The following is a 106,743-nucleotide window of genomic DNA, read 5'->3' as shown; positions in this document are numbered from 1 at the left end:
AACAACTATGGAGGATTTGAAACGGGTCTTGGCAGGGGGACAGCGACGGCAGTGGAACATGTTCGTATGGTTTGTGGACAGGAGGATGGCAAGAATAATGGAGGAGGATGGTGAGAATGATGGAGTTGGATTGTGGGTTATGGGACCAATCCCGTGAATTAGGTGCAGATTAGGTGCATATTCTAGTAATGGAGATATGAATCCGTTTGTTGCCGGATTTGTGCAGTAAATTATATCTCATAATCACCTTTGGGACCTCCAACTTTAGGATTCCATCCCAAAATTCAATGCATATATATGGTATTAAGTTTTCACGGAAATAATGAAAAAGGGCACTTCCGGAATTAAAAAAGAGTGATGATGAAAACGTAAATGCCAAAATTGAGCAGGATGAAAACTTAAAGAAAGTGAGTTCTGAGGATGATTCTTTAAGTATCCCTTTATACTTTTATTGCAGGAGAAAATTTTTTTAACAATGAAGCTGTGAATAGTTGTTTAACTTTTCTTCAAAATTTTTTTTTTAAAATTTGGACCGTCCAAAATATTTTGGGATTGTCGCGATTTGTTGCTGCTGCTGTAAAAAACTTATCTCTCTTCTTGCAAATTTTACAAAGAGAGTTACTTTTCACACCCCGTATTTACAATGCACATTTTCTTTTTTCTTTTTATCCATATGAATTTATATAGATAAAAAGAAAGTGAAAATCACTACCTTTTATGAAATCCCCTATATATTTTTCTTTTTACTTCATCCTGAATGGCTGAACTGTCAATTGTATTTATTTCGTCCTGATCATATTATTTAGGTCTCGATCCCTATTTATAGCATCACCAACTTCAGCTTCAAATGTGGGGAAGTTAAATTTTTTTGAACGTGACAATTTAACGTGTTAGAATTTGGCATTTCTAAAATACCCACACTAATCAACATGCCAATTTTTTTATTCAAGTATGTTTTCACTTTAATTTTATGTTTTGGGAGTAAAGTAAACTTTTGAAATCAAATGTCAAATTCGACACGAGAGATGAGATGTCAAATGAAACATTTTTTTTGATTATTCTGTATGTTGGTTGTTTTCAAGAGAACACGAAAAAACAGGAAGCCACATCCTAAACTAATATTCTGATTGGAATTTTAGGATAAGACAGGAAAAGTACCCAAGGGACGAATAGTAGTAGTTAAGTTAGTTATTTTCCTTTGTTTGGGTTTGCAAAGAAGGGAGAGCAACAAGCAGGGTTGAGGGAGAATACCAAGCTACAAGAGAAGCTTGATGAACCAAAAAAGAGAGCAATTGGCAAGGTTGAGGAGGTATTTCCTTTACAGCATCCTATTTGAGTATTTGTATTTGTTGTGAAATACCTTTTAATTATTGTTTTTCTTCTTGTTGTGTTTTAACCTTCATATTAATCTAGATGTATCTATAGCTTCATGGGTCCTTCAATGAGAAAAGAAAAACTAAGTTTTTTATTTGTGTGGGGAGTATATACTCTTTCGATGCAGAGTTCAGAGCTTTCCAGTCAAATTTGAACTTGAAAAAGGTAGTACATCCAAAGGAAGCCAATTTGACGAAAGGAGGTATATGGAATCATCATAAGAGCATGTTCAAAGATATGGGTTGATATACCTTAAACTCACATGTTAGACTTGTCTTACGTTGCTCATCTAAATCACTCAAACTTGGTTAATAAAATTTAGAGGTTACTTCATCTATAGCCAATTGGTTTTAGGTTGGAACCTTCCAAGAAATCTAACATGGTATCAGAGCTAGGTCTTGGGTAACCTCATATCGTGTGGTCAAGTCTCCGTCGCCTGAGTCAACTCATCAATTCATACCTTCACGTGCATCCGGGCTGCATGTGAGGGGTCGCCCGAGTCAAATCTCTTGGTTTTCTTAATTTGTACCTCCACGTGCATCCGGGCTGCACGCGAGGGGGAGTGTTAGACTTGTCCTACATTGCTCATCTAAACCACCAAAGCTTGGTTAATAAAATCTAGAGGTTACTCCACTTATTGCCAATTGGTTTTAGGTTGAAACCCTCCAAGAAATCTAACATCACCAAAGGATCTCAAAGAATTTAAGGGTTCTCCATTGTTTGCATTCTTGATGCTTCTGCTTGGCTAGAAATGTTTCTACTTATTTGTGTTAAAATTTACAGGAGTAACTTGGTATTGCATACGAGGAAGATGGTTGTGTGAGCGAGCAGTCGTTCTTTGATCTGATGCAACATACGAAGAAACGAGCTAGGGGGTAGGGAGACTTATGGTAATCAACTATTTATTGCATTCGAAGCACATGTGTACTTGCCAAACTTGCGATTGCCATGGATCGAGGTTATAAATCTAAGACGTATGTTTGTAGATCCTGTACGTTTTCCTGATTAGGTCTGTGCTCCCTAGTCCTAGTAAATTTACTGTTGGGAGATGTTTCTAGCCTATACTTGCTTTTATATGATGCATGATTTCTCTCTTGGATCTGCTCAGTCCGGGTATGGATGTTATGATGTGAAATCCAAGAGACTCGATGTATCCTTCAATATTTTCTTTCATGGGGTTGCTTCATTTTTTCCTTAAAAATTTATCTTTGCCGCGATGTTGTAACATAGTTCAGACCAATCCTAATTCCTACAGTAAAACAGTTCACATTTCTGCTAAAATAGTTCCCAGACGTATATCAGAAGGTGTTACAAAATCTCTCAAACCTGAACAAGTATGATACACCTATATTTATTGTAAAAACAAAAAGCTCTCACATCTACAAGCATAACAATAGCTCAACATTTCTGCAGATAATATTGTCAAAAAAATCAACAAAACAAGTTATAAGTGTGTATATGAAAGCCTGCTCGATGAATGCAACCGGATTATATAGTTTCTCTCAGTGGTCCTTGCAGAGATTGGCCTCCCCTCCGCATTGAAACACTCCTGGATACTTCAGCAAACATGCTTCAGCCTTCAGGATTGCCAGGCCCTGAGTCTTGCCTTCAGGCCAGCTCTAAATCCTACACGGACCTTCTTTTCAGATTGATCGAGCTTTGCGCCATTTCTTTCAGAAAGATCGTCATCCATAACCGTATCAGATTTTTTCGAAACCAAACCTTCTTCATTCATAGGAGAACCGGGAGGCTTCATCTCCGAACCAAATTCTTGGTTCCCTGATAAGAGCACTCCTTTTTCATGTCCGGTCTCTTTGCCGCTCTCACCAGACTCATTCTCCGCTGGCCTTATCTCCCCAACTACCTCCATAGGCATTCTACTTCCCTCCAACACATCCGAATCTGAACTTAAACCCGACATCCCTCTTTCCATCTCTTCTTCAGCTCTATTTTTACCACGAATCTCCTCGTCTTCAGATTCAGAACGGTAGTTCCCAATAACATCAACTTTCCCAAATCCAATTCCAACATTTTGATCGTCCATCCTTCCCGAATTGTTCTCCTCAGTGGTTTGAAGTTTTGATTCAGTTCCTTCATGCTCATCAGTCGCCTTTCTCTTTCCAGAAACAAAACCATTCTGGTCATTAGGGTCATGGGGTCCAGACTTAGAGAGTTCCACCGCTGCCCTTGCCGCTGCTGCAGCATTAGCTGCCGATTTAAAAGCTGCTTGCGCTGCATCAGCTACGTCTTTGTATTTTCTCGGTGCTTTCACTGAATCTGAAAAACTCTCCATTTTTTCCATCACTTCCTGCTGTTTGCGTTCTTTCTCCAATTTTCCCTGCAATTGTCACCGAGGGCTGGCATGTCAAGAAAGGTTCAAAATTTTATTTCACTAAGTTGTTTCGGTTAGCTAGGAAAAGGAAACATTTCATAAACCTAGCCAGAACATAATAGAAATGTCAAAAAGAACACGCGTAGGTATGACATCTCCGTTATTGGTGTCAAAACAACTCAACATTTGGTATTTTTCGTACAGTTTCGACTAGTATCAAAGCATTTCGGTAAGTGGCGGTAGAACCATTGGAATTTCATCACTCCACAATTCTTTTGTTCTGTCTCCTACGAACCAGAAAGTTTTTTTTGCCGTACGCGTTCCTTAATGTCACGAGAGAGGTGTCTGTGTCTATAACAGCAATCTTATCAAAATTCTCCCAAATCGTGGAGTTAGATATGTGTTGATCGAGAATATATACCTCTGTGGTCATGGAAGAAGCTTCCTCAAACTGCAAAACAATGTTGTTTTCGGAAGCAATTTCCTTGAGCACCTTCAATTTGTTTTCCAAAATTGGCTGTCTGGTTGACAGCTTTTGTATCACCTACAAACGCATAGACGAATCGATAACGCGTTTAGAAAAAACAACATCCTGTCAATTCTTAATAACCGGAAACCAAATATTAAGATCGAAAATGGCGGGTTGTTTGAATACCTTAGGATTCACCCCGCAATTGTTGCGTAACTCGGTGGCACGAGCCACGAACTCCTTCCCGTATCGAGACGTGAAGATCGCTCGCATCTCTTGAAGCTCTGGAAATTCACCACACCTCGTGGATGCATACAACATGCTTGCTACTGCCTCCTTCAGCTCGTCCGGACATTCTCTACATGAAATCAACATGTCAGTAAACCCCCCCAAAACAAATTAAAGAAGTCAATTGAATTCATTGATTGAAACAAAAAGTCTGTAAACACGAATTTTAAACATAATTCGGATGTGTTTGGAACCGTTCGATGCATGTAGACCATCTGTATTGAATGGCTCTAGACACAGTTATTGTGTTTGAATTGGTGTTTGTAGCATTACTCTTGATTAAATAAACAAATTAAGGTACAGACTAGAGAAAGAAACTAACCTTTCGTGTTCGATGAGGTTGATCCTCTCTGCCATCAAATGACAATAGCCTTCCATCACAACAAATACATCCAACATATTCTGCTCCTTGAAAACTTGCTCAACCTGTCAAAAAAAAAAAAAAAAACTAAATGAATCAAAGGAAAAAAGGCGAACGAAGTAGTTTTTTATTTTTATAACTCAGGTGTCCGGGCTAGTTTACGCGCATGATCAACAAATTTAAGCATGAAACTGGATCGAAAATCGGATCTTGTACTAATTATTATTCCTTTCACTAGTAGTTTGACCGACCAAAACAAAACACGGGCATTGATCGAGTTAGAGAATTAATTACCCGAAGGAGAGCTCGATCATGTTGGCCGAGTTTGAGGATGTGGACGACGTCGGACTGGGCGATGTTGCAGCGGGCGCCGCGCTGGTTGCGGAGGACGGCGATCCGGGAAACGGAGAGGTTGAGGAGGGCGCTGAATTTGGAGGCGTTGAAGCTCTTCCCACGCATACCGTCAAACGGTTTCCCCATGCCCATGCCCAGCTGCTTCTTTTTCTTTTACTACTTAATTCTTGTTTGATGAGTACTGTGCCTTGTTAATAGAGCTGTTTACTGAAGACAAAGGGAACAAACAAACGAGCCTTTGCTCGCTAGCACCTTTATCATGATATGACGATTGTGTGCGGTGGGTGTGAATTTTATTCGTGGTTTTAATTACGTGTGAGAGGGGCCGGGATGGATTGCTTATGAGCTAAGTCTGTTGAAATTGATAGAGAAGAAGAAGAAGAAGAAGGCAGTAATGTAATTGTAATATAGTCAAATGTGGGGACAAACAGCGTGAAAGGGAAAAACGCGGTTGGGGAAGCGAAGGCTGAAGACCACGCAGCTGGGTCCATCTCATCTGGCCTTTTGCTACCTGGAGTAATAATCTCAACAAACATATTAGGGGTGTTTGGCCGGAGCCTATTTTTTTGGCTTTTCATTTTTATTTTTTTGGTTTTTTTGATTTTTGAATTATGGTCAGAATGCATTTTGAATCTGGTAGAGTGATTTAGATAATATGTGCAAAATGTATTCTATAGGTCTTTTTGTTAACCAAAATAATAAAAGTTAAAAAAAGAAGTCAAAAAGCTCCTCCTACCCTCTTTCTCACTTCTCTTCTCTAAACCACAATTTGGAGAAAACATTCTGGAAAATGCGTTTTGGTTGGCCCTCGCCAAACACACAAAATTTAAAAATTCAATAAGTAAGGTGCCAAACACCCCTTAAATTCTCCATCCATCCGGGGATGTTTGGGAGCCCACTTTTTGGCTTTTCATTTTCAACTTTTTGTCTTTTTGATTTTTTGGCTTTTTGATTAGAATGTAGTTTTAATCTGGTAGAGTATTTAGATGATATATGCAGAATGCATTTTGTAATTTGATAGTGTTTGAGAGATATGTGATGAAAATGAATTATGACCAGATTTTTTACCATATTGCCATTGTTTATTTATTAAAGGATATATTGTGTATAAATAATGGTTTAATCAATTTTTGTAAATTTTTTCGTTTTTAATTGTATCAGCACACACAAAACTTTTTTACACCTTTCTCCTTAAAAAAAAAAAAAACCTTTTACACCCTTTATATATTAAAAAATATGATTAAAAAATTAATTGCTCAAATTTTTAATCCATTTAAACCGATGTGAAGATTTTATTTTTCTAGTCATTTTATCCTAAATGGTCATAATAAATTTTTGGCTTTAAAGTTTTTCAATAAGTACCTTAAGAGAGTTCTAAAATCAAATACAAAGGATAATTTCGTCTTTTCTTCTCTCAGCTCATCAGAAGTGAAAAGGACCTCCGGCCTTCTTTTTGACTTTTGCTCTGGATCTTCATAATTGGAAAAATCATTTTCTTCCCTACCAGCCAAACACCCAAAACTAAAAAAGGAGAAATCGAAAAGGTGAAAAAATAGGCGCCCAAACAGGCACTTCTTGGAGGGGAGTTCACTGCAAAAAAACGTACAATGCTCGTGAAGGAAAAATTGCATGATTTTTTAGAATTCTTGACGCCTAATTAATTAAAGATTGATTTTTCGCGGTGGACTTTCTTTTAAGAACGAACGAAGGGAGTATAGCGCAATGTGGATGGACAATCTGTCAATCTGTGTATAGCTCCGAATTGGCTTACGCGTAAAATTTAATAATTAATTAATGTCAAATCATTGCATTAACAATTGAAGTTTTTCTACCAGTAGCTTTTTAAAGGGGTTAGGAGCCTATTAGTTTTTAGATTTTGTAATACTAATAGAGTTTCGCGAGCAAAAGTATAATCCAAATTTAGAAAGCTCATCCGGAAATGATTTTTTGGATTCTGTTTCTTTAGCATTAGACTTTATTCCACATCGCTCATTTAAGCCACTCAAACTTAATTAATAAAATTTAGAAGCTACTCCACGTATTCTCAATTGATTTTAGGTTGGAATCTTTTAAAAAATCTAACAAATTCATTCCTGATAGTGCGAAATGATTAATAAAAGTATTTTCAAACACTCGAAATTATCAAACTCGTAATCTATAACGGAACAATTAGGCTCCCAAACAGGGCTTTAGAAGTTGTTTCTCACTTCAATGGAAAAACAAAAGTTGTGCCACCCGGCCAGAAGGGGTAAGTTGCAACTGTCAAGTAGTAAAGTTGTTTAATTTTTACTCCTACTTTTAATGTAATGTGAAAACAATTTGAAGTCGCCAAGATAACTAACGCTGGAAATGGCAATTGAGTTGATTTTACTCCTACTAGGTGCTAAAGATTTTGGAGCTAAGCTCTTAGTTATTAATTTTTAAATACTTATTTTTCGCTTTACGAGACAGATAATTTTTTTTTATAGTACATCACCTTTAATTTTAAAAAATAAATACTTATTTTAGCTAATGAAACACATCATCATTTTACATTCTTATCAGGGGCTTAAATATCACAAAACCACAGTCGGGGACCATCGATCCAAGATGAACTGACTACACACGGCAATACCTCTTAGCCCACAGTTATATTTTTCAATGTTGTAAAAGTCACTAGGCGTTAGTCGGACGATCGGCCACCTTCGACCTTCGAGGCCTAATAATCGGCGATTAATCGACGCATAGTAATTTGTTGGATCTAGTCGGATAGGCCCTACTAGCCGATTAATTCCAATGTTTAGAACACTGATTTTTTTTTCTTTGATCATTATAACCACGTGCTCCATCCGTCCCAATTTAAGTATCTATTACGGTTTTGCGTGTCATTTTCAATGATTTATATCTCTCAATATATATTATGTTTTTAAAATCATCAGTCTTATAGAAATAATTAATATCTAGTATCAAACAAGATCAATATTGAATATTTTTAACAATATACATTGATAGATATAAGCATTAAAAATGACACACGAAAGAAACGTAGTGGACGTTTAAATTGGGACGGAAGGAGTAGTTATGTTCACACAATGATGCTCTCCTACATACCAAAAGTTTAACGCATTAATTCCTTGTTCATTGAACTCTTCTCTTGCGATTGGTAAATTCTTAAATTTATAATTTCTTACCAATAATCTCATCCACCGACAGGCTGGAGAAAATTACGACGCTTCACCAAAAGCAGCCATGACTTTCGCGCAGAGAGAGACCTTTTTTTTTTATCCGAAGAGAGAGACCTGGTTCTATTGAAAGCGTGGATCTGAGAGAGAAGTGTCAATTTGGTTTCTTCCCGCGTAGTTTCCCAATTAGGTCCCGTTCCAGAACATCTTTTTAAAAAATAAGTACTTATTTCACATTTTCAAACTCAAAAAAAATGTAAATGAAAAATAATTTTTCAATTTTTTTTTGCACCGTATTAAAGATCTCAATAAGATCTATCAAACAAGATCCATAGTGATCGAAAAATTATTTGCGTAAGCACATGATTTTTGAGTTTGAAATTACATTCTTAAAAAATAAGTACTTATTTAAAAAATAAGTGGAGTTTGAAATTACTTCACTTCTTTCTTTCTTTTTTTCAATCGATAGAAGAGGTAATTTTACATCATACATGAAGTACAAAATATAAATTCGGGACATTACATCAATTGCGAGAGAGTCTACGAGACAATCAAGCCAACAACTCAATCAATACAAAAAAGAAGCTCATCATAGGGTAGAGAAACAAAGGAAAAAAGGAAAAATCCTCTAAGGGGAAAACACACACGCAGAAAGAAATACTCGAACTTTCTCGAACTTCTGACAATCTAATTAAATGTAAGAGTCCTGACTTACTGTCCCAGTTGGCAGTTGGTTCAATTACTCCACTTGCATGATGGAACCTCAAAGAATTGAGGGGGAATTACAGGACAGTGGTAAGAGGGACAAATAATGCCCAACTCATGGACCATTTTTTTCTAAATTCTTCTGGATATCAAAAAGAAAAAAAAAATTGCCAAAACATGGAAAGAGCCACCTAAAATGACTATTACGCCCTCAAGTTTTTGTGGAATTGCCTATATATGAAACGGAAAAAACAAAATTTCCCATACATGAAACGGAGAAAAAGTAATTCCCCATACATGGAGTCAACTTGTAGTTGATTCCGGGTTTGGACGTAAGTTGCCTTTTCTATGAACCTAAGTTACCCATTCTATAAACTTATGCTGCCCATTCTATGGACCTAAGTTGCACCTTGTATGAGATCATGAGCCGATTTGTAGTTGAATCTGGGTTTGGACCTACGTTACCCCTTCTATAAACCTATGTTGCCTCTTCTATGGACCTAAGTTGCACCTTCTATGAGATCATGAGTCGACTTGTAGTTGAATATAGATTTGAACCTAAGTTGCCCCTTCTATGAATCTAAGTTGCCCATTTTATGGACCTAAATTGAATCTAGGTTTGGAATTTTTTTTTATCCTTCTCTTAGGGCTCTTCAACGATAGCCCTAGAGTTAAAAATTAATTATGATCATTTTTGATAAAATGATCAGAAAAAAAAATCTTTGCACCTGTTCAAATGGATTGAAAATTGGAACACTTAATTTTTTCATTTGGTTTTATGGTTCTCTTAGGGCTTTTCAACGAGAGCCCTAGATATAAAAATTAATTACGATCATTTAAGAAAAAATTGGATTTAATTTTCTTAAAGGATAATTAATTTTTAACTCTAGGGCTCTCGTTGAAGAATCCTACGAGAACCATAAAACCAAATGAAAAAATTAAGTGTTCTAATTTTCAATCCATTCGAACCGGTGCAAAGATTTTATTTTTCTGATTATTTTATCAAAAAGGATCATAATTAATTTTTAGCTCTAGGGCTCTCATTGAAGAGCCCTAAGAGAACCATAAAACCAAATGAAAAAAAATTATGTGTTTCAATTTTTCAATCATTTTGAACCGATGCAAAGATCTTATTTTTCTTATTTTTTTATCTTAAAATATCATAATTAATTTTTAACTCTAGGACATTCGTTGAAAAGCCTAAAAGAACCATAAAACCAAATGAAAAAAATTAAGTGTTCCGATTTTCAATCCGTTTGAACCGGTGCAAAGATCTTATTTTTCTGATCATTTTATTCTAAAGGATCATAATTTTTAGCTCTAGGGCTCTCATTGAAGAGTCCTAAGAGAAGGATAAAACCAAATGTTTCAACACCAAAAAAAAAAAAAATCCAAAACGGCGTCCTGTATAAGGTATCGGTAGAAGTTCACTGCTTTTTTAATCACATAATATTGCACCTTCAATTAAATTATATTGCTCTTTCAATCACATAATATTACTCCCTGAATGTGTGTATATTGCTCTCTGAATGTGTGTTATAATAGAGAGGGATATTTTTGTCTTCAACGCCATGTATTGAGACTTTTTATTCTTTTCCTTTTCATGTCTGGACAATTCTAAAAAAGTGTCTCATGAACGGGGAATAAATTGCCCCAACCTCCACTGAACAGCAATTCCCCAAAGAATTTTGAAGATCCTTTTGTCAATTGAGAAACCCCACCGGTCGCCTCCCCTGTGGACCCATCACTCCAAGTACCAAGTTTCAATTAAGTTTTTTGTTTTTTTTTATCAACGGTAAATTTCGTACATTTCAAAAGTCTGAAGACAAAGATTACATAACCAAGAGAGAACCAAAACACCAAACTCTAAGGCATGTGATACTGTACAAAAGCACTTAGGCTAATAGGCTTTACGACGCATACTGTTGAGGCAGACTAATACGAGGTGTTGGCATAGGGTCCATCGTCGACTTGGCAGTAGAGAACCCAATGGGAACCCAACTCAAACCATTAGGCATGAAGCATCGATGCAATCTTGAAGACCCGCCGATCTGTTCCCATAAAGGACATCGCCGGCCCGCTCTTGGTGCGAGAAATCTCTGACTGAGTCAACTAGTTCTCACAGCCACGAGCGAAGGACGCTACTTCTATTTATACCCCCACTAACACGTACGGCAAGCTCCGGTCTCAAGGAAGCTAAACACCGATAAGGCCAAACCCGCGAGACCACGACAAGCGCGAAAACAGACTCGGTCAAGAACTTGAAACAAGCAGGTAATCTCTCTCTCTAAAAGAGAGCATCTCTCTAACTTCCTAAACCCTAGCCGCTGCTTCACTACTCCCCTCCCTCCCCCTGAATGGGGTGGCGGAGGCGGACTTCCTCTATCTCTCTCTACTTCAGATCTATCCCCCTGATGTTTGGGAGTTCCGATGTCGACGGAGCCAGTCATCACCAAAGCAGTCTGTTTGTGTGCTTCTTTGTCCGATCTTCCTCACCGTGTGCTCTTCTTTTTTATTGTTCTGCAGTTCCATTGACGTTATCAGGCCGGTCCCGTTCTTGTCGTTATGGGCGTCGCATAGGTTCGAGCCCTGAAAAGGGTGTACTTTCTTGGGACGGAGATAACAATTGATGGTGCTGTACCGTGGGGTGTGGCTGCTGTGCAGATTGTGGTTCGTTCTGTCAGCGTTTATGGGCGGTTGGATTTAGGTGTGATGATCTGCTGTAGGTTTTTTTTTTTGTTGATGTTTTTTCGGTTCTTTTTGTTTTCTCCCCTATTGAGGGGGCCTAACACCTACGTGGGTTTTTTGTTGGATGCTTGGCTAGTGTTGCGCTGATCGGAGATGTTCTCCATCTGTTTTGCGCATAAGGTTGTGTGAGGTCCTGAATATTCTGCGTGGTGTTTAGGCCTCCATTGTGGTTGCTATATTCCCTCTTTTGGGATGGCTTCCCTTTCGTTGTTATTCTTTTGTTATCAATGAATATCATCCTATCCATTGACACACACAAAAAAAAGAAGAAGGGAACCTAAAACAGAAACCCAACAGTAATCACACGACCACCAAACTACATAAATAATTATTACCCACCACCATCACCCATCGAATCTACGGAAAACCAGGCCGAGACAACAATCCGGACTAATGAGGACATCGCTGGAGAAGAAAGGCACAAAAAATTGCCTAAAGTACCAAGTTTTAATATGATAGGAGTAGTAAGTATTTTATTCCCATTAAAAAAAAAAAAAATCTGTGTAGAATCAGTGTTCAAGATAGATATGTGGATTGTGGTTTGTAGCGAGACTTTCTCTCTCTAGGCGATTTACAGCTTGCTTTCCGCCGCTAGGGTTTCTGTCGCTTGGGGGGGGAGGCGCCTCCTCCTCCCCCCAGGCGTTTCTCTCCCTCCCTTCTCTCTCTCGCTCTCCCCTTTTCCTAGATCTGCTTCTTACCTTCTACCCCTTCTCGCTCTTGCCGCCGCCCTTGTCGTTTCATTTTCTCGGTGCTACGTTCTCACCGCTTGGGTTCTTCTCCTGGGTTGACCCTCCTTTTGCTTAACGGCGTCGTGGTGTGTCGGCGACTGAGTTTTCTTCGATTGGGGTTTGGTTTCCCGCCGGCTCCTCCGTTGGGGGGTTTCGGTTTTATGCCTAACGGCGAAGTGGTGACCGCGCGTGTTCTGTCTTGCCGATTGTTTTGCGGATCAAGTTCTATGTAGGCTCTGGTTTTTGCTGGCGACAGTCGTTTGTTTTGGGTGGTGGTCAGGTGTCTGCGAGGCGGCGTTTGGCGGTTGGGGTGGAGGTGTTGTTTGTCTGGGTTGGGTTTTGTTTTGTTTTGCAGGTTTTGGCTGATGGTGGTCTTACGGTGGCAGCAGTGATGGCTGTTTGGGTACTGCGGTGCAGGATGCTTTAGATCAGTGGTGGGTTTTTGGCAGCAGCAAAGGTTTCGGCAGCATCAGCAGGTCAGGGTTTGGTGGTTGCAGTTGCAGCGGTGGTGATGGTGATTATGGCGGCATCAGAGTGGAGATGGGGTGGCGGGGCAACGTTGGATGCTGACGGGCGGCTATGTGGAGGGGCGGACGGGCCGCTCTCCGGGACAGTAACAGGGGCTTGTTCCCCGGGTCTCCGGCGACGGCGTGGCAGCGGCTCGCCCCTTTACAGGTGACTGTGGTGACCGTGATGGGCTACGAGGGGCAATGGCAGCGTGGGGTTTTGATTTGCTGTGGAGGTTGTGGGCTGCAGCAAGGAGGGAGGCGGCGGATTGGCATTGTTGGCCGGCTGCGGCTTTGTTTTGTTTGTTGGGTGGTGGTGGTTTGCCTTGGGTGGTGGGCGGCGGCTGTGTGGGTGGCCGTGGGAGGTTTAGGGTTTGGTTTAGGAATTTGGGTGTTTGAGTGTTTGGGCTAGGGTTTATTTTGTTTGGGCTAGCCTTTGTTGTTTATGAGCCGATCTTTGTGGTGTTTGGGCTAGCCTATGTTACCTATGGGTTGGTTATTCGGCTTGGCCTATGTTGTCTATGGGCCTTGCTTTTCAGGGTTTGGATTGAATCTCGCTTTGGGCTTTATTATTGTATTTGGGTTGCAGGTTATTTATAGGCCTTCTTGTTATATTTTTACCTGCATAGACCCTTTAGGTGTTCTGGGCTAGGCCCTTTGGATGTTTTCTTTGTTGGTTTCTTGCCAACAAGGGCTGTTTCTTATCCTTTCCTCTTCTATTAATAAAATTTCTTCTTTCGCTGTTCAAAAAAAAAAGTATTTTATTCCCATGGACTAAAAGAAGTACGATCCACCAGCCTCATGGCCTCATATGCACACTCCACTATATTAGATTACACGAAATCAAATCATCAAAGAAGTCAGATGATATTAAAAAAAAAAAAAAAAGGAAAAACGATTTTCACACCATTGTTAATCCATTTGCACTCCTTTTTTGTCATTGTCCACGTGAAATTATCAAATTACTCTCAATATGTAAGTAAATGTAGAAGTAGGAATCGGTCCCTTTTCCGGTCCAGTGGCTCTTCAACCCCCTTGATACGAAGTTATTCACCCATCCTGATATTTTGGCCCGGGCTACCGAGTGGTATTTCTTGGTCCAGTTGACGAAATGGTCTTCTCAACAAACTGCTTTGGTAGGTTGGGAACACCGCCAGTCGGGCAAGTTGGTGTTTAACACGGGCGGGGCGGTGGACAGTTTGGGTAATGCGGCTGCTGGGGATTGGGAGATGCTGCCAAGCAGAGGTGCTTGGCAGCGGTGCCGAGCGCATCTCGGCCGTCCAAAAGTGTTTTGGATGGCCCGGATGTAAAGGTACCGAACGGATTTAAAAAAAAATAAAAAGAAAAGGAAAAAGATGTTTCGATTCGGGCCGTTGATTCCAAGATGAACGGCCGGATTGGCCGCTCGGCACCCGCTCGGCAGGGGTGCCGCTCGGCAGGGTCCCCGGGTCCGGCTGCTGGTGGATTGGTGCGTGATCATCACGGGAACTTCATATTGGGTTTCCAAAGAAATATTGGGGGGTTTGTTCTAGTTTAGCTGCAGAGTTGTAGGGGATTAGAGATGGGCTTCAGTTGGCTTGGGATAACAATTGGTGGGATATTACTATAGTGAGAGATGCGTGTATATGGCAGTGAATTCCATACAAGATCAAAATCTTCCAAGTTCTCGCCCGTCGAGCGCTTTGACATTCGATTGCAGGTATCTCGTGACGTTGCTTCCGGCAGTAAAGCTCAAGCATAATTTCAGAGAAGCTAATATTTGTGCAGATATCTTGGCGAAGAATGCTCTCAATCTGCCGTTTGAATTTATTTCTTTTTCTGTCATTCTATCTGTTTTGTCTTTTCGATTTCAACAAGACTTTGTAGGGATTAAATATTCCAGACTTATCCATATTGCTTAATCTATGCTAGTTCGTTTATGACAAAAAAAAAAGAGGAATAGTTTAGTAATTTCACGTGAACAATGCTAAGAAATGAGTATATAGAGATGGTAAAAGAAGAGATGTGAAACTCATTTCCAAAAAAAGAACAAGTGAATAGTGTACTTGCAATAGCATTTGAGATAAAAAAAAAAAAAAAAAAAAAATCCAAGCCAAATTTGCTTGTTGGACCCAATTAGTGTAATAAAATCTTCAATGCAACGGTTATTTGTGACGCATCTCTCACATGGTGTAAGATCCACACATATATGGGGCCCACATCATGTGACGTGCTATTTTTACCATTATAAAAAACGAAAAGAAAAGAATATTCTTGGAATTCTTTTCTTGCAGTAGACATTGTCCCAATTTCTGATTTTTTTTTTTAAAAAAAAAAAACTGTCCCAGTTCAAAAAAGAAATACAAAAAACAAAACAAACTGTCTTTACATTGATAGAGCTTCTGGAATCGAACCAAAGAAAGGGATTGCCAACTGTACAACCCCACCAGGCATTAATATAATTACTGGTATTGTTGTGTTTGTCTAACACAAGACTAATAATTCATCTCCACAACCAGAATAGCCCAACGGTGTAATTTCCTAATCAATTGCAGACCTTAGAAATTCTAATATTTGACTCCTACGCGTTACATCCACCTGGGTGAATTTCGCAGAACAATGAATTTACAGAGATGTGGATTCAATGCAACCAAGACCCAGGACGGGGTCCTCAGTGTTAAGGACTTAAAAAAAAAAAAAAAAAAAAACAGAGGGGCCAAAATCATCTAGCCTCAAATTGGACTTCTCACTAGAAAAGCAACAAACTTTTTTTAGATCTAGAGCTACAAACTTCTATGAAAATCAGCAAAGGGTATATGAGTATTTGACACAGAGCTACACAAAATGAAACATGAATAATTTCCGTCCAACTTTGGGCAGAACCAGTATTATTGACTATTTCCCTTTGCCTCTCCAAACAAACCACCACCCTTTAGCAAGCAGTAACTACGAGTAGAATAGCAGGATGTTCGACAAGATTTGGGCAGGATGTTCGAGGAGTTTTGGGAAGGGACACCTTCTTTTGCTTATCTTTTACCTTTTATCTCTAGTCTTCTATAATACATGACCAAATTCATGCTCAGACCATCTGGCGTATAAGGTGGTCTAAATAAACAATTGCAACTGAAATTCAATGAATTAACACAAAAATAACCTCTCTTCTTTTCCTGATTTCTCTCCCCTTCACGGAGAAACACACCAAATCAATTACTACAATCTTGGTAGTCTGTCCAGAAACAAAGAGACTAGACAAGGTAAACAAGTTTATGCAACACACATCCACCGGTGCCTTCCCATCACCATTGCATTACTTGGCACCACACGTTAAGCTAGTGTACATCCGACGAATTGTTCGATTGACGACAAACCAAAGTACTTCAAACTTGAAAATCTCATTAGAATCTCAATATCAACCAATGATGGTCCTATGACAAACGACGAGATTTTTTCTGGCATGCCATGACTATGTAAGCCACTATCCACAGATCACTAGGTTGAGTAAAGTAGCATTACACCGAATTTTCTCCGGTCAAGAAGAAAAGAAAAAGGAAAGAAGTAGGAGTATATGCTTTTCAAACTTAATTCAGCTAAATCATAATCAAAGATTGGATCACTCCCATCATTGCAAGGAAAAATTTGTAAGTAAAAAATTGCGTGACAAGCTGGACATATGCAAAAGGCCAATCAAGGATTCTCGAATTTTTAGAAGTATAATAACTACTACTCACAGAAGCATGGTTACTTAGTCTACTTAGATAATGCACGTATGTGATAGTGTAATAACTAATCACAAAAGCATGGTTATAAACCACAGACTTTGATAATGCACATATGATGATAGTGAAATGGATTAAGTTCAAACCACAAGGAGAAGGAAAAAAGTAGGGATACTTACAAGAGTTTTGGAAGCATGGAAGTTGTACCCTGAAAAAATAAAAGCCCATAGCACACATTTTCCTTCGAATTATAAGCAATGTAAGCAGTTAGTAAAACAAGGTTACTCACTGGAAAGCAGTTTAACTTCTAGGCTCCAGCACACTTCCCAATGCAAACTCCTCCAGAATGACCAAACCATGTATAAGACATAATGCAACTAGCTCGTTAGAATAGGTACTTGTTCAAAGGCACAACCGCCAATAGAAGTGACCATACAGAAGCACGGATTATATTTGTCACTACAACTACAATAGTACTCCCTCCGTCCTTATTTAAGTGTCCCGCTTTATAACTTCAACTTATTAAAAAAACATCATCATTACACTTCTCATATCAACTTTTACCTCCATTTTCCCTACTTACCCTCTATGGAGACATCATCATTACATTTTTACTCACTAACTTTTCAAAAAAAAATCTACTTTTAGGGGCAAAATGGGAAATATACCCACTTTTACCCACTAACTTTACAAAATGGACACTTATTAAGGGACAGCCTAAAATGGAATACTGGACATTAAAAAGGGGACGGAGGGAGTAACACATTACCACAAATTAAATTTACACATTTAAACTTGAATGCAAATAAATCATGCATGCAAATACATCTCCAAGCAGCATATTTACAATTCCGAGAAGTTTACCCTTTTCCGCTAATGCATGTGAGCATCACCCTTTTCACATTCCCATAACGATAGAAATTACAGACAACTGGATAACAATAATGTGTCATGCATGCTCTCATAAATGAAGGTGCAGTCCAGAGAACTTTCACACCAAGTAGTGGATAAATGTTGTATGCGGTTCAGGGGAGGTTTTTTTTGGAAGTTGTTACCGTATGGACACAGATCAAACTCACCTGGATAGACCCGCCGCATCAACTTAAGCTCATTCCTGCCGCAGACTGAAGACTGAAGCTGCTGCAAACGCCGCAGCTTCACCCATCAACTGCACTCATCTTCTTGTTCTGATAGCTTCCTTGCATCACTCACGAAACAGGCAAATCAAACAGAAGAGTACGAGTGTCTTCGGCATATTACGATTCGGAATGAATGCTCAAGAAGTTCTAACTTTTGCAAAAGATGAATAAAGTGCTTAGGCTTATAGAGCTCTCAATAAAATACCTACTGATAAAACAACATTTCAACTAATCAACTGAACACATGATCATCACCTGATCACTGCAACTTGCATTATAACTCATATCAAATGCGACATTTTCCAATCTATACTTACATCTATAAACCTCAACTACCATAAACAGAGAACATGATTAACTTCTCAAAAATCACTCAACAGAAACCATATTCATTTGCCCCATTACAAAACTACTAGTATCCTGATTTCTGTTCTGTCAGTTTTGATGTTTGGTACTAGAACCACTTTTTGCTGGTACCCCGTGCCCAATTTTTTGTTCTGCTAGCTTTGAACTTTTGGTACACAGTACCATCTTTTTTCTCGGTACCGATACCCAAATCTCTGAAATCTAGTTTTGTGCTTTTGGTATCAGTACCATTTTTTCCGGTACTAGTACTACTCAGACAGGTGTACCTTCAAACGAGCATAATTTTGTCATTCGAACTCTGTTAGGGGCAAATTTTATATCAAAATTGATGTACAAAATGTCTACTTTCTAACCAATAAGATGTTATAGTCAAAGTACAACACTCATTGTAAGGTTTCATATCGATTTTGGGGTTATATAGTGTTCAAACTTCACGTATCATTTGGTACACTTCTAGGTCTTCAAGATGGAGATGTTGGCATTCGTTGGACTTAGTCGATGTCGAATGTTGGAATGAGAATAAATGATTCGTTGCGGATATTAATTGATTGAAATGAGACACGTGGACACTTAATGTATGAATTAGGCCCACCAATGGGTGTGATGCTAAGGCAGGGGAAGCGGGTCCCAAAACGCTTGATAGGAGCATTTGCTCATGACACGGATTATGCCCACCAACGGGTGTGGTGCTAAGGCAGGGGAAGCGGGTCCCAAAACGCCCGGCAGGAGCATTCGCTCACGATACACTAAGATGGTTAGAGCATTTGTTCGTGATTCATTGATATTGCTAGAGCATTCGCTCACGATACATTGACATTGCTTGAGCATTTGTTCACAACACAGTAATGCCGAGATGGAAGGTTGATTGAAAATGATTAAATTGTGGATAATGTGAAATTACAAAGTAAATGTGTAACCGTATGAATACTAGATTTTCAACGTTATGCGTATGCCCTTTATCATAAGAGATATCATGATCTTGACCTAAGTTAGCATCATGGATCGTCTGATGTGTTGGTACTTGCCTTCCTCTCTTTCTTGTATCTATCATCTCATCTATATATATATATATATATATATATATATATATATATATATATATATATATATATATACACAATCCGTCTCCCGTAATGACCATCTCATTTTAATAAAATGCGGACCTTCCTTTACCGATTGAATTTTGATGATCCGAGCCGTTCAGGACGTGATTTTAAGGGTACCCGCGAGAAATCAACAAAAAAAAATGATTGGAAAGGGCTTCATCCGAGCAGTTTTTGTTTGTTTTTATCGAACGGTTCAAACAAAAACTGCTCGGATGAAGCCCTTCCCGGTCATTTTTTTTGCCGATTTCTCGCGGGTACCCTTAAAATCACATTCTGAACACATTGAGCGGCTCGGATCATCGAAGTTCGATCGAAAAATGAGAGAAATGAGGAGGTCCGCATTTTAACTAAAATAAGGACTCTCTCATTTGAGACTGACTATTTCTATATATAGAAGAATTTTCAAGTGAGGGATCCCTGGACTTTCATTTTCCGATCAAATTTTGAAAATTCGAACCGTTCAATGTGTGCAGAACATAATTTTAAGGGTCCTCGCGAGAAATCAGCAAAAAAAATGACCGGGAAGGTCGTCATCCGAGCAGTTTTTTTTGAACCGTTCAATGAAAACTGCTCGGATGAAGCCCTTCCAGGTCATTTTTTTTGCTAATTTCTCACGGGGACCCTTAAAATCACGTTTTGATCACTTTGAGCGGCTCGGATTATCAAAATTCAATCGGGAAGGGGAGTCCCGCATTTTAATAAAATGAGGGATCACTCACCAGAACCTAACTATCTATATATGAGAGAGAGAGAGAGAGAGAGAGAGAGAGAGAGAGAGTCCGTCTCCCATAAGAACCACCTCATTTTAATAAAATATGGACCTCTCTTTCCCGATTGAATTTCGATGATCCGAGCCGCTCAATGTGTTCAGAACGTGATTTTAGAAGTACCACTAAGAAATCAGCAAAAAAAATGGCCGGAAAATGCTTCATCCGAGCAGTTTTTGTTTGTTTTTTATCGATCGATTCAAATAAAAACTGCTCGGATGAAACCATTCCCGGTCTTTTTTTTTTACCAATTTCTTGCGGGTACCCTTAAAAAAACGTTCTGAACATATTGAGCGGCTCGAATTATCGAAATTCGATCGGAAAATGGGAGAAATGAGGAGATCCGCATTTTAACTAAAATAAGGACTCCCTCATTTGAGACTGACTGTATATATATATATATATATATATATATATATATATAAAGTTAGTATGATTTTTTCTACTAGGCTAGTGTAGCTCAACTCTTTATTATTGTCAGATACTACTCAGGGATAGTAGCACGGGGTGCTTGCATGCCACCACATCTTCTCGATCTTCTCCCTTCCCCTCCCCCCGTGGGTTCCATACCCATGTGCGGCGGCAGGAGGGGGAGGCCATGGTACTACCGACTCCATTTCTTTGTTTTTGTTTTTTTGTTTTTTTTATTCTGTCTCTCCAGATCTACGACTTGTCGTCTGATCTGTGAGAGTTTTGTCTCTCGTTCAACGAGAGTTATTAGTTTTGTCTTCGGATGAATTTTGTCTACAGATCTGGTTCTCTCAATCGAAGTTGTTTCACAACGATATCTATATTTCAGCGTTCTATCCCTACATGATGTCTTTGGCGAGGCAATCCGTGGCGGCTTAGCAGATTTGTAGTTCTTGAGAGTTCATTGGTGCGTTCATACTTGGATGGAGTGCATCTGATCGTCTGGGTATTTGGTGTATTTTTTTCTTAACTTTGCATTTTTTCTCGTTTGAGACTCCTAATTAGTTGTTAGGCAGTTTAAAAGTGTCACTGTTACGTCAGGTCATGTCTGGGTTAGGATGAAAAGACATCAATTGCCTTGTGATTTACTTGTTTTCTATTTGTTAGACGATTAGTTTGGCTTTGTCCAAGTTCTTTGTAATGATTTCCGTTTTGTAAGTACCGCTGAGCGTTTATCAATACAATCTTCTCACTTTTGTCAAAAAAAAAAAACAATGAAGGATTACTTTATCATCTTTTATAAATCTCCTTTTGAAGATGTAATTGTAATTTTAATATAAATTCGTTTGATATTGGAATAGTGTAAACACTTTTAACTCTTTTCCCTTTGTTCCGTACATATGCTAATTTGGGCCGTTGAGGAATTGATGGAATCTTTCGGATATTATTGGGTTTGGAAGTGAAATTTGCGGAATGGGAGTAATGAACTCTTTTGGGGTATTATACAAGTTATTGTGAGGATTTTATTTATGGAAAGATATTAATAATCATGTTTAAAATTGAGGGCGTGACAGCTGATTCTAACTCTCTAACTTCGTGTCAAGTTCTTGTGTCGTGTCGAAAATTTCCACCTCTACCTCTATTATATTAGTAATAATTAAGCCCTTACTTTATTTGGCCCAAAAAATAACATACACTCCTACTTGTGTCGACAAATTGTCTCTGTGAGTTTATTTTAAAGCCCAAAGGTACAAGAACATAATACAAGAGATCTTAAAATTTGGATGTCCTAATTCGAGTTACTATGATTGTGCCCTATAATTCGAGTTACTATAAAATTGAGATGCCCCCTCTTTCTCTAATTTACACTAATGAACTCCTAATGAATTACTTGGTTAGCATATGGAGACGAGATTCTCTACTCTCTTTTTTGGTGCTACTATAATATCTAAATGCTCAAGTATCTATACTGCGTTAAGAACCACTTTCATGAATGTTTAACTTCAATGATTTTAGTGTGCGTGTGTGTCTGTCTGTCTATATATATATATATATATATATATATATATATATATATATATATATATATATATATATATATATCCATTGAAAGTTTGACTGTGTTAAGAAACTATGATATTATGATGCAATTTGATAGGAAGATGGAGACATGTGGAAAAAAAATGTCCTCAATATGCTAAAAAGCTTTTGGTGACAAAGGTTCCACAATTTTTTTAAATTGTATTTTATGAACCAAATTTGGATGGGGAGCTTGGGAGCTATCCCCGTGCTTATGTGAATGGGTCTTTAGAGCTATTCCTATGCAGGATTAGATTCTTTGAGCATGAATTGTCATGATTGGCAGTGCATTGTTAAGAGAGAAAAACATAGGGGACTAACAAAATGAAAAATAAAAGATTGAATATTTTTCATTTTGGTATGTCATTTTAAGAATTTTTCTTCTAAGTGTTTCCAACAGGTTGATATTATGTGGATTAAATGTGTACAAATGTTGATGGACTCCGATTGTATTTGACAAATACTAGAAGGTAACTGATTTAATTTTGAAATCTAATTATGTTCGGTTGTGCCTTCAGGCATGGGCAAGATGCTAGTTTGTTAACATGAACCGATGGTACCAAGACTTAATTTGGTAACAAGTCAATTGAGTTCTCATTCACTAATTCAAAATACTTAATTTTGTATGATACAAAAAAAATAATTTATTTTGTATTTTACGGACCAGGATCTCAAAATCAATCGTTGTGGCTGCCTTTGAGCTGTTGGATTGCCTCAATGTTGGGAGAGAAAAATTGGGAGGATCTGAGCATCTCTAGCCCTTGAACTCTGAACCAAATTTGAAATCCGAGTAAAATCTTCCAAAATCCACCTTCAGTTCTTTACCCAAATTCATATCAAATTGAGTGTTACTTTGCATTATATAAGAGGAGATAAGAAAACCTCACTGAGGAGGGAGACAAACACCGCACAACTTTGCACATGAACTATATAAACATATGAAATCTCTCTTCATCAAAATCACGCAAAAGAGGCCATTTTGCATTTACCCTGTTACAAAACTAGAATCCTCAGCCAAATTTCATGAACTTGCCTGTTCCGAGGGAAAGTGAAACACCGAAGCCTATGATACATATCTCTGCACAGAACACCAAATGAGGAAATGAAGGCAATCCTGTAAAGGGGTAGCCAAGTGACGAACAAAGTAAGGCTTCTAGTCAAACTGATTATGAAGGCACAACATTGTGAAAAAATGATTTTGCTAATGCCTCCATTTTATTATCTTCATCGTCACTACTTTTCGTTTATTGTTGGCTCGATTCTTATCTGCAATCCTTCGCTTCCTTTTGGCATTTCGCATGGGGTTGACCACCGGCATCAGCTTTTCCCTGTGCTTCCTCCTATCCCTCTTCTCCTTGAGATTTTTTCGGATGCGGGTGTAAATTGGTGCGAAATTATTCATCCCTAATGTATCTCTAATACATTCAAGAGCTTCTTGCGCTAACTTCTTCATGTCATCTGAAATAATAGAAAACAAATTCATCAAGCATATTAAAATTATATAAAAGAATGTGCAAATATTATTATAGAACAAACAGAATAACTGCAGGGCTAGTTAAAATCAAATTCATCATCTGTTTTTCCCTTGTTTTTTTGTGGATCCTATATGGCTAGTTTTGGTTTTTCCCCCCTTTTTTTCTTGGGAGGCAACCGGGGGAAAAAACACATTAACTTCTCAATATGCCCATAGCATATCCTATGTTGCCAATTTTGTACTCTGGCACTTCACAGCTAACTAAAAACCAACTCTTACCAAATACTACAGCTGTCATATCTTCTACAATCCAAACAATGGTTTAACTGCACGGGGATCACCTTAAACTTCACCTTTTTCTAACAGGTGAGCTCAAATTTATAAGGTCTGGCACGCGTTTGATGGAACTCACCATTCATTTCATCAAAATGTAATAATCTGTAATCCAATGGTTGATTATGCTTAGAAGACTCTCAACTAGGGACAGATTATGCCAATGGGGGGTTATCTGTGATCCTAACTGTTGTCTCTGTGATCATGGGATTGAAAACCATGATCATTTGTTCTTTGCTTTCCCCTTTTCTTCAGCAATTTGGGCCTTCTTTTTGCAAAAGAATGGTGTGACTAGATCTGTTTTGGGTCTTAATGATGAAGTTGGTTGGGCTGCTCTACATAACGGAGGTATTTCTTTCCAGGACCTGGTATACAAGCTCTCCCTCTCCGCTTGTATGTACCATGTTTGGAGACAGAGAAACAATCAAATTTTTCAAAGGGTAAGCCTTTCTCTGCACCAGCTAATTGCAAAGATCGAGAATGATGTTCGAGCTTTGATTAGCTCTTGGAGGTCCATCAGGAGGTCTGATCTCAACCGACTCATCTGCTGCAAATGGGCTATTAGCCATAGGGTTTTTGGTCCAAGGAGCTAGTTTTGTCTCTGGCTGAATGTGTTTTTTTTTTTTCCCAGTAGAGTGGCTTTGTATGCCTTGGTATAATTGTTCTGCTTTTTGTAATGATCTGGGGTATGCCCCTTTGCACCTGTAATGCGCGGGTTTGTTTCAATAAACTTTAACTTTTTTTTTTTATCCGAATAAACTTCAACTTACCCACCCCAAAAAAATGCTTGAATTTAGAAGTACATCAATGAGTACTACTTGGTTGTCATTTGTATTATAAAAGCAATTTATTTTAGAGGCTGAGTTTGAGAGAATCAATAGGAGCCGGGAGGGTCCCAAATGGGCCAAATCTCACACCCCCACCCACCCACCCACCCACCCAGTCAGACTTGGTGCACAATCAGAACTCACCTGAGATAACTTTCCCAGCATATCCTTCACAAACTTTGTACAATGGTAACAACAGTTGATATGCATATCCCCGGACGTCGCCAATTTGTGAAGAAACCGGATTGATGATTTTTGGCGAGATCAACTCAAAAACATTGAAAATGATTTTCATCTGCATATAAGTAGGACAAGACATCAGAAATTGTCACAAATGCACTCAATTAGGCACCAAAGTAATAATACTACTCAGGTGAACAGGCTCACCTGAACAGCCTCCGTCTGAAGGGCAATCTTTCCCATTCTCTTGAGCAAGTAATAGACCAGCAAAGAGTGACAATCGCCATTTTCTTCCGCAATTTGATTATCGTAACCAGATGTAAGGGATGCAAACATACTTCTTCCTTTTAATGAATCAAGAACCTGGAAAGCTTCAAGGAAACGACTTTGCTCATGGTGTTCTAGGGTTGACCATGTACTGTCGCCACCAACCAATTCGTTTGGTACAAAGAAAGAGTGCAGAGCACAAATCGTTGAGGCGAGGTTTTGTGTAATTAAGGTGCTGGCTGCACCATCCATTAGCAGAGCCTTTAGTTGGCAGCAGAGAGAAACAGCTACGAGAAAAAGCCTACTTGGTGTCATTAGAAAAAATGTTCCTAATGACTTCTCGTGGTTCGCTCTGTCGGCCTGATACACAGAGGCAAAGTAAAAGGCCACCAAGCGGTTCAATACACCACGCAACCATACATGTGGGTGCAACAGAAGCTCACAAATTGTTTCCCACATATCCTGTTAATTGATAAATCATAGAAAAATAAATGAATACCGTTAGATCCATATACATATTTATGTACATGCTGTTAGATCCATTACATTTACAATTTAAGCTTTTAGACCAGATAGTTGTGAAAAAGAGACAAATTGGCAAATCAAGTTAAGGCTCCCCAACAACTCAAAAGACAGAAGAAATATACGGATTTTGGAATTGATGCTACAAGAAGAAGAATTGTGAATAGCATGAAAGCTCGCTTGATTGGGGAGGAACATGCTTCATAATTACCCAGAGCATTCCCTTGATGCCTCTCTTTAACATAATGGTTGTTTCTCACAAAAATAATTAACCAGAGCATCCTACTGCAATTTATTTGCCAATAATTCATGATTCATGATAAGGTGATGCCACTGAAATATTTGACAACCATAATCAACCAACTAAACCTTCTAAAATGCCAGCCCAACTGACATATTTATGAGCACTCAACCAGGCTTTGAAGAACTATGTTTCGCATGTTGTGAATATTTGAGCATACAATACAGACGTACTCAACCATGCACATCCATACAGATGTAATGAATAGGTTTATACCTCAAGATGCCCTGCTAGGCACAAACCATGAAATTGATGCAGTATCTTCTCCAACAAAATCAATGAGTAGTATGCCCCTTTCCAAGAGCAATCTGTAGCTTCAACAGAGACACCCAGCTGCCTATTTTTCAAAACATCGACAGCCGACTGAAAAATGCTTGTCATTACTGGTAACACACGTTTGATATATTCTTCCTTCAAATCTTCCCCCGTTACTTCAACCAGTAATCCCAGGACCTATACATAACAGAGTTTTAAAGCCACAAAACAAATAAAAGGCCTATACAGTAAAACTTGAAACAAAGAAACCAAAGTCAAAATGCATCTAGCGAACTTATTCGTACAATAAATTTTGGGTAGAGGTAGCAAATGGGCGGGTTTCAACGAGTTGAGTAGAGGTAGCAAATCTCTCTCTCTCTCTCTCTCTCTCTCTCTCTCTAATCATTACCCTCATTTCTCTCTCTCTCTAATCATCAATTATTATCCTAATTTCTCTCTCCACTCATTAACCCAAAAACCTTTCTATCTCTCTCCATTCATTACCCATATCTCCAATTATTATCCTAATTTCACTCTCCACTCATTACCCCAAAAATCCTTTCCAAATTTTCCCAAATCATCAACCGAACAAAGCATAAGCAATTTCAAAATTCCTCAACAGCTAATTTAATCGCAAAAAAAAAAAAAATTATTCAAAAGCCAATTCAAACTAAAACTACAAAAGGGTTGATTTACTAAAGCCTCTTTCTGGCTGCTACTAACTTCTTGAATTTTTTTGGACAATTTTCCGTCATTGGTGAACCTTTTTCAACATTTTGTCAACATTTTATGGATTAATGGATTCGTCACTAGAGAGGAATCAAAAAAGTAGAAATATATGGTCCAAACTTGAAAAAGGTCCAGTTCAGACAAAAAAAAAAACTTAAAAGACTGGCTGTTTTGGCTTATTTTCATCTTTAAAGAACTTTTTTTAGCTTTTAGCCAAAAATTTTACTTCTCGCTTTTCTCTCGTCGAAATGATCTAATAACCAAAAGTTGACTCAAAACTATAACAAGTTCATAGAAGACGAATATAAATCTTTTTCAATATCAAAAAATGAAGGCTGGTGATTCCTAACAACCTATGATGCACCGAAACCGACACCGGGACACGGGAATTCTAAAAAAATGGGGACACGGACACGGCGGGGGACACGCCACGTGTATATAAATAAATAAATAAATAATTATAGTTTGGCACCCAAAAATTTTAAAAATATTATAATTTGGCCCCAAATTTTTTTTAAAAAAAATTACAGTTTGGCCCCCAAATTTTTTAAAAAAATTGCAGTTTGGCCCCTGCCGTGTCCCCAGCCGTGTCCCCGCGGTGTCCCCATGAAAAATTCAAATTAAATTATGGGACACACCACGTGGCGTGTCCCGTATGTGTCCCCGTGGTGTCTCCGTGTCCGACACTGCGATACCTCGACCTCTAGAGGTGTCGGTGCTTCATAGCTAACAACTCAATGGGTACTTATTTATTTCACATCTATAAGCTCATGGGGAGTGGAGACAGCTTACCACACTACATTCACTTCTCCATAGAATGTTGTGTCAGTGTCTAAGTTAAACAGGATGACATGACTTACCAGCATCAATCACAAGAAGCTGATCGAGTGCATCCACAAAATCAAGTAATAAGGAGTTTGCTTGGATGTCTTTCAGATAAGGATAATAGCTAATGATTCCCCACACCAAAGCCAATTCACTCTCCTGAAGTTGAATGACTGATGAATCACCATGCACAATTTCATAGATAATCTCAATCCAGTAGCTAATATCAACCTGCAAGTGACTGCAAATCCTTGAAACCTGTTCTCTAGATGCTCCATCTAGAAAGCTGGGGCTTTGAACTTGAACTTGCATTCTTTCACAGAAGATAAGTAGCAAAAGAATAACTTCTTCCTTTGAAGTTTCTATAATATCATATAATGCACTGGAATCAAATTTGAAAGGCCAAGATCATTAGTATCTTTGAAGAGAAATTAGACAAGCATCCGGTACATTGCAGAAAAAGTACAAAAAATACCTTATAATATTACATCTGAATGCATGGACTATGCGGGGATCTTTTAGTAGCAGTTGTTGGATAAAAGTCAGCAAACTGAAAACCAAGTCATACATGTCAAAGACAGTACCGAATAATTGCTGACAGACTACAAACGGCAGGAAGAAATAAATAAACAAGGAAGGGAGTCCCATGGAATGAAAACAAAAACCATTATGAAGGCAATACCTTGACTTGCTCAACTTAAATACAAGAGCCCATTGCACAGAAACAATGGAAATAACTGCGACGTTATCAGCTAAATGGAGCCCATCAAGAATGCAGAGCATCAATTGTAGAAGCTTATCAACAACTTCAAAAGATTTGTCTTCTGCCTTCTGCATTAGCATCCCAGCTACTTGAAGCATCAATTGGTAATCTGTATATAAAAAGAACAATTAATTCTTAGTGTAATATGCACACTAACATCTAGGCAACATACCATAAAACCATTAAAAGCACAAACAAATCAGAACTACTTGATAGCCCACCTTCGGTTTTCCAGATATAATCAATCTGAACGGTAGAAATTAGCAGCGACAACAGGTGACTGAGGTGCAATGATAATCCACTAGATAAAGCGGCCCTAATTTCCTCATATAAACAACCCCTTATCAAATTCAACACTGTAGGCTCAAGCTCCTCAAATATCCTTTGGAAGCTAGCACTTACAACTTCAAGAACAGATTGGGAGCCTGCCCAAACACACCACACCGAGAGAGAGAGAGAGAGAGAGAGAGAGAGAGAGAGAGAGAGAGAGAGAGAGAGCATTCAGAACAAAGTAAATACAATTTTTGGCAAAATTCATAAAACTTGATGATTTTAATCATGTACGTTCCGAGGTGCAAGTCAATGACGACTTTCAACATATTAATAAACAAAATTGGAATTGGGACTAGTCATGGTAAACTGCTCCTAATATGAACAGCCGCCAAAGCTTGATTTAGAAAACAACTCTTTTACAGGAAAAAAAATAAGGAAATGCGTCCAAATCAAACATGGATACAGCAAAACTATTTTGGCAACTAATCCTCCGTCCCAAATTATCTGTCCACTTCTTCATTTGTTCGTTGTCCATCTTGAAAAGTCAAAAGTGCTGAAACCTATAAAACTCTATTATTGCCCTCATCTTTTTGAATTCAAGTGAAACTTTAAAAAATTAAAAAAAAAAAAAAAACTCTCCATGGTAGTTTTGAATCGTTGAACTTCTTAAGAGCAATTCTTTGGGCCCCTTAACAAAAACGATTCTCAAGAATTGGATATATAGTTCAGGACAGAGGGAGTAATCCTGAGATTAAATGAATAACAAGGAAAAAATTAGTTTAGTATGCAGCAGGAAGTTAAAACATATAATAGAAATGTATAAACACCACATGTGAACAAAAAGAGCTTGCCTTGGGCAAATTTATCACCAATGCCAAGTATTGAGCTGCGCACAAGTAATCGCAACACTTGCTCAGCTCTTGAATGCAACTTTGATGAAGTTCCTCTCATAACATACCATAGTAAAGCACTGACACCAGATTTTCTGACTACCAGTGGCTTCTTTGCAACTTCAACCATGACTCTTCTAATACCTGTTTAACTCAGAGATTAACAGCAGATGCTGTCTGTGCATTGACATACTTCCACATAAAATTTAAAGACAAGATATGTGAGCAAAGCTGACTCCATGGCCAACAAAGAAGAGTGTGAGCATGTGTAGAAGGGCAAATAAGAGCAAAGCAAATTAAAGAAAATAATTTAGATAATGGCAAATAATATGGAACACGCAAAGGGTGGCATGAATGGGATTAATTTTTTTTTTTGAAATTTCACATGGTCAGCCTTACGGCTTCAGAAAATTATATTCAAGTTAATTTGACTCTAGTTCAACGGTTTTATAAGAAACTAGGATGCTAGCACGATTGCAATCGAATATGATTGCATACATCGTAGCATATGGTTTATGGTCTTTGGTCATCAGGAGTATTCCGGCTAATCACCAATTTCCTGCCTTTGAGCTTTATGGTCTTTAAAATGATAACAATCATTTCATTAAGGGTAGATTTCTAAGGCACTGACTTCACCTCAGCAGCCTCAATAAAACCTTCTAGGGAACGGACAACTCTTCCAAAGAGCATACTTTTTTGTTGCAGATCATGTTTCTATAAATCCAGAATTCTTAATTTCATAGCTGTACCAGTTTGTAGTAAGATGTTTCATTCTATTTAATTTAAGACGACGACTTCTTCTTCTTTTGGTTCTTTTGACCTAAACCAATGCTCCCCAATGGAATTACATTTAGCCAGGGATTCATAAACTATTTAAGTATAAGATCACCGTGAAGACTCACAAGCTTCAATCTGGTCAATCTTTGTATTTCTCAGCAAGAATGCCACTGCCTCTGCCATAAATTCTTGGACATAATTCTTGGGATAGTATCTTAATTTAGCTGTAACCCTTCAAAAGAGAGAGTACCACATATGAGTGACTAAATATATACAAGTCTCCACAGAAATTAATGACCATGCAAAGAGATATTTCCTAGGGTGATTCAATTCCGTAAAGTACAGAAATAAGGGGACCATCAAAAAAACGAAGATACCACTGTTCTGATTGATAGTATTACTAATCCAAGTCACCAAGTGTACAAACCTTTGATCCTCACAAGATTATTTGCTATGCAAATCTGCCAATTAATCATAATGTGATCTAAGAAGATTGTAAAATCCACAATGTAAGTTTGTGTTCATGATTCCCAGTACTCATGCTCAACTTTTGGACACATATCTCTCATCAGTATCCTAAAATTTAAGCTTCTGAAGATATGACTCTTGATCTGAGTCCATGCCACAGAAATCGCTACCATGAACAAAACAAACATTTACTAAAGAAATATTTCAAATGGTTATACTTTTGTACAAATATCTTCAAATGATTCAGAAACTTAATAATCTTAACATTAACTCGTTTCTCCCTTTTTTCCCACATCCAACAGCCGCTTAATTCTTCTTTAGGGGATATCTAATGTATGTAGTTTAACGTGATCAAACACAAACCCAAAAACCCCAAACCTGACCCCAAAAAATTCTTTTTTGGATAAATCATAGAATTGAAAATGATTCAAAGTTATTTCCTTACTCCTTTTCCTGCATTCCTTAACTTCAAAAGAATATTAAAGGATCACTTTTGTATCAATTGACATATACATTTACGTTGTCTAGTGAACAATGATAATTGAAGTGGCATTCACCAACCTGAAAACATTGACAACATCTCTGACGAGATATTTCTGCAAATACATCATGATATATGACCATGATGTGAAAATCTGTAGCACAAATCTCAAATTTTTAGCATCAAACACAATGATTATTCAAATAACTTATGTTCACGAACATTCTAGCTTATACCTGCTCAATTATCTCTGGTTCTCTATCAGCTCCACTTTTGAGAAGAGATACTAGAGAATCGACTATTCGTTGCAGAAAGCTGGCATTATGTCCAAGTGCAAAATATTATGTTAAACAAAGAGAAATCCATATCTACCGTAACTATATGCAACAACTTCGCTAGAATCGCATAAAACTACTTTATCTTTTCATTTATAAAATCAAAGGAGAGGAAATTTCCATAACAATCAACATGAAAAACCAACCAAAACCATTAACAATAAATGAAAGTAAATGTAAAAATATGCGGAAGAATAAGACACTATGCTTAACAGCGTAACATCGTAATGATATACCAATCTAAGTTAAGAAGGAACTCATAGGGGAAAGTGCTCCAAAAGATCTCTAGACAAGGCAGCTATCAACCTGTGACAGGACTCCCACTTTTAACCGAAATTTTGCTATGCATTGGAGTGTAATATACTAAAACTGAAAGAAAAAAGATACAAAAAAATATAGCACATTCAAGACATAACAAAAATACATTCTTTTAACCACAACGGAAGCTTCTATAACCAAATGGAGCCTACTCTGCAAAATCATATGGTCTGGATATTAACACATGTTATAGTGTGGGCATGGATCTGAAAGGTACTGGTAAAGATAAAGGTTCAAACCATAGCAAACTATATGTACTGGGACTGTTTAAATCCTATATGTCAAGTGACAAATGAATATGTGATTTGGTTGCTGCATGAGTAGAGGAAATTAATGTATGGTGAAAGTACATGGAGAACCCCTCAACTATCACTTTTTCCCACCAAGACCGCTCACATTTAAAATTGCCCATACAAACCCCTCAACTACTGGAAACGAAAAAAATGCTAACAATGACCAAGATACCCTTTTATATTATACCATTATTTGTGCGTGCTCTCTCTCTCTCTCTCTCTCTCTCTCTCTCTCTCTCTCTCTCTCTCTCTCTCTCTCTCTCTCCATATACATTTCAGTCCATACTGTGCAGTTTCCATCTCAACTTCCTCCTCTCTCCGCACCCACTTCGACTCTGCCGATGGACGTAGCTTGCCAGCTCGTCTGCTGCGGCGGAATCGAGCTTCTCCGTCACACCACTTCTTCTCTCTCCTCCTCTTCCTCTTCTGGCAATATAACAATCACCACTCCTCGCCGTCGAATTCGGTCCGTTATTAGGGCTCAGAGAATTAGGAGTGGGGATGAGTTTCTGCAAAATCAAGTTTTTTTTTGGTTGATTTCTAGAATTGAGTAAAGGGGAGAGAGGGTGGAGAGGAGAAAGAGAAGGGTTAAAAGGGGTGTGTGTATGTATGTAATGCCACAAGGGTATTTTTGTCTGATTTATGGGTTAGGGGTTCATCACAAACGGTTCTGAGACGGAAGAGTGTCACTTGGGTAGTAGAGGCAGTCCGTATGGGCGATTTTAAATGTGAGGGGGCCGCAGCGGGAAAAAGTGATAGTTGAGAACTTGAGGGGGTCTCCATGTACTTTTACGTGAAAAAAGCTGCACTTTTGGCACGAAATAGACCAATGTGCTTTAATCACATGGCGTTAATACCGAATACAAAATGGGTCAAGACTAGACAACCAAAAGAATAGGGTAGTCCAGGGTTCAGAGTTCTTAAGGATTGCAAGCCAAAGTGTCCTATATAATCCATCATAATGACTAGAGATAGCCTAGACAAAGAAACACTGTCACCATGGTCAATTCTCAGTGAAAATAGCTTGGAATGCTCTTAGGACTCTCCACGGTTACTTGATCTAATGTTGTTTGGATCCCACACCATGTTCCCAGATGGGCCATAACCTTCGGATGGTAATATTGGGCAGACTCTCCTCAATGGACAGACTTAACAATGTGTGTTGTCCTATGCTGAAGACTAGTCCCACAATAATTTGTTCTTTTCGTCCTTACTGAGCCCAAGTTTTGAGGTATTTTTTGTTGAAAGATGGGATCTGTAGACCTCCTATGGTTCCGACCAAAGAGATAGACTGGGCAAGCCTTCACTCAAGGAAGGACATGAAGCATACTATTTTCAAGCTTCCCATGGCGGTTATTATCTACTCCCTTCGTCCCAAATTGCTCGACTTTTATGGGTAACCGTGCAGATGCACACGCAAAAAATAATGTATTAAAAAGAAGGTGATAGTACATAAACACCCCCTCAACTATCACTTTTTCTCGTAAACACCCCCTCACATTTAAAAGCGCCCATGGAGACCCCCTCAACTACTGGAAACAAAAAAAATGCTAACTCCGTTAATGGAATGGCGGAAATGACCAAGATACCCTTTTTTATTATACCCTTAAAGGAAGATTTTTAAAAAAAATCCTGAAATCATTTACCCCACCGCTCCGGGGGAAAGAAAGGGGAGGAGGAGGGTGATCGGCGACCACCACCATCGCCACCGGCAAAACTGGCACTTCATCATTTTGGCCGGATCTGGGGCAAGTCCATGCCGGAGAAGTCGGTGGGGGAAGGGTCGTACTTGGGCAGCAGTTTCTTCCCCCACTGCTTCCATTCCTTGTCTTCCTCGTCATCGACCACGTCGTCGAGGTCGTCGGTTATGTGGATCCTCTTCCGTCCTCCCTTCGCGAATTGGAAGAATTGGTTGGTTCTGATGAGGGTTACGATGAGCAGGAGGAGGGGAGAGGGTTGGTTACTCATGGGGGAATGTGATGGGTTTTGTTGATTATCAATTTGGGTATTTTGTGTATCTATCTATCTATGCTTGTATGTATGTATGTATAGGTTTGGTAGGAAAAGAGCAATGCTTGCTGCCTTGCTGGCAAACCAAAATGCTACCGACGTGCACAGATTCCCATTCCTCACCTGAAATTATCTACTTTGATCAGTCTCTCACAAATTCAACTTGGTGATTTCGGGGATTTCTGAAATTGGAGTAAGGGTTTGATTTTGGAGATTTCTGAAATTGGTGATTTGTGGTTTATGATAGTTGTGACTGTTGGAGACCGAGTGTGGGAGGGGGGTTTGGTGGTGGTGATTGGTGTCTGGCGGTGGTTTGGGATTGTGGTGGCGACAATGGTGGAGGTGGTGAAGTTGGTGGTGGTGGATTGTAGATTGTGGTGGCGACAATGGTGGACTATGGATTGTCAAAGGGCATTTTTATCCAAAAAAATGCCCAATTTGCTTACATGTGACCTCCCAACAAATAGTTCTGAGACGAAAGGGTGTTACTTGGGTAACGGCAATAGGTGGGAGTCTCCATGGGCGCCTTTAAATGTGAAGGGGTGTTTACGAGAAAAAAGTGATAGTTGAGGGGGTGTTTATGAACTTCCACCTAAAAAGAATCCCCATAATGCGAGTCACGAAACCTATATTTTTTTGTAAGCGTTAAGTCTACATAAACTATGAGGATGGATAATTTTTAAGTAATCATTTGCAGTTAATAATCTAGTCTGAAAATCAAGCAACAGAAGAGACGGTAAGAAAAAAACATATACAACATGAGTTTCAAAAAAGATTTCAATTCATACTCTCAAAAGTCAAACATCAATGTGAACACACTAAATTAACATAAGCAATCTTGTGATACCTGAGAATGGGCTCAAGTGATGGTCTCCCTCCCATTTGCAATCTCAAAAGTAGTTCTGAGGGTATCAATTCTTTGTGCAGTATTATTTGGGGTAATGTTTGCACCAAGGGCATCATTTCCTCATAAAAGGTGATAAAATCCTTTGCAGTGTTTAATTCCTACATGGTAGTAAAGAAATTTATACGAATTGCGCGACAAGGAGACTAAAAATCAAAACTGGCAAATTTTGATCTAAAAAAAAAAAGTAGATTGTGATCTACATAATATTGGGGCACAAAAATTCTAGGATAGTTGGAACAATTGCTAAGATAACAAACATGAAACAACGATAACATAAAGCACAAATACAGCCACTTATGGAAACCTACAATGCCTAACATAAATGCTAAGCACGGCCTCGAGTCACTGGAAAAAATTAAACTATATACAATTCTTGCATCACTTGGCGGCCAACTAATCAGACACTTGGAGACTTAAATGAGCACATCAAAGGATCAAGTTTGACCAAGAATACATAGACAAAGCTCACGTGAAAAACTGCCCCATTTAAAGCCCAAAACAAAATCAGCGTAATACCCCAAAATCCTATAACCATTAACAAAACAAACATTAGTACCAGCATACTAGCAAGCTGAAGTATACAAACAAACATGAACTCAATGACGGCAAACTTTAAAGTCTCTCTGCCTTCTCTCTACGTTCTCTCTCTACCTTTCCCAAACTAAGTTTTCCTCCGCCGGGGGGGGGGGGGGGGGGGGGGGGAGGCGCCGCCTCCTGCCCTCCTCCCCCCGGGATCTCTCTTTTCCCTTCCCTTAGTGCTCACGGTTCGGCTCTAGTGGCTGCTTCTCCTTCCTTGTCTCCTCTCTTTCCTCGCCTCCCTCGGCTTCGTTGGTCTTTGGCCGTCAATCTGCCGTCGGTTCACACACTTGGTGGAATCAGTTAGGCCTAATGGCGAGGTGTGGTCACGAGGCCATTGGGGTTGTAGATCGCGTGGTCTCAAACCAGCTCATTCTTGGGTGAGTTTCGGTTCGGCCTAACGGCGTTTGTGGCTCTGGGTCTTCCGGTGATGGCGGTTTTCATCCAAGATGGCCCTGCTGCTGGTGGTTTTCGTCGGCGTTGGAGTGACAGTTGTGGGTTTTCCGGTGATGGCAGTTTTCATCGGGTTTCCGGCAACATTGGCTATCTTGCGATGAAGCTCTGTTTTGGATTTGGTGGATTTGGTTCTGTGCTCATGTGGTGGCCCGGGGATTGAAGGTCGGCAGCAGTGTGAAGTGGTGGCTAGGGTTTGGATTTGTTTTAATATTTTTTTTTGCAGGTTTCTTGTCATATTTTCAAAAATGATCAGAGAAGATGGCGATGTTGATCGGTGATGGTTCCAATCCGGTGTTGGTGAGGTGGATGCGGCCCCCATGGCTGGGATCTCTTGTCGTTTTTGTGTGCCGAAGTCCGGCCGGCGGCTTTTCGGAGTTCTCAATCAGGCGTGGGGCTGTTAGCTCGTCGTGCTAGATTGCTGTTGTTGAAGATCGTGAGGCTGTGGTTTAGTTGGGTTTGTCAGTTGTGGGGGCGGTCTGTTGTCCTATGGCCCTGATTGCTTTGGTTCTCATTTTCGTAGGCCGGATCCAGCCGCCGGACTCTACATCTGGGAGAAGTCGGCTAGGCTTAACGGCGAGGCTGTTTTCTGAAGTTTTGTACGGTGATGGTGGCTGTAGTGGTTAGGGTTTGAGGACTGATTTGGGTGGACCGGGTTTGGGTGTGCGGGTTTTTCGTTGTTCATTTTGGGTATGGGTTGGCCTTTATTGTTTTTATCATTATGGACCCTGTAGACCATAGTTTTAAATCGCGGTATTAGTCGCCGTCGCGGTATCGGTCGCGGTATATCGGTATCGGGACATATCGGTGATACGTCGTGGGAATCGGATGTCGCGGTCGTGAATTTTTAAAAATCATCAGCAACATGTATAAAACTTGAAAAATATACTTTTGCGGCTTTTGCCCCCAACATTGGCTTAAATTATCACATTTTAATTAATTTTAAGACATGTAATAGCCCATTCTCTTCATGTGAAATATCCGATAATTTATCAAAACCCGCAAGTCAATAAGATTTTACAAATATGAGAATAATGTTGCAACATGTGTATTTGTAAAACATGGTGTTTTTCTCTAATCCCACATTGGTAAGTTACAAAACTTCTATCTACTTTAAATGAATTTGCACTTTAGTGGGTTTGTGAAAGAGGATTCAAGGAGAGGTCTCGCGCGCTCAGGAAAATGGGCGGCAATTTGGAAAACTGATTCGGAAACCAATTAACCGGGTGCGCGTCACGAGTTATTCGCGCAGGGGGGGTGCAAATCCGGGATTTCAGCCTTGCGCACACACTGCAGTTAAGCCCACGTTTTGCTAAAATTCTGAAACGTTTTTTTCCCTTTTTCCCGAACCGATTCTTCTTTTCCTTTTTCCCAGACCGAAAATTTTCCTTCCTGCCCAAACTGAAATTTTTTCTTTTTTTCCTTCTTCCCAGACCGAAATTTTTCCTTCTTGCCCGAACCGGCCGAAATTTTTTTTCTTCTCTCCCTTTTCCCGAACCGAAATTTTTCCTTCCTAAACGTTTTTCCCCAAACCGGTTCACAAAATCCATTACAGACCGATACGTATCGGAAATCTGCCGGTTCACCTGTGATTTCCACTCTCCCCGTTATACCGGCCTATATCCGAATCGGAACCCTCAAATTCCAGTACGAACCGGCCGATACGGTTCGTACCGGCCGATTTTTAAAACTATGTTGTAGACCCTTGGGTGTTTCGGGCTTGCTCTTGTGGTGTTCATCCAATTTTTTGTTGGATTCTCTTCCCCTTTTCCCATTTTTAATCAAATTTCATCTTTTGCCGATAAAAAAACAAACAAACATGAACTCAATCACTGCCCAACGGAGCACTACAGGTTGATTCTGCCACTACCAAAAATACAAAGTAGTCTATCTCACTCTTGTGAAAAGCCTGAACTCCCTAACATGTAAGCACTAAGCATACATGCAATGTTACCAGCTAAGAAAATAGGCATGAATACAAGGGATATGGACAAGCAACTCGAATATCTTCTCCAAATTAGGACATGACACAACACGTACACGAAAATTTACAAACACATTTTCATAGGTATACAAAAAGATAATGACTTAAAGATACTAAGTTAACCAACATATCCATATTTAAATAATTCGAGATGTAGTACATCATCCCATAATCTGTATGATGAATTGATGCAAAAAAGTCCTAATATCTCTATTATTGCACATGACATTAAATTGATGCAAATGACCTGTTACATTTTTAGCACATTGTTTGATTTTATCAAGAGCTCAAATTCCCAATTCAGGCATTTTCCCAACTATTACAATTACAATAAACAATTTCCAATTCACCCATAAAAGACCATAAAGAAAAAAAGTACCCTCCATTCCACAAGACAGTCCCGGAAAAATGAGGACCCATCGGAGGGCTCAGACTTGAGAGGATCGAGATTTCGGAATACATCGACATCAATTTCCTCCAGGCGCTTAGAGAATGTCTTGAACTGCACATAATATCCAATTTCCAAACACTTTTAATACAATGTGCCAATCATCAGAAATCAAAGAATGACAAATACAAGTGTAAAACACTGGAAATAATAATACTCTTTACTTCTATTCTGTTGCTAAGAAACCGAAGGAAGATATGAAGGGAAAATAAGAACGAACACATACAAAAAAAAAAACGGCTTGTTAGAGAGATTACCACAAATCGCCTGCAACCGGTAGATTTGTTTAGAGACTTCACAGTCTGAGCTTCCTTCAACGTCGCCATATTCTATATAATAATTAGTATAAATTCGAGGATTTCGGGTTGGCGTGAGAGACACAAGATCAAACAATGGCTCCTCACTATAAACTGTACGAAAGAAACTGTATGAAGAGAGAGAGAGAGAGAGAGAGAGAGAGAGAGAGAGAGAGATTGCTGCTGCTCCGCCGGTTCTGGGTTTTACGAAATAAAGGGTTTAAGAAGTTTAGATAATTAATACGTTGTCCAATTTGTTAGTCCGTTAACAAATCAAGGATTTTTCTCCTACATTATTAAGGAAAAATGACGGCCCAAGACGTGTTTTGATAATTAATACCCGCCAAAGATATTTTCAGTATTAACAAATGTTCTCAGCATGTCTTTGACAGGTATTAATTATCAAAACACGTCATTGGCTGTCATTTTCCCCATTATTAAAGAAATCGTGTTTCTCTAATTTTATTCTCAAACTACATCAACTCGCGTTTGCAAATAACGCTTTTAAAATCGAATAGGTTTACGAAACACGCTTTCGGCATTAGTTAAGTCATATTAAGCATGAAGGTTAAGTTAATCATAATCTACTTTAAAAAGCTTGATTTGTAGTAACACTTTTTGATCCACCTAAAAAGTATGATTTGTAATATCGTTTTTTAAAGCGTTATGTTTAACGACACTTCCATGTGAAAATATGGTAAAAACGCGAATGGTACAAAAGCATACTTTCAAAACATGCATTTTTTTCTTTTCCAATCTTGTTTTTATTTCCAAAGCGAAACAAAAGAAATATTTGTTGGTACCATCGAAATAAATGATACCAGGCTTCGAAATTCGTCGTCATAAAATTAAACAGATATTTTTACTCCTACTAGAAATATTTGTTGGTACCATTCTACCACGAAATCAATGTAGTTGTTTTATTTCTTATGTAAATCTTTTAGCAGGAATAGCTCTCGCGCGAATCAACGAACAATAAGGCAAAAAAGAATCAAGGATACAATGCGGTTAGGTTATCAGACTGTACAACTGCCAAGGGGACCCAGGTTTGGGTTTTGAACAGGTGGGCTGAAAGCCCAACTCAGGTGGTAAGGGGATTGTGTCTCCTGGGTCATAAAAAAAAAAAAGGTTCTGCTAGGGGAGTTGATGACAACTCCTTTTTCTTTCTTTTGGATGCAACAATCCCCCATTTGGCGCTTCTTCTATTCCTACTTGGAGATTCATTTTCCTTTACCAATTCATGTTGAAAAGGCTTAGTGTGACTCAGATCCGTAGGGTGTTATGATTATCTAAGTTCATGCAAATATAAGCTGCCAAAGTTTTCTTTCCAATTATCGAACTCAATAAAACCAACCGAAGGGGAAATTGTTTTCTTCGAAGGGTAGAGATTGCCTTCGGGAACTATCTGGCAGTTTCGGATGACAATGCTAGTTCTAGGGGCTGAGCATTCAGTTTATTGGTGACACTGGTGCCCTGGCTGCTATTCTTATGTATGACTTCATCTTCAGCTTGCTTGAGCAAATGAATGCCGAGATTAATATTGCAAGAAAATAATGTCATATTGGCGATAAAAATGAGATAGCTCTACTAAGAGGTCTACAAGTTGAGGATACTATTTTCATCCTATAAAATAATGGTAACCCTGTCACCCTCCAAATAAAATGACATTCAAGAAAATGAGCAATCGATGTTTTGTTCCCATTCTTATGTCATTCCAGATGTAGAGGTAAACATTAAATGGAATCTATTCAATTTTCCACTCATCTTTTCTAATCTTCTGGAAAATCCAAGCCAGTTTGTTTATATATTGTGCAAAAAGATTCCATCACAGATGAGCTCAATTGTTAGTAATCTGCCTTACTTAAAATCATCTTTATAAAACAATAACAAAAAACTGTCTTTATAACAAAAATACTACACATAAATGTGCATAGATCCGGACACAAATGTATCCAAAACAATCCCATGTGTGTGGGGTCCATGTACGTCAGTTACGAACACATTTGTGTCCATAGCAATGCAATTAAAAAAATGGAACACATTTGTGTCCACTAATGATAAGAAAAGAGTACAAAAATCTATCTATCTCTGTCTTTATGCAAATATGTTTGATCCTCTCAAGCCTCCAAACTTTAAATTCTAATTTTCTAGATTTTTTATAAAAAATAAAGAGAGAGGCTCTTGGGAAAGTGGGAGAGGGAGAGAGAGACTTCTGGAAGTTGAATATAGAGGAAAAATTATTCTATGCCCCTAGAAAACCGTTAAGTGGTACTCCAAAATTATTTTTCACACGCGTGTCTTTCAATGCAAAGAATGAGGCCAGTGCCAGCATGCATCGAACACGAGACTAGAAAAAATATAAAATTATCTTTTTTATCAACTAGCGTTGTGCCCGTTCGATACACAAGGACCGAAAACCACCAATGTAATTTTTTTTATACCGTGCATCCATCAGGCACAACCCTAGTTAAGGATAAAAGGGAAGTTCTGAGAACTATTTCCAAAAAAGAACAAGCGGATACAGTACTTGCTTGGGAGAGTCAAATTTGCTTGGTGGACCCAATAGCAGGGCGCTATTTCTACAACTATAAAATGAAAAGAATATTCTTGGAATTCTTTTCTTGCAGTAGAGAAACTGTCCCAGTTTCTCTGGCATGTGTTGTGTTGTACTCATATAATAAATTATTGGCATAACAAACCCGAAAATTCATTTTCGGGTACCGACGGTTTTCTTAGGGAAACCGTACCGACGGCCACGCCGGACAGTCTCCGGCCACCGGATAACCGATCCGAGCCGTCCAAAAATTTAAATAAATAAAAAAAACTAAGGGGCCCAACGCGGAAATCAACATTAGATGTGTGTAGGATGTTTAATCTAAACACTCTTTTTTTCGTGTATATACATATACATATACACGAAAAAAAGTGTTATATATACACGGAAAAAAGGTGTTTAGATCAAACATCCTACACACATCGGATACCGTTAATATCCGCGCTGGGCCCCTCAGTTTATTTTTTAAAATTTTTGAACGGCTCGAATCGGCCATCCGGTGACCGGAGACGGCCCGGCGTGGCCGTCGGTATGGTTTCCCTACGCCAGGTGTCGGTACGTATAGCAGGACTCTAACAAACCACCCTACTCTTGCTGGTATTGTTGTGTTTGTCTAACACAAAAGAATAATTCCTCTCCTCAACCAGAATAGCCAAACGGTGTAATTTCCGCGTCAATTGTAGACCTTCAAAATTCTAATATTTGACTCCTACACGTTATATCCACCTGGGTGAATTCGTGGAACCCTGGATTTACAAAGAGAGGTGGATTCAATGCAATCAAGACCCAGGACAGAGTCCTAAGTGGATTGGAGTAAACAAAAAAAGAGAGGCTGAAAACATCTTCGGCACTTCACTATCATTTATAACATCAAAATACTTTAGGATCTTGAATTTGTCGAGAGTACACAAATGGCACAAGCCTCAAATTGGACTTCTCACAAGAAAAGCAACAAACTTTTCTTAGATCTAGAGCTACAAACTTCTATGAAAATCAGCAAAGGGTGTACGAGTATTAGACCCATGATACACAGAGCTACACAAAATGAAACATGAATAACTTCTGTCCAACTTTGGGCAGAACTAGTGTTATTGACTCTTTCCTTTTGCCTCGTCAAACAAACCACCACCCTTTAGCAAGCTGTAACTACGCATAGAATAGCAGGATTTTCGACAAGAATCGGGAAGGGATACTAACCAAGATTCTCACCTTTTTTCGCTTATCTTTTACCTTTATCTCTCCTCTATGATACAAGACCAAATTCATGCCCAAACCATCTGGCATATAAGGTGGTCTAAATTGAAGTAACATTATAGCAGCACCACTACATTCCGAAAGCAGTCAAAGACGGTGCAAAAAAACCATAGGAAAACAATTGCAACTGAAATTCAATGAATAACACAAAAATAACTTATTCCTTTCTGATTTCTCTCCTCTTCACGGAGAAACACACCAAATCAATCTTGGTACTCTGTCCAGAAACAATGAAACTAAGACAAGGTAAACAGGATAATGCAACACACATCCACCAGTGCCTTCCCATCACCATTGCATTACTTGGCACCACACCCCACAGGGATACATCAAGTGCACATCCGACAAATTGTTCGATTGACGACAAACCAAAGTACTTCAAACTCTCATTAGAATCTCAATATCAACCAATAATGGTGCTACGACAAACGAAGACATTCTTTCTGGCATGCCATGACTATGTATCCACTACCCAGACGCGGGGGAGCTGCTGTCCCTTTAAAGGGCAGCAGCCTGCTGTCCCGGCCGATCGGGACTTGCTCCGGTCTCATTTCGATGATCGGAAATGTTCACTTCGTAGAGCTCGTTGAGGAAAACAAGTGTACCAAAAATTAGCTCGATCGAATATCATTAAGTGCATTGTCGGAATATTTTTTTCTTGAAAAGAATTGGATCAAATCCACTGGAACCCATTATTGGCAAGTTATATGTGTTCCGATCAGGCACTTAATGATATCCAATCGAGCTAATTTTTGATACACTTTTTCTACTTGACGAGCTCTACGAAGTGAATGTTACCGATCATCAAAGCGAGACCGGAACGAGTCCCAATCGGCCAGGACAGCAGGCTGCTACCTCTTAAAGGGACAGCAGCTCTCCTGCCTCCCCACTACCCACAGACCACTAGGTTGAGTAAAGTAGCATTACACCGAATTTTCTCCAGTCAAAAAGAAAAGAAAAAGGAAAGAAGTAGGAGTATATGCTTTTAAAACTTAATTCAGCTAAATCATAATCAAAGATTGGATCACTCCCATCATTGCAAGGATAAATTTATAAGTAAAAAATTGCATGACAAGCTGGACAAATGCAAAAGGCCAATCAATGATTCTCGAATTTCTAGAAGTATAATAACTACTCACTGAAGCATGGTTACTTTGATAATGCACCTATGTGACAGTGTAATATGTAATCACAAAAGCATGGTTATAAACCACACCGACTTTGATAATGCACCTATGATGATATTGAAATGTAAGTTCAAACCACCAGGAGAAGGAAAGAAATACGGATACTTACAAGAGTTCTGGAAGCATGGAAGTTGTACCCTGAAACAATAAAAGCCCATATCAGACACATTTTCATTCGAATTATAAGCACTGGATATCATCTCAAATTGAAAACAGGAAAAGCAGTTAGTAAAACAAGGTGACTCACTGGAAAGCAGTTTAACTTCTAGGCTCCAGCACACTTCCAATGCAAACTCCTCCAGAATGACCAAACCATGTATAAGACGTAATGCAAGCTCATTAGAATAGGCATTTGTTCAAAGGCACAACCAAAAGAACTGAACATACAGAAGCACGGATTATATACGTCACTACGACAGTAACACATCACCACAAAGTAAATTTATGTATTTAAACTTGAATGCGGATAAATCATGCATGCAACTACATCTCCAAGCAGCATATTTACACTTCCGAGAAGTTTACCCTTTTCCGCTGATGCATGTGAGCATTACCCTTTTCACATTCCCATAACGATAGAAATTACAAACAACTGGATAACAATAATGTGTCATGCATACTCTCATAAATGAAGGTGTGGTCCAGAGAACTTTCACACCAAGTAGTGGATAAATGTTGTATGAATTTTCAGTCACTACCCCTAAAAACAACTATTGGAAAGAGAAAATATAACCACCAAAACAGAGATCAAGTATGGAGATTCAAGGGTGTCACATAAAGGCCCTAATAAACAAACCAAGGTACCTTCTCCAGAGTGCCGTTTAGTATCTAAAGCACTGATTGGTTGCCTCATAGCACTGGAAGTATCTCCTGAATGAGAAATTAAATTAGATTCTCCAGGACCCAACCAACTCAGGAAAATAAAAATCTAAAGTGAATGAAAGTAGAAAAAAGGTAGTCCATAGAGAATAAATTCAACACCCGGGAAACTGGGCAACATTTCATACGACGACAATTGCCATCTGGGACTATCAAGGGAAGCACAAAAGTACATGGGACCCTGGCTATCTTGGGCATAATATTAAAGTCAACCTTAACACTTTGCAATCCCTATTGAATACAGTTTCAGTAATTTATATGGGATCGAAAAACATGATAATATTACTCTGCAAGAATTATTTAGAAAATCAAATGGTTGTCGTCAAGAATGGTTACAAGAGGAAAGGAAGAAACAAACGCCTTTGGCGAGATGTCTTACAATAGAAACAGTAAACATTCCCCTGAAAGGACCACCAAGAGGCCTCCATACCAAAGTTCATCTCTTCTGACTCCTCCATGCCAAGAACTGTCCCAAAGCTCTTAGGCCAGCATACAGAAGATGAAGACAGATAAATGCCCAATGATTAGTGAGTTCAATATAACTTTAGCCAATATACAATGCAATCATAACAGCATTTCTGGAGTCATAAAATCAGCATCCTAATTCACTTGCCCGTGATGAATGGATGGCTCAATGCCTGTGATACTGTTATCCTCTTATCTGGATCTAATACAAAAACTTTTTCTAGAAGATCTCTGAAATTGGCTAACATCTTCAAATCCTCACCAGGAGAGCTTGTAACTATTGCACCTATATCTTTTGGCTTGATGCTAGGGATCAACCTCTTTATAGTCTGCATGACAGAATTTAATATATCACGATGTTGCACCAAAAGATCTCATCTAGAACAAGCACAGGCATGATTACCTATGTGGGGATCTAGCTTTTCTGAATGGAAATGAAAAGGAAAAGAAAATTAAAAGCCTATTTTTTCGTGGATTACAAAAATGTAAAGGTAACGAACATAGTTTATCTATAAATCCCATCTTTTGTTTGGTTACAACGACAATAAAATTAACAATTAACAACATTTCCCATCCATTTTCCTTTCCATGTCAAATTCAACATCCAAAAATAACCTTAGCACCAAGAAACATGAAAAGATTACATAAGGTTTATGCCTACCTTCTTTGTGACAGGATCATCTTCTGTGGCAAGAAAATTCAAATCTTGGTCAAAATGTTGCTCTGTGAAACCTCCCTGTCAGGTGTTGAGAAGAAGAGGAAAAATACAAATCAAAAGCAAGCACAGTTGGTTCTAAGTCGCACCATATGAGAAACATATGGTTGATGACTGCAGAATTACATCAAAGGTATTTAGTTACCAGACAAGATAACAATGAGAGAAAATCGAGCCTGACAAAAAAAAAGGAATTCCGCTATACATTTTTGCACAGCTGAAGTGCATACTTACCTTTCGAATCATCTTCTTTGGAAAGGGACCTTTTAATTCCATATGAAGCCGAAGCATGTCATTGTTTGTAGCACCTGGAAAAAGAACTTTTCCAGCATAGAGCTCAAATAAACAGCAACCAACTGACCAAATATCCATTGGATGATCATATGGCAAACCTAGAACTACAGTAGGAAAAGAAGATTGTTTTTAGGTTTTCTTCCACCAGAACATAAAATCCTTTGGAAAGAAACAGAACTGACAATATAGCTCAAGAGTAATGCTTACTTATCTCAGGTGCACGATAAAAGCGGCTCACAAGGTAAGGTGTAATTTCATTTTTACCAGCAAACATAGCATTACCAAAATCACAAAGTTTCAGCACATTTTTCGCTTCATTTACCTAGAAAGATTGAATAAAGACAAGTTAAGACATCTATGCATATACCTAAGAAAAAAATACGAAAAGTCGACTATGTAACCACAAAACAAGCAAGCCAAACTAAATATGAGTACTGTTTACCTACCAGCATATTGTCTGGCTTTATATCACAGTGAAGAACGCCACAGTTTCTGAGATGCTTTAGCGCAACAAAAAGTTGTTTCGCATATGTTCTCACAGCAGTTAGTTTGAGTCCAATGTTACGGCCAAACTTCTTTAAGACTTCACGTAGATTCATATGAAGCGATTCGAAAACCAAACAAAGATGATTCCGGTATTTAAACGATGATTGGAAACGAACACAATGGCGCTTATTGTCTGGGTCAGCAACAACCAACTTCTTCAAGATGATCAATTCCTCCTTACCAGCTTTATGCCTGTATAAATTGGAATACAAAGAGAGAATACAAAGAGAAGTTTAATAATAAAAAATTGAAAAAATCCCTTAGAGAAATTATCCAAAATTAACAAGCAAAGAAAAGGTAGGGGGTTGGGCTTCGTGACTTACATGTGTTCGTTATTACGTATAATTTTTATAGCTACTTCGTCTGGATTGCCAGGCCCACCCTTGAGATCTTTTGCACGAACTACTGTTGAAAATACTCCTTTTCCATGAGCAGCAGTAACTTCATATCGACCATCAAGTATTTCCCCACACCGGTAGCCTGCATAGAAGAGATAGCAGGAGAACTATTTACTAAATTTCGGCACAAATCTCATGCACAGATAAGCCTACAGCGGCCCTTATCTGAAAAATGTTTAACTATTTACTAAATTTTGGCACAAATCTCATGCACAGATAAGCCTACAGCAGCCCTTATCTGAAAAATGTTTAATGACTCTCTCTCTCTCTCTCTCTCTCTCCCCCCCCCCCCCCCCCCCCCCCCTTCCCCTCTCTCTCACTCTCAGCCAACTTCAATGGTCCTCAATGTCGAAGAAAGGAATCAGTCACGATTCCTGTTCTACATCTCTCAATCGATTCTGCAGCTTCCCTAAATTCTCAGTGATCAATTAAACAAGCCATGAATGGAGATTGAAGGTAGAGTGATCTCTCTTTTACGATCTCACAGTCTCACTAGTCCCATTGAGTATTTTTTTATTTGCAATCAACAACACTGCGTCTCTCAGTCCGGTTCATTAGTTTAGGTTGGGCCGGTTTACTCCGGTTCCCGGTTTGAGAGACCTAGACGGAAATGCAAAGAAAATTTAGTTGGGAGGTTTAATGTTCTTCATAAACCGAAAAGTTCGGTTGTGATAATTGTCGAAAACTGGACCAAACAGGACCGATTTCACCCCTAGGCCCAAGAACTAGTTGGGAGGTTTTCCCAGTGATTTTTCCCCCGGGTATATGCAATCAGAGAAGATTCTTATCAGAGTAGTGTTAAGAAAACAATTTCAAAACTCCTTGAGAAGGACAAATTAAAGATCGGCATGCCTATATTACCCCAGTGCAATAACATTAAAGGAAAACAAATCGTCAACATCTACATTTTTACAAGCAGGAGACTTCCCTCAGGGATTTCATTCCGTCATATATCAGTTGGATAAATAGCAACATCCAACACGATTGAAATTGGTTGGATAAGTAGAAACCCAAGCAACCTAATGTGGCAGCCAGAACAGGAAGCCAAAAAAAAACCTTTTCCACCAATGTACAAGCTCCTTGAGCAAGTGTTTGCTTACTCCATCAGATACTGACGGGGTTGCTTGAAAAATAGACTTAATAAAAACCAAGTTGTCATTTAAACCCCTAATACTAAAAATCCTTTCTGTTGTGATCTCTATCTCACTCGGTAATCGGTATACTTTTCAATCACCCTTCTGCTTTGCCTGAGATGGTCCTCTCTTTCCAATCACGCGAGTCAAGTTATAACTGAAGCCTTGATATAAGGTAACTCAGAAGTTCAAACTGAAATAAGCCTTGATATAAGGTAACTCAAAAGTTCATAAACAATCACTACTAACGCAAGCCCAAAACAACAGGGAGAAGTTGTCATCAAGTGGTAAAACAAACTAGGAAACAAAACAGAAGGAAAATGATTGCTGAATAAGAGAGTACTTACTGTAATACCCTTCTGCATCATCCCAATTGTCATGAAGACCACTTCTTTCAATTACTAAACCATCTCCTTTTCCCTGCATTGAAAGCAGAAGTTAAGGCAATTAGCGGAACGCAGGGTATAAAAGCCACTGTCAGACGAAGAAAATGCACAACTTGTAGCGCATAAATCATGAGTAATCAATGATTACTGTAGAATCTGAATTCAAAGGCAATTAGCTGAATGCAGTATATAAAAGCCACCGTCAGACTAGAAAACGATGCACAAGTTGTAACACATAAATCGTGAAAGCGAACCCAATCCCTTATCATAAAGCAGTGCCAAAATGCAACTATCAGACGACTTAGCATCCTCCTCCACATTACAAACTTCAGAAAAGTACATTGCACGAAAGATACATTATCAACTTAGCCATTTTCTAGAAATAAAGAAAACCTAATGAAGGACCTTCTTACCACACACACACAGAGAGCAGATGCAAATTGGGCATTCAAACCATCAAATTAAAGACAGAAACCAGAGAAGCCAAACAACTCTTAAGCCTTAAAATACACTAGGCACCACATCAGATTTAGCAAGTATGAACTATATCCTCATCCTCAGTCCACCATCGCATCTAAACAAGCAGTAAAAGCAATATTCTTCAGCTTTTTTCTGCAACACTAAAAGCAAAGTAGCTAATCATGCAGTGAAGTCACAAATTTTGGTTCCCCTGTAACGCTAGGGCAATTCTCAAACCAGAGTGCACATGGAGTGTTATGAGGTGTCACTGGGAATACTCTCAAACCTTTGGACTTCTTGAGTTGGACAGCTTTCAGTGCTTGTGTAACCAGGTCAGGATAAAGTTACATACAGGAGAGCTTGCAGATATTGGCACAAACAAACAACCTCTCTAGAGAAGAAAAATGACTAAAGAAAAGTACCTTTCAATCCTTAACAGATTGTTTATTTATGTAACGTGCATAAAAGCAAAAATTGTTTCGACATCAGGTTTATTTAACTGCTTGACAAAGTTACCTAGCTGCTGAAATTGATTAACAAATCATTGTGATACATTGGAAGGAAATATAAGTACTAACTATTACATGGTAAATGCATGTTTTAAGCCTATTCATATTTACATGACATATGGAAAAGCAGACTCACTCACTTTCTAGAATAGTGACAACCTGCATCAAAAATGAAAGGTGGAAATCTCATTTATAGTTTCACACTTAAAGACAGCCCCTAATAGGAGGAAGCATGGATAGCGGAACTGTAAAAAAATGGACCATCATATATTTGATAGGCAAAAGACTTACTATTTTACGGACTCCAGCAGGCGACTCTCCAAAAATGTCATCACAAAACATATCATCGGACTTCTCATTCTGCATTTTTATAAGACAAAAGTCATGTGCCTATATTTGAAGCCAAGCAATAAAAAAACATAACTCTTCCATTTGAGTGCAAATATGGGAGTTGAGTATTTTTGTCAGAAGAAGTTTCATGGGGACATAGGAAAACTAGAAAGTTATAGTATGCAGAGTTCTTAGCAGAAGATCACACCTTAGGAGTACCTTCTCCCAGTCCCCCAGCAACAGAAGTCCTGCCCAAAGCAGAAATCTCGTTTTGTCGAGGAGATTTCTCAACAGTAGATGATGGGCCAACAAATGAGGCATCCACGCTTTCAGTCTTACTGCCAATAGTTTCACTAATGGTAGCTGCCTGCTCCGAACTTTGTTCAACGTGCTCCGTATCTGTCCATATGCAACAAATGTTAGCTATATATCACAAATATGACAAAAATAACATTGAGATATTGCGAAGGGGTGGTCACAAGCTAATCAAGATGCCCACAAGCTAATCCATATTATCCGTGTGGTGCGAAGGGGTGGTCACAAGCTAATCGAGATGCCCACAAGCTAATCCGTATTATCCGTGTCGGTGGTGCCAGTTTCCGCAAAGGGGTGATCACCGGAGGTGGAACCAGTGGTGGTTTGTACTCTCTCTCTCTCTCTCTCTCTCTCTAGGGAGGGGGGGAATACAATTTCAGGGTTTGGTTTTTTTCCCATGTAAGCTGATGTGGCATGGGGCCCACCGTCACGTCTGCGTTGGGGGTTGGGTCGGGGTTTCGTGTCAGGTAACGTAGACTTATTCAGCGCAAGTTGGCACACAAAGTAGAGACATGTGCTGGGTAGGGGGAGAGAGTGTGTGTGAACGTGGGGAACTCCTCTCTCCATATACACATGTATAAATATTCATACTTTTTACCTTGCACAAATAATATTTTACAATAAGAGCCTGTTTGGTTACCTACTTTTTACATTTTTGAATTTTGACCGTTTGGCTCCCTCATTATGAGAAAATGAGTTTAGAGAAGAGAAGTAAGAAGTAGGAGGAAAGGAGCTTTTTGACTTCTCATTTTCCATTTTTTCCAAGGTGAGAGAAAGGTGGGAAATAGAAATGTCCTACTTCACCTGAAGATCAACGGCAAGAATTTCATTGTGGGGTCACTTTTTGGGGAGAAATTCCCTGAACTTAAATTGGATTTGGTCTGCGAGAAAGAATTTGAGCTGTCGCATGACTAAGAAAATGGGATTGTCTCCTTTTGTGGATATGTTGTAGGAAGGCCTAAAACATATCCTTGGGATTAATTCCTTCATGTTTAGTTTGGTCTTTATGCAATTTCTGATTTGTTCATGACTGTTGCTTTCTCTCTCTACTGTTGTGGTAGAGGGAGATGGTGAGTCTTCAGTTTATGCTTAGGATAATCAATTTTCATTGTCTTAACTTGATAATTTTTTGTTTTTACTTTTTATTTTTAGATCCGAATGGAGATAATGAAGCTGCCCATAATCCAGCCGAGATGGTTGGCCAAACTTAGATTTGGCCATCCTAATCTGCAACAAAATTGGTAGCATTAGACAAAGATTCCGCTTGAAACTTATCTTGGAAGGAATCCCTTGATGACCAACTAGTTGTCCCTCAACGTAACCAACTGCTTGCCCTTGAACTGATTTCAATTCTCAGATCGGGTGAAAATGTATCTAATTTAGACAGCTGTTGTAATTCCCAATCTCATATGTGTGTTCAGTGATTAGCGCTGAGGCGTACGCTTTTTAAATCATTGAGCACACGTATGAGATTGAAAATTACAACTGTCTAAATTAGGTACATTTTCTCCCAATCTGAGAATTGAAATCAAATCAAGGTCAACCAATTGGTTACGTTCAGGGACAACCACTTGAGCATCAACGACTTCCTTCCAAAACTTAGAGATAAGCTTCAAGCGGAATCTTTCTCTAATGCTACCAATTTTGTTGCGGATTAGGATGGCCAAATCTAAGTTTTGGCCGACCATCTTGGCAGGATTATGGGCAACTTCATTATCTCCATCCTCATCCAGATCTAAAAATAAAAAGTAAAAACAAAAAATCATTAAGCTTAGACAATGAAAAAATCATTAAGCTTAGACAATGAAAATTGGTAATACTTTGTTAAAACATAAACTGAAGACTCAATCTCCCTCTATCACAGCAGTGATAAGAGATAAAACAACAGTCAACGAAACTTGTTTAACAGATCAGAAATTGCATAATATCAAATTAAACATGAAAAGGAATTAATCCAAGGATATGTTTTAGGCCTTTCTACAACATATCCACAAAAGGATTGTCTCAGCTCAAATTCTTTCTCGCAAACCAAATCCAATTTACGTTGAGGGAATTTCTCCCCAGAAAGTGACCCCACAATGAAATTCTTGCCGTTGATTTTCAGGTGAAGTAGAAACAATAAAAACTATTCCATTGGTTCTATACTATTACAAATCAAAATAACAAACTATATCACTTTCACAAATAGTTCAACTGCATTGATTATGACCTGGGTAATACACATGACTTTGCCTTCACGAGATGTGACTTTGCGGGACTGTCTAGCTTTTTGATCACACTGCATTAGCTAGGCTTTCATAGCCTTAAGGCTTACAAATGCTTCTGCCTCTTCTTGAAGGAAATGTTGATGCATGCATGAATATATAGATGGATGCTGATCCTAATTTTTTTTCTCTCTTCAATCATTACTCACGAGTCACAACCACCAAATAGAAATATAAAATAAAACAATAGGAAGATACATTCAAATGAGTACTACTAACTACCACCGAATTTACAAAAATAAAACAAATGGATGTACGTAAGTAAAATTCAAAGCTTTGAATGAGGATTGAGGGCAAGAGGGTAATTCCACATACCAACTCACCTAGGCAATTGCTGACTAGGGAAAGGCATAATGGACCCTTTAAAAGCTTATTACATTAAGTACAACCGTGTGGTCCTAATAATCTAGAAGTTCTAGTTGTAAAATTCGCAAAGGAATATGTATGCATACGGAAGGAATACATGGGTGCAGGGTTTAAAAGTTCAAATAAGCTTGAAGATGAGCAAATTAGCTATATATAACCCCTATCAATTAACAATTCACCACTATCTCTGACTTCCAAAAGCAAAACCAAGCACATCCTCCAGAGTTTCAATCATTCACATGAATATAACGCACATCGGATTTATATAGACAGTTAGGACTAAATGCAGCAAATGTCATCCTAGTCAATAATTAAAGTAAGAAAGTTCATAAACACTTGCACATCAATGGATCTAACCACATAACAAGGAGCAACAAAAATTTCTAAACAAGAAGCAACAAAAATTCTAAGATTTATGTGCACACAAGGCAACACAAAACAAAGAGTGACACCTATGAATATAGAGAATGAAATAGAATTGCAGAGCACCGAATTACTTAACAAATCATGAAACCTCTCCATCCACCCAAATAAATATCAATGCTACACTACCATTAGATTATTTATCAATGTTCCTCTGTTGCAATTTACCTGAAGTTAGACAAACAGAGTTTCACAAAATGATATAAAAAGGTCAAAAAGGGTTGCAAAGAATAATCTAGATATCAATCTTGAATTGCGCTAGCCGAACACATTTCAAAATAAACATCCAAGATCAGCCACCCAATAAATTAAGGTTCAAGCACAGATTACTCAATACTCCAAATTTTCAGGTTTCGCTTGAATATTACTCGTGAAGAGGAAAACATGGATGAGTAGAATTTCACAAACATGTAATCATGAACTCCACACGTAGTCAGTCAAACACCACACAAGTCATGCAAGCACAAATAACACATGTATACAAGCACAAATAAGTTTAGTGCATCCATCATGTGTGTGAACTTATAGCTCTGAGGTTTCAAAATTAGAACTTTAAAAACCAAAATCATATACATGTCTGATCCTTATTGTAGTTGAATTATCAGATACCATATTCCCAATTGATCCCAAATAAGACCTAATACCTAAGCTCTGATACCAAGTTTGTCACGACCCAAACCCGGGGGATAATATTTTGTGACCGGCTAGGACTTTAAATCACCCCAGGCCTTAACTAACCCATATTTTATAACTTTTCAACTTATTAAACTTTTTAATTTAATAAAACGGAAGCATTGAAATACAATACACTCAGAGTTGACTATACCTTAGTGCCATTCGATAAAATACTACTATACCTTAGTGGATGAACTCTTTTTTTTTTGACAAGTACCTTAGTGCGTGATTAGTATATATGACACAATAAAAACTACATGTCGGGAACACTGGGTTCTACAACCAAAAATCAGATAAACATATTAGCAGCCAAGATTTATCTAAACTTGCAAACTTAGAAGATAACCTCGGAAAACAGACTGACTGAATCCATATTTAAGGCAGCTCACAGATTGAAATCCCTATCTATTCCAACGATTAAATAGATAAGGACGATGAATTAAATATATGGAAGGTATGTAGATCGAAGAGCTTACCCTTATCCTCCAAATGAGGCTCATGCTGCTGCTGTAACTGCTGACTCTTGTATTTTTCAAGAATAGCCTGCCTTCTTCTTCTACTCTCCTCCTTAATTCTGTTAATATCTTCGTCTTCCTGATCCACAAGTTGCAATGCAATCCTCTCCTGGTACTCTTCTTGTTCATCTTCATCTCTGTGGCCAAAAAAGGAAACAATATCAGTCCATGAAAGAAGAATATCCTACTTTACCCAACAATTACATGGCTCTTCAAGAGAAAGAAGACCTTTCAAGTTTATCTTCGTCCTCGCCCATAGAATTCATTTTGGTTGTATGGTTTTTCCCGGTCCTGTCCCCCCTGAAATTGGTTTCATCGTGTCTCGAACCCTCATAACGATCATAAATATCTCCATTGTCAACATTATTGTCATAATTGCGGTGTCTGCTAAACCTACCACTTTCTTTATCCCTTTCTCGGCCTCTTATTCTATCTCTTCCACTATCCCTATCCCATTCCCTCTCTTCCTCCCTCTGCCTCCTACTTTCCCTCTCCTGCTCTCTTTCCTTGTCCTTCTCTCTTCCCCTCTCTCTCCCCCTATCCCTATCTCTCGACTTCTCCCTCTCCCTGTCCCAGTCCTGTTCCTCTTCTCTTTTTCTGTCCCTGCCCACCTCCCTTCTCTCTCTATCTTTGTCCCAAGTGTCCCAACTCCCCTCCCTCCCTCTGTCTTGTGCCTCTCTGCTGTGGTGCCTGTCCAGACCCCTAGCATATCTACTATAACTAGAACTACGTTCCCTACCGTTATCCCCCAATAAATCTCTATTGTCATGTCGGTAATCCCGACTTCGTCCAACAATTTTGCCGTCATCCAAACCAGTTGATTTCCAAGAGGAAGCCTCTTCTACAACGCTTCGCGATCGAGATCTTTCCCTTGCTCGATCATGCGACTCCGATCTGTTCCTACTATGAATCTTTTCATGGTATCTATCATGGGAAGGAGAGAATGCCATGTCTTCGTGTTTGTACCCATTGTTGCCAGAAGACGACGATTTCCTCCAATCTCTCGATCTTGAATCGATGCCATCTTCACAGTAGCCCTTTTGCTTGCGACTACATTTACCAGGGGACTGAGATCCTGTGAGAGGCCTAAAGCTTTCTATAAGCACTTCCCGTCCAACATCTCCATTAACATAATTCTCGGAACTTGGCCTCCCCAGAAAGCCAACCCCGTTACTGATGTTACTACCATCAGTTATACCTACAAATTCATCCATTGTTCGGTTGTTCACCAACTTATGAACTCCCTGCATAACATAGCATACATAAATAGATCACATTAGAGAATTCCAAGTACATAAGCACCCACAAAAAAGTGGGAACAAAAAACATAATGGCTAAAAGTGTACAAAAAATTGAAACCTTGTATCCAGTTCTTACAAATCCATTGAAAGCCATCAGTCTTCAGCGAACGCCTAGAAGACCTTGCCAGGTAAAATTTAGCAACGTGCAGTGCAAATCTTTTGGAATTCATGTCTCTTATCTGTGTTATACTGTGGTGCAAACAGATTCTAACATATACACATGAGACACCTCATGTACGTCATAACTTCAACGATGTCATCATGAACACAATCAAATTTCAGTACAATATTACAATATCAATCGAGAGCTCTCTTTGGTTACTGAGAAATCAACATCGAAAACATTGTGATTCCTACGTTTCTACACTCCGCTCAGCTTATTCATTTTGAAAAAACTAAAAGATGTGTTTCCGTTGCAATTTCAAATGATAACTTATCTTGGTGTTCCAGCTTGTCTGACCTTAAAAAATAATAACTTTTTACGATCCATTTTGTAGTTTTTTCATTTGGAGCTGTTAAATTGTGTTTATATAGATCCTATACAAGAGCCTCTATACAACTTCTATGTAGAATCCATTCATTGATTAAAAGTAAATAAATAAATTTAACAGCTTATTTAACGAAATAACTTGAACTTTCATCACACAACCTATAAAACAAATGCATCAAAATAGATTTGCAAACTATTTTAAGCCTCTTTAAGTATCTAACCTACAATATACAATTAACCTAACTTATAATAAGTTAGTAACTAATACCAAACGTTTTATTTTGGCTAATTTATCGTCAAAAATTTTTGGTTAGTTTTGCATCAATGTTTTGTGAATTACTAGGTCGTCTCGACAAAACAGATCTGAAAAGTAAAAAATTATGTTTGAGGCTAAAACCTTTTTTAATAAAGCCAAAAATAATCTAAACCAGACTAATTTTTGGATCATTATTGTATTTTTGAATAAATAGTTAGTATGGAATTTTTTTTTTTTACTTTTTCGATTCACTTCATTGGGACCAACTAAGATTTTTTAATAAAGAAAAAAAAAAAACGGCCAAATTATTTAGCCAAAACAGGTAAGTTGTTCTACAAGTTCGGTCTTACTATTTTGTTTTCTTCGAAGGAACAATAATTCGCCTACAGTTTTCCTAATTTTCTCAGCAACCAATCAGACTACAACATCAAAATGCAATCTTACAACAAATAGCGTAACAAGAAACCGAACACACCGTGCCATAATCGTCAGAACCACCACGAGCTTCACCCGCCCTTAATTCGCCCGACTTCACGTCAGAATCCGCTCTCCTCTTCTCTGCATCCGCATCGCCGCCGTTAAAACCGTCGTCGTCTTCGACGATCTCTCCTTCCTCCATATCATCGTAAGCGAGTCGAGGTCCCGATACGATGCGCGGAGGAAGAGAACCCTCCTCTTTTCCCCCACGCTTGCCTTCCATTTCGACTTCTTCCTCGCCCTCTATGTGCTTTCGGCTGCGGTGGTGGTGGCGGCGGTGGCCGTGCTTGCGGCGTTTCGAGGGCTCCAAGGAGTCGTCGGAAGTGGAGGAACGGCGGTCTTTCCGACGGGTGGGGTCTTGGGAATCGCTGGCCATGGTGATTTGCGTCTGTCAGAGGGGATTAGGGTTTTTCTTTTCTTGGGTGGAAAGGAACGAGTTGGGGTGTAGGGAGGAATTTTTTGAAATTTATGGAGTAACAGAAGAGAAAAGCTCGAGTTTCTCGCTTATTCTTTTTTTTTTTTGGTCAAACGGAAAATCAGTTTCTCGCTTATTCAGAAAGGAGTTATCTAGGCTCTGATTGCAAGGACAAGAAACGAAAAGAATTTTTCTTCTATTGTTGTTTGGTCGCAGAGAAAAAGAGAATAAAATAAAGATTTTGAAGGCAGTGGTCGCAGAGAAAAAGAGAATAAAATAAAGATTTTGAAGGTAGTGAACTGTTAATTTTTCCTCTTATTTTTCTCTCATTTTTTTTTTCTTTTATTTTTCGTTTCTTTTTTTTTCTTTCTATAAGTTCCAAATGGAGCCTAATAAGTTGAATTATCCAAAAAAAAAAGGAGTTAATCTCAACATTTAAAAAAACTCGGCTCATTTTATAGGATTGATGCGTTTAGAGAGGTCGGCGGCTCGGCTCGTTAAGGACTTGACTCATTTACAAACGAGTCAATCTCGTGAACCTTACACAATTTTTACAAAGTACTATACACCATCTTTGTTTGGGACTTAGGAAAAACGAGGAAAAAGGAAAGAAAAGTGAGCTGAAATGGAAATTGACAGGGAAATTTTACTATTTATGAAATTTGAATTCTTTATTTTTTTTCATCTTTCCCTTCAATCCAAACAATTGGAGGGAAAAAAATTTACTCTCTAACTATCCTTTCTTTTCTCTCATTTTTCCTAAATTCCAAACAAAACTAGCAAGTGGGGTGGAATATAATTGGTGTCTCATGGTGTCTTTCTTACCTCAGAGTAGATTAGATTTAGAGGGTATTTTTTTATATCTCTCAAATTATTCACAATTTTTCTGCTTAGTTCTCGAACTATCAAAATCGTTTACTTTCGTCCTCCAACTATTGAATTGCAACCTATGTGGTCCAAAACCTAACTTCCATTAAGTATTGAAACGGAAAAAACAGTCACGTGACTAGACCATGCCCTAACCTAAGGGCTGTATAGTCATTCCCCTATCAATCCACACACAAAAAACTCTCTCTGTATTCGACCCAGCCAAACCCAAAACACGCAAAGTCCGGAGACCTCGATTGAAGAAGATGAAGGCTTTAGAGGACACTAAGAGTTTGTTAAATGGATGAACGCTTAAGGCGAGGGGACGACAGTAGTTCAAACTGTAAGTTCACACTCACATTTTAAATGGGTTTTCTATTTTGGTGTGGGTGAAAGTTAGGGTTTTTCAAAGTTTAGTTAATTTGTCGTTGTTTATGAAAAATATGCGAATCTGTTCACTGACTGGTGATCGAACTCCCATGTATTTTCGGATTTAATAAGAAAAGTGGTCCCATTTTCAGAATTTTTTTTGCTCGTATGTTGACCTTCTAATGGGGGATGGCTTTCCACACTTGCAAATTGAGTACTCATTTAGAGTGTGGGAAGAGGAAGAGGATGAGGAAGGCATGGCTGAGATGGAGGGAGGTTAGGGGAAGGGAAGAAGAGACCTCACCGGTGGTGGTGTTACTGGTGTACCGTGTACTCTGTTTGTTTTTTCGGTTTGGTCAGGGAAGGATGGGGTGTATGTATACATAAAGCCAAAATGGAGGGAACCCAGATATTGTTTGGTGCCAATTGTAGGATTGAGGGGAATGACATTTATGCCCTTTGATTGGTGGTGGGCTCAGATTTTCCGTTTCAGTAGTTAACAGAAGTAAGGTTTTGGACGACATCGGTTGCAATTCAATAGTTGGAGGATGAACTAAACGATTTTGATAATTTGAGGATTAAAGGTCCGTTCCATAACGATAAAAAAATCGTTATTTTTTAAGAAGGTAATTTCATGTTTAAAAATTATGAGCTTATTAAAATTTAAAAATATATAATATGAATCTTGTTTGAAAGATCTCGATACGAGGTAAAAAAAATAGAAAAAATATTTTTATTTATATTATTTTTGAATTTAAAAATATAAAATAAATTATTTACTTTTTAAGAAAATTTTTGAAACGGCCTTAAGTAGAAAAATGGAAGATAGTTTGAGGGATATAATAATAAAAAACTCTTAGATTTAACGAATAAAAAGCTAACAAAACTATTCTCATTGCCGCCCTCTAATAGAAGTCGACCTGTATAGCCAAAGCGCGAGAAAACCACCCACCGTCACGATACGCTCACGCTTACGCTTTCTAGTACTCCACATGCAGCCGCCGACCATCGCGGCTTCTCGACGGCAATCCCTGGAGAAGACGCCGTCCACTATCACGCACGGACACTGACCGCCGAAACAAGTGAGTGCCGCCGACAACCAAAACAAAAGGTTACGACTTTTTTTCAGGCCAAGTCTGTAACAATACAAACTGTATTGGTTCTTTTTCCTTTTCAGGTTGCTTAAAAGCTTCACCATTGTTGGATTCTCCTTATCCGGAACAAATGGAGCCATTTGTCCACGTTATTGGACAATCTGGGGACTTGGAGCGTGGTGAAGATTTAGGAAGGTGAAATATATATATCTCTATATACATATGTTTATAAGTAATTAACTAATTATGATAAGTTAAAACCTGTCTTACTTCTGAATGTCTTTTGATGGTGTTCCTTATGACGGGTTTGGATCCATTATTTGTTTCATATCTTAAGACTTAAATGTAACCATGGTTACTTGAATCTTTCGATTTGCTTTTCGATTCATGCAAAATTATGCTGTTGAATCAGGAATTGAAGTGACTTGCGCAATTCAATGTGCTCATTTTCAGTATAAGTCATGCATAAAACCATGAAATTGATTACTTGTATTGATATTCATTTTTGTATATATATGTATACATATATAGTGGGAAAAAAAATTGCTTTTATCCACATATTTGTATTTGCACCTCCTTTTTGTTTTAGTGGAATAGTTTAATATATTTCTAGTTAATATATTTTTAATATTAACTCGATTATCTAAGTCATTTTTTTGATGACTTTTTTTTGTTCGATTCTATGAACAGATTCATCTCATTATGGATGAATAAGTCTTGATACTTTATTACATTGCCTTTTATGATGAGGCGAATTCAAAATTGTTCGAATTGTGTAATCGTCAATTAATGACAGTGGTAAACGACCCAAAGCAATTTGATTATAATTCAATTCGTGACGATCATAAGTAGAAAGTTCCTATTCTTCAGTCATTGATTGATTATACATAATCCGAATTAGGTTCTTTTTACAAACTTGATGTTGATAAATCCGCGAGTCTAGAAATTCAATCTATACAATTTTGTTTAGTTAATATTTATGGCACTTTAATCGGTATCTGTGTAGTATATATGTACCTTCATAAATAAAATTATGTTGAATATTAAACAAATTGAATCTTACTATTCACAATTCACTATTTTTAGCACAATGATTCACAATTTGATTCGCGTTGACATCACTAGAAAGCACATGACTTTGGAGATCTGTTGGAAATATATGCCACTATTCTCCTTTTCTTATTTTAAAGTTTATATGTGGTTAAATAAAACTTGTTCCTTTCCTGCATCTCATAGTGGGAAAGGTGGGGGTGATAGCAATGCAATCATCTTGCGAGGAAAGAGAAGAAATAAAACGAAAGGCAACAGTCAGGTATACGAAGCAACATGTCTGTATTTTATTAGATCCGCAATTTTTGAATATCCTATATGAGCTCGGTTGTTTGAATATCGTTGTATAGGTGCATGAACAACTTAGGACCAAGAAAAACCTGACGTTGACAAAATGTCAGAAAAGAAAGCTGAATAAGATAGCGGTTTGTGTGCTTGTGCAACTTCAGACTGTTTTTATTTTGTTTTGTGTGTATCAAACTCGGAATGATTCTCTTTTTATGCCCAGGAGGAGAAGGAGAAAGCACTTCTCTTATCGAAAAGCATCGAGACCTTGGAGTATGCCCCTAGTGTGGTCTATTTAAATATTTAGTTTCCAGCGGAGTTCATTTTTCCCATCAGTTCCATTAATGTTTTATTGGATATATCAGGTGATTTATATTTGCAGGAAATATAAAATTCAGGATGATGCATACTCACTGATGTGGTCTTCACGAAACCTTAGTCAGGTGAGTGTAGTGGTTATTGTGCTTCTCTTTTAGCATTAGAAGACTTCGCTTGAGTAACTTCTGTGATTGTACCTTGCCATTTGTAGGTTGAAACTGTGCGTGAAAGACGTAGAAGGGCAGTGCAACTCTCTAAAGTGGGTTTAGCAATGCCTCATAGTGATCAACCTTTAAAGAGAAAGGCTGCTGTCAGTTTTTCCTGTGAAATTGAACCTGATTCTCAGTCTACAAAAGGCATCGACGAGAATAACTTTTGGCAGCCCATGACAGTCATATCTGAAATTCCTACTCCTTTGGGATCTTCCAAAGAATCATTTTCTAGCTTTGGACTTGGTGCAGTTGATGGATATGGAGCTACCATTCCAGCTAAGGAAGTTGCCAACAGAACTAATGACAGTTGCGTTCGAGACGATGCTCAGGATTCTTTCCCCACCACATTCAACAGTGAGAGGAGGGAGATTAGCAAACCAATGGTATGCTTCATACTTGGATTGTAGAAAGATCTTGTATTTACTATTTTCCAGATGTTAATGGCTGGATGTGGAGGAATACTTCATTTGTTCGTAATAGGACTCTGCGTATTCGTTTCTTGTATATGATATGCATAGTCTTGTTGCATAATGGTGTGTTGTGGCTTCTTGTGAGACAGGATCGGGGAGTTGAAAGTCCGAAAATGCATATCAACAATGCAACCAACCTGGCAGATTGTCCTCCACAGAGAGGTCTAACTGCTCCAGTTGTAGTGCATGTATCAAGAAAAAAAGAGGTTGAGAACAAGAGGAAGGATCTTCCAATCGTCATGTGGGAGCAGGAGATCATGGAAGCTATAAATGAAAATAGTACGGTTATTATTTGTGGGAAGACAGGTTGTGGTAAGACCACTCAAGTTCCGCAGGTAACGTAGTTGGGATGCTGGCTGTAAACCTTTTACGGGATTTCAGTAGTAACTTTCACTGTGGTGATGGTCTTGAACTTGTGCTTTCTTTTTGGTCTTCTAGTTCCTTTATGAAGCTGGCTTTGGTTCAGACCAGTCTAGGAGTGGTATTATTGGTGTTACCCAACCACGCCGTATTGCTGCCTATAACACTGCCGAGCGGGTGGCAGATGAGCTTGGTCTTTGTCAAGGCAAGGAGGTTGGCTATCAAGTTAGGCATGACCGCAGGATTGGAGACAGTTGCTCCATCAAGTTTATGACTGATGGAATTTTGCTACGAGAACTACAGGTTAGCTATCTACTCGCATGCAAACAAAAAAAAAAAATCTGCTTTTGCTATTTCCACAAAATAGACTGTTGTTCATACTTTCCTTCTTTTTTTCTTTTCTTTTTTCAATTCAGAGTGATGTCTTATTGAAGAAGTCCTCGATCATAATTTTAGATGAGGCTCATGAGAGAAGCTTGAACACTGACATACTTATTGGAATGCTTTCCCGTGTTATAAAACTTCGCCAGGTGAGAGTGTGGAGTATATTATTGGTTGAAGAGTTCATAGTTTGTCTCTTCTATTGTTACATCTCCTTTCTTTTTCAGCTTTTCTCGTGTGAGATTTTGATATTGTGATTGATCACAGGATGTATATGAAGAGCAGCAGCGTAAGGTCTTTTCAGGACAAATAATTAGCCCTGAAAATAGGGTCTCTCCACTGAAACTGGTGCTGATGAGTGCCACCTTGCGAGTTGAAGACTTTGTTTCTGGAAGAGGTATATTTGATAATCCCCCACCTGTAATTGAAATTCCTACCCGGCAATATCCAGTAACTATCATCTTCTCAAAGCGGACAGAGATTGTGGATTATGTTGGCCAAGCCTATAAGAAGGTCTTGTCTGTTGTAACGAACGCTATGAATGCAAGCTAAGAACGAGAAATTGAAAACTAAACAAGAAATCACAAAGACACAAGATGTACGTGGTTCCCCAAGATGGGTACGTCCACGGGCGAGGAGAGAGAGGATTCACTAACCAACGTGAAGAAGAGATACAAAGAGCCGGCTATAATCCGTAACTCTAGAAAGGCCACAATATGAAAGCCCAAAAGATAATTCCTAGAAGTCCCCCAAAAGCCCTATTTATAATAGGCTACAAAAACGGGAACAAGATAATTAACCAATGTGGGACTAAAGAATACAAGGCATTCCTAACAATTCTCCACCTTGACTTGAATTCCACTGAACCAAATCACCAAATATAGCTATCCCCTTCTAACCTCTCACTCGCCAAATGCCCCCGAGGGGCGATCAACTGCAAATACCAAGCAAGCCCAAGCAATGCTTGAACTTGGCAACCGGAACCGGTTTAGTCAACATATCTGCTGGGTTATCTGCCGTACCCACTTTCTTCACCTCAACTTGCTTCTGTGAGATGATATCCCGAACGAAGTGATACCTGACATCGATATGCTTAGTCCTCTCATGATACATCAGATTTTTAGTCAAATGTATAGCACTCTGCGAATCACAAAATACTGAACTCACACCCTGTGCAAGACCAAGCTCACAAAGCAAACCTATCATCCACAATGCCTCCTTCACAGCTTCAGCAATGGCCATATACTCCGCTTCTGTTGTAGACAGCGCAACTGTAGCCTGTAAAGTAGCTTTCCAACTAATGGCACTTCCGGACAGAGTAAAGACATAACCTGTCAGAGACCTCCTCTTATCGTGGTCACCGGCAAAATCCGAATCAACATAACCAACAGCATGATCACCAGAATTGACAATCCCAAACAATAGACCAACACCTGCAGTTCCGCACAAATACCGTAGTATCCATTTCACAGCCTCCCAATGTGCCTTTCCTGGACGCCCCATATAACGACTAACGACACTAACTGCATGTGAAATATCAGGACGAGTACATACCATGGCGTACATAAGGCTCCCAACTGCGCACGAATATGGAACCTGAGACATATACTTCTCCTCATCCTCCGACTGTGGTGACAACTCAGCTGAAAGTCGAAAGTGTGCTGCCAAAGGGGTACTGACTGGCTTCGAGTTCTGCATGGCAAAGCGCTCAAGTACTTTAAGAACATAAGACTTCTGATTCAAAAATAATTTGCCAGCTACTCGATCTCTGCAAATCTCCATACCCAAAATACGTTTTGCCGCACCCAAATCTTTCATCTCAAATTCACCACCTAACTGTTGTTTCAACCTGTTGATTTCTGACACACTCTTGGCAGCAATAAGCATATCATCAACATACAACAGTAGATAAACAAATGAACCATCTGGAAGTTTTCGAAAATATACACAACTGTCATACTCACTCCTAGAATATGACTGGCTTATCATAAAAGTATCAAACCGCTTATACCACTGCCTAGGGGATTGTTTGAGGCCATACAAAGACTTACGAAGTAAACAAACGTGATCCTCCTTACCAGAAACAACAAATCCCTCAGGCTGACGCATATAAATCTGTTCCTCAAGCTCGCCATGCAAAAACGCAGTTTTGACATCAAGTTGCTCTAACTCAAGATCATAACATGCAACAATAGCAAGTAAAGTGCGAATGGAACTATGTTTTACAACTGGTGAAAATACCTCATTGTAGTCAACACCCTCCTTCTGGCTGTATCCTTTCGCCACTAGCCGAGCTTTAAACCGAGCGTCTTCTACCCCTGGAATACCTGGTTTGCGCTTGAAGATCCACTTGCATCCAACAATCCTCTTCCCTTTCAGCGGTTCTACTAACTCCCATGTCTGATTCTTCTGAAGAGACTCAATCTCCTCATTCATAGCAACAAACCACTGTGCAGACTCAGCGCTCAAAATAGCTTCCGTATAGCTTGAAGGCTCCTCATACTCAACTGTTTCAGCAACTGATAAAGCATAGGCCACCATCTCAGAATAAGCCGAATACCTTTCAGGAGGTCGAATCTCCCTCCTTGGCCTATCTTTAGCAATAGTGCGTGGTTGCTCAACTAATGCATCAACCTCTGTGTCTGAACTCTTGAACTCCTCTTCAATTGGCTTCTCAATGTGCTTCTTCCCTGAGTCGGAAGATTCACCCAAAAACTCCACCTGCTTTGGAACACTATGTTCTTGAACTGTATCATCAACCTGCTTAGACCCCTTAATTAGATAATTTTCATCAAAAGTCACATCCCTACTGATCAAAAACTTCAAATCATCAGAGCACCATAACCTGTACCCTTTGACACCTGCTGCATAACCCAAGAAAATACACTTCTTGGCCCGTGGCTCCAGTTTACCTTCATTCACATGAGCGTAAGCTGGACACCCAAAAACACGCAACACAGAATAATCAGCCGGATGACCTGACCATACCTCAAACGGAGTCTTACACTCAATAGCAGTCGACGGAGACCTGTTCACCAAATAGCATGTTGTGGAAACGGCTTCAGCCCAAAATTCTTTGCCCAATCCGGAATTGGACAACATACAACGTGCCTTCTCCAAAAGAGTCCTGTTCATTCGTTCAGCCACACCATTTTGCTGAGGGGTTTTTCTCACTGTGTGATGCCTCACAATGCCCTCATCACTACAAAATCTATCAAACTCGCCAAGACAAAACTCCATACCATTATCAGTTCGCAAACGTTTTATTTTCTTACCAGTCTGATTCTCAATCAAAGTTTTAAACTGTTTGAATGTATTAAAGGCGTCACTCTTATGTTTCAACATATACACCCAAACTTTACGAGAGAAATCATCGATAATACTCATAAAATATCGAAAACCACCTTTAGAAGTTACCTCTGCGGGACCCCAAAGATCCGAGTGAAAATAATCCACCGTGCCTTTGGTGCGATGAACAGCTGTACTGAATTTTACCCTGCACTGCTTGCCGTAGACACAATGCTCACAGAAATCCAGTTTCTCAATTTTCTGGCCACATAGCAAACCCTGTTTGCTCAAAACTGTCATCCCCCTCTCGCTCATATGCCCAAGGCGCATATGCCACAAACGAGTCAAGTTTGAATCTGAAACCTTGGATGAAGCAACCGTTGCTGCAGCACCTAAAACTGTACTGCCCTGGAGTGTATAAAGGTTACCACGCTTTTGACCCTTCATCAGTACTAATGCACCCCTTGAGACTTTCAAAACTCCACCTTCACCGAGGAATTTGCAACCATGAGAATCAAGAGCACCCAGGGATATAAGATTTTTCTTCAAATCCGGAACATGTCGAACCTCAGATAAAGTCCTAACAATACCATCATGCATCCTAAGCTGAATCGTTCCTGAACCAACAGTCTTACAGGCCATGTTGTTGCCCATCAAAACTGTACCACCATTGACCGCCTCATAAGTAGAAAACCACTCTCTATGCGGACACATATGGTATGAACATCCAGAATCTAGAACCCACTCGGTATTAGAGCGAGAATTGCCCTCTGTAACTGATAACACATTATCTGACTCATCTGAACTTTCAGCAATTCCAGCAATTACTTTACCCCCTTTCTGGTCTTCTTTTTCCTTCTCCTTGAGTTTTAAACAGTCACTTTTCCAGTGCCCGGGTTTCTTGCAATAATTGCACTTTCCCTTCTTCTTACCTGATGATCTGGATCTTCCCCTATTACTCGACTCCACCCTTTCTGTTGTTCTTCCCCTAACAAACAAACCCTCCGCATGTGCATCACCCTCACCTGACACTTTTTTCCTCAATTCTTTCGAATATAGGCTGGCCTTAACATCCTCCATGGATATCGTGTCTTTGCCATACAATAGGGTTGTAACAAAGTGCTCATACGAAAGTGGTAAAGAACATAGCAAAATTAGGGCTTGGTCCTCATCCTCAATTTTACTATCAATATTTTTCAGATCCATAATAATACGGTTGAACTCGTCTAAATGATCTTTAACAGGTATACCTTCTCGCATACGAAACGTATAAAGACGTTGTTTGAGATATAACCTGTTGGTGAGCGACTTCGTCATATATATGCCTTCCAACTTCAGCCAAATTCCTGCTGCTGAAGTTTCTTCTTCCACCTCGCGAAGAACGTCATCTGCCAGACTCAACTGAATAGAACTCAGAGCTTTGGCATCCTTATCATCCCAATCTTCCTCTTTGATTCCAGAACTAGTCTTGCCTAACAAAACCTTGTGCAATCCTTGTTGGGTTAGCAGAGCCTTCATCTTTACTCTCCAAAGACTGAAACTGCTGCTCTGCCCATCAAACTTCGCAATCTCAAATTTAGCCGCCATAGCCACAATCGGAAACGAAACCCTAGTTTTTGCAACCTAAGGCTCTGATACCAGTTTGTTGTAACGAACGCTATGAATGCAAGCTAAGAACGAGAAATTGAAAACTAAACAAGAAATCACAAAGACACAAGATGTACGTGGTTCCCCAAGATGGGTACGTCCACGGGCGAGGAGAGAGAGGATTCACTAACCAACGTGAAGAAGAGATACAAAGAGCCGGCTATAATCCGTAACTCTAGAAAGGCCACAATATGAAAGCCCAAAAGATAATTCCTAGAAGTCCCCCAAAAGCCCTATTTATAATAGGCTACAAAAACGGGAACAAGATAATTAACCAATGTGGGACTAAAGAATACAAGGCATTCCTAACATTGTCAATTCACAAGGGACTGCCACCTGGTGGCATACTTGTCTTTGTAACTGGTCAGAAAGAAGTAGAGGACTTGTGCCGGATGCTGAGGAAAGCTTCAAAGGAAATAGTTGAGAATAGCTCTGAAATAAATATGGAGAAAGAGGTTTCTGCAGTCTCGGCAGAGAATGACATCGGGGAAAATGATATGAGTGAAGTTAGTGAAGCATTTGAGATGCACGGAAATTCATGCTACAACCAAACTGATAGGTTTAGTTCTTATGATGACAATCATGATGATTTAGATGATATTGAGTCAGATTTTTCTGATGATCTGAGGCCAGAGAGTGATTTGGAAGGAGCTGATGATGTCGAGTTATTGAACCAAAGGGCAGTAAGTGATTTGGAAGAAGCTGATGATGTCGAGTTATTGAACCAGAAAATGGAGAATAGAAATGATCTCTCAGAATTCTTTGGTGAGGAAGGGAGCCTTGCTTTATTGAAGGCTTCATTCGAGGTCTTGGCCAGAAAAACTACCTTGTCTCCTGAATCTGACAACAAGCAGGTTGTTCCTTCGACTCCAGAAGGATGCTCAAACCAGCCCATTCCAATTGTGGGGGAGAAAAGGGGTGGAGCTGGTCTCTGTACTGGTGCAATGTGTGTTCTTCCCCTTTATGCCAAGCTTTCTGAATCATCTCAGCATCTTGTGTTTAAAGAGATCAAGGAAGGAGAACGCCTAGTTGTTGTTGCCACTAATGTGGCTGAAACCTCTTTAACCATACCAGGTATAAAATATGTGGTCGACACTGGAAGAGAAAAGGTTAAGAAATATAACTCCTCTAATGGCATGGAAACATATGAAGTACAATGGATAAGCAAGGCATCTGCTGCTCAACGCACAGGAAGAGCTGGAAGAACAGGACCTGGCCGCTGTTATCGCCTCTACTCTTCCGCAGTTTTTAACAACATTTTTCCTGACTTCTCAATTGCCGAGATATTAAGAGTATCTCTTGATGGCGTTGTCCTCCTTGTGAAATCCATGGGTGTTCCCGAGGTAATTTGCTTATGTATCTGATGTCGTCCTTGTAATATAAAAGATTGTCTTGTTTAAGTTGGCCTTTGTTGAGATTGATTGCTTCAGGCAATCCGCATTTTCTGCTGGATAACATTGATGTTCGAGTGTTTTCCTCTACACACCTAGTTCATAATTTACCATTTTCCTCTTCTGTGTTTAATCAGCCATATGGTCAATAGCATGGCTTAAATAGTTAGATTGGGTGATAGCATGCCTGAACCTGTTGAGTCTCTCATCTTGTGTGTGCAAATCATGCTTAGTCTTTGCCTTTTTGGTTGCGAACGATAGATGTCATTTGGTTAAATGAGCATATGCAACCCTTCGCTTTATCTTTTTCTGTTGTGTGAAGATGCTGTTAAAGCTGCCACTACCAAACTAAAACTTCATACCCGCTGTTAAATCATGTTTTCTTATCTCTTAAAGAAAACAACCCTGATAATTTTTCTAATGAGTACATTGACACTATTTTATGTTGACATTTATCTTTTACGTTTCGCCCGTATTCTAGGTTTCAAAGTTCCCATTTCCTACTCCTCCTGAGGCTACTGCCTTGTCTGAAGCAGAGCGTTGCTTAACAACTCTTGAAGCATTTGATAGCAAGGGGAGACTGACATCGCTAGGGAAGGCTATGGCAGAGTATCCCATCAGTCCTCGTCACTCACGGATGCTCCTTACAGTTATCCAAATCATGCGCAAGGTGAAAAGAAGTGATCGGGCGAATCTTGTTCTAGGATACGCAGTGGCAGCAGCGGCATCTTTGAGCTTGTCAAACCCTTTCGCAATGCAGTTTGAGGGAGGCGACACAGATACCGATGGCTTGAAGCAGGATGTGGAGTCTGGCTCCGGAGATAGCAAGAAAACTAGAGACAAGGAAGAAAAGTTGAAAAAAAAGGAGCTAAAAGAATCTGCTAAAGTGTCTTGTGCAAAATTTTCTAATCCCAGCAGTGATGTTTTGACCATAGCTTATGCTTTGCAGTGCTTTGAACTTTCTCTAAGCCGAGTGGAATTCTGCAAGGAACACGCTTTACACCTGAAAACAATGAAGGAAATGGCCAATCTGAGAGAGCAGCTACTTCGCCAAGTGTTTAAACGAAGCTTTTGTGGTCTGCAACAGGAATTTTCATGGACTCATGGTACTATCAAAGACGTAAAACTTGCTTGGAGGGTTTCCTCCGACAAGCATCCTCTTCGACCAGAGGAGGAGGAGCTCTTGGGCAAAGCTATATGTGCCAGTTGGGCTGATAGGGTTGCCAAACGCATTGGAAGAGTTTCAGCATCAGAGGAAGACAGAAAAGTTCATGCAACTCGCTATCAGGCTTGCATGGTTAGAGAAACAGTTTTCCTCCATAGGCGGTCATCTCTCTCTAAGTCTGCCCCAGAATTCTTGGTGTACAGTGAACTGCTATATACAAAACGACCATTCATACTCGGAGCAACAAGCGTGAAAGCCGATTGGCTTGTCAAGTATGCTAAGTCCTTGTGCTGTTTCTCTGCCCCACTCGCAGATCGCAAACCTTATTATGATCCCGAGTTGGACCAAGTTTTCCGTTGGGTCGTTCCGACTTTTGGCCCTCATCGGTGGCAGCTCCCATTGCATGGTGAACCTATCGAAAATGATTCTCACAGAGTAGCTGTATTTGCTGCTGCTTTGCTTGAAGGCCATGTGTTGCCATGCTTAATATCTGTGGGGAAGTTCCTGGCAGCCTCACCTGCCAGCATTTTGAGGCCAGAGGCATTAGGTCAAAGAAGGGTTGGGAATCTTCTAATTAAGTTACAGACCAGGTTGAGAATTATTGACAGCTGTGCCATGTTAAGAGAGGCTTGGGATGAGAATCCTTGGGAATTGCATTCGGAAATTCTAGACTGGTTTCAGTTGGGTTTTCGTGATCAATTTGAAGATCTTTGGGCCAAAATGCATCATGAGGTTCTTTTAGACTCTAAAGAACGTTTCCCCAAAAGGATCAAGAGAGCAAGAAAGGAGAATAAACTAAGCTAGTGAACACTGAACAGGAGAGGCCTATGTAACTTATTTTTCCTTTTTGAATTATCAAGAGAGAGAAAGCTTTGCTTAGGGCACTGAACGTTCAATCTAAATAAGAATCTGTTACTTCGTTCTTATGAATTACTAGTAAGGATCATAAGAAAAAAAAGAGAGCTTTGCTTAGCGCTTTGAAAGTTCAATCTAGGTAAGAATCCACATGTCAATTAAGTTGTGTACAAGTATTTTCCTGTCTAAAGTGTGAAGGTATCCCTAATCATCATATATATGTATCCTTCCAATTTTCCATGGTGTAGTACTGTATTTCATTGGATGTGGGCCGCGGGCTATTGAAATACATGGGCCGTGGGCTGCAGAGAGATACGAGCTATGGGCTGTGGAGAGAAATGGGTTGTGAGCTGTCGCATTTGATCTCCAGTGCCTGCCGACTCTTCTTCTACGTCCAGTATTTCAACCCTGCGTTTCATCTTTTTCCTCATCTTTATAGCAACGTCGGCAGGTCTGAATCTCCCACACACGTACACCCTGTTGTGCTGCTTCTCTATCAGGTGTGTCTCTATTTCTTCAGGTACCCCATTGTTTTGGCACCCAGAAACAAAATGGTTATTCAACAAATGTATATATGCATGAATATTAAAACGTTGCAGTTTGATGTACTAATTCTCGCAATGATGTTGTTATATACTACTTCGTCAAAAGAGATCACGTGCATACGTGTTGGACAGAAAAATGTAATTTCAGTACTCATTTCTGTCGTCGTTATTGATGTGACATCAGAATTTTAAGTTTTCTAAGTTAAATCTCCAACGGTTGTTATTTCAGCACTAGTTTCACCAAGAAAAAAGGAAATAAAAGCAAGATCTTTACCCTTCATGTTGAGAATGATTCTCCTAATTTTCCTGTAACAGCCATTGCAGTCGCAGCTAACCCGCATCACCATGCAGCAATACTGATTTTAACCGAAAAAAACGAAGAAGAAATTAGAACCAAAAGAGTTTCACCTTTGTTTTCCTGAATATGTGCTGTTTGGATAAAAAGAAAGTAACGAGGAGTTGTAGAAAGGTGGTTACTACAAGACGCTTTTGAAACTTGCCTTTATTGGGAATCCAGACATTATGTTGACAACCAACTAAACTCTGAGATTAAGGATTGGTTTGAAAAGGACTTGCGGATATATAAGACAATGAAAAGTTGGTTTCCTTGAACTAATGTTTGGATTGTCATGTGGGAATTCCTTTCCTTCAGTTTGGAATCTGATTCTGTTAATTGGGTTATGCTTTAGTTATTGTGCTCATTTCTTCTGCTCTCTTTTTCCCTTTTGTGTTGCTTGTAATGGTTATAGAGAGTGATCGTCAAGGGACGGGAAGCATCCCTTCTCCATCAAATTTTGGCTTGTAGGAGTATTACTTCATGGGCCATTGACAAGGCACCGTTAACCGAGCATCTCTGTTTCAACAGGGCCGGATAATGTTTCGCAGGTAATCAAGGAATCTCTCTCTCTCTCTCTCTCTCTCTCTCTCTCTCTCTCTCTCTCACACACACACACACACACAATATATATATATTGATCATTGACTCTACGTGTAATTCCCGCCTAGCAGCACATCAAAATATGAGACGTAGAATCTCATGATACCACATACAGGGGTATATTATGTTAAAAGGCCGGGTTTTGGGGGGCTCCACTGGCCGGGTTTTAGGGGCTCGCTAATTCAAAAAAATTTACTCCAATTCTGTTTCCAAATTGCTGAGGACGATGGAGTCTAATTTCCTACCCGTACTGCTGGTAAGAATTGGTCAGAGCACATCTCAAGCAGATTTTTGTTTCTGTCTTCAATTAAAATTCGCACTTTTCGCCCATTGAGAAATACAATCAAGTGTGGAAATGGGATTCATGTGTAATATTTACAAGCACAAACAGCACCTTGGCTTTATTTCACTCAGCTTAATACATATTTTGAGGAGTACCGCTACTACTATGTTTTTGCTGACGTACGTACAATCAGCTACAGGCAGAGTGAAACAGCCGCGTACAATCAGCTACAGGCAGAGTGAAACAGCCGCGTGATCGTTGCAGCTTTGTTCAGTGGCTTCTGGTGCACTACATCGAGCTGCCATGGGGGCGCGCACTTTTACCAATGGTACGAGTAACTGATCTACAAGTGAGTGTTACCTTCTTCTCCAGTACACTCACCTCCACTGACTCCGGTTCACCTGAAAATTAAAGACAAAACTATGATCTCGAAACTCCAATGCAGTTTAACTTAGTTTGTTTGGTACGAGAAATTAATCAATTAAAAGGCTTGCCCCCAACACTAAGAAGGTGCAAGTTTGGATCATGCCAAACATTTGCAATGTTGGGGCCGTTGGAGGCTGTTTATCCAGTCGTTAACTTCAAGGTTTCAAAATTAGTTGACGTGCACATAGACTAGCATGGACATTCGGTTATAAATGGTAAGAAACGTACATTAAATTTTCGTTTTCTTCTGTGAAGACAAAACTGAAAACCCTGCTTGATGCAATGGGTCACAAAGTTGTTTTGATAAATAAAAAATAATAATTATCGAGAACCCATGTGTGCCGAAAACCTATGTGTCTCTGTGTCGAGGAATTTTTTGGCCGTTAAATTTAAAACATAAAAAAAATCACAAAATCGAACGGTTAAAAAACCCATCGGCACAGAGGCACAGAGATTTTCGAAATAGAGGAGATCAGACCCCGGTACACTGAGGTTGAGATCAGTGGCCTGTAACCAACAGTCGAAGTAGTTGGGAAGAGAAGAAAGAATTAATGTTCTACTCCTATTTTGTAAAACCAGAAACAGTTACTAATTGTTTTTTAGTAATTAAATTCTGTTTTCCAAACAGAAAAAACAGGTACAGAAAAATGTTTGCAAACATGGTTCTGGTCCCACGAAGAAGATGACCCGACTGAGGCCATAAATGAGTAAACCGAAGTGACTACCTAGCCCCAAGCAGTCCAGTTGGTTGGTGGATTTGCTCCCTGCACAATCGTTCAAAATTTGATTCTTGAGGTCAGGCTGCAAGAAAATAATTTTCTTATAAATTCTCTAGTCCAGGGTTGGATAGCCTGCATTTGATCGGACCGCAGTCGAGGTCCGCATAAACTAGCTCGGGCACACTAATAGTCAAACCCAAAAAAAAGTGACTACACTGGAAATAAAAAATAAAAAATAAAAAAAAACAAGGCGGTTTAAGGCAACTCAATGAATCCTCCCTCCTCATGGGGGAGGGAATACTTGAAAAGGTGCAAGTAGGATTAGTTGACCTCACCCATTCTGATTTCTCACAGGGACATTTCATATTTGTAGTCAAATTTGCAATTTTGACCCTACAATAAATCTCAAAATTGCCCCAAATTGATATAAATGCATAGAAATCTTATAAGCGGTTTCTTCCCATCGAAAGTTAATCACAAAATGAATGAGGCTATTATGCATCATTTTCAAAATATACCAAGTCTTCGGGGGACCGAGTGTTGCTTAAAACTATAGCTATCAATGTGTATCTACCTTATAATTAACTTGTTAATTTCGTTCATTAACCTGTTAATTTCATTCCCGTTCCTGCCCCTTTTTTGAGGAGACCACAAGGTTTTTGATCTCTAGACTCAATGGATGAGCTTCACAGCTAAAACTAAGGGAAAATGATAGACCAGGACGTGTTTTGATAATTAATATCCGCCAACGACATGCTGAGAATATTTGTTAATGCTGAAAATATTCTTGACAGGTATTAATTATCAAAACACGTCATTGGCCGTCATTTTCTCTAAAACTAATCATAAAAGAAGGCAACCATGCCACCAACAAACTACTCTTTGCCTCTTTGGCAGTAAGGGGAAGGACCCTCTTTGGCAGTAAGGGGAAAGGACCCCTACGGCCCTCTACCCATATCCTTCTTGAAAAGGAATTACCATACCCATAAATCTGATAGTGTTCTGTAAAAGAAAGTACAGTAATTCCAAAAAGATCAAATCAGTTATTATGAAGAGAATCCAATGTGGACTCCATTTGCCAAATAAAGAGAATCTAAACCATCATTAGCCGCACAAAAAAAGTGTTTAAAGGCATGAGAGCTTTCTTAACTTTGGCATCCAAAGGACTAAAAAGTGCTACACGTGACCCCCGAACGCCGGGATCCCAATTGCTACTGAACTCAAAGCTGCTGCAACAGACTTCCGGTCTTATAATTTGGGTGTCCGGGTCCGCTTACACAGATCTCGATTAATCTTGTGGGATTAATTGATGCAATTCTATCGCTCACTTGAGGGAGGTTCAAATCAAAGGCACATTAGACCTCTATATGAACTGGTCCCATTGAAATTGATAGCAACTAAAAAGTTTCGAGCTTAAATGCATAAGAGGGAATAAGCTCCTAAGTTCCAAGGACCAGCAGACCAACCCTCGGTTCCTTTGTTGCAATTTGTATGGCCAACTTTTAGCTGCTTCTTTTTCTTTCTTTTTTTTGTAAAATCAACTTTTTGGAAAAACTAAAATTCCCAATTAAGTTTCATTTAATCGATTAGCTTCCGTTTTTTAGCAATCAATATGACAAATTGACAATATCCAGCAAAATACCCATCTCAATCAACTTTTAAATTGGCAAATTGGACAAAGGCTACAAGTCTACAAAGAGGGGGGAAAAAAAAGCTTACATTTCATTCTGGAAATAATGTCGGCCACCCTTTGCTGACATTTTGCGCACCGGAAGTCCGCTAGAAGAACAATTTCATGGACCTGCAATTAGAACCCACCACCAAAGGGGGAATGAGCACAGCAGTGGAACTGCATAGCAAAAAGGCACTAGAGACAGGAAAATTATCCAATTCCAGTACTATAAAGAGCCAGTGGTCACGAGATGGTGCTCCCGTACTACTAAATAATTTTCCGAGCATAAATTAACACTTGCGTGAAGAATAACCCCACGAAATCTGATCAAAAAAAAAAAGAATAACCCCACGAAAGAGAGACTAACCAGAGGCATGGTTAAGGATTCGACCGAGGCGAGGCTAGACCGAGAAAGAAGCAAGCTACTATTTGACACCTTTTTCCACCCAGGAATTGCCATGGCTGTTCTGCAGTTAGAGAAGAAGCCTTCATACAGAGCAGTGAAGTGCTACCGGATCAAGCTTCACCTTGCAGGCAGGCGAGAGAGAGAGAGAGAGTGATATACCAACAGCAGCTTGTGCTACATTTGATGGGGTAATCCCATCTCTTTGAGATGCTTCATAGGTTGGACAACAAAGAGATCGGAGATATGACGGATTGACGAGTTAAATTAAAACAGCATATTTTAGTAACAACAAAAGGGGGAGAAGGTCGTTGTCGTGTGCTATGTTGAAAAAGATGCTCCATTCACTGATAAGGCAGCCCCACCACCAACCTTTTTTCCCCTGTTCCGATTTGTCAAAGTGTAAAGATTATTGCATTGTTGTTGCTTACAAGATTAAGCATACTCTCTCTGTGTCTAGGAAAAATCCAGAGCCGGGTGGGTACCACGTGGTGCCCGTTGGGCGCATCCGAGCCATCTAATACGGTTTTTGACGGCTCGAAATTGGAGAGAAAAAAAAAGAGAAAGTATTGGAGTGAGAGGAGAGAGAGGATTTCAATCCGAGTCATCCAAAAGTATGCTGAGCAGGTACCACATGAGATATATGCACTCGGCACCAAAAAATTTCTCCTTAGTCTAATTCTATGTTCCAATAATCATATCTCGTGAGCCGATAGTTAAAAGACCCGAAAAGTAGTCGAGGTATGCATTCCATGCGTTCGATGACCCAGACACTAGGAATGACAACAGGACGAGACAGGTTTTTGTGTACCCCGACCCGAATATTATTACACGGTCCCGACTGGGTATTTTGTGGGTACCCCCGTTCCCGCCCCAATTGGAAAACGGGTTTACCCGCCCCGCCCAGTAAGAAATTAATTTTTTTTTGGTAATCTAAAAACAAAATAAAAGAAATTAATTATAAAAGAAGTGATAGTTTCGTATAATGGTGAAAATATAAAATTAAGAATATAAGATTTTTTAGTATAATGATAATAATATTAGGGTAAAAATGGTAAATTTTAAGTATAATGATAATAATATTAGGGTAAAAATGTTAAATTTTACTAAGTATAATGATAATGAAATTAGGATAAAAGTATAATTATATATATAAATATATGTCGGGAAGGGTTCGGGGCGGGTATTTTGGGGCTGGTTTAGGGGAGAGGTACTTCCACCCCGAACCCGGTCAGGTTTTAGAATTTTAACCCCAACCCTATACCCAAAAATGATTTGGAAAACCCGCCCTATTCGGAGTGGGGCGGGTCTGATTGTCATCCCTACCAGACACTTCAATTAACAAAAATAGTTTGATCTTTAGGCTCAAGCATACATGTTCTCTATCTATTTTTTCTAAAGGTCTCCGCTTGGCTCCTCTGCAAGCTTTAGGATTACTAAAAGTCCAAGTTCAATTATTCTGAATATTAAGATAAATCTACTATGAATGAGACCTTGTGTGCCAAACATAGGGAATTTCTGCTTCAGAGAATGTCAAAATTCTTATCCCGCATGCTGGAATATGATGAGGTAAGTAAGTAATTTTTTAAAAGAGATGATGAGGTAAGAAAGCTCATGTATAGAAGTCACCTATGGGCGATGAACGTCAAACACGAGTTGGTTTTATGCGAGTTTGAACCGATTATAAATGGGTTGAGCGTTCATTGAGTTATTAACATATATATTAATTAATTATATAATCATTTCTCATACTCAACCCGTTGTGACCTGTCATGATATTTAATGAAAAGGCTGACAAGAGAAGTGTACGTAAGCGCGTGAATTGACAAAAAAACTTCTTTGACTTGGTCTTCCCATGCCCATGCCCAGCATCTTGACACGGGCCTAAAGTTGATTGGCACTGCTCTGCTTAAGCCCAATCCTATAGTATTTTTCAGATGAAGCTAGTTGTACAAAATCATTAATCATACGTCTACAAAACGAGATTTGGATGATCTATGGAGTTGTAAAATCCCAACTGCAAATGCTAGCCATGGCCTCAGCCTTCTTATCAGTTGCTTCCCATCCTCCTAGTGAATCCGTCCTATTCGGCAGCACCTGCCGCAATATGCAAGCCACAACTCTAAAATTTGTACTCACTTTTAGAAAGATACTTGTAAAGCACGTGCTCTTTTGGAATTTCAGTAACAATAACATAGAGAAACTGTGGTCCTTTGTTTCTTCAACTGGAATTTCTTGACGTTTTTTCCAATAAATGTGATGTATGGAATCCAGATTCGAGGATTCAAAATTTCAGGGCTTGTTCGTTTTGAGATTTTAGTTTTGAGATTTTGGATAATAAGTAGAGAGAAATAGATAAAGATATGATAGTAATAATTAAGAGAATTTATTGAAGACCGTGTGCACAGAGAAAGAGAGAGTCCCAAATCCCAAAATCCTGATGAGTGATGAGCAAGTGAATTGGGCCTAATGACTTGACCACACATGGTGCAAACAATTGCCAAACTTGAGTTGGGCCCGATGAGAGTTGTGAACTTTCAGCCCACCTAAGTCTTTCCAAACTAGTACTGTACTCAGTTTTTGGGCCTAACGAAACATGAACTCCCCGGCTTATGAGTTTAAGTGGAAGTAAATTGCCTTCAAATTTGCAGTAACAAAGGGTTGGAAGGGAATATATATATATATATACACACATACCACAGATTCAGTGAGGGATCTCTTACCAGTTTACCGTGTGGACCTCCCCTTTCCCGATCGAATTGTGACGATCCGAGCTGCTCAATGTGTTCATAACGTGATTTTAAGGGTACCCGCGAGAAATCAGCAAAAAAAATGATCGGAAAGGGCTTGATCCGAGCAGTTTTTTACTGAACCGTTCAATAAAAAACTGCTCAGATCAAGCCTTTCCCGATCATTTTTTTTGCTGATTTCTTGCGAGTACCCTTAAAATCACGTTCTGATTACTTTGAGCGGCTCGGATCGTCCCAATTCGATCGAAAAATGGGAGTCCCGCACGGTAAGCCCGTGCGGGATCCCTCAAGGGAACCGGACTATATATATATATATATATATATATATATATATATATATATTCAGTCAGTCTCAAATGAGGGAGTCCGCATTTTAACTAAAATGCGGACCTCCTCATTTCTTCCATTTTCCGATCGAATTTCGATGATCCGAGCCGCTCAATGTGTTCAAAACGTGATTTTAAAGGTACCGCATGAAATTGGCAAAAAAAATGATCGGGAAGGGCTTCATCTGAGTAGTTTTTGTTTGAACCGTTTGATAAAAAATAAATAAAAACTGCTCGAATGAAGCCCTTCTCGATCATTTTTTTTGTTGATTTCTCGCAGGTACCTTTAAAATCACGTTCTGAACACATTGAGCGGCTCGGATCATCAAAATTCGATCGGGACAGTGAGGTCCACATTTTATTAAAATGAGATGGTCCTCATAAGAGCCGGACTGTATATATATATATTGACCTTTTAAAAAAATATCAAATTTTAATTGTTGTCTTGACCAATCACATACGAATCAAATTCAAATGACTCGATTGTTTCCATCTGCCTGTACATAATTTTTATCCTCATAATTGCCAATGAAAAAAGTGGAACTCCCTCCGTCCTACTTTAAATGTCCATTAAAGAAATTCGTACATTTTCAAAGGCTAATGATTTTGCCACTCTACTGTTTGTTAATACCGCCCCCCTTTTGTTTTTATTAGGGTGAATCTACTAAAACACCATTGCACTTTATGGTGCTATTTTTTTTTTCTAACTTTCCAAATACAAGGGTGTTTTAGTAAAAGAGGAGTGACATTAACAAATAGGAGAGTGATAAAATCAACTGCCTAGACTCCACACACACACACACACACACACACACATATATATATATATATACACAGTCCGGATCCAATGAGGGATCCCGTAAAGCCTTATGGTGCGAGACTCCCCTTTCCGGATCGAATCGCAACGATCCGAGCCACTCAAAGTGTGCAGAACGTGATTTTAAGGGTACCCACGAGAAATTAGCAAAAAAAATGATCGGGAAGGGTTTGATTCGAGCAATTTTTTACTGAACCGTTCAATAAAAAACCGTTCGGATCAAGCCCTTCCCAATCATTTTTTTTGCTGATTTATCGCGAGTACCCTTAAAATCACGTTCTAATCACTTTGAGCGGCTCGGATCGTCGCAATTCGATTGGGAAAGGGGAGTCCCGCACGGTAGCACCGTGCGGGATCCCTCATTGGATCCGGACTGTATATATATATATATATATATATATATATATATATATATATATATATATATATATATATTACACTAATTTGGTGTTAAAATTAAAAAATAATATGTAGAAATATTTTTTGGGAGGTTGGAAAATGTACGAATTTCTTTAAGAGATTCATGCTCCATTTTTGACAAATACACTCTTTTTTGGTCCTCTTGCAATTTAAATCTATAATCTTGTCATTCTAAGTGTGAACGAGTATACAAAAGAATGTCAAATGTGTAAATTAATACAAGGAAGAGCAAAAAAGAAAGGTGTGATTATAAAGAAGTGAATGTGAAAATCGCTGGAAGAAAGAGGACCAATTATTAAATTTAAAGTTGTTATGCCCAAAGTTGTCTTAATAATTACAATTAATGTCTTCCGAAAATGGTCTAATTATTACACTTGATTTGTGGTATAAAAGGAGAAAGCTGTTTTGTGCCCTAGTGATTACTGATTATCCAAATAAAACGTCTAGGAACACAATTTTCAGACACAACTTCAGACATAAATGTTTATATGATACCATGTGCATCAAATGGCTTTGAATATAGTTGTGTTCGAAATTATGTTTTAAAATTGTGTTCGTAGCATTGTTCTTATCCGAAAAAATGGGGTAAAGAGGGAATCGAAGACCCTGTAGTGCAGGGATGCACTACAGGGTTGCAGGACATAATCTCAACTGTCCAGAGTAAAGAAAATTCTTCCAAAGAAGAGAATACTCTTCCATAGAAGATTTTTCTAAAATTTTGGATCGTTGATTTATGAGACGAATGACTGGCGTAGGGCACTATAGCTTTGTAATGCAAGGGCGTGTTTACATCAAAAATATACCACCAAATAAGAAAATTACACGTGGCACCAAACAGTGTGTGGACCGATCAAAAAACGTTGTAGTTATGCTCGAGACATTGAGAATCGAAGGGTTTAATTACGATATTATTTTAGTATCATACGGTGTCGTTTAGATTGGAAACGATCACGTTTGGTCACATAGTGACATATATTAAGATGATAATTAAGCATAACCGTTGATTAACTCTTTAAAACCATCGAACGGTGTCATTAGGGACTCGTTTTATAAGGGAAATCAATTGTGTTTATTCATAAATCATCTGGATAACCTATTTCGAAGCACTAACCCATGATTACACAAAAGTAGGAAGCCATTATCTATGTGTTTAGCCACAATCTGCAACATCAAACGTGGAAAGGAGAAGAGTTTTCTGAAAAGACCAAGTCAACAGCAGTTCGAAGGCAGTTACAACCGTTCTAGGAGGGAATTACGACATTTCAAATCAAATTCAAATGAAGACTCAGACATTCAAGAGAACGTAGAGAACAAATGCTATGGATAGACCCTTTGTCTATAAATAGAAGAAGGAAATGAAGAAGAACCCCCGACAAAAATCATCTGACATACCAAAATGGTTGTTCAAATATCTAAAGTAGTTTAGGACTTATGAATTAATATAGTTGTAGTCTAATATTTTACAAGTTTGAAGACTTATTTGAATATAAACTTACTTTTGATTAAATTCAAGGCATCTTATATCGTTCTGTCTTGTTCTTGCTAAAAGAATAATCGCATATAAGTTTGCTTTCGATTAGATTCAAGTGCACTTATATTTTCGTGTTGTTCTCATCGAAGTCTAAAAATAATCGCGTATAAGTTTGCTTTTAATTAAATTCAAGCTTACTTATGCTCAATTATCTTTTCTGATTTCCTTATTTGAATTGTGTCGATTCAGTTTAATTGACCCCTTTAGAAAAATCCTCTTAATTGAGGTACTCGAACAGATAATGACAATTGCCTGATTAAGTTAGCCATTTTTTGAGTTAAACTGAAAATGATAATTTTTATTCTTTTCTGCCACGCCTACGCACAATCATTTTATCAAAAGTTGAACTAATTTAGCACAAACAGTGTGCACTCCGACTGGTGATGCATTTGAAACAAACAGAGACAAGCTGGGGGTGCATTTGATATTTACCAAAGTATTCCAACGAACTCCATGACATTATCAATGCCTGGGCGATGTTTAACACTGCGGAGAGCTCAAAGCCTCCAACCAACTTCCCCCCCTCGTCTTCTCCGCCCACTATCTCTCTTTTTCTCTCTTAAAACGCATTCTCTCTGTCTTTATAGTTGAACAATCTCACCTCCACCAATCTCTCTCTCTCTCTCTCTCTCTCTCTCTCTCTCTCTCCGCAATGGCTCCTCTGCTTCAATCTAGGGCGCCAGCAATGTCATTCTCCTCGTCCGTCACCTCCTCCGGCCTCCAATCCCGTCCCTTCACCGCATTCCCCATCCGCCCCCGCCGCAGGATCCTGACCGTCCGAGCCAAGATCAGGGAGATCTTCATGCCGGCCCTCAGCTCCACCATGACTGAGGGCAAGATCGTCTCCTGGATCAAATCCGAGGGCGACGTCCTCTCCAAGGGCGAGTCCGTCGTCGTCGTCGAGTCCGACAAGGCCGACATGGACGTCGAGACCTTCTACGACGGCATCCTAGCCGCCATCGTCGTCGCCGAGGGCGAGGTCGCCCCCGTCGGCGCCCCCATCGGCTTATTAGCCGAGACCGAAGCCGACGTCCCCGAGGCCAAGGCCAAAGCCGCCGCCGCCGCCAGCTCATCATCGTCTAATCTATCCGCTCCTCCGCCGGCGGTGGCCTCCGCTCCGTCCCCGCCGCCCGTGGCGGTTGCTGCTGCTGCTGCTCCTGCTCCACCGGCGACAGGTGACTAAGAAACCAAAAACAACTAGGAAAATTGAGTAATAAACTAACCAGGGAACGTGAATAATAGAATCTACAATACAAAACATGGTAACTTAATATTTTCTAATATTATGTTAATAGGGCCGAGGAGGATTGTGGTGACGCCATACGCGAAGAAGCTGGCGAAGCAGCATAAAGTGGATGTTAATTCGGTGGTTGGGACCGGGCCGTTTGGGAGGATAACCGCGGCGGATGTCGAAGCTGCTGCTGGGATTGCGCCGTCGAAGAGTGCTCCTGCTGCTGTTGCGGCGGCTGCTGCTACTGCTGCTCCTGTGGTGGCAGCGGCGGCGGCTCCTAAAGCTGCCGGTGCAACTACGTATCCTGAGATTCCGGGGTCTACTGTTGTGGCCTTCACTGGTGCGAACCCTTGTACTAATTTAGTTTCTTGCAAATGGAAAATGCTAATCACCGCACATATAATGTGAAAAAGGGTGAAATGATGTCTGCAAAAAGTGTATGGAAAATGCTACAGTTAGGCGGGGGATAATAGGTAAAAGGAGAATTATATCTGAGAAAATATAATGATATCTGTGAGAGTGTATTAATATCCGTGAGATACGTATTGATATCCGAACTTGTTTGCAATTATTGGCATATTATCCTAGTTAGCTGGACCAAAAGTGTATTAATGTTTGTCTGTGAGATGTGTATTGAATTTCTCACTTGTTTGACATTATGTGCATATTATCTACCGCAGTTAGCAAGACTCATGTAGGAAATACTCCATTGTTTACATAAATGCGGGGGATTAGGGTGTATATGATCCATTAGACCAAAATTAAGAAATGGCAAGAGAAATGGTGTGAATCTGGGGAGGGGTGTGGAAAACTAGTCAAGACTCGAAATTTCTCTACAATGACACTACAGACTACTTAAAGGGATTTGGCGCAACTTTGGTAGCGGCGTTTGTTTTGACTTTTGGGTATGTAATGTTATGGTCCTTATGGATTCGAATCCTGTCCTCCCCGCCTATTGCTTGTCGCTTGAGCAGTAACCCAGGGATCAGATTCAATTTGCGCATTCTAACTATATTATGGTTCATTTTTTGCTCATCAGTCATCACTCTTCACAGGGATGCAAGCCGCTGTCTCAAAGAACATGGTGGAGAGTCTGTCTGTACCAACTTTCCGAGTAGGGTATCCTGTGACTACAGATGCACTAGACGCTCTGTACGAGAAGGTACAATTTTGTGCTATCAATCTGTTGAGTTGATTTCATTTTTTTTGATTGATTTGGTTGCTGTTTAAATCTTAAGCAAACAAATCATGGATATATGGACATGTTGCAGTGGGAATAACTTGTATTGATAATTGACCTCCAGCTATTGTTGTTCAAGTTGAATACTTCTGAGTATGTCGAGATTCTTTCTTTGGAACCCTGCGCCTAGATCATACTAAGTCATAACCTATTCAGGACAAGAATGTCTTGAGTCTCTTGACTAGATGGATATCACAGGCTATATACAACTCCTAGATTAGGGACCCCTAATCGTTACAAGGATGTTTTAGGTTCCTGCATCAAAGAAAACAGTGCGACATCTGCATTAAAGAATATAGTGGAGATTCTGGGTAATTGATAGGTCTTCTTGAAAACAACCACCAATGTCATGTGAGTCGGCTGTTGATGTATTTATCACCACAAGTATCCCATATTCACGTGGGTAATGGGCCACATTAGTACTTCTCCTAAACTAGGATACAAAATTGACAATGGGATGTTTTTTAATTCTCAGGTTAAGGCAAAGGGAGTGACTATGACTGCTTTGTTAGCGAAGGCTGCGGCAATGGCACTTGCTCAGCACCCAGTTGTCAACTCTACCTGCAAGGATGGGAAGAGTTTTACCTACAATAGCAGTATAAACATTGCTGTTGCTGTAGCAATTAACGGCGGTTTAATAACCCCTGTTCTTCAGGATGCCGATAAGGTCAGTAATCTATGACTTTCTTCCAAAATGTCAGTCATTTGACATAATTCAAGCATCCCATATAGTGTTCTGTGTTTTTTTATGAGCTTCGTGTTGGTATTTGCTCCTGATAGTATGTTTTTAGTTGTAAATTTCTCTCTGAATTGGTGTAGTTGGACCTTTACCTGTTATCACAAAAATGGAAGGAGTTAGTAGAAAAAGCTAGGGCCAAGCAACTTCAGCCCCATGAGTACAACTCAGGTTCGCAACATTTTGTATTTTCTCGGGGGACAGTTTGTGAAATTCTGGTCTGTACACTTATTTCAATGGTTAATGTAACTGGGACGTACTCTTTGTGCATATAGGGACTTTCACTCTTTCCAATTTGGGCATGTTTGGAGTGGACAGATTTGATGCTATTCTTCCTCCGGGCCAGGTTAGTAATGAGGGAGGGACAATTCACCTTCATTAACTTATGAGGTTCTCTGTTCCCTGTACTAAACGTCTAGTTGTTTACTTTCACCGTCAATTTTGACCAGGGGGCTATTATGGCTGTTGGAGCATCAAAGCCCACTGTTGTTGCTGATGCAGATGGATTCTTCAGCGTTAAAAGTAAAATGCTGGTATGTTTATTTATATTTTTTATGATACTTTTCTTTTTGCCGAGTCAGAAGCTGGTCAACATAAAAACAAGCTGCTGCAGATGTTATAGTTGCTCCAAGTTCTTATCTTCACCATTTGTAAGCGGATGTAGTCCATCTAGCTAAGGTCTCCAGGAAGTCATGATCTTAGAGAGTAGACAAAAAAGGTCCTACTGCATTTGCTATTATACATGGATTTCTTCGATAAAGAAGAGGGAGACAAGCTTGGGCACCAAAAAATCATTGTTGATGGAGAACAAGGGGCCCACTCTGACCACAATGTTCGGCTCAGACTTCCCAAACACTATTGTTACTGACAAGAAGGGGCCAATCCAGTGCTTCATCGTCATAATATGATGTCAAATTTAGGATCCTCAGATGCTACATTAAGTTAGATGTCATCTATTCAGAGGCCGAACATAAACTTTGTTAAGGAGACTAACCTCACCTAATTATTTCGCATTTATTTAACCAGCTTTAATTCTTTCATCTGAATGATCAAGCAGAAAAGTCAGGTGGTTCAAGACTAGGTGTCACTGGTTGGAGTTGTCAAAATACCCTATATCCAGTGTCGGACCGCTTTCCACCATCTCTCCTAAAACCAATTGGTGTTAGCGAGGGCTTCAATTAAGTCTTTTACAACATTCGACATCGCACCCGCAAGTCTATTTTTAGAGCGGTCACAGGGAGTGACATTGTTTAACCAAATCCATGGGGCACTCCGGGCCCAACATCTGGTTCAAAATTTTCAAATTTGGGAAGGTTCACTTGCGATCGCTCACCTTGAGTTGGTGCCCCCGGTGTTAAAACACCATATGAAACTGGACCAATTTTGCAAGCAACAGCTACAGTACACTGGTAGCTTGATAGCTTCCGAAGGGAAGAGAAAATATTGATGTAAAAGGCTTCAGAAAAGTGGTACGAATCATCATTTGGTAGTTAGTAAATTAGTAATTAGTTAGCCTTTTAGACATGAGAGACATGACTGTGGAGAGATTTGAGTACACCTAATGGATGTCGGTGTGGGGGATAAGATGTCCTTTTGATGAAGTTCTAATTCGTAATTTAGCCACCACCTACTTCTTGAAGTCTTTGGGTGGCATATTGTTAAAGCCCCGGGCACATCTTAAAGCCCCACTAAATCAATTCCCTCCTTCAAGGAGAACAGCAAGAAAACAAATGGCAAACGAGAAGAATGGTTCAGTTCACATAGACTTCTAACTTCTAAGTTAGGAAATGTTTAACATGATTAGGTAAATGCTTCAGAATACGTGGGAGACTAAAACCTCAAGACTTACCTGCGAGACATAAGAAGAAAGTACCTCTTCTCAGTTTGGCGACTGCGCTTTTGGTATACTCTGAAAGGTTATAGGCCTCTAGATCGCTTGTGGGCAGTTAATAGATGGGTAGAGTCCAACATCTGCTCATAGAGGGTAGATGCCCTACAGTGTCCCCATATGGGCAGCTGGGACAATTCAATCTTGTGTACCCTGCTTTTTGTGTGCATGGATAATTGGGTACACTGGAAGGCAAATTGGCTAGGATAAATGGTTGGCCCAAAGCTTACAATACCATTCAGACAGGGTTGTGATTGACAAAATGTGACTACTAGAAGTATGGCAAAGTATGGCAATTACAATACACGCTGAACCTTTTAGATTCAGGTAGGTAGGATAAAACAAAATTGGGTTGCTTTGCTTTACTTCTTAGGCCCAGGTCTTTACTTCACACCACCCTCTTTTAAGAGGCAGAAAACTAAGAAACTTAGCCCTTTTGTCTCCAGCATTCCAAGAATAGACTTCAAACGATGTACACGCACACAACCCAAAAAGAGGCTAACAAAAACCATGGAGGTTATCACCCTTGCCACTATTTCCTATGCTCTCTTATGCGGCGTTGACCATATAGAAAAAGAAAAGAAAAGAGAATAAAGGTGATGGCCATTACCTGTACATCAGTTGGTTGATGCAGATGCATGGAAATGGTGGTTGTTACTTCTATTGCCACTAGGGCTGCAAATGAGCCAAGCTACTCGCAAGCAGCTTGGAGCTTAGCTCAACTATGGCTCCTTCAAACTTGACTCATCATATAAATGAGAGAGCTCAAGCCAGATTTCTCAGCTCGTTTGTTTAACGAGCCAAGCCTGAGTTGCTAAAAGCTTGGCTCGTATGAGCTCGCAAGCCAAGCCATAAGCATAGACTATCCTATATTAATTTCCACTTATAAAAATCTAAACTTATTTCTGGGCCACATTATACAGCTGCCAAGTGTCAAGAGGCTTGGGCAAGTCCTCTATGCGCAAGAGAAAGGTAAGTGAAGCATTTATAGCAAAAGGAATGCCTGGTGGGTCTTTGGCTGGTCGATGTGGGACAAGCACAAGTGAAGGGAAAATAAAGTCTATTAGTCCCACATCGGAAGTTTGAAAACTGCTTGACGATTTCCTAGTCCTGAATTAATGGGTTGCCCCAAGCGTAGGGCGGATGTGTGCTGATTAAAAACTCGGGTTGTTATAATTTAAACTGGCTCTTAGGTAGCCACCCCTTGACAATTGATTGAGATTAACTAAAACCTAGGAAATTGATTATTCTTTTCAAATAATTTAAAGGAGGTAAACCAGTCCGGATTAGCCTGTTCCATTCAGTGTTCTTAAAACGTTCGATTTTAGTGAGAAAAAGATATCCCGAAAGATGCGAATCCATATGGTCGCTGTTCACCCATGCGCAGCGAAGAATGGGTTTTGGACCCCCGTTCTCCCGTACACATGGGCTCCGATGATGCCCGGATTTGTCTAACGAAAAAACCTAGGAAATTGATTATTCTTTTCAAATAATTTAAAGGAGGTACGGTCGTAGGGTTTATAGAATTCGCAACCAGTCCGGATTAGTCTGCTCCATTCAGTGTTCTTAAAACGTTCGATTTAAGTGAGAAAAAGATACCCCGAAAGATGCGAATCCATATGGTCATTGTTCACCCATGCGCAGTGAAAACTGGGTTTTGGACCCCCGTTCTCCAGGACACATGGGCTCCGATGATGCCCGGGTTCGTCTAACGAATGTTCTTTTTAACCTAAAATTGCTTTTTGTTTATTGTTTGAAAATAGGAGGGGGACTGGCCACGGTGTGCTAATCACCCCGCGACCCTACCTATACGACTACTCACTAATCATTATGCACGAAAAAGAAGAAATTCTAACTTAAAACATGCTTCTATTATGCGAGAGAAAAATAAACAAAAAATATCAACTAATCAAATATAAACGAATAACTTTTATAAAGAACTGAAATTAAAACGAGTTACTGGAGTGCGAGTAATTGAACAAAATTTGAAAACTAAAACATTATTCGAAACCAAAGAAATCCTGATGGCAGCCCCGTCCGTGGCAGCCCCCATCCTTTCTTTTTCTTCCGTATGAAAATTACTTTCCACGGCAGCAGCCTAAAAAAGCTTCTAGTCAGTAGGGTAAAACATTAGTTTTATAGGGTTTGAAGGTATAAATCACATAGTGGTCCTTCGGGTTTTGTCTGATATTAAATTGACCACCAAAATTCCAATGCACTTTGCACTTCAATCCAAAACTTTTGCTAACTTCCATCTTTACCCAAAAATCATGAAAACCGAGCTCGAGCAACCTGTAAACGTAAAAACACATAATAAATACCAATTAACAAATATAAAATACTAGTACATATAGATTGGAGGGCCAAAATATGTATATTTTGGCACTTATCAAAAACTGCCATACAAAAGATCCTCTTTAAGTACAGCACCCCGCCCAAATTTCTAAAAGCCATTTCTAACGCAAGGGCCAAATCGAGCTTAAGCGAGCCTAGCTCGAGCTGATACATAAAATGGCGAGCTGAGCTCGAGCCACTAATTGGCAGCTTGTTTCAAGCTGGAGCCGATCTCTTTTCTAGCAAGTAGAGCTCGAGTACTCCAAAGCTCGGTTCGGCTCGTTTGCAGCCCCAATTGCCACGCCCTCGACATGTTATATTTGTTTCATGTCAAATCCTTATCGGGAAAGGGTCATTTTTGGTTATTGCCCACCAGTTTTGGTTGCTTTCACCTTTTTTTACTTGCTCACATTCAATTAGCAAGCAATTGGAGTTGGAGCCACTCGCATCTGGAATTTATTTGAAATGAAACTCTTGCTTTAAATCTGAACAAGTTAATTCTGTCAATAAACATTTATTTTCTTTTCATTTTTAGTAACTTCAATTCGTAAAACAGACCCTGTATTTCACTGTAGCCAAGCATTGGTGATATACTACTGAATTCCACAAGGTCCATTATGTATAGTTCCTACCCGAGTGAAACTAGCAATGAAACTAAAAGGACAAGATATTTCACTTTACTGGTGTTTTTAATGTGTATTCTCAAGAATTTCAACCAGCAGCAGAAGTGGAATGTATCAACCAATAGGTTTTACCTTTGTATGTTTTATGATCTTCGAAAACTTTTCACTGAGAGCCCTTTTACTCTCCAAATATATGCTAGTAGACTTGGCAGTAGAAATTCTTGTTAAGACTTCCAAGGACTTGGTGATCAGCTATTTCGTAGTGTCTACTAATGGACATACAATTAGGCTCAAAACACTGTCAAAAGGCACCACCACCCTCCACGGAAAACTAAAACTTGGGCTTATTGTCTCCAACATCCCAAGAATAGGCTTCAAACAACTAACATGCACAACCGAAAAAATAGGCTAAGGAAAAACCATGGAGGTTATCGCCCTTGCCACTCCTTCCTATGCGCTCTCTCTGTCTGTCTTTTTGGTTATAGCTGTGTATTCTCATTCTTGTGTAATAATATGTTGATGTGCGTCATATGTGCTGATGAGCAAAAAAGAAAAGAGAAAAGAAAATAAAGGTCGTGGCATGATTGGCACTTCAGTTGATTCATGCATGGGAAATGGTTGTTTTTTACTCGTAGTGCCACGCCCTCGATGTTATACTGGCTTTACGTCGAACCTTTATTGAGATAGGGTTATTTTTAGTTACTAGCGGTAGCTGAAGTCTCACTAATTACTCGAAGAGAACTTCAGAAGGAGATTGCAGACTTATTGCCCTGCAGTTTTGGTTGCTTCTACCATTCTTTAGTTGCTTATGTTGAATAGCAACCAAATGGATTTGGGACAAGTAGACTTGGCAGTTGGCAGTAGAACTTCTTGTTTTAGACTTCCAAAGCCATGGCGATCAGCTATTTTGGTAGTCTCCACTAATAGACATACAATTAGGCTCAAAACACCGTCAAAAGGCAACACCACCCTTGTTTAATAGCCGGAAAAACTAAGACACTTAGCCTCACTGTCTCCAACATCCCAGGAATAGGCTTCAAACAAAAAACATGCACACAACTCGAAAAATAGGCTTAGCAAAAACCATGGAGGTTATCGCCCTTGCCTCTCCTTCCTATGTTCTCTCTGTGTGTCTGTATGCCTTTTTGTTTGTAGCTGTCTATTCTCATTCTTGTGTAATAAATAATAACATGTGGCGATGAGCAAAAAAGAAAAGAGAAAAGAAGGTCGTGGCCATGATTTCCACATCAGTTGATGTGCATGCATGGGAAATGGTTGTTTTACTTGTACTGCCACGTCCACAATGTCATAAAGGCTTTATGGGGAAAGGTATATTTTGTTAATAAGAGAGAGCCGAAGTCTCACTACTTGCCTATGTTGAATAGCAACCAAATGGATTTGGGACAACTGATATCTGGAACATATCTGAAATGAAACTGTTGCTTTAAAGCTGAACAAATTTATTCTGTGAGCAAATTTTTTTGTTTCACTTTCCATTTTTTGTAACTTCAATTCCTTAAACAGACCCTGGACTGAATTGCTGCATGAAATCTTCTCTTTTTTCAGGTGAATGTTACAGCTGATCATCGAGTCATCTATGGCGCTGACTTGGCTGCCTTCCTCAAGACCTTCTCAAAGATAGTTGAGAACCCAGAGAGCTTGACAATGTAGACCAGGACTGGATTCCTTGTGAAATTAAGCATTAGAGTATCTCAGTTGAACAGAGTGCGGCTAAAGCAACTCATTTGCGTCGGTAGCTCTAATATCTTCTACCAGTGTTTGCTAGTGTTGTGCTTTATTCTTCTCTTACATTTTACCAACAAACTCAGGCATTTCCATCCACCAGTTTTGAAACAGGGTAATAAAATTTACTAAAAATTGCCAGTATTGCTTGGTGAGCGGCTGTCTTGCTATGAGCTGGGGTTTTTACTTGTCCTTCCCACTTTTTTTTCTGTACTTATCATGGAGCATAATCAAGGAAACATTTGTTTTTCTTCCGGTTATGTTTCATGAATCTGTTCAAGTGTTATCTTCTCTCTTTTCTTTGTTTAGCTGAAAAACTCATCAGTGGTTGGGATTTTGGCCACCAATGGTCCATATTTTGCTGGACAACTTCGCGGCTTCTTGCTACTTTGTTCAAGGTGTCCATTCCAATTATCATTTCCATCCAGTCGTGTACTTGCAATGCTACCTTCACATACACATGTTTTCCAGCCGTGTTTGTATTATGAATTTGTCGCGGACTCCAAGGGAGCGTTACATGATAGGAATGTTATAGAAACAAATTTATTCTTTTCACCACTTCGCCTTCTTATTTTACATCGCTTATAATATGTACTCATTATAGTAAACTAGAGCATAGTAAGGTACTTTTATATCTTAAGACGGGACTTCGCCATACCGTTTACTACTTTAAATACATTCTCATTGATCATCTCTACAAGCTTGTCTACGGTAAAGCAAAGCCATACTACTGCGAAAGAGCACTAAACTTACACATGACCACCAAGTTCAACTCCATCTCCTGTGGGCTTCCCATCTGCCTTGCTATGAATCTCAATAGGTTTGAAAGTATATAGTTTCGCACAAAATAAGTAGTAGACAAGGTTAACAATCTGCAGCAATGTGATCAGCCAATAAAAGTACTCAAGCCTCCCCTTGTTCAAACCATCATCTGGAAGCCAATTTGATCCGCCCGGACCTGCACTAAACTTGTGGATCAGTGTAACCAAAAGGGTGCTCACGTAATTCCCCACAGAAATCGAGGTCCAGAAAAGCGCCATAGCCGAGCTCTTCATGCTCTCCGGTGCCTGGTCGTAGAAAAACTCGAGGTGCCCAATGGACATGAATGCCTCAGCAATGCCATGAAGGCTATACTGAGGCACAAGCCAAAACACAGATATAGGAATGGTGGTATGGGGCATATCGATGAGCCCATGGGCCGAAGCGACATGTTTTCGCTTCACTTCAATGAAGCCCGCGACCAGACTGGCTAATATCGAAATGACAAAGCCGATGCCCATCCGGTGAAGGAAACTAATACCCCGGTCCAGCCCAGTGAACTTTCGAGCTATGGGGATGAAAATCCGGTCATACAAAGCGATGGTGGTGAGCATGGAGGTCATGGTGAAGACGGACATGGACCCGGCAGGGATTTGGAAGGACCGTGTGAGGTGGCGGTCCATGGTCTTGGCCTGCTGGAGGGAGAAGGTGTTTTGTTGGGCATAGGCCGTGATGAGGATGATCCCAGCCGCCCATATCGGGCCCATTCGGATCACGGATTTGAGTTCTTCGATCCGGTGAATGGTGTTTAGCCTCCATAAGTTGGGTGATTTGGGGTCGTCTCCTTCGGTCACGATTGCGGCCTTGTCTAAAAACCTGTTGCATATCAAACATGATGTTAATTTTCAAGTCATTTTAACCTCAGCAATTTACAAAAAGCAATTACCAATTTCTTTACTTAATAGCGCCAAATAATGGAGAAGTTTATTCACAGAATTCAAGTGTATAATAGTTTAAAAGTTTATGGGGGCAAGATGACATATTAAACCTCCCATGACGTCGCCATTAATGATACAGTATAAACGGTAAATCAGCTAATGATACTACAACCAAGGGCGGAGCCAGAAATTTTTGTTAGTGGAATCAAATCAAGAAATATATGAGTTTTTTTTTCCTATTTACTAGTCGAGAAAAATGATTAAATTAAGATATCAATCTTAAATATAGGTATAAACTAATAAATGAAATTTTGCTTTAAAATTGACCGCTCAACTTCTCATCTATTTGAAATGATGGATAATGGTCTCATTTGTAATGCTACCAATTCACAAGGAGAAGAAAACACTTGGGGAATTGAACCGGGTAAGACGTTTAAAGCAAGTTAGAGCATTTCAGGGTTTTCTCGCGAGGTCAAAGTAGCAAAATTTGGCTTGAAATTACAAAACCACCTGATTGAGAAATCAAAGTCTGTGGAGTCAAATGACCCCGCTTGTACCATAGTCGCTCCTCCCATGACTACAGCAGTAGTCGATCAGTAGAGATGGACATAACGCAATTGAGTAACAGTAGAGGATAAATTAAACAATGTCCCACTTAATTTCGTATTGTGATTTTTCATATGCCACCTAAACTTGGGGATGCTGTCGAGTAGCTCCCTACCGAGCGGGTGCAGAGCGGTCGATCGGCACGGACGACTGAGATCGAATTTGAATGCATACAAATCTGAACTGCCATTTGCTCGGTTGAAATCTGAGCTGTCGAATGCCGAGATTAGAGGCCGAATTGACCGCTTTGCAGGATGCTGCCTCATCCTCAACTTATAGTCTTATAGTAATGCCTAACGAGGACAATTAACATGATGCATGTACGTCTTGATTTGTTGTAGCTAAAGTTGGCTTAAAAAAAAAAGGAGTTGATGAATAGGTAGATAGGATCACCACATCAACTCGTAATTGTTAATTTGTTTTTATTTTTGTTCTTTTGTGCAATTTCTAGCCTTGGCCCTACTCCGGACAAAATGAATGGGGACCATGGGGCACGCCCACAGCAAACCAATGAGCAGATGCATGGGACTTCTGCAGAAAAATAATTGATGTAGAAGATGACATGTTTCTCTTGTAGTAGATTGGAGTGGGTACGTATGAGCTCATGGTATTGAAGGACTAGAGAAAAAGAGCTGGGTTGGGGCGACCAGCGTAATTGACCTCCTTCAGACGAGACTATACCCACCCTTGAATATCTGGAATTTGAGCTATAGCTAATAGTTGACTCGGCCGAGGAAGAAATATTTGGAATGGTGGCTGGTGGGTACTGAAATGGTGGAAGTTACAAGTGAAGGGGCTGCTCGATAGTTGGGGAGGGGGAAAAATCCATCCGCTCGTCGGGCGTAAAACAATTAACCGACGTTCTGAAAGGAAATCATTTTTAGCCGGATCATGAAAAATATTTTACTGTGAAAAATAAAATAAGTCCAAACAAACGGAGCCTTCCACAAGAATTTCTATGTGCAAAAGCGATCCTTAATGTCATTCTAGCCAAAACATCCACCATTGATTTTTCTTTTTTTTTTGTTTTTGGCTAGGCATTTTACTAATAGAATCCAGCATTGTTACTTTTTAAAGTTTCCCAATCGTCGACGTTCCATCATTTTAAATAGGTTTTCTGTTCAAAAATTAAGTTAACAAATCATTGAACAAGTGTGTGTATATATGTGTGTGTGTGAACGGGGTGTGCAAGTAGCAACGAGGTTGTATAAATTTGAAGACACGCTAAAAATTAAAGAAAAAGAGTGGATCAAGCTAACTACTCAAATGATGGGTGTAGGCGTGCGTGCGTGCATGAGTGGAAAGCGTATATAAAAAGGTCTTTCAAAAGTATTAGAGCTCACGAGAGAGAATTTGAGAAGGAGTGCATAGTGAAGATTGACAACAAGAGCTATAGATAATACTTATGATTCAGATCACAATAATTCTAAGTACCCTGAAAAAAGAAAATTGAGAGCGAAAGCTATAGATAATACATACGGTTTAAATCACAATAAATCTAAGCATATACTTTGAAAAGATACCTCAAAAATATCCCGATAAGAGAGATCAATGGTTCAGATTTCTCTTATCGGGATAGCTTTTCGGAATAGGTATTTACACCAATAAAGAGAATCGTACTTATGGTGCCTCATGCATGATAAGATTGTCCTTTTGTGGTGGTGGCATGCAGTGGCAATACGACAGCTTTTACTGGTTTTCGACATGTGCAGTGCATATGTTGATCTTTTTTTTCGCATATGTTGATCTTGGTTCGTGACAAGTCACCATCTACACTTTGTCTGAAGCGTTTGTTCTTGCACTTAGATAACAAAATCAAAATGTGCTGATAAACTTGAAATAATTTCTATCCATCCAAAATATATTTGTGTATATGCGGCCAAGCTTATTGCTGTTTTTACCCAATTATTGGCTATATATAGAAGTATACATGTCAGATATATATTTTTTTGTTGTATTATTTAATTATTAGGATATTAAACTTGAATCACGGATCTCATTTCATTTGAATATATGTGTACGTAAGCTGATTCGGATATTTGAGTAATAAAAAAAAATACTTAGAAGGTGCATGGTATTTCTTTGTCTTTTAATTTGACCATACACGTGTCATCACTTACGACCATGTGTTTGATTGTTCTTTCTTTCAAACAATGTTAATTATGATAAAATTTCAGTATATTATTATCGGGACGATTTTAGGATTTTAGTTCAGTGATGATGAAAATATACAGATATTTAATGACACAAAATTCTATAAAAAAACTAGTAAATTTGTAATTTGACAATTGTTATCTATTTCTAGTGAACCAAAGATCTTAAAATTAACTTTCCACATCACTAGCAAAATGAAATAAGTTCCAATATTTCACAAAACAATACAACATACAAAATCTTTAGTATTTATTATTTACGCAACAAAGAATCTGTATTGGCTGAGTTATTTTGATTTTGTTGGGCTATACTGGTTAATTATTCACAAAATTTACTATACTCTCACGTACTTTAAATTCTCTATATGAGTGGCACAGTGTCGATACTATTTGAATAAAAAATTGATCATTTTACATGTTAAGACAATTTTTTGTATTTTTTTTTTTTTGGGAACAAAATGGTGCAGCCGCCCCCGTTTATGTTTGAAAATAAAAACTTAACCTCGTGCATTGGAACTTGGAAATGACACCTTTTATCACAAAATCAATGTGTTTGGACCCCGGGGGGGCTACCACCCCAAATAATTAGAGATCCAATTTCTTGTAATTTCAGTACTAATGTTTTAAATTTTGATAGGTCAAGACCGACGACGAACTAAAGGTACTCTACTCAACACGTTCGGATCATGGGATGTTTCGTGGCTTTCGTGCTACTTGTGGTGTTTTTGGTTGGCTTCTTGCACAATGAAAGAGAGAGAGAGAGAGAGAGAGAGAGAGAGAGTTACTTCATATGTTTAGTGTGAAGAAGCTTTCCAGCCATAGAAAAAGAAGCATCCATCTCTTCATTCTCATACAGCAATTTAGGATCCGAAACCATACGTAGATTCCTCTTCTTAAAGGCAGCCACAGAGACTTGAACCAACCGCGTAAACGGGCTCCCGGCCGGATCCAAATTCCGGTACAACGTGTACCCCATAACGAACGCGACTATCGAGAGAAACATGGCTATGGTGGGAATCCCAAGCCCCCACCCCCATCCAATATTATCCTGGATATAAACGACAACTGTTACTGCCACGAGAATCGATGCCCCCATGCAAAAGTAGTACCAGTTGAAGTAGTTCCATGTCTTGGTCTTTTGCTCGGGATCCGTTTCGTCGAATTGGTCCGCCCCGAATGCCACCACGCAGGGTCGGATCCCGCCCGCACCGAGGGCGGCCAGTAGGAGTGAGATGTAGAGGATTGCCAGCTGACCAGAATTGGCCTGCTGGCAGACTTGGTGATCAGGTTTACATTGGGGAGGCCTTAAGCTTGGTAGTACTGCTGATATTGTCAAGCTTGTCATCCCCTAATTAAAGATAAAACATTAAAATAAAATAAAAAATAAAATAAAATAAAACATTTTGCATTAGAATAGCAGTAAAATGAATTAGCAATCATGTAAAACAGTTGATTTTGATGTAAAGCTTGTTTATCGGAGTATTACCTTTGTTTTGTAGGACAGAGCTAGCTCGAGGTAGTGGAAGATAAAGATTAAGATATGATTAGCCTTAAAAAGATTATTCTTTGATGATTGATCTTATGATTTTTCTCACTAATGGAAAGATCTAGGTGCCAGCACTAATACTGCGATGACCATAATTAGATCTGTCAATGGACCAGATCTAATATAGTCAATCTGATAATTCGAATCCGGTAATTCAAATATGGATCGGATTGAATTCCGATCGGATTAAATCCGTTATCAATCCGATCCAAACTTTAGAAAAAAAAACTGTAAATTTTTTATTTTGGAAAAAAAAATGTTTAAGAAGTTGTTTTTTTAATTTTAAACTTGTATTTTTATTTGGAAAATAATTTTTTTTTGAAAAAAAAATTGTATTTTTTTGCTAAAATTTTTGAAATAAAAAAGTTTTCGAATCGGATTCTGATATTCGGATCCGATCCAATTTTTCGAATTTGAATTCGAATTTGTCAAATTTGGATCGAATCTAGTCCATTGACAGGCGTAACCACAATTAAGTACTCCGTACTACATATACTTTGAACAAGTTTTGATGTGTCTATGAAATAGGCTCAACTCGACCAAGTATTCTATCCATAATTTAGTGACAAAGCCCGTACTAATATTTGGATAACCACATTTATGTATCATATTCTGAACACGGTTTGATGTGTCTGTGAAATAGGCTCGACCAAGTGTACTATATACCCGTGAGATACCAAACAAATGATACTGACAAACATAGTTCCCAAATGTAGTCACTATTATGCGTAGTACTGATGCCTTAGCTAGTAAAAATGTCCAACACTTTGATGTTGGTGTTCTGCCAAATTTCATTTCATATGCTTTGTTTAAACTAGCGTGCCATACTGAGATATCAATATTTGAATAGAGTCAATTGTCTGCTGAATTACGCTATTCAATTTTCTAGTCTTTGAGGGAAGCAATCCAGTACATTTTTATTTTAGAAATATTCATCTGCTGCAAACAATCAATAGTTCTTAGACTAACCCGCACCACAAAAAAAAAAAAAAAAAAACCCCGCTAGTACAGTTCTTGGCTCTCTCTTTCAGACCAGAAATGCTGCTGGTACAACAGAAGTGACATAGACAACGCATACAGCGCGCGTTTGGGCTCGTTTCGGGTTCAACAAAAATAATCGGAGCCACTCATTTTGTTCAATATAGTATTTTGCTTAAGTTCTCCGTAAAAAATCAGCCCCATCCGACTTCGATAAGGGTGTTTACGAAGCGTCAAAAATCGCTTTAGAAATTTTCATAAGCAATTTTGGATGCTTCGTAAACGCTTTAATCGATATCGGATGGAGCTGATTTTTTACGAAGACCTTAAGCAAAATATATTGAATAAAATGAGCGGCTCCGATTATTTTTGTTAGACCCGAGACGGTCCAAAACGCGCGCTGTATACGCTGTCTGTGCCCACTTCTGTTGTACCAGTAGCATTGCTCCTTTCAAACATGCTATATACGAATCCAAAAGTTAGTACTCAATGAAGTACCAAAAAAAAAAAATTACAAAATAAGAAAATCCCCCCCAAAATTAAAAATTTATGGTGGAGATTCATTTTAGATGTGGTTCACATCACAAGAACTTTGAATCTACACCATATAGCTCATTCTAAAAAAAATCTACATTTAATTTTGCGCCGAACTTTTTGTTGATTATTGATTCGTCTCAAAGAGAGGAATCAACAAAGTAAAAAAGTTATACTTTTACCCAAATACAAAATAAGAAAAAGCCTCAAAAAACTAATTAGTGGAAGAAGGCCGTACGTACACAGATATTGAGAGGAGGGGGGAGGGTGGAGGAGGAGGAGGAGGAGGAGAATAATTACTATCTGATAAATAATGGACGCCACGGTAATAGTCCAGAACCGTCCGGCATAGGCATCGGAGATGAAGGCTCCAAGCAGCGGCGTTAAGCTGGAAGTGCCGCTGAAGTTGGTGAGAGTGTTGGCCGCGGTCGTCAAGGGCATGTGAAGCTCTCCCGTCAAATAACTTAACATATTCACCCCGAAACCCACCACCGCCAGCTTCTCACACGCCTCATTTGCTGCTCAAAATACACAATCAATCTTCAGTTATGTCACAGCATGAAAATAGAAACTATCCCAAAGCAAGAAGAAGAAGAAGAAGAAGAAGAAATAAAGGGGTAGCTCAAGTGGCAATAGGAATTAATGAGCCGTAAACTTAGACATCCTGAGTTCAAAACTTGGCTATCTCTTGGAGCCAGAACGTAAGGGAGAAATCTCTTGTATTAATCATGACGTAGATGGCATGCCTTTGATCAGACCAGAGAGGGGATACCCCGGACCGTCAAAACAAAAGAAGAACAAGAAGGAGAAGATTAGCACTGTAATGACTTACCAAAAATGAAGGGCATAGTGATGAACCCACCCTTCTTCCTTCCAACATGGCTACCTTTCTTCTCCGTCATTTTGGTAACTCTTTGGTGCTCTGAGTGGATACTCAAGCTCCAGTATTTATAGAGTGCATGAAGTAACTAGTAATGGTAATTTCCCTTGAGTAAACATTTACTGGCAGTTCCATGGCCACAAATAAGATTGGCAGCTGTGCATGATGAGGATAAGTGAGAGTAACAAAAGTTCAAAAAAAAAAGGGTAAATTTTGTACTGTAAGAGATCTTTTTAATTCTATCCTTATTGGAAGATCACTTAAGAAACAATTACGCTAGCTAGATAAGGATAAACACGCTCGATTTGCAAAATTCCCATCATTTTGACCAAAAAAAGAAGAAGAAGAAGAAAGTAAACACGATTACGTTAGGCTCTTTCCTCGAGGTACCATTTGTCAAGTTTAATAAAATCTGTCGCCGATCAAAAAAAAAAAAAACGTGATTTGCAAACACTCGCATGAGTAGAGGGGCCATCTATATAAATATTTGTGTTGTAGGATGTTTGAATATCGTGTGATGTCCCAGTTTATATGACACTAGCCAAGTTATTTGATAGACTGCCACATAGAACAATTGATTTGCACACATAAGATGTCATATATCACATGGTGGACGGATTATGTGATGAAGACTGTGGTTACGTACGCACTATTAATTTGATGCATGTAGCACTTTATATGATCCACTCACATGTATTATATATAGACCTATCGTGTGATGTTATTGGTTTCATACATGACACCCCGTCAAATGATACTCAAATGTTTGGAGCAAAGGTTGTCATCATATAAATGAAAAATTCTCCAATCACCTGTTATGGTGCCACTTGTTTAATTAATTTAACGATCTAATAATCATCTTAAATTTTCTCCTAATTGTGTTGCTGTTTTATTTAAAACTATCTTTCTACAATTATACATTGCCCTTTTTACTAACCACACTTTCCTTTTTGTTTTTAGTGTGTGAAGTTACCAAACCACCCTTCTACTTTTCAATATTTCCTTTTTGTTGTTATCCAAATGAAATTATTTTTGTACAAATTACGTGTAAGGATACTTTGGTAATTTCACACACTAATAGAAAAAAGAGAAATGTGGTTAGGAAATAGGGCAGTTCGAAAATCACTCCCCTTTTACATTCATTCACAAACAGCTTTGGCGTTTCTGAGAAAGATGCAAACCACAATAATAGAAACTATGTACAGAATGTCAATTAGGCAGCTTGCCAACCACATTTCTTTCCTCTTAATTAATTTTTCAAAAATTCTTCTTAATTCGAAGTGGTTCAACCTGTTTGGAAACCGTAGGATGGATTTATGGTTGTACAAAACATTTCAATTTTAGGTTGTTCCACTATTGATTGTTATAAGGTCTGGATATTGGCTTGCTATGTGGTTTGGGAATTATGTGATCGAAAAGTCTTAAAGGTTAGGTATTAACCCTAATCACACTACTTCAACTCATTTAAATAAACATTTTTTTCTTGCCGATCTCAAACTTGGTTGTCCGCTTACTATTAAAATACATACAAGTCAAAAAAGAAAAGGATAAATTGCGCTTTTAGTTTAAACTATTGACCATGTCGTTACCGTATCAAAATTATTAATTAAAACACAACAATTACAATTACTCCGTAGAATGGCGGCAAAAGTCCGAGTAAAAGAATACACTATTGAATCAGCTTCAATCAATTTCTACTTCAATTCAAAAACGAGTTTCAGGTTTTGGTTATAAATTCTAAACTAAGAAAACAAAGTGGAAAAAAGTTTCTAGGGCTTTGAATCCGTTTTTTCCCTCGTAGCTTGATTTCGCTTGGTTAAGCACTATTCATTCAAATCAATTCAGGATATTCACGGATAATCAATTGGCATAGATTATCTTCGCATAGCACAAGTTGTCTTACTAGTACGAGCCGTATCTAAGTATGGTTCGTCTAATAACACGCCTTGTCTTATAGTAAAGCATAACATATCTCAACCAACTCCGTGAATCAATAATAAATCGTGTATACAAGTGTTTGAAGTCTAGAATACAAACACAAGAAGTTGATTTAATAGGAAGCATTCAAACCATTCGTTCCGAAAATGAAATTACCCCTAAGTCATACAATCAATGTTCAAATGAATAATCATTAAACACAAACAAAATTCAAACTTTGATCGAGAGAAACCTTCATCTTAACCCTAGAATACGAGATTAGCCAGCCATCGGATGGAAAACGGTCGTGGTTCTGTTGGACGCTGACACGTGAACCGACTGATTTCCAGCCGTGGGTCGACTCGTTGTACAGATGCAGCCGTGCTCTGATCTCTTTCTTCTTATACGTATGTTCCAGTTGCCGACTAGAGAGAGAAACCCATTTTCTCCTCCTTTTAAATCCCAGCCGACTTAACTTAATTCTTCAATTAGTAGAACATGGCCCCACCATTAGTCAAGATAACTGAAAGACCTTGGGCCCAGCTGGAGGTCAAATTGGAAGTCCAAATACGTACATATTCAAAACTGGTACCCATTTCACTCGTGCACAACGGCGGCAGCTAATCCCGTGCATCAAATTTAATCGGTTTTAACGTATTAAGCTTCAAAACACCTACAATACAAAAAATAAAGCAGTGAACTCTGAGTAACAACATAAACGGACTTAGCAAGGATCAATTAAGGGCGCTTATGTAAATATTTACATGCCTATCAGTTATATCAAAAAAATCAAATTTAAAATGCAACTTTGGTATAATGCTTTATGATTAGCACGATCCGATTTAAAGAAAACACCTTCTCATCGCATTCTTTGAAGCAAATTCTTCAAATAACACTGCAACAAAATTGACATGCAAAAGCTATCCTAAAAGGGTGGTGACAAAAGAATTTTTGTCACAAAGATGTCATTAAAAGAGTGTAGCTAAAAATATATATAGTGACAATTTATCAATCTTCACAAATGTGTCACGTACTAAATGCTTGTTAACTTTAGTGACAAACATAAATTTTTTTAACATAGTCTTAGTTTTAGTGAATATAAAAAAAGTTACATAAAAAGAATTTTAATAATGGACACAAGTATTGAACCCGAGACCCCATCTGTATGGGAACTTAAGTACACGACGTTGAAAACAAACGAGCAACATCAATCGTGTTACATGTTTGTCAAAATATAAGTGAATATAATATATTAACATGAAAAAAAACGTTTTTTTGTTGACTTAGCCCGGGGGTTCTCCAAGTTTGTATTACCAAAAAATAATTTTGTATGAGTTTCTCACATGACTTTATTATCTTCAAAAAAAAGTTCACCCACCGGCCCCCTCCCCCCCCCCCCCCAACCCTCAATATAGTTTCGTATGGTCGGATTACTTTTCATTGATAGGGTTAGAATAAATTCAAATATTTCAACAAGTGATACTCCTATTTTGTTTACCGATAATGACTTTTTCAACATTTTTTGATACCATCTGTTCCAGGTATATATTTTGGTAGTGTTTCATAACTAACCGTTACATTAATTTATGCTTTCTCCGCCGATATATTATATGATACTGTGGTTTTTTTTTTTTTTTTGGTTGATTAAATCATGCTACAGAATTTGAAATCAATTTTCATTCTATTCTTTCCTAGTTTTTCTTTTTCATTTTCTGTTTTGCTCTCTAAATTTTGTGAATTTTCAATATATATATAAGATAAGAGTTTGTCGGGCCTTGTATGAATTATTTAGTGGAAATGACGTGAGAGAGGACGTCATCAAGAGTGCGAATGATTAAGAGCTTGAATAGGTTGACTCGCTTTCATCTCAAGCGAATTTTTTGTCTGCTACATCATTTTCTCTCAGCGAACTAGTGGCGAAGCCAGAATTTAACCAATTTGGGGCACTGTTCAATTGGAGTTCACTAATATATATTTTTGTTCTAGTAATACAGAGTGTCTCGACCTGCTTGCGCTGATCTCGGACTAATCCCTACAGTCCCTCCAACAACCTTTTTGTAGACACCCCAATTTGGGTCTCCCAATTGGTTTACTTTATTTTTGGTTTTTGTTTCTCCAATGATGAAACGGATTAAGAATTAATACTCCAAGAATGTCGATTGGTTGAGCTTCGAGTATTTGATCCCCCTTTTTTTACCCTAACCAAGCCTAACCAGAATCTAACTAGCGCGCGCAGGTTTCCTTTCCGCGCTCGTTGGTTTGTTTACCATCAGTCAGTCAACTAGCTTTGACTGGTGCACGTAGATCCACGATCTGCATGCGCTGGTTAAAATTACAGCCGACCTTATACTTTTCATTTATGCGCTGGTTCTAGTAATACAGGGTTTTTGGAAGGTTTTTTTACCCTAGCTAGGAAGCTCTGTTTTTGGTCAATGAAGCTTTATATTACATGTAGATGTCTTATAAGATCAATACATTTTAGAACCGTATTTGGAAGCAAAAATACCACAAACTGTGAAAAATTCTATTTTCCCGTCACTTCTAATGGAATAACTAACGGTTTCACTTTAGTCCATAATATAAGGGGTATAAGTGTTAAAAGTATAGTTGAGAGGGTGTCTCTAAAAATCACTCAAAGTACGGGGGGCTAAGTGAAAATTCCCCCTTTTTTTAAACAACGAAGATTTTTTTTTTATTAATCATTGGACAATAATTACAAACACTAAAAGAGAAAAGAACAAAACGGCATCACAACGAGTAGAAAGCATCTCAAACCACATTGCCGCTACATTGTTCTGAGTGAATATTAGCATAACAATTTTGAAGGGTTAGAACTTGCAAGCTAGCCCAGTTGGTCGGGTGCTTGTTCTAACTTCCAAGTCCACTAAGGCCCCAAGTTCTAGACTTAGCATCTACCGACTTTCTAATTCATATTGTATGAGTTTCTTGTCATCCCTTTAAAAAATATAGAAACGTTGTCCCAATGATAATCAATCCAATATAACAAAAGCTAGCTAGTGGGGTGGTCAGAGTCCATGTGGAGGGACTGATTGGAGTTATAGTGGTCCAGTTGGCGGCCGTGAGATAGGACCATACCTAAACTTCACTTGGTAGTGCACCATCCCAAAAGGAAAGAATTGATTTATCAAAAGTGCAATCTTCTTTTAATTTCCGAGGTCTATGATTGGAATATTGATGATAAAATAGGATACTATGGGAGACCCCAAAGGGCAGGCGCATTTGACAAGTGCAGACGTGGGTGTGATGTATGTATCATGGAGAGGGACAGTAATATTGGCTAGCTACAAGTTAAACCCTTAATTGTGTGCCTTAAGGGGCTACGTGTCCCTTCTGAAGGGCACTTCTCAATTTCGTGGTTGCAATTGTGAAACTTTGCACATCATGAATTGGGTGGCAAAATTCTTGACGGTGTGGAAATAAAGTGGTCCGTGGTCCAGAGAAGAAACCGATTGTGGAAGATTACTCCAACCATAAGGTTACAATCTTTCTTGACTAGTGCTTCAAATCGACCCTACAGCCGGGTTGAATATAAATGGGACATATATGACAAATATTATTTACTTATTTGATATTTGTCGTAGCACATGATATGTCAATCGTGTTTAACGTACGCCCTCATCTTTCAAATATCTTAGATGTAAGCGCACTTAATATGTCGGTCAGTTTCGATGTAGTTTTCCAATTCTCAGATATGAACTAAAGTGAGGTAGGTTAGAGGCCATAGCCGGAGATGTTGAAGAGTCTAATCTACAGAAGAACATATATAACAAATCGCCAATGAATGCTATACCTAGCTTGATCATATTGCCTTGTTTAGGATTTCCATCTATCTATTTCCCAAGAAGCTTATCATCTCTTCTGATCTAGTTTACATGGCTTAGCTGCTATAAAACTGTGGAGAAGCCTCTGCAGTTCCATGTAAATTGTCTATTTTGACAATCAATGACCTATATTTTAAAAAAGTTTCTTCTCAAAAAGAAACTTTCAACATAATATACTATTTAAAATTAAACACTTTTAGATGCTCAAAATGTTCAAAGAGAAGCCTAATTATTTATCATATTGATGATTATTCTTTTATGACTAGGAGGGGAAAAGAGAGATTCCTAGGAAGGGTTGGAGTTGGTCTTTGTCGTCTTGGGAATAATCATAAAGCCTTTTTGGATTGCAAGCCTAACATTCTAGAAAGTGCCCACAACCAGGACATGCCCTTCATTCTCCACATGTCGAATATGTATGAGGTTGTTTTTGGAGAAATTCACCAAGAAGCGAAAAGAAATTACGATGAAAAGTGAAAATAAATGAAAGTGAAATGATGTGAAAAGAAAATTTATGTTCTCCTATTTGATTAAAATG

At 39.0% G+C, this 106,743-nt stretch overlaps 10 protein-coding genes across 16 annotated transcripts; 2 read left to right on the top strand and 8 right to left on the bottom strand.

Moving 5' to 3' along the window:
- Positions 1–2,624: 2,624 nt before the first annotated feature.
- LOC131301422 (uncharacterized) lies at positions 2,625–5,576 on the bottom strand. Its single transcript, XM_058327717.1, has 5 exons — positions 5,119–5,576; positions 4,786–4,889; positions 4,362–4,533; positions 4,128–4,250; positions 2,625–3,712 (listed from the first exon to the last, which is right to left on the bottom strand). The coding sequence occupies exons 1-5, from the start codon at positions 5,308–5,310 to the stop codon at positions 2,954–2,956; spliced, it is 1,350 nt and encodes a 449-aa protein (XP_058183700.1). The 5' UTR covers positions 5,311–5,576; the 3' UTR covers positions 2,625–2,953.
- A 17,441-nt stretch (positions 5,577–23,017) lies between these two features.
- LOC131302032 (uncharacterized) lies at positions 23,018–26,464 on the bottom strand. Its single transcript, XM_058328602.1, has 4 exons — positions 26,209–26,464; positions 25,110–25,631; positions 24,867–25,017; positions 23,018–23,546 (listed from the first exon to the last, which is right to left on the bottom strand). The coding sequence occupies exons 1-4, from the start codon at positions 26,371–26,373 to the stop codon at positions 23,290–23,292; spliced, it is 1,095 nt and encodes a 364-aa protein (XP_058184585.1). The 5' UTR covers positions 26,374–26,464; the 3' UTR covers positions 23,018–23,289.
- Positions 26,465–27,777: 1,313 nt separating this feature from the next.
- LOC131302033 (uncharacterized) lies at positions 27,778–29,034 on the bottom strand. The gene is made up of 4 exons (XM_058328603.1): positions 28,786–29,034; positions 28,484–28,673; positions 28,277–28,351; positions 27,778–28,183 (listed from the first exon to the last, which is right to left on the bottom strand). The coding sequence occupies exons 2-4, from the start codon at positions 28,660–28,662 to the stop codon at positions 27,814–27,816; spliced, it is 624 nt and encodes a 207-aa protein (XP_058184586.1). The 5' UTR covers positions 28,663–28,673; positions 28,786–29,034; the 3' UTR covers positions 27,778–27,813.
- Positions 29,035–29,611: 577 nt separating this feature from the next.
- LOC131299767 (uncharacterized) lies at positions 29,612–39,271 on the bottom strand. The gene is made up of 7 exons (XM_058325343.1): positions 39,035–39,271; positions 38,709–38,831; positions 35,257–35,414; positions 31,690–31,768; positions 31,534–31,607; positions 30,630–30,736; positions 29,612–29,871 (listed from the first exon to the last, which is right to left on the bottom strand). Exons 1-7 carry the CDS (start codon positions 39,101–39,103, stop codon positions 29,612–29,614), a joined length of 870 nt encoding a protein of 289 aa, XP_058181326.1. The 5' UTR covers positions 39,104–39,271.
- Positions 39,272–42,456: 3,185 nt separating this feature from the next.
- On the bottom strand, positions 42,457–57,796 carry LOC131302031 (uncharacterized). Of its 7 annotated transcripts, none has more exons than XR_009191562.1 (16): positions 57,263–57,796; positions 54,969–55,984; positions 54,702–54,877; positions 50,391–50,581; positions 50,144–50,212; positions 48,846–48,918; positions 47,291–47,447; positions 46,868–47,159; positions 46,629–46,743; positions 46,362–46,525; positions 46,074–46,148; positions 45,675–45,741; positions 45,327–45,426; positions 44,873–44,938; positions 44,316–44,364; positions 44,018–44,206 (listed from the first exon to the last, which is right to left on the bottom strand). XR_009191562.1 is itself a non-coding variant. In XM_058328600.1 (13 exons), the coding sequence occupies exons 1-13, from the start codon at positions 57,638–57,640 to the stop codon at positions 45,323–45,325; spliced, it is 2,877 nt and encodes a 958-aa protein (XP_058184583.1). In that variant the 5' UTR covers positions 57,641–57,796; the 3' UTR covers positions 45,230–45,322. The 7 variants fall into 7 exon arrangements, 2 of the variants coding, with proteins under 2 accessions (XP_058184583.1, XP_058184582.1); XR_009191564.1 differs by adding an exon at positions 56,100–56,230 and having other exon boundaries at positions 44,316–44,938; positions 57,263–57,394; XR_009191567.1 differs by adding an exon at positions 56,118–56,230 and having other exon boundaries at positions 44,316–44,938; positions 57,263–57,394.
- Positions 57,797–58,831: 1,035 nt separating this feature from the next.
- LOC131301718 (ATP-dependent RNA helicase DEAH13-like) lies at positions 58,832–71,502 on the top strand. Its single transcript, XM_058328107.1, has 13 exons — positions 58,832–58,889; positions 60,093–60,204; positions 61,246–61,321; positions 61,410–61,484; positions 61,568–61,617; positions 61,727–61,787; positions 61,874–62,257; positions 62,434–62,679; positions 62,783–63,007; positions 63,121–63,234; positions 63,353–63,607; positions 68,320–69,363; positions 69,893–71,502. The coding sequence occupies exons 1-13, from the start codon at positions 58,847–58,849 to the stop codon at positions 71,378–71,380; spliced, it is 4,173 nt and encodes a 1,390-aa protein (XP_058184090.1). The 5' UTR covers positions 58,832–58,846; the 3' UTR covers positions 71,381–71,502.
- Positions 71,475–72,680, bottom strand: LOC131301717 (heavy metal-associated isoprenylated plant protein 6). Its single transcript, XM_058328106.1, has 3 exons — positions 72,477–72,680; positions 72,251–72,332; positions 71,475–71,945 (listed from the first exon to the last, which is right to left on the bottom strand). Exons 1-3 carry the CDS (start codon positions 72,495–72,497, stop codon positions 71,710–71,712), a joined length of 339 nt encoding a protein of 112 aa, XP_058184089.1. The 5' UTR covers positions 72,498–72,680; the 3' UTR covers positions 71,475–71,709.
- Positions 72,681–73,190: 510 nt separating this feature from the next.
- Positions 73,191–76,911, bottom strand: LOC131301715 (uncharacterized). The gene is made up of 3 exons (XM_058328105.1): positions 76,381–76,911; positions 76,061–76,142; positions 73,191–73,597 (listed from the first exon to the last, which is right to left on the bottom strand). The coding sequence occupies exons 1-3, from the start codon at positions 76,471–76,473 to the stop codon at positions 73,485–73,487; spliced, it is 288 nt and encodes a 95-aa protein (XP_058184088.1). The 5' UTR covers positions 76,474–76,911; the 3' UTR covers positions 73,191–73,484.
- A 5,762-nt stretch (positions 76,912–82,673) lies between these two features.
- Positions 82,674–92,199, top strand: LOC131301714 (dihydrolipoyllysine-residue acetyltransferase component 4 of pyruvate dehydrogenase complex, chloroplastic). Its single transcript, XM_058328104.1, has 8 exons — positions 82,674–83,435; positions 83,556–83,831; positions 84,547–84,653; positions 85,207–85,398; positions 85,551–85,638; positions 85,743–85,813; positions 85,917–86,000; positions 91,879–92,199. The coding sequence occupies exons 1-8, from the start codon at positions 82,913–82,915 to the stop codon at positions 91,981–91,983; spliced, it is 1,446 nt and encodes a 481-aa protein (XP_058184087.1). The 5' UTR covers positions 82,674–82,912; the 3' UTR covers positions 91,984–92,199.
- Positions 92,200–92,573: 374 nt separating this feature from the next.
- Positions 92,574–100,746, bottom strand: LOC131301713 (protein NRT1/ PTR FAMILY 3.1). Its single transcript, XM_058328103.1, has 4 exons — positions 100,402–100,746; positions 99,870–100,087; positions 97,297–97,859; positions 92,574–93,690 (listed from the first exon to the last, which is right to left on the bottom strand). The coding sequence occupies exons 1-4, from the start codon at positions 100,469–100,471 to the stop codon at positions 92,805–92,807; spliced, it is 1,737 nt and encodes a 578-aa protein (XP_058184086.1). The 5' UTR covers positions 100,472–100,746; the 3' UTR covers positions 92,574–92,804.
- Positions 100,747–106,743: the final 5,997 nt, after the last annotated feature.

Source organism: Rhododendron vialii, chromosome 9a, assembly GCF_030253575.1.
Source record: "Rhododendron vialii isolate Sample 1 chromosome 9a, ASM3025357v1".
NCBI lineage: Eukaryota > Viridiplantae > Streptophyta > Magnoliopsida > Ericales > Ericaceae > Rhododendron > Rhododendron vialii.
Note: the sequence above shows the minus strand (reverse complement) of the source record. Positions and strands in the feature narration are given on the sequence as shown.

Coding starts and splice junctions, on each gene's coding strand:
- LOC131301422 (XM_058327717.1), bottom strand. CDS start 5,310: ATGGGCATGGGGAAACCGTTTGACGGTATGCGTGGGAAGAGCTTCAAC. Junction 4,890..5,118: donor ATGATCGAGCTCTCCTTCGG/GTAATTAATTCT, acceptor TTTTTTTGACAG/GTTGAGCAAGTTTTCAAGGA. Junction 4,251..4,361: donor ATTGCGGGGTGAATCCTAAG/GTATTCAAACAA, acceptor ATGCGTTTGTAG/GTGATACAAAAGCTGTCAAC.
- LOC131302033 (XM_058328603.1), bottom strand. CDS start 28,662: ATGCTTCAAGTAGCTGGGATGCTAATGCAGAAGGCAGAAGACAAATCT. Junction 28,352..28,483: donor TTTAAGTTGAGCAAGTCAAG/GTATTGCCTTCA, acceptor CTTGGTTTTCAG/TTTGCTGACTTTTATCCAAC. Junction 28,184..28,276: donor TTCAGATGTAATATTATAAG/GTATTTTTTGTA, acceptor ATTTGATTCCAG/TGCATTATATGATATTATAG.
- LOC131299767 (XM_058325343.1), bottom strand. CDS start 39,103: ATGGCGACGTTGAAGGAAGCTCAGACTGTGAAGTCTCTAAACAAATCT. Junction 38,832..39,034: donor CCGGTTGCAGGCGATTTGTG/GTAATCTCTCTA, acceptor TATTATGTGCAG/TTCAAGACATTCTCTAAGCG. Junction 30,737..31,533: donor GATGTTGTCAATGTTTTCAG/GTTGGTGAATGC, acceptor TCTCTTTTGAAG/GGTTACAGCTAAATTAAGAT.
- LOC131301714 (XM_058328104.1), top strand. CDS start 82,913: ATGGCTCCTCTGCTTCAATCTAGGGCGCCAGCAATGTCATTCTCCTCG. Junction 85,814..85,916: donor CTATTCTTCCTCCGGGCCAG/GTTAGTAATGAG, acceptor AATTTTGACCAG/GGGGCTATTATGGCTGTTGG. Junction 86,001..91,878: donor GCGTTAAAAGTAAAATGCTG/GTATGTTTATTT, acceptor CTCTTTTTTCAG/GTGAATGTTACAGCTGATCA.
- LOC131301717 (XM_058328106.1), bottom strand. CDS start 72,497: ATGTCTGGATTCCCAATAAAG. Junction 72,333..72,476: donor TGTCTGGATTCCCAATAAAG/GCAAGTTTCAAA, acceptor GGTTAAAATCAG/TATTGCTGCATGGTGATGCG. Junction 71,946..72,250: donor AATCATTCTCAACATGAAGG/GTAAAGATCTTG, acceptor GGGTACCTGAAG/AAATAGAGACACACCTGATA.
- LOC131301713 (XM_058328103.1), bottom strand. CDS start 100,471: ATGACGGAGAAGAAAGGTAGCCATGTTGGAAGGAAGAAGGGTGGGTTC. Junction 100,088..100,401: donor CACTATGCCCTTCATTTTTG/GTAAGTCATTAC, acceptor TATTTTGAGCAG/CAAATGAGGCGTGTGAGAAG. Junction 97,860..99,869: donor CGTCCATTATTTATCAGATA/GTAATTATTCTC, acceptor ATCTTTAATTAG/GGGATGACAAGCTTGACAAT.
- LOC131302031 (XM_058328599.1), bottom strand. CDS start 57,640: ATGGCCAGCGATTCCCAAGACCCCACCCGTCGGAAAGACCGCCGTTCC. Junction 50,582..54,701: donor GCCTCATTTGGAGGATAAGG/GTAAGCTCTTCG, acceptor GCATATGGACAG/ATACGGAGCACGTTGAACAA. Junction 46,526..46,628: donor TTATCGTGCACCTGAGATAA/GTAAGCATTACT, acceptor TTCCTACTGTAG/TTCTAGGTTTGCCATATGAT.
- LOC131302032 (XM_058328602.1), bottom strand. CDS start 26,373: ATGACAAGCATTTTTCAGTCGGCTGTCGATGTTTTGAAAAATAGGCAG. Junction 25,632..26,208: donor GCCTAGCAGGGCATCTTGAG/GTATAAACCTAT, acceptor ATCAATTAACAG/GATATGTGGGAAACAATTTG. Junction 23,547..24,866: donor TGCTGGGAAAGTTATCTCAG/GTGAGTTCTGAT, acceptor CTATTATTTCAG/ATGACATGAAGAAGTTAGCG.
- LOC131301718 (XM_058328107.1), top strand. CDS start 58,847: ATGGATGAACGCTTAAGGCGAGGGGACGACAGTAGTTCAAACT. Junction 63,235..63,352: donor GTGTTATAAAACTTCGCCAG/GTGAGAGTGTGG, acceptor GATTGATCACAG/GATGTATATGAAGAGCAGCA. Junction 69,364..69,892: donor AATCCATGGGTGTTCCCGAG/GTAATTTGCTTA, acceptor CCCGTATTCTAG/GTTTCAAAGTTCCCATTTCC.
- LOC131301715 (XM_058328105.1), bottom strand. CDS start 76,473: ATGGCAATTCCTGGGTGGAAAAAGGTGTCAAATAGTAGCTTGCTTCTT. Junction 76,143..76,380: donor AATCCTTAACCATGCCTCTG/GTTAGTCTCTCT, acceptor TTCTAATTGCAG/GTCCATGAAATTGTTCTTCT. Junction 73,598..76,060: donor CATTATTTCCAGAATGAAAT/GTAAGCTTTTTT, acceptor TTTAATTTTCAG/GTGAACCGGAGTCAGTGGAG.